At 37.3% G+C, this 127153-nt stretch overlaps 1 protein-coding gene across 3 annotated transcripts; it reads right to left on the reverse strand.

Moving 5' to 3' along the window:
• Positions 1-18985: 18985 nt before the first annotated feature.
• Positions 18986-100573, reverse strand: UBE2W (ubiquitin conjugating enzyme E2 W). Of its 3 annotated transcripts, XR_004820016.1 has the most exons (7): positions 100472-100573; positions 59263-59354; positions 53004-53106; positions 42865-42941; positions 39155-39230; positions 24217-30851; positions 18986-19392 (listed from the first exon to the last, which is right to left on the reverse strand). XR_004820016.1 is itself a non-coding variant. In XM_035727147.1 (6 exons), the coding sequence occupies exons 1-6, from the start codon at positions 100571-100573 to the stop codon at positions 30750-30752; spliced, it is 552 nt and encodes a 183-aa protein (XP_035583040.1). In that variant the 3' UTR covers positions 24035-30749. The 3 variants fall into 3 exon arrangements, 2 of the variants coding, with proteins under 2 accessions (XP_035583040.1, XP_027464629.1); XM_035727147.1 differs by lacking the exon at positions 18986-19392 and having other exon boundaries at positions 24035-30851; XM_027608828.2 differs by lacking the exon at positions 18986-19392 and having other exon boundaries at positions 24035-30851; positions 42865-43020.
• Between the last annotated feature and the right edge of the window lie 26580 nt (positions 100574-127153).

Here is a 127153-nt window from a genome sequence, read left to right on the forward strand (position 1 = left end):
CCAGGAGAGCTGACACCCAGGTTTCTCTTGAGAACCTGGTTGGCTGCAGAGAAGCAAATTTATTTTATTCATTTATTTTAAAAGATTTTATTTAATTTTTGCGAGTGAGAGAGAGAGAGCGTGAATGGGGGGAGAGGTAGAGGGAGAAGCAGACTCCCCGCTGAGCAGGGAGCCTGATGCTGGACTCGAGGGATCATGACCTGAGCCAAAGGCAGACACTTAACTGACTGAGCCACCCAGGCACCCAAAAGATTTTATTTATTTATTTGAGAGAGAGAGAGAGAGAGAGAGAGAGAGCACGAGCAGGGTGAGAGGCAGAGGGAGAAGGAGAGGGAGAAGCAGACTCTGCACTTAACTGACTGGGTCACAGGTGCCCCAAGAAGCAATTTATATATAATGTTGGAGTTACCCAACAAAAACATCAACAGCACCCAGGCTTACTATCTCATTTTGCTATAGCAAATCCTCCATGTCAATAAACCACACCCATGCAGAGACCTAGTCAGCTTTGTGTGCCTCCCAAACACAGGAAGAAAGCATCTAACGTAAAAGACAAAAAAAAAAAAAAAAAAAAAAGAAGGGGCGCCTGGGTGGCTCAGTTGGTTAAGCATCTGCCTTTGACTCAGGTCATGATCCCAGGGTCCTAGGATTGAGTCCTGCATGGGGCTCCCTGCTCAGCGGGGAGCCTGCTTCTCCCTCTGCCCCTCCCCCTGCTCGTGCGCTCTTTCTCTCTCTCTCTCTCTCTCTGACAAATAAATAAAATCTTTAACAAAAAATGAAAAGAAAAAGAAATAGGACTAAGATGAGAGAGAGAGACGATGCAAGGAACAGAAGTTTGTTTTTTTTTTTTTTTAATTACCATTAATCAGAGTTTAGAGAATATATTGTACCCTTTAAAAAGAACTGGATGCTGCTTCCTTTCCAACCAGGGCCTGCCAGAATGGCTTCTGCAAAGGGTGGCCAGAAGAAGAAGGGTCATCAATGAGGTAGTGACCACAGAATATACCATCAACATTCACAAGTGCACTCATGGAGTGGGTTTCCAGGAGCATTTCCCTCAGCCATTCAAAGAGATCCAGAAATTTGCCATGACAGAGATGGGAGCTCCAGGTGTGCACACTGACACCAGGCTCAACAAAGCTGTCTGGGCCAAGGGAACAAGGAATGTTCCATACCATATCCGGTATGGTTGTCTAGAAAATGTAATGAGCATGCAGATTCACCCAACAAGTTCTATACATTGGTTATCTATGTACCTGTCACCACTTTCAAAAAATCTACAGACAGTTAATGTGGATGAGAACTAACTGCTGATTGTCAAACAAAGGTATAAAACTGCAAACACATAAAAAAAGAACTGGATGCGATTTCAAAAAGTTATAATCTGAGAAAATACGTTCTTAGAAATTAAAAACAGTAACTGAAGTAAACATTAAAATAGAAGAATCAGAAGAATAACACATAAGCAAGGAGGTGGACAATAGTTTTTTAAAAAGGAAAAGAGGGCGCCTGGGTGGCTCAGTTGGTTAAGTGACTGCCTTCGGCTCAGGTCATGATCCTAGAGTCCCTGGATCGAGTCCGCATCGGGCTCCCTGCTCTGCAGGGAGTCTGCTTCTCCCTCTAACCCTCCCTCCTCTCACGTGTTCTCTCTCTCTCTCAAATAAATAAAATCTTTAAAAAAAAATAAAAAGGAAAAGAAAAGAATTTTAGAGAATCAGTCAAGAATCTACTGAGAGTTCCAAAAACAGAAGATGAAGGGATGGAAATTACCAAAGAAACAGTAAAAGGAAATTTCCCCATGCTGAAGGATGTGGATTTCCAAACGGAAAGAGGCCATCATGTGCCCCCACACAATGGATGAAAAAAGACCCATTTAAAGGCACATTATTATGAAATTTAGTACTTCAGTGATTAAAAAATAATCCAAAAGCTTCCAGAGCAGAAACACATTACAAATAAAAGAGTAAAGAAAATAAATAAATAAAAGGAAAAAAAGTGTTGGCTTCCCAAAAAAACCCCCAAAAGTTGAAATCTACAAGTTAATGAAGACATACCTTCAAAAAATTCCAGAAAAAGGTTATCAACTTAGAATTCTACACTCAGGGGCACCTGGCTTAGTCAGTTAAGCATCTGCCTTTGGCTCAGGTCATGAGTCCGGCTCCCTGCTCAGTGGAGAGTCTGCTTCTCCCTCTCCCTCTGCCCCTCCCCCCGCTCATGCGCGTGCTCTCTCTCTCGCTCTCTCTCTCAAATAAAATCTTTTAAAAAAAAAGAATTCTATACGCAGTGAAACTATTAATCATATATGAGGGTAAAGACATTTTTAAGCCTGAATGGTCTCAGAATTTACCTGCTGCTTCTGCTTTCTCTTTTTACTGAGAAAATGAAGGCAAGTGAGAAAGTAAACAAAGAAAAACACCCCAGATCCAGTAAACAGGGATCCAATATGTGTGATACACAAAGGGAGTTTCCAAGATGATGGTAAAGGGAAGTCCCTGCATGACAGCTGTGGGGCAGGCCCAGAAAGCAAACAATCCACATCAAAGAAGAATGGAGGGCTTATGTAGAATGACTCCTAGAGAAAATGGACTGATGCATTATCTGTGAAAGACTGTTCCACAAATCTTGTGGTTCTTCCCATGATGCCCCTCTTTCCAGGGCCCCTAGTAAGACTATAGATCCCTGCCCCATTGATGTTGAGCTTGGCCAAGGATCTATTTGGCTCAATACATTGTGAGAGAAAATGAAAATAACTCCAGAGTAGAAACTTTAAGAGCCAGTTGGCCACATGTCGTTTGCTGCCTACCACAGACCAGCCATGTTCCGCCAAAAGGCTGCTCTTCACTGGGTCACAGAGTGGAGACAGTATGCAGCCAATCTGTGACAGATTTATATCACAAGGAAAACAAAATCTTCTTTTCTTGAAAGTCACCAGAATTTGGTGGTAATTTCTTAACAGAGCATGACCTAGAATGTACTAATAACTTTTTTGATATTTTTCAACCATGTGGAAAACTGTTGTGTGAGGGTGTAGGAAGAATCAGTGATAGGTATCTACAAAATTAAGCAATTACATTCATTAATTTAACAAATATTTATTGAACTGTCGTATGTCACGAATTTTTTCTAGGCACTAGGAATATAATAAGCGAAAATATTTAAGAGGCAATTACTACTGTCAAAAAATGATTGTAAGAAAGGAATAGCACAGCAAAGAAAACCATCAACAAAATATAATGACAACATACTGAATGGAAGAAAATATTTGCAAATCATGTATCTGATAAAGGGTTAATACCCCAAATATATAAAGAACTCATACAACTCAACAGCAAAAACCAAATAATCCAGTCTAAAAATGGGCAGAGGATCTAAATATAACTCCATGCACAAATTCAGATCTATTATCTGCGCTGTGGTCAACAGGAACAATCCTGTAGATGTTCTCTACCCATTAAAACCCCAACTTCATTTTCATTTTGTTGAGAAACCGCTCACCAATTCCATGTGGTCCTGATGGGGTTGTGAACTCCAGAGGCAGCCATGAGACCCAGTCCTACCAAAGCCCCCCCTTCCCCCACCCTCAGTGATGACTGAGGGGTGCTGCAAACTATAATCCAAAAAAGACCAAGCATAGTCAGCTCTAAGAGAGCCATGCAAAGCGTAGGAAAGAGACACTTGTTTTCTTGGAGTTGCTAGGCTGGGAATCTGCTGGTAGACTAAAGCCACACAGAGCTGGGAGGGAAGACAGAGACCTGCCCACCCTCTTTGAGTCCTGCATCCCACTACTCTGAAGTCAGGACCACCCCAGACTCTCCCGTTTCATAAACCAACAAACGCCTTTTAGCTTTTTTTTTTTTTTAAGATTTCATTAATTCATCTGAGAAAGAGACAGAGAGAAGATGCATGTCGGCCCACATGTGCAAGTGGGAGGAGGAGCAGAGGGAGAGAATCTCAAGCAGACTCCCCACGGAGCACAGAGCCTGGAGCCTGCCTAGGGACTCTATCCCACGACTGGGAGATCCAGAGACTGTGGCTGAAACCAAGAATCTGATGCCCAACCGACTGAAACACCTAGGTGCCTCTAGCTAGTTTTACTTGCACACAAAAATAGCCCTAATACAAGGCCCAGGTCCAGCGTGAAATGTGAAGAAATGGGGAAGGTATTTACAAACGTAAAACTCTTCTAATCTGAAATTTAGTTTTGATGACTAGGAGATCTGTCACTGATCTCAAAACAATCCTCTTAACTGAAATTCCCTATTTATTCTAAATAGGAATTGTATTTCCTCTTAATTTGTAGTTAGCAGTTTAAATTATTTCCGCTTTCTGCAATAAAATATTTGAACATTTAGCTGTTGTTCCCTTGCTGTATTCTCCCTGACAAATATTTATACTCTTGATACTGAGTTACAGCTGAAAATTACTTTGTCTTCCATGCTCCTAGATTCATGTTTCAGAGAAACAACATTGCTGGTAACCTAAGAAACTTGGAAGTGAGTTAAAACGGTCATCCTCAAACCTGGCTGTGTGTCAGAATCATCTGGGGGAGCTCTATTCCCCAAAAGTATGAATTCTGGCTCTATTTCAAATCTTACTGCAGGGAGATTATTGAATTGATTTAACACTCTGCAATGCTGTGTTGAACAAAGTCATAATTTTTTCTTAAAGAGACAAAGATATAAAACATAATCTCCTTTCTGTTACTGGCAGGCACAAATGAGTTCACGAAAGTCTCTTTTTTTCTTAGCTATAGAGAACAAACTGTGGTTACCAGAAGAGGGGCAGATGGGTGAAATAGATGATGGGCATTAAGGAGTGTACTTGTCTGTCATGAGCTGAGCACTGGGTGATATACGGAAGTGTTGAATCACTATGTTGTACACCTGAAGCTAATATAACACTGTATGTTACCTATATGAAATTAAAATAAAATAATAAAAAAATTAAAATTAAAATTGAAAAAAGTAAAAAAAAACTTCAGCTTTGTGAATAGAGGAAACATTTTGGCTATGTAAAAGTTTGGGCTAAAAATGCAATTTCAGGGGGCGCCTGGGTGGCTCAGTCATTAAGCATATGCCTTCAGCTCAGGTCATGATCCCAGGGTCCTGGGATCGAGCCCCACATCAGGCTCTCTGCTCAGCGGGGAGCCTGCTTCTCCCTCTCCCACTCCCCCTGCTTGTGTTCCCTCTCTTGCGGTCTCTCTCTCTCTGTCAAATAAATAAATAAAATCTTTTTAAAAAATAAAGATGTGGCGTGCCTGGGTGGCTCAGTTGGTTGGGCGACTGCCTTCGGCTTGGGTCATGACCCTGGAGTCCCGGGATCGAGTCCCACATCAGGCTCCCTGCCCGGCAGGGAGTCTGCTTCTCCCTCTGACCCTCTTCCCTCTCGTGCTCTCTATCTCTCATTCTCTCTCTCAAATAAATAAATAAAATCTTAAAAAAAATAAAAATAAAAAAATAAAGATGCAATTTCAGGACATCAAAATGAGAATAATGGGAAACTCTGAACTTAGATTCAGAACTTTTGTTAACTTAATCACTCATTTAATGAACATTTACTGAATTTTTGACTTAATAGCAGGTAATATGCAAAAAATTGGGGGTAGAGATGTTAAAAAGCAGGGAGCTTGGGTGGCTCAGTCGGTTGAGTATCTGACCCTTGATTCCAGCTCAGGTCCTGATCTCAGGGTCATGAGATTGAGCCCCATGTTGGGCTCTACACTCAGTGTGGATTGAGATTCTCTCCCTCTTCCTCTACCCCTCCCCTGGCTTATGTGCGCACATGCACACATGCTCTTGCTCTCAAATAAATCTTTTAAAAATATATATTTTACTTCAAGCCCAAAGTCAAGCAAATTTCCATGACTTAAGTAAAATTTCCAGGGGTATTGCTATTTTTGTTCACGTCCAGTTGTATGTACTGACACTCAATTCTTATGCACTGCAGAAGGCAATGTTCTCCAAAAAATTCTCTTTTGAAAAAGAAACTACATTCATTATCTAGAAGTTATCACTGAAGAACTTTAATATTATTAAAAATATTTCTTGAACATATTCAAGAAAATTTAGAATGCATTCTTTTAGTCTAAATCCACAACAGAATGCCCTGAATCTATTCAGGACTCCTGGTCTGAATATCAGGGTCAATTACCCCACCCAACATGGCCTTCTTGCCGGCCTGTCCCTGAATACAAGGAATCCAAAGTGCTAAGACAATAGTTATAACTTAAAGTATAATGGGACTCGTGCTACGTCCCCTGGCAAAAATGCAACCCCATGGATTCCAGGACCCATGTATTCTTCCTATTAGAAAGAGTCCCAGTAGGAGTCTCTGATTCAAGTGCACATACAACATCCTGGAAGACAGCACCCATCTTTGCAGGCAGACCATTGTCTCCAAATTGATACACCAGCTGTCCCTCCAACAGGCTCTTGTAAGTTACTCTTGGACCGATTATCTCTCAATGGTGCATATGTGATATGGCCAGTTGATCCCATGGTCATGGGCCCATTCCTTCCCCTCCTTTGCTGTGAAGTGGGTCTCCTGGTCAGATACCACATTATTTGGAATCCATGTCTGTGGATCAAGGATTCTGTGAGACACCAGATACTGATGCTGACTGCTTGACTCTGCTGGCAGAAAAGGTAAACCAACACCAGAATATGCCAGTGTTATTCTGGCGAGAACAAATTGCTTGTCCTTTGTTTAGTTTGCTAGGGCTGCCATAAAAAAGTGCCATAAACTGGGTACTTAAACAACAGAAATGATCTCACAGTTCTGGAGCCTAGAAGTCTGAAATAAAAGTGGCAGCAGGGTTGGTTCCTTCTGAGGGCAGTGAGGGAAGGGCCTGTTCCAGGCCTCCTTCCATGGCTTGCAGATAGCAATCCTTCTGTTCACATGATGTTCTCCCTCTGTCTTCATGCTGTCTTTCCCCTTTGTGTGTCTCCCTGCCCAAGTTTCCCCTTTTTATAAGGACATCGGTCATATTAAATTAGAGCCTACCTTAATGATCTTATTTTTAAGTTGATTACCTCTGTAAAGACTGTCTCTAAATCAGATCACATTCTGAAGTACTGGGGTTAGGACTTCAACACATAAATTTGGAGGGGACACAATTCAGCCCATAACATTCTTTCAGGACAAAAGAGTCCCAGTGTAGTGATTTTCCCACCTTTGGATTGTTTGGGTGCTAGAGATACACACACACACACACGTATTTATGCACGCACGCGCGCACACACACACACAAATATATTTATTTCTATAAGTATTCTAAAGCTTTGTTCTGTAATGCAATTAAGTTACTTGGAAAGAGTTTGATCCTCTTGAAACTTACTTTTGAGGTTTTTTGAGGTGAGCACAGAGCAGTGGTTAGTCTAGGATTAATTTTTCCCCACTATTTAGGCAATCTTCTGAATATTCCATTCATGCCCCATGAATTACAGGGTTTACCACTCTGGCTGGTGGGAACACAAACGTGGTCCAGCTTTTTGTGATTTCTGCAAATTGCTCCTTTGGGTAGTTCTTTCCCCAGCCGGAACCTTTCCAAACATGCTGCAGACTTGCCAGCCGCCGCCTGTGGGTCCCTACTGCGCTCTCTCCACAATGCTCTCTACCCTCCAGTATTTCACCTGAGAGCTCCAGTCACCCTGGGCCTCCCTTTACTTCCAGCTCTGCCTCCTCAACTCAGGAAGAGGGTTGGGCTCCACTTGGCTCCCCCTCCAGGCACAGCAGCCTGGAAACAGCACCCCGGCCAGAAGCTGCCACAATTGTAGGGCTTGCCACGTTCGTTTACCTTCTCCCAGGGACCATGGTGCTTCCTTTCCTGACAGCCAATGTTTGGGAAACTGTTGTTTCAAAATTTCACATAGCTCTTTAGTTCTTTCAGTTCTTTTTGTTCCTTAAATTGGTCCTTGTTACTTCATCTAGGCTAGATACAGAAATTTGTAATTTAAAAAAAATATATTCTATTTTGGCAAAGTGGTGGGGGACAGTGTATCAGAGGCTTCCCCGTGACTTTGCCTAACATGATGGCTTTGGCCCTCTGTAGGCAGACTCTTGTAAGGTTTCCTTCAACTGCCAATATGTCAATCGTAGTCATATACCCACATATGGAAGCCTAGCCACAGAGTGAGGTTGCAGACCCAAAGGACTCACACGGTGAACTGGAAGTTGCCAAGGCCCCTATTTATTGCCTGGCTCATTTGTCCCCTCTCTGAAAGGGGAGCCAAGAGGATATTTTAGGCCTCTTGTGTTCAGTAGTCTTACAAATATCTGAGTATTCTCCTTTCTTCATTGCATCATCATCTGAGTAAATAACATCATCTGAGTATATACCTTTGGGGAAAACCTGGGTGAATCATTACAGTCATATACTTGTCATGGTGTGGCAGGGTTCTTCCTCCTGGGGACCAGACCACCTCTGTAGTCAATGGGTCCTGGATCTGAATATTGTTTCTTGCCTAGAAACATTGCAAGATCATGTAATTTTGCTGAGCTGACCACACTGGCCTCTTGTTCAACCATTCTTGCATGTATTTATTTACAACAAATAAAAACTGTATATATTTAAGGGGTACAACATGTGGTTTTTATGCTTGTATACACTGTGAAATGATTAACATGACCAAACTGATGAACACATCCATCACCTCTCATACCATTTGCACACACATGTGCATGTGTATGTGTGTGCTAACAACACATGAGATCCACTCTCAGCAAATTTCAAGAATATGATGCATTATTATTTTTAAAGATTTTATTTATTTGACAGAGAGAGAGAGAGAGAGAGTACAAGCAGGCAGAGCGGCAGGCAGAGGGAGAGGGAGAAGCAGACTCCCTGCTGAGCAGGGAGCCTGATGTGGGGCTCCATCCCAGGACCCTGGGATCATGACCCGAGCTGAAGGCAGCCGCTTAACCGACTGAGCCACCCAGGCACCCATGATGCATTATTATTAACAAAAATCACTGTGCTGTACATGAGGTCTAATTTTGCTTTCTTTTAATTATATATACTGACCAGTATCCTTGGGACTCTGTTCTGACCCTGTCCAGAACTCTCTGCAAGGCAAACCCCCTTGGCTGCAAATCTGATCTAGTGATATTACAATTAAAACTCCAGTTTCTTGCAGTTACACACCACCACCGGCTTTACGTTGCTTTGGGACTCCCTCACTCCCATTGCTAACAACTCTCCAAGTTTTGAGATAGTTTCTCCAAGAGCTTGCCCTGCCCTGCAGGGAAGAGACACCACTGAACTTAATGATTCTAGTGCCCACCTCATCAGCACTTTAAGATGATGGCCTTGTGATCACTTGTCCTTCCAGGACTTCTCATGGAATATAACCCTCCGGGGAGTCTTCTGACGTCATAAAACATCCATTCCAGCATGATCACTTCTTTAAGGCTTTTATTCTCGTTTTCTACCACATACTATAGTAATTCAAAGGAGAGCATTAAAGGCAAGTGGATCCTACTAACTGCAAAGCAGACTCCATCAAGAAGCCTGCCCATGGGACCCCTGGGTAGCTCAGTCAGTTAAGCACCTGCCTTCGGCTCAGGTCATGATCCCAGGGTCCTGGGATTGAGCCCCGCATAGGGCTCCCTGCTCAGCGAAGAGCCTGCTTCTCCCTCTCCCTCTGCTGCTCCCCTGCTGTTCTCTCTCTCTCTCTGTCAAATAAATGAATACATAAATCTTAAAAAAAAAAGAAGAAGAAGAAGCCTGCCCATGAACCATTGGGGATGCCTCGCAAGTGGATTCCCCCCAATTGGCCCATGGACACCTCCACACTCCACATACCTCACCCATAACACCCTCTCTGCTGTAACTGGGTCCCTAACGCACATTCCCAATGGTGGTGGTGAGAGAAAACTTTGGAAGATGGCTACTGAACATACACAGAAAGCTGGCCTGAATCTGCAGGCCAGGGAGAAACCACAGACTAGAGCTTTAGCTCCAACTTTGGGAAAACAAAAGAAAGGCTGTCAGCACTGTCAGCATGGTGTGTTGCAGGATTGAGAGAAGGCATATAAGCTTAAGAATTCTGCCACAAGTCGGAGCCAAAAGCATGGAGCAGGCGTATCTACAGATGATCTGAGAAAGCCTTAGAATCCCTAGCAGGGCTCAGCTGAAAACACTGAGGATGAAAAATACAATGAATGAAATGAAAAAAATGTAGCAGATTAAGTAGAAAAAAGAATCTGTGAGTTAGAAGACAGGAACTTTGAAATTATGTAGTTTCAAGAACAAAGAAAAGAATGAAAGGAGTAAAGAAATCCCATGTGATCTATAGGATACAGTAGAGAGAAACAATTTGTGAATTATTGGAATCCCAGAAACAGAAGACAAGGAAAAGGGGTCAGAAAGCTATTTTAAAGAAACAATGACTGAGAACGTCCCAAATATGGCGAGAGATTTGTATATCCCAGTTCATGAAGCTCATAGGTCACCAAAAAACTCAACTTAAAGAGATCTTTTTCAAGACGCATTTTAATAAAACTATTAAAAATAAAAGATGAAAGAATCTTAAATAGCAGTGAGAGGGGCGCCTGGGTGACTCAGTCAGTTAAGTGTCTGCCTTCGGCTCAGGTCATGATCCAAGGGTCCTGGGTCGAGCCCCACACTGGGCTCCCTGCTCAGTGGGGAGTCTGCTTCTCCCTCTCCCTCTGCTCCTCCCCTCTGCTGATTCTCTCTCTCTCTCTCTCACAAATAAATAAATAAATAATCTTTAAAAGAAAAAAAACAGCAAGTGAAAAGAAGCTTGTAGTTTACATGAGAACCTCCATAAGGTTATAATTAGATTTCTCAGCAGAAAATTTATAGGCAGGAGAGAGTGGGATAATAAATTCAAAGTGCTGGGAAAAAAAAAAAAATACACCTGTCAAAGCGAATAGTTGATCTGGCAAAGTGGTCTTTCAGAAATGAAGGAGAGATAGACTCTCCTAGACAAAGAAAAGCTGAGAATTCACCACCACTAGACCTGCCTTACAAAAATTGCTGAAAGGAGTTCTTCAAACTGAAATGAAGAAATACTAATCAGTAACATGAAGATATATGAAAATATACAACATACTGGTAAGTATATAGTCAAATTCAGAATACCTAATACCTGATAATACCTAGTAATATGGTGGTGTGTTAACCACTTAACTCTAGGATAAAGGTTAAAGGACAAGAGGATTAAGATCACCTATAGCTACAATTATTTGTTAATGAACATACAATATAAGAAGCTAAATTCTGACATCAAAAACAAAAGGAGGAGAAGTAAAAGGGCAGAGTACTTGTACGTGATTGAAGTTAAGCTGTCACCAGCCTAAAATAGACTGTAATATCTATAAGATATTTTATGTAAGCAGTAACCACAAAGCAAAAACCTACAATAGATTCACAAAAGATAAATAGAAGGAAATCAAAGTATACCACTATGGAAAATCATCAATTCCAAAGGTAACAAGAGAGGGAGAAAGAAACAAGGGAACTACAAAACAGCCAGAAAATAATAAGATGGCATTAGTAAGTCTTTACTTATCAATAATTATTATAAATGTAAGTGTATTAAATTCTCCAATCAAAAGATAGAGTGTGTTTAGATGAATAAAAAAAAAGATCCAACTATATGCCACCTACAAAAGGCTCACTTCAGCTTTACAGACACACATATGCTCAAAGTAAAGAGATAGAAAAAGATATTCCATGCTGATGGAAACTAGAAGATCACAGTAGCTACACTTTCATCAGACAAAATAGACTTTGAGTCAAAACCTGTAAGGAGAGATGAAGAAGGTCATTATATAATGATAAAGAGGTGAATTTATCAGGAGGATATAATAGTTATAAATATATATGCACCCAACATCATATATATGCTTAAATGTATTTTTAAGTTAAGTTGAAATGTATTTTTAAATATATAAGCATATATGCTTAAGTATATTAAGCAAATAGTAACAGATCTGAAGGGAGAAATACACAGCAAGGGGTGCCTGGGTGGCTCAGCTGGTCAAGCAACTGCTTTCAGCTCAGGTCATAATCTCAGGGTCCTGGATCAAGCCCCACATTGGGCTCCCTGATCGGTGGGGGGCCTGCTTCTCCCTCTCCCTCCTGCTCCCCCTGCTTGTGCTCTCTCTCTCTCAAATGAATAAATAAAATGTTAAAAAAAAAAAAGAAAGAAATATACAGCAATACAATAATGGTAGGGGACCTCAATGGATAGATCATCCAGATAGAAAATCAGTAAGGAAGCAGACTTGAATCATACTTTAAACCAAATGGAGGGGTGCCTGGCTGACTTGGTAGAAAATGCAATTCTTGATCCTGGGGTCGTGAGTTCAAGCCCCACATTGGGCATAGAGCCTACTTAAAGAAAAAATAAAGTACTAATCCAAATGGATCTAAAAGTCCACTGTGCAGAACGTTCCATCCAACAGCAGAATATACATTTTTGTCAAGCACATAAAGAACATTCTCCAGAATATGTCCTATGACAGGCCACAAAATAAGTCTTAACAAATTTGAGAAGAATGAAATAATGCAAAGTATATTTTCTGGTCATAATAGTATAAAACTAAAAATCAGGGCTGCCTGTATGGCTCATTCAGTTGGGTATCTGCTTTCAGCCCAGATCACGATCCCGGGGTCCTGGGATCAAGCCCCACGTTGGGCTCCTTGCTGGGGTGGGGAGGGTCTGCTTCTCCCTCTCCCTCTGCCTACCACTCCCCCCGCTTATGCTCTCTTGCTCTCTCTGTCAAATAAATAAAATCTTTTTAAAAAATTAAAATAATAAAATAAAACTAGAAATCAGTAACAGGAGGAAAACTGGAAAACTCACAAAAATGTGGAAATTATACAACATACTCCTGAATAAACTGATGGACCAAAAAAGAAATCAAAGGGAAATAAATATCTTGAGACAAATGAAAACGGAAAGGAACACAATTTACCAAACCTTATGGGATGCAGCAAAAACAGTTCAAAAAGAACTGTTTATAGTGATAAAGATCTACATTCAGAAAAAAGATCTCAAATAAAACATCTAACTTACACCTCAGAGAACTAGAAAAAGAGGAACAAACTAATCCCAAAGTTAGCAAAAGGGAGGAAATAACAAAGATTGGAGCAGAAATAAATAAGATAGAGACTAGAAAAACAATAGAAGAAAATCAGTGAAGCTAAGAGCTGATATTTTGAAAAGATAAAAAAATTGACGGGTGCCTGGGTGGCTCAGTTGGTTAAGCAACTGCCTTCGGCTCAGGTCATGATCCTGGAGTCCCGGGATCGAGTCCCGCATCGGGCTTCCTGCTCAGCAGGGCGTCTGCTTCTCCCTCTGACCCTCTTCCCTCTCATGCTTTCTATCTCTCATTCTCTCTCTCTCTCAAATAAATAAATAAAATCTTAAAAAAAAAAAAAACTGACAAACCTTTAGCTAGACTAAAAAAAGAGAAGTCTTAAATAAATAAAATCAGAAACAAAAGAAGAGACATTATAACTGATAACACAGAAATACAAAGGATCATAAGTGACTACCATTAACAACTATATCCCAAGAAATTGGATAACCTAGAAGAAATGGATAAATTCCTAGAAACACACAACTTACAAAGACTAAACCATGAAGAAATAGAAAATCTGAACATACCAATAATGGGTAAGGAGATTGAATCAGTAACCAAAAATTCCCCAACAATGAAAAGCCCAGGACCATATGGTTTCCCTGGTGAATTCCACTAAACATTTAAAAGAAGAATCAATGCTAATCCTTCTCAACTCTTCCAAAAAATTGAAGGGGAAGGGACACTCCCAAACTCAATTTATAAGGCCAGGATTATCTTGATACCGCAGCCAAGCAAGGACACTACAAGAAATAAAACTACAGGCCAATATCACTGAAGAATACAGATGTAAAAATTCAAGAAAATACTAGCAAACCAGATTCAACAGCACATAAGAAGGATCACACACCATGATCAAATAGGATTCACCCTTTGGATGCAAAGATGGTTCAACATATGCAAATTAATAAATGTAGTATACCACATTAATAGAATGAAAGATAAAAAAAGAGAAAAAGCATTTGACAAAATACATCTTTTCATAATAAAACTGGAGCAGAAGGAATGTATCTCAACCTAGTAAAAACCATATATGACAAACCCACAATTAATATATTCGGTTGAGAAAGGCTGAAAGCTTTTCCTCTAAGACCAGGAACAAGGCAAGTGTGTGCACTCACCACTCTTATTCAACACAAGTACAGGAAGTGCTAGCCAGACCAATCAGGTAAGAAAAAGAAATAAAAGGCATTCAAATTGGAAAGGAAGAGGTAAAATTATCTTTGCAGATGATATGATCTTATACATAGAAAATCCTAAAGATTCCACCAAAAAACTGTTAGAACTAATCAACAAATTCAGTAAAGATACAGGATCCAAAATTAACATATAGAAATCAGTTGCATTTCCAAGCACTAATAACAAATATCTGAAAAAGAAATAAAGCAATTCTATTCACAATAACATCAAAAACAATAAGATACTTAAGAATGGGGAACTAAATAAAGATTTTTCTAAAAAAGACATATAAATGGCCAACAGGTACATGAAAAGATGCTTAACATCACTAATCATCAGGGAAATGCAAAGCAAAAACATGAGAAATCACCTTGCATTGTTAAAGTTGTTATCGAGAAGACAAGAGATAACTAGTGTTGGCAAGGATATGGAGAAAAGGGAACACCTGCGCACTGCTGGTGGAACTATAAATTGGTATAGCCACCATGACAGCATGGACGTTCCTTAAAGAATTAAAAAGTAGAATTACCATATGATCCAGCAATCTCACTTCTGGGTATGTATCCAAAGGAAATGAAATCAGGATCTCAAGGAGATATATGCATTCCCTTGTTCACTGCAGCATTATTCACAATCACCAAGATACGGAAACAACCTAAGTGTCCATTATCTATAGAAAAATGGATTAAAAAGTTGTGATATTTATAAAATGGAATATTTTTTAGCCATAGCAGAGAAGGAGATCTTGCGATTTGTGACAATAGGCACAGCCCTTGAGGACATGATGCTAAGTGAAATAAGTTGGAGAGAGATAAATACTCTATAGTATCACTAATATGTGGAATCTAAAAAAGCCAAACTCATAGAAACAGGGAGCTACTAGTGGCTGGAGGTGGGACAAATGGGGAGATGTTAGTCAAAGGGTACAAACTTCCAGTTACAAGATGAATATGTTCTGGGGTCTAATGTACACCAGGACCTAATGATTATAGTTAATAATACTGTATTATATACTTGAAAGATTTAAGAGTTAGATCTCAAATATTCTCACCACCAAAAAAGAAATGGTAGTTATGTGAGGTGATAGAGATATTAACTAACTCTACCATGGTAATCATTTCACAATATATGAATATATCAAACCATTACATTGTACACCTTAAATTTACGTTATATGTCAATTGTCTCTCAATAACACTGGAAAAAAATTAAATTTAAAAAAAGGGATAGTTCTCCTGTGACTAGCACCAGCTGTTGTACATAACTGATGAATCACTAAAGTCTAAACCCGAAACATAAAATAAAATAAAATTGAATAAAATAAAATAAATAAAGGGACAGTTCTTTTCCTCCATTATTACTCAGCACATTCCAGATAGATTGTATTATTTCTTAAACTTACACTACTAGCAGCTAGAAGAGTTGGGAGCAGATCCTGAGAAGGGTCCTTGAGGGGGTCTTCTCACAGAGGAGGGTCTCCTAGCTCTAATTTGGAGGGTGGGCCATCTCTATGGGCTCTAAAATTACAGAGTCAGAGAGCCAAAATCTTTGGAGTCAACCGCCCAGATTCTCTATCCGATGTGTCAGGGTCTTTCTCAAGTTGTCCTAATTAGGGCCCCGATGTTCTCATAACAGATTTACCCCAGCTGAGCATCCAAATATCTTTGAAGCTCAAGGCTCTTTTTATTTCTTGATTTATTCTTAAATTTTAAGTAATCTCTGCACCCAACATGGGGCTCAAACTTACAATTCCGAAATCAAGCATCCCACACTCCCACACTCCACCGACTCCACCATCAAGCTTCTTTTAAATGAAGACTTTGGGGGCACCTGGAGGGCTCAGTGGGTTAAGCATCTGACTTTGGCTCAGGTCATGATCCCAGGTTCCTGGGATCAAATCCGGCATCGAGCTCCCTCCTCAGCAGGGAGTATGCTTCTCCTTCTACTCCTTCCCCCGCCCGTGATCTCGCTCTCAAAAAAATAAATAAAACATATACTTTTTAAAGATTTATTTGTCAGAGAGAGAGAGAGCACAAGCAGGGGGAGCGGCAGGCAGAGGGAGAAGCAGACCCCCCACTGAGTGGGGAGCCCAACATGGGGCTCGATCCCAGCACCCCAGCCAAAGGCAGATGCTTAACTTAATGAGCCACCCAGGCATCCCTAAATAAATAAAATCTTAAAATAAATAAATAAATAAATGAATGCAGACTTTGGTCTTGAGCTTTTCCTGTTCTCCTCCTGCAGGAGATTAAGAGCTTTTTTGGCAGTTACCGAAGAGGCCCTCTGGTGTTCAGAATCAGTTTTCAATTATCTGCCCTCAACTTCGAATTTCCCTCTATAGATGCTATGGACTGAATTGTGCATCTTGCCCCCTCCCAATTCATATGCTGAAGCCCTAACCCCCATGTGATGGTATTTGGAGATGGAGCCTTTGAGAGATGATTAGGTTTAGATGAGATCATGAGAGTGGGGCCCTCATGAAGGGATTTATGCCCTTATAAGAAGAGTGCACTATCTCTCTGAGTGCTGTGAGTGCTGCTGTTGTAGCCACTATCTATAGGATTTTGTTAGGGTGGCTGGCCCAAGTAGCCCAAAACTAAGATAATACAGTTTATTAATAACCAGGCAATTTCATTGTCCTTGTATTCATTGTTCCCCCATATTTTTCAGCTTTAACCATTATACTGTACAAGGTGGTCCCCTCCAGTGGAACATTCTTCCAAATCACCACTTGTGGAAGTTTTAGCAACTAGGCCATGGAACACCTGTGGCAGGGCCTATCAATGCCCCAAATGCCACCTGGGATAGGGTCCTCATTGTTAGGGAATTGGGTCTCAAAACTCCATCTTATCAATCAAGAAGATAAGACTTCTTATTACAAAGAAGTCACCTTCTTCGTGACACACTCGGTGCCAACTGTGTTGATTCAGGTGGTCCAGAGAGCAGACACTAGTTTTAGAAGGGCACAAGGTTTCTTGTGGGGAAGGGTGTGCATAATGTTTGTGAAAGATAAAAAAAGGATCGGGCTGGGGTGCCTGACTGGCTCAGTTGTTAGGTCAATCTTGGGGTCGTGAATTTGAGCTCCATGTTGGGTGTAGAGTTTACTTTAAAAAAAAAAAAAAGAAGAAGAAGGATTGGGCTATGAAAACCAAACTATGATGCAGATCTGAAACCTATGAAGGGAAAGAGGGGAGGAAGCAGGTGTGGGTAGGCAGAGCGTCAGACGAGATGCAGAAATGACAAGGTCTCATTGATCTAATGGGAAGATTTAGAGCAAGGATTACCTATTAAAGAAGTCCCACATTCAGCAGTAATGGCCAGGCCATGTTATTGGCTGGGGACTGCTTGGGAAAAGTGTGATTTAGGCTCTAAATCTGAGACAGATCCTGAAGGGCTACAGTTGGAGGATACCAACCAGCCAACTGCACTACTTGAAGCTGACCAGCAGGTTATTTCATGAAGGGAGATGTGCACTCCCACAGCAGCCACAACCACTTTGTGGTCACTTGAGATCCCAGGGTCCTGGGATCAAGTCCCATGTCAGTGGCAAGCCTGCTTCTCCCTCTCCCTGCTTGTGCTTTCTCTTTCTCTCTGACAAATAAGTAAATAAAACCTTAAAAAAAAGGGGGGGGGTTAAATAACACACTGCGCTGCAGACACTAAATAGTATGCTGTAGATTCATGTCCTTATTTGCTTTTTTAAATACTGAAAAGGTATAGAAATTTTTAGAGGTGGTACTGAAGAGGAGGAAGAGAGAGTATGGCACATGATGGAATAAAAAAAAAACCACACACCACAATTCTCAACAGAATGGCAGAACTAAACAAATAAAATCTTATGGGAATAAGTAACGTACTTTACATGGGACCCCATCTCCTCACAAAACACAAAACAAAAACAAAAAAAACCAACCCTACACAGATATAAAAGTGACAGATACACCTTTTACTGATAAAAAATCATGGGCTTTGGCTGCCAAAAAAGTGGATTCAATCTTAGACTTTATTAAAAGTATCATCTAAACCACTGTTTTCCAAACTTGTTCTAAACAGCACACCCCTTCTCCTAAGGCAATTTTATGCAGAGTTTATGTGAGATATATTTAAGTGTGCCCTGAAGTACGTCCAAGAAATTCCTAGAGCTCTGAGAAAGAGCTTGAAAACCCCTGACCTGAACCAGAGAGCAAATTCCATCCTGTTTTGTAGATCAAACTATTTGTACTAAGATTAGTTCTGGTGACCACACTTTAAAGCATCTTTGAAAATCTTGACCCTACAAATAATAATGGAAGAATTTGAAAACGTATCCTGTGGGGCCGCCTGGGTAGCTCAGTCAGTTAAGCATCCAGCTCTTGGTTTTTGCTCAGGTCATGATCTTGGGGTCCTCAGATTGAGCCCTGCGGCCCCTCTCTCTTTCCCTCTGTCCCCCCCTGCCAACTTGTGCTCTCTCTCTAAAGTAATCTTTAAAAAAAGAAATAAAGAAAATGTATCATGTAAAAAAAACCAGCAAGGGAGATATCTTCCTGGAAAAAAAAAATATGTTCTCAAAACATCTGGAAGTATCTGAAGAGACCAGGACTTATTCCATGTGTCTCCAGAAGGTAGAATCAGGGGAAAGAAAAGATGGAAAGTGTGTGATTAGTTTCCCAGAGCTGCTGTAGCAAAGTACCACAAACTGAATGGCTTAAAACAACAGACATTTATTCTCTCACAGTTCTGGAGCGAGAAGTCCAAGATCAGGTATCAGCAGGATCATGCTTTCCAGAGGCTCTAGAGAAGAATCCTCTGCCTCCTCCAGCTCCCGGAGGTTCCCAGCAATCCTTGGCGTTCCTTGGCTTGTAGATGCATTACAGCATTGCCATATGGCATTCTCCCCTTAAGTGCCTGTGTCTCTGTGTCTTCTCCAATTTGTACAACATCACTCATATTGAATTAAGGTCCACCCTCCTCCAGTATGACCTCACCTTACCTAATCACATCTTCGACAATTCCGTTTCCAAATATGGTCACATTCGGAGATACTGGCAGTTAGGACTTCAGAGTTATCTTTTGAGGGGACACTCTTTAATCCAGGATAGATAGTATGTAGCAGATTTCAGTCTGAAAGAAATAACTTCCTAATAAGATTTATTCAAAAGTGCAGGAATTTTCTGAATTAATTCCCATCAGTGAAGGCGGTCAGGGGTGATCACTTCAAAGATGTTAAGAAATAACTAATTCATTGGTTAGGTTATTAGACTAGAAAATATTAAATTCCTTTTCAACTGTTGATCAATAGGCAATAAGCTCATGAACTAAGTAAAATTATATCACTCTGTTTATCATTGCCACCTAAAAACTTCAGCTTACATCTCCACTCACCAATTGACTATATAAGCTACTATACTTGGTGTTATGAGGAAGTACGAACACATTTCCTCCCCAAATCTGCCCCTCGTTTTGGTGAAAGTCGTCAGCCTCTACTCAGTTTTCTAAGCCAGAAATATGGGGGTCATGTTAAGTATAAGCATATTGACTTAGAGCATGGATTTCGAAGTCAGTCAGACTCAGACTTAAATTCCTGCTCCATCACTTCTAAGCTCTAATTTTGGGCAAATTGATTATGGTTGAGTTGTCCATTTTCTTATACTCCACTTCAGGCCATTGCCATCCTTTGTCCTTACTGCTTAAAACCTCCTAATTCCACTTGAGATATAATGTTCAGTAAACTATTAATACTTAAAGTGTGCAATTTAATGAGTTTTGACATATATATATATACCTGTGAAACCAAGATAATCAAGTATCCATCTCCTCCAAAAGGTTTTTCCCACCACCCCACATCTTCAGGCAAACACTTCTCTGATTTTTGTCACTATACATAAATTTGCGTTTTCTAGAATTTTAAATAAAATCACAGTACACTTTTTGCGTGGGCATTTTCACCCAGCATAGTAGAAATTTATCCATGTTTTATTCCTTTTTTATTGCTGAATAGTATTCTGATATATAGATATCCCACTTTGGCTACCCATTTACCTACTGACGGACAAATGTTTCCAGTTTGGGTATTTTGCAAACTTGATACAAACCCTTCTGTACAAGTCTTTGTGTGGACATATACTTTCTTTTCTCTTGGGTAAATACCCGGGAATGAAATGGCTGATCTGTATAGTAGGTACATGTTTAATGTGGGGCTTGAACTCACGATGCTGAGACCAAGACCTGAGCTGAGATGAAGAGTCGGACACTCAACCAACTGAGCCACCTAGGGGCCCCTATGTTTAACTTTTTAAAAAGCTACCAAATGGTTTTCCAAAGTGGTTACACAATTCCACATTGCCATCAGTAGAGTAGGAAAGTTCCCATTACTCCACATCCTTGCCAAAACTTGGTATGGTCAGTGTAGCAAGTGTGCAGTGGTTATCTTATGCTTTTAATCTGTATTCCCCTAATGACTAATGAAACTCAGCAGCTTTTCATCTACTTATTTGCCATATTTCCTTCAGTTTAGTTCAAGTAAAAAAAAATTCACAAACTTTGCCCATTTTTAAATTGGGTTGTTTGCTTCATGTTATTTATCCTAAGACTTAAAAAAAAAAATCTAAATATAAGTCCTTTATCATGTATATATTTTGCAAATACATTGTTTTGCTGTTTCAATGTCTTCTGAAAAGCTACATTTTTAAATTTTGTTGAGTCCAATTTATCAACTGTTTTTAGTAATTTGGTTCATAGCTAAGAAATCATTGCCAAATCCAAGATCTCAGAGCTTCTGTTTTCCTGAAGAAGTTTCATAGTTTTACTCTTTGAGTGTATGATTCATTTTGGGCTAATTTTTGTACAGAAGATTTTTTATTTTTTTTCTTACAAATAGCTTTTCAAATATTTTGAATAGACTGTTATCCCCCCGCCCCCCGGCAAGTACCTTGGTATATTTTTATAAACCAATTTCTGGACTCTCCCTTCTGTTCCACTGATATGTCTATCTTTATGCCAATACTTTATAATAAATTCAAGTCATCATCATTTGTCTGGTACTGATGATGGTCTCTTATTTTTTCCCTTCCAGTTTTGTGACCCTTCAAGCTCACTCTCCAGAATTACAGCCAAGGTATTTTTCTTAAGTGCAAATCTGAATTCATCAGTCCCTCTCTGAGACCATGAGATAAAACCAAAACTCCATTAATTCGGTCTTTTGAATTCTAGCTCTAGTTTGATCTCATTTTTACTATTCCCTCATCCAAATTCAATGCTCCAAACACTGTTCTCTCACCCTGTGCACTTGCCGTGTGCTTTATCTCAGATGCCCTCATCTTCAGTCTCCCACTTTTGCCTGGCAAATACTCACCACTTCCCCTGGAATTCTCACCTGGACTTAAGACAGCTTTGACTGTTCTCACCTTGATGCTCATTCAACACTCTGATTAGCCTATCACACCAACTGGCACATTATTTTAATTACCCACTTGTCTTCCCTACCAGATCATAAGCTCCTTGGGATACAGCAGATGCTCAATGTTTGAATGAGTATAAAGATGAACAAGACAGTTCCTTGTTCTTCAGAAGCTCCCAATATGGTATGGTATAGTATATGGTAGGCAGAGCAGTAAACTGTATGGATCCTGTCACCCCCCCCACCCCACACATCCAATGCTTTCTAGGTCTGTTTCATAGTGCCTTGTTTCCTAGAAGGGATAACCTTTGTGTATTGGTCACTGTATTAAAATAAATCACTTGTAAGGATAATATGTGGAGGAAGCTATTCTCTTCCTAGGACTTCAAACTTCTATCTGCTCCTGGCCACCTTCTGAGGACACTGCCAGAGAACTCACCTCAATCCAAGTTTGGAGTGTGACATTCCCTGAACCACTCCAAGATGAAAATCTCAATCAGGATTGTTTCCTCAGGTGACCTTTACTCTGGGGATGCTCTGCTGATTTCTGGCTTTAAATTAGTTCTGATGGGTAGGATGTTGGTGTAGTGGGTCAGACTCCTTGTTTTGTTTTCTGGGCAACATTCCCTGTCATATTGCTGACACAGTGGCTCAGCTTTATAATCTCCTCTCAATTGATAAATGAATGCCCTAGGGACGAAAGGATCGGAGTGCTAGCCTCAGCTCTCTGTTTAGTGCAAACGGAAAGACTAATTTCAACCTTACTCTCATTCACGAGGCCCTACACATCATCTGGTCATTGGCTGCTGCTCCCCCACTGCCTTACTCTAAACCAGCCACAACATCATCTAGGTCAGCGTTCATCCAAATCCTGTCCCAGCTTCTATACTTGGGACCATGGTACTTGCCGAGAACTCACCTACAGCGTTTGTAATTTTCAAGCCATTACAGTTCCTCTTGCAGTCAACTCATTTCTGTGATTACCAAAAACTGCTATTTGTCTGCACCTTTTAGGACTCATCACTTTTGATGTTGTATTGTTTTTCTTTCTTATCCCGCCTATAATGTAGGCCCTTTGAAGATATGTGCTTTCTTTTATCTGTCATCCTCCTTACCACAGAAAGTACTAAGTACTTGCTCAATGCCGTTTTTAACCTTAATGAGTATGACTTTTACCTTTATGATCTCAGGTCGCCTCAGATATATTTAGCCTAGAACAATTATATATATATTTTTAAAGATTTTATTTGACAGAGACATAGCAAGAGAGGGAACACAAGCAGGGCGAGTGGGAGAGGGAGAAGCAGGCTTCCTGCGGAGCAGGGAACCCCATGCGGGGATCGATCCCAGGACCCTGAGATCATGACCTGAGCCGAAGGCAGACGCTCAACAACTGAGCCACCCAGGCGCCCCTAGAACAATTATATTCTTAAATTGTAAATATATTCTAGGTAACTAATTTACCTCAGCGATACAGCAAAAAATATGAGAACTTTTTTTTAAAATAAAACCAGTGAAGAATGGTTAATGATTTACTTCAAAGTAATTTTTTTCAGACTTTCTGGGGTAGGAAGGGTAGGGCGTTCTGCTGTGACACTTCATACAGATGGTGGTTTAGATGTAGGTTTCAAACCTGCTAGCACCTGAGTAAGTTTCTTTGGAAAAGTTAGTATAAAAATACAAGTACAATCAAATTAATTTAACAAAACATTTATTAAAAGCTTATAGGATAGGTACTGTGTGTTACATGCTGGGGACACAAGCACCACTGAGACGCTGTCTCTTCTGTTAAAGAATCCAGGACAGAAAGCTGGTAATGGGTGGGAAGGGAAGAAGGACAAAGATGCCCTTGTAACTAATTTGAACTGGAAAAAAAGCAGATGAACATTCTAGGAACGTGGAAGAATGTTAACCAAGTACAGGTAGTCTTGTTTTGCTACCATTTATGGAACAAGGTGTGTGGATGGCTGAAGAGCAGCCTGGGAACACCAGGATCATGGCAATGGCACTGGAGGGAAGGGAGAAATTTCAGATACATATGTTTTTAAGATAGGCTCAACAGAGATTAATCATGAAAAATGTCAGAGAGGACTAGTAAGTAGTGGCAATTCTTCATTTGGATAACTAGGTTGAATGGAAATGCCATCGTGGGGGCACCTGGGTGGCTCAGTCAGTTAAGCATCTGCCTTCAGCTCAGGTCGTGATCCCAGGGTCCTGGGATTGAGCCCATCGGGCTCCCTGCTCGGCTGGGAGCCTGCTTCTCCCTCTCCCACTCTCCCTGCTTGTATTCCCTCTCTCACTGTGTCTCTCTCTCAAATAAATAAAATCTTAAGAAAAGAAAGAAAAGGAAAGAGAGAGAGGAAAGAAAGAAAAAGAAAGAAAGAAAGAAAGAGAGAGAGAAAAGAAAAAAAAAGAAAAGAAAAGAAAAGAGAAAAGAAAAAAAAAGAAAAGAAAAGAAAAGAAAAAGAAATGCCACCGTGACAGGAAAGAGAAGTATGTTTTGGGGGGTGTGAGACGGGACATAAAAATTTTAATGTTAAGTTGGATACCTTTTCTGCAGGTTATAGCCATCCTTATTAGGTTCTTGCCTGATGAGTTTTATCTACCCACAATAGGTCCTTGAAGGCCAAGTACCTATATGAGAAGATAATTTCTACCTTAGTTTCTTATTTCAACTTCATTATTAAAACATTTCCATACTCCACTGAACTGGAAAGAGCACACAGGTACTCCCACTCATATATTTTGCCTTAAGCAAACATTAAAAAGAAACCTCATAAGCAATTTAAAATATTTATTGACAGGAATTCTCAGCAGGACAGATATAGAACCACTGTGGCCTTGGCCCATATTATCCAAGCATAGAAAACCCTTAGTTGTGTCATTTGACTTCAATTCAGTTCATGTTTAATTTTGCCATATGTTAAGAGTGAAAAGTACCAAGGAATATAGGAATTTCAACAGAATCATTTATCCACAGTGGCTTAAACCTTCTATGAGAGGTAGAAATTATTTTAACGATTATAATAAAGGGAGAGAGTGCCATCAAAGCACAAAGGAAGATGGATCTTGCATTTATCTAACCAGCTACTCATCTATTGTTGAGGGCTGCAGAAATAGCATGTAGAGATAAGGCAGTTTTATGGTAGAACAGCTACCCCAATGAGGAGTAAGGTGCTCCTGGGGCAGGCAGATCCCCCATGAATAGAAAACCTAGAATATCAGCAGAGCATATTAAATTTCTTCCTGCCATGAATAACAGAGATGCAGAGAGATATCCCTTCTTCTGCTTATCTCCTTTTCTCTTCTCATAGCTTCAGGAGCCACTCATCTAAGTAAGTTAGTTGATCTGTGTGTATATTCAAGAAAGAATCCCAAAGTTCTCTGCAGGATATCCTTATGAATCATACAACTTAAAGTTCAGCAACACCAGACTCATGGTAACCCTAAGCAAGGGCCTGAGTCTCAATTTCCACCTTTTCTGAAAACACCCATCTTTTAATCAGGACTTCTTTAAATAAAGCATGAAGAACCACTAAAATACACTGGGCTACACTACTAAGTAAACATGATCTGTTAAATGAGTAAGTGCTTTAGTGACTATCTTCATTCTGTTGCACTTATTTTTGGAAATGGGCATTTTACTGTTTCCATAATCCTTGGAAGATCACAGTGCTTTGTAAAGAGAAACTACTACATAAGTAAATCTTTATATTATTATAAACTACAAAGAGATTTAATATCTATCCAATTTAATATTCAAGTCTACATAAAATAAATCAATGACAACTGCTTTATTATTAAAAGTTACTGAATTCCATAAAGCACACAATGTAATTTATATTCAACTAACAAAAGTTTGATACATGTATTTAAAAATATATAATATATAGATTTATGTCTTAACATTTATATTCTATTCAAAAAGCAGTAGCTTTACATATTTTACAACTTGAATTTATAAAATATATATACATCCACCCTATTCAAACCCTGAAGCATGAGCTTCCATTCCTATTAATAAAATGCACAATCTGTATTTCTGAATATTGAGAGAAAAATGGTACCAACTAAAAACAACAAACCCATTTTAACTTGAACATGGACTTCTTGGCTACTAGATAACTGACATAATAATCTTTTTGAATAATTATTTTACCCTGAGCCTGATAATCAATATTTATGTCAATAATCTGTGGTTAACTATGAAAAGACTTGCATTTATTTTCACAGTGTCTGTCAATCTACCACATTCCTTACTCGACTTGTTTCAGGCTTTAAAATTAGAGAGGTGGGATTATTCAACCTTTCCATTTACCGTGAAATTTGACAAGTGATGTCACACCTAACAAGCCAAAGCCCAGAACCATGCTTTGCCTTTGAGAAAGCAGCTTAGAATTACTGCAGAAGCAAACTTTTCACAAAACCCTGACAATGTATGCATCAAGAAACTGTTTCTCTTTTTCCCTGTCAACTGCACTCAACTTGCTCAATTACAATTCTTTAGGCATGTTAAAATATACCAGCTTCTATTCAGGCATTCCTTCCACATATTCAAAATGTCTTCAGATATTATATTGTTTTATTAAAAAATTTTCATAAAAAAAGACATTCATGTAACCGTTCTGGAGATTCATCCCTAAATGTAAATCCCAGTAACATTTGAGAATTAAAATCACAATAAACGCCTCATTTACAGGACCATAAGAAGAACTTCAACTTTAAGGATAAAGATCTAAGTTTGAAGTACATATTTAGACTCCATGGGCCTCTGGAATGATGCATACAAGCCTGTCTTTAATGTAGTTTATGCTAAGAAAACAAAAATCTCCCACACATTTGGGAAAAAAAAAAAAAAAAGAAAGAAAGTTCCAAATCTCAAAATGGCTTAGAAACCTTAAATGGAAAAACACTTTTACCAAAACAAATAATTTAATACATCTGGGCAATAATTAGGCTTTGGGAGAGTCACCATCCAAAAAGTAAACAAAACTCCCTCGATATTAGTATTTAAGAACTAAATTACTTAGTTAACAGCTCATTTATCAAGTAGTCAATTATTCAACACATTTAGCCACATACTGATGAACCGAAATAAGGCATCAGAAATTCTATGTATTTTATTTGTAGAAAGGAGTCTTTTTCTTTAAGAAAAATTTCTGATGTAATTTCAGTAATCTTCCTTCTCTGGATTCCCTAACCTCAAGAAAAGGAAAGGGGAAGAAAGGGAGGAAGGGAGGGAAGGAGGAAAGGAAGGAGAGAGGAAAACTTAGGGAAACTGCTGAAGACTGACATATTGGACGGACATCTTTGAAGAGAAAGGAAGAAAGAAAAATGAAAGAGAGAGAAAAACAAACAAAAGACTGCAAAGAAGATTAGGACCAAGGGGTGCAGATTAAGAGACACCTTCACAGATCTTAATCATGCAAAGGCACTAGCATTAACACAGAATCATGCAGTAGCTGATTTTGTAACAGTGAATCCTCAGAAAAGATATGGGAAAGCCTCAGTTCTTTTTGAAAACCAATTTATATACACTTAATAAATCCTAAGCATTCAGCCAAAATATATACAGGAAACTAAATAAAAGTGAGATCAAGAAATATAAGCAGCAGTAACCGTAAAGGATTAGAACTAGTGACACTGAATTCTTTATTTAAAAAAATTCTGAACACACAGTACCTCCTCTTCTCTTCTATCTTTAGGAAGAAGCTTTAACAAGTTTTAAATATCTCAATTCTCAAAAACAATAGGCTTTTTAAAAAATGAGACTTGATTACCGATCAAGTAATTACCGAAACAAGTAATATGTGGTTACATACCATTTGCATATCACTACTCATTTCCATTATTTGTCAGTTCATCTTTGATGCAATCTGGAAATAATTAAGCAGTCACTAGATACCTGTTTAAGAATCTGAAGAAATTATTATTCACCACAGGAATCTAATGATATATATGTGCATATATTGAAAATTTCAGAAGGGAAAAACTAATAAACTACCCTAGTTACTTTATACCAAATATTTATATACCTAGTCAAAACAATAAGGATTAAGATCTTTCTCCAGATGAACTGTATATAAAAGCTAATTTTTAGCATTTTCTTTTGGGGATTAAAAAAAGCTTTATTTCCTTGCTAGCTAAAAGGAGGAATTCATCCACTACAAGTTAAATCCTTTAGAGGTGAATATTAAATTCCTTAAGAGAACAGCCATAAAATTTATTTTAAAAAATTTATCTTAAAAAAACTGAAAACCATTTCTCTCTTTAAAATCTATGGCATTAATACCTACTTGATGTAAAGTATTTTTTTGAAGGGCACCAAGTTCATGATCTAAGCATGCAAAATAAGGAAATGAATGTATCACTGTCTTAACAGAATTTGGCAAACCAGAAGAATGGCCTTAAAATAAATAAATAAATAAATAAATAAATAGAGTACACATTGTCTAAATATGAAAGTATAATTCTGCAGGCCTATGCAGCAGATTGTGCCCCATAGAGCAAGGGAAGAGGGAAGTAGCATAATCCTATGTACATTTTCTTGGTATTCTGGTTGTCGTTCAACAACACAATACAGAGAAATATTCTTTTTATTATTACAAAGTCATTAAATGCCCTCTCTAGAGCAATGACTTAGGTAAACGGCTTATGTCTTTTAATAATGTAACTTACATTTAAAATTAACTTAATTAAATCTAAGTGCAAAGGAGTTTCCAATAATTCCTAAGTTCAAGGGAGTATTGTAATGAATAAGGTGTTATCTTACTGCAAATTCTGAATGGTTGGTATTTCATCTTATCTTCTCTTTAATAAAATGTACTGAAATTATTTGGTTTCCTTTACTTTCCTCTACTTCTTTTTATTTTATGGTATCTCTATGCAGAGAAAGAGGTATGTTAAAATACTGCTTCTTTTATTTTAAAAAACTCAACTGAGGCTATATAAGACCTATTAATCTACAGGACAGCATTGTTAATCTTTGACCTGGTATATTAATTCCTTTGGCGAATAAATGTCACAGGTCATTTCTTTATAAAAGAATTTTAGTAAGAGGACCAGCAGTACGGAGAAAGATCCCCCACCCCCACCCCGGAAAATGATCAAGTCAATCAGTAGTTTAGAGCAGTTGTGTAAAATATGAAAAATATATAATTTGCTGCTGCAATTTTCATATTAAAAAGCAGTTAAAAACTAAGAGTAGCTCAAAGCATTCCAAAAAACACTTTCTGTCTTAAACAGGCCAAATGATCAGACTGATAGAGACTATTATGAGAACTTATGTGTATCTAGTCAAGAAAGAACAAAAATGTGTTTAATTTTAAAAAGTGTAGTTGCTAACTATAGTATAAACAGTGTCCACAATTTGGTGGCTGGCCATAGTTTTAATTTTTTTTTTCAAGTTATTTCTACAGCAGACATATTTTTGAAGTCTACCCACCCCTGAGTTCAGCAATTATACTTTTAGAGTGTAAAATTATATGCCCTTAATTAACAACATGTACAAAGCTACAAAATGTCATCTATACAGAGATTAAAAACAATTTTGAAAATATTCCTTGCCAATTATTGATTGGATGTTTTGCTGGGGTACATACTTCAAAGCTTTCAGCCAACTGGCTTTTATTTTTAAGCCCAAATTGATTCATATATTTATTCACTGCAGGATATGTCAAAAAGAGTGCAACAAGAGGCATTAGTAAAAATAACATTGTAGTAGAAACAGATTTTTGCATATGTGAAAAGGTAATTTATAAAATACATAATTGCTTTTTAAAAAGAGAACCTAGTTGCAGTATCATTAACTTACATGGTACTGAGAATTGGACGTTTCAACAATTTTTTTCTATAGAAAAATTTTACCTAGCTGTAAGCAAAGTCTTTCAAACAACAAGAAAACAAAATAAAACAAATCCCTCCAGGAAAAACTGTACGGTTGTGTGAGACAAATAAGAAAACATACCATTCTATAGTGTACTTTTGCCTAAATTTTAAAATAAAAATGTCCACACTCTTTTGTTAAAACATTAAGCCTCTGTCAAAAATGTATTTCTTATTTTAGGGTACAGGATTAAAGGACAAAATGATACTTACAAGTAAAGAAAAAATTACAAGAAAAAACTTGACAAAAGCTTTTCAATTGAAGTACTGTAACATTCAAACTTGACTTAAAACATAACAAAAGAAACAAAATTGCAAACGAAAACTCTTTATGGATTTTCCAAACATAAATAAATGAAATAGTGTTTAGGCAGTAGGGCTCATGCTGATGGCTAGCAGGAAGTAACAGAGTGTAATCTACTTGGAAATATCGTTACTGTACAAACAAGCCCCGATTAAGGACTGCAGCAGTTTCATCATCACTGCCATTGTTCTTACTTCCAAAATCAAGCCTTGATTCAACCATTCATACCCTAGATTACTCATACCTTTACTTCAGAGATTGAGGAACTATATACAACAAATGAATTTATTTTCACCATAGGGATAACAATATTGTACCTCTCTGCCAATGTTACTTGAAAACCTTCCATGTCAAAACAATTTGACAGCAGATATAAACAATTCAATAAATACGCAATGATCTTTCATTATAGTCCTTTAAAGACGCATGTTAATTCATGCTGTTAACCTTAGGATCACAGTGCATAGAACCCAAATATAAACAGTTGGGGTGACTTTCAAAGTAATGTTGGATCCCTCACTTTATTTATAATCCCACTATAACCAATAAATTCATTTCATAGGCCCTATCATGCATTAATTATTGGGTGGCAGGAATTAATGAAAATTTTTCCTATTAAACGTCCATTGCCGGCAATGAACGTCCCAAAACCGCCAAGGAAGTCATTGTTATTGCACAATACATGAGGACCTGGAACTTTTCCAAAAGCTTAAAAAAATAAAAATAAAAAATGGAATTATATTGACATTTCCTGACACCTGCATTAATACTGTATGACTAATAAAAGCATGTCAGTTGCCTGGACTGAACCAGCGATCAACATGCGCCCAGAATGCACACGAGTAAAAATGCAGTAAAAGGAAGTAGTCTTCATTGCCTATAGGTCACTTCCAGTCAAAGGTTAAAGTTCAAAGACTGAATGATCAAAGTGCTCATTTTCTCAGTAGGACTATCTTCTGCTAGGAGGATGATAACAGTGGCATCAACAAGTATCATCTTTAAGAAAAGGAGAAAAAAGATAATTAAAAAAGTCAAGCATGCATAAGTAAAACCCACACGTTAGTCTAACACAGAAATAATTTCAAGAAGAACATGGTTTACATGTCTGACTTGCCTCCCCAATCCTTGCAAATAAAAAGTCCAGTTTGTGTTCAATTACATAGTGACAAACAAATCACGTTCTATACTTTCACAGATATAGTTCACACAAATCTTAAATGATGCATCAGTGTGTTAGTTCTATTTAATATTAAATTGATATATGTTAGCACATATTCAGGATTTATCAGTCTTGAAGAGTTCTTTTATGGGCAACAATTTTAAGTTGTAACGAGACAGGAAGTAAACTCCTGACCAACAATGTCATGGTATTTAACACAGGATAATGCAAGTTGTGTCTTTAGTCTATAAAGGAAATAATTTCACAAATGAGGTACAATTACCAAATCAATTAATACATACTTAATGTTAATTTCTCTTTAGAAAATACATTTAAAAATACATTTTTCAGCAAATATAGATACATACACAAATGAGGCCATTAAAAAAAAACCCACAGATTTAGTAATGCCTTCTGGTAGCCTTAACACATTATGTAAGATATATAATTGTGGAGTTCATAACTTATTTTACAAAATTATTTCACAAGACATATCTGAAGGATTTATTTTGAGGACTGGTTACTCTTCAGAAAGCAGCTTTAGAAAGAAGCAAGACTAGTGGCAACTACCCAAGAGTTGTGAAGGCTCTCAAAGACAGCGTTGCTGAAAAACTGGCCAAAATATTTTACAAACTATCCCATGTTAGGATTGATACACTGTTAATAAAAATCCCCATTTCCAATGACTCAGTGAGAACTAAAAACCAATAAATCTGATTTCTGCGCTGGGCAAACTCGGAGAATATTCCATCACTCTTTTTTTTTTTTTAAAGATTTATTTATTTGACAGAGAGACACACAGCGAGAGAGGTAACACAAGCAGAAGGGGTGGGAGAGGGAGAAGCAGGCCTCTCGCCGAGCAGGGAGCCCAATGCGGGGCTCAATCCTAGGACCCTGGGATCACGACCTGAGCCAAAGGCAGACACTTAATGACTGAGCCACCAGGCGCCCCCCATCACTCTATATTTTAATGGAAATCTAAAGGGTGAAATATACTAGATTTTTAAAAATAAATCTTATCTTTATCTAAATCATTAGAATTCTTTAAAGAAAGAATATCTTTAAGAAGAAAATAAGCAGATAGTCTACAGCTTCTAAGTGCCACATGAAAGTATCCGTTTCTTAAATTACTGTGGAACTTGGAATAAAGAGGAGATATGGATGTCATGGATGCAGAACAAACAAGAATGTAAAGAGGTTCCTTAAAACATCACTCTTCCAATAGAGTAATTTATAACCCTAGGGTCCTTGAAAAAACTAAAACTAATCACACTTAGACCTCTAAGCTAAGAGATGGCACTAAATTCTACCTAACAGGTCAAACCTTAAGTATTCTACCACATGACAATGTATACAATAAGAAAAGTGAGACAAAATTCAACTTGAACATCATGTACCTAATTAACCACCAATAATAAGCTTTTATCTCCAAAGATATATCATCTTTGATAGATGATAACATAAATGTATCTACATCAGGATGTTCATTCTGGAAGTTTTCCAGTATAGTAGGTTGTTGTAGAATGTTCCACAATCCACCAAAATGATTAAGAAATCCATATAAAGCTATTCTCCCTAGCTCAATCCCTACCTTGGATTAGATGTTAAAAAAAAAAAAAAATTATATATATATATATATATATATATATATATATATAGGACTAATACTCCCTGCCTTGAACACTCTATCTTTAGAGAAATAAACTTACTAAGTGAATTTTGAAAATGGAGTTCTATTATCTGATAGCTGGACCCACAGGGACACACGGACTTACACATTACAAATCCGTCATGGTTGTAAGTAATCAAAGAATCTATGAGCAAATACTTAAGTATGGAGACGAGTATGAGCTAAAGCCATGGCTAACTCTCACCCAAATAAAAAGGGCATCACTAAGAAGCAAAAAACTCATTTGTTAGCAAAAGGAAGTTTCCTAGATAGATGAAAAAAAGATTATTGAATACCAAGATGGCTTACAAAAAAAAGTTTTTAGAGTAAACCCATCTTGGATCAAAACAAATATAAATCTATAAAACGTGATCAGGGCGCCTGGGTGGCTCAGTCGTTAAGCATCTGCCTTTGGCTCAGGTCATGATCCCAGGGTCCTGGGATCGAGCCCCGTATTAGTCTCCCTGCTCAGCGGGAAGCCTGCTTCTCCCTCTCCCACTCCCCCTGCTTCTGTTCCCTCTCTCACTGTGTCTCTGTCAAATAAATAAATAAAATCTTAGAAAAAAAAACCAAAAACATGATCAAAGAACACAATATATCTAACCTCTTGGCTAAAGTATATGTAGCAATATGAAGGTCTGAAAAAAAGAATCTCAGATTAACCATTTAATTTTTTTCTGAAAATGTAGAAGCCCTTATTAAAAGTATACCCTCGAATGTAATATACAAATAACCAGTTCCAAAGAGATGACATCTACCATGGTTAACTTCACTGGACTTCTGGGAAATATGAGTGAGAGAGAACTGTATTATAGAAGAAGGTCATTTAGTTTTCCCCAGAGTATGAGAACCATCACATTTTAATGGACATCACAACCATCACATTATATTGGAAACTACCTCCCTGGATATTCCCAGAGACTAAAGACTAGAAGAAAAGGAACACAGCAATAAGTCAGTAGATATGAAGTGGAATCCCACTTCCAAGAAAGGCAAAAATAAATCTTTACATGTAAGTTTGTCTCTCCACAGTTTAGGGAATTAAAGTTTTCTTTTGATGAACCAACTTAAGAAGATTTCACAGAAGACAACAGAATTGTTATCCAGAAGGAAATAAAGGGAAAAGTCTGTTAGACTGAGTAAAATTTGGACTTAGGAATTTAGAAAGTGATTCTGTAATTCTAAAAGGTAGTGATAATATAAAAACGTTCACAACTAACATAGTTGTGGTATTCTATGGACATAGGTATTCTATGGACAGCTATAAGACAGGAAGAAAGTTTGTGAATACTAGTCTGAGATGATTTTACGTTCCTATCACCTTATAATCCTTAGAATTGTACAGGAAATGTTCCAGCTGAAAGGAACCAGAATGTAGTCTATAGTTTTGTAAAAAAAAAAAAAAAAAGAGAGAGATATTCCTCTATTCCTCCCCAAATTTACAAACTCAACAGTTTATTGGACATAACATCTAAACATCATGCCAATCTATTTCCTGTAAGCCTAGTTTTCTGAAGCCAATACTCAATTAGTCTTAAGCTTTACTGCTCAATTCTCTATCACCTTAAGGAAAATGCTTCAGGAACCAGATCAGTACTGCCATCTGTGGAAAGCAATCATTTATGAAACTAAGTTGTTTATGTTCAATTTGGATCCCAGGAAATAGATGGATCATTTTATTAATGGATTCTATTATCTTATTGAAATATTTTTATGATCCCATTAAAAGATACTTTTTATCTTTTTCAAGAAGAATTATGTCTATTTTATGATTTTGAACTTTGAGGCTCAATCATTCATTCGTGTACTAAACTGTATACATTTGTTTTCTACAGACCATTCTAGCCCTGAATTATAGGTAAATTCCTCAGCCCCTTTGTATGCTGAAATGAGTTGTCTATTCAAATACTTACTTTGGTTACTTCCCTTTATTCATTTATTTTCTTAACCCTATTCTGTTTAATTGATTTTTCAAAGCATATGGACCCCTGGCTAAATTTTCAACACAGAATGTTTGCATTGCAGATATGACCTTAATCCTTCAGTGAATAGAAACTATAAAAAAAAAAACTATAAACTAAAACTATAAAAAAAATAGAAACTATAAAACTATTCTGGAAAACAGGTTGATAGCAAACTTCAAGTAACAATAAGGAATATGTATTCACATTATCAGTAACTTTTTACACTTTAATAGGAGCTAGAGAAGAAGCTCAAAAGAAATGCAAAAAGAAATGAGTAAGCTATGATACGACAAGTAACAGTAGGGTAGCAGTGACTGGCCTACATTTTCAAGATATACTAACAATGTGGAAGATAGTTTAAATTGAAAGAGGCTTTTTTCCCAAGAACTCAACACTGGTATTTGGCAGCTCAATTTTGGTGTATCAGCGGAATCCTACCCTTCTAAAACCAGGAATTGCCAAATTACTGTTTTTCATTAATAGTGCATCCATCCTGCATCCAGGAAGCCCCCTCTGAAGCACACAGATTATTACGAATCTAAACCCAAACCTTTCTTGCCTCTTTGATTACAAATACTGACAAACACTCTGACCCAAGTATGTTGGTTAGCATCATATAGGACTATGGAGCTTGTACCTGAGGCCTACAATTCTGCTTGGCTTCTAAAAACTGAAATGTTAAGTGTTTCAGTAAGTTCATCCAATTCCATGCAAGACTTTGTTCAGTCTCTGATATTTTTGTTTAGGTCTGCAGGTCACATCAGGACTCTGATTTGACCTTATAATCCTTTCAGAGTTAGATGATACTAATAAATAACAAGAGTCCATATTTCTTGGTAATTTGGTGTTATAAGGAGAACATGATTAATCAATGAAGATCTTTTTGGAACTAAAGCAGTTAAACAGAAAAACATAGGCTGACATCTGGAAAGCTCAAAAACAGAGTTGACATGTTCTGCTTTATGAGTGAGCCATGAATGCTAAGATTTTCCAAATTCAACTATAAGGCCAAGGTGAGCTATTTTTCACATTGCTTTTAACTCACTCTGAAATGTATAAAGGCGAAGACAATATATGCTACACAGCTGAAATGCTTTAGTTTTTTAAAGGTGAAGGAAAAATTCAAAGAAGATTGTCTACACCCACTCCCCTTTATGAAAGAGCAGTTGCTCTATGATCTCAAAGTATAACTAGTATTACCTGTCCTTGATTTCATATGAGGGTCACTCATGGAGCAAACTGTTGATTTAAAGAGAGATTCTGGGAGGGGAGGGGAACGATTCAGATAGTCAGGGTTCAAGCATGAGCAGAAAACATATTGAGATAAGAACTGTCACTGTTGGTCAATAAACTGAGGATGTTTTTAAACACAATTACCTGCAAATGAAAAAAAATGTATCTGTACCTGGGACCAGAACCTGAACTAAAAGTTCAGCTGAAATAGAATCCAGTCCTTTTAAAGATGGTAATTTGTATTTGGGGGTGGGGGGGTGGGGGGGTGACACTTTTAATCTGTTTATTGATGAAATGAATTCCTACACAAACCCTAGACTAAATTTAGTTTGAAAGGCCTCTCTTTTCTTGGTATTTCTTTGCTAAGGTGGAGAATTTAATAGTTTAAACTATTAAAAGACTTTTTACTTTAGTCGTGAAAGTATAAATTTCTTGGTTAACAGATAAAAACTACGATGAAAAATAACATTTGAAGTGTATTTTATTTTGAAGAATTTATTTTATATTTCTAGTTTCACTATGTGACCTTTCTCCATTTCTTATTCAAAAGCATGTAATGAGAAATTCTGGAAATATTCTTAGATAAAGGACTTCTCATAAATCCTTTCAACTATATAAGGCAGCATTAGAGGGCCTGAAAGATTGTAATCTTTCTGAAATGTCCCTACCAGGGAGGAAGGAAGGGGAAAAAACAGGAATATACTGTCTAACATTGGGGCAGGATAGAATGGTAAAGAAGGTCATACTTCCAAAATATATGTATTTTTAAAGTTCATTACTCTAAGACAATTTCTTCTTAAGTTTTATTAGAAAACTCAAGTGGTTTAAAAACACTATGGAAGAGACAATGGGGGATTTTTCTATTATTAGTGAAGTTGTGTCTGAAATAGAATGACTATACTGTCTTTAGAACTTTGACACTTTAAAAAACGTTTGATTTAGTTGTGTTTGTCAATATTCTTGATTGACTAATCTTAACTTTTTATGAATCTGGGAACTTTCTATGCTAAGACCAAAGGGTCTGTGACACTCAAGGTTCCCCCCGCCCCCCCCCCCCAAGAAGGACTCCTTGTAAAGGTACAGAGCAAAGAGGCAGTTTGGTTTTCGGTCCCAAAAGGCAAGAAGATGAAAAAGAATGAGAAGCCAGCAATGTAAATTGAAGTAAAGGGCCGTTTTCTTAAAGTAGAGTCTTGTTAAGTGTTTTAGTAGACCTTCAGTGCTCAGAAACAATTCCTTTAAGTCTGATTATTAATTCATTTTATATGGAAACTTGTCTTTTTATATCTCAGAATCCCTGAAACAGTAGTTCTCAAGTGACAAGCTCCATCAGAATTATCTGGGGACCTCTTAAAAACTAAACAAAACCAGCATTCTAGGCACAGTAATAAAGTTTATTAGATTCCTTAAAAGAGAAAGTAATCAGCAAGACTTTGGTGAAAGAGTTCCCAAGAGGGTGTGTTGTAGGGGAAGGATTCTTTGAGGCAGGGTGCTTTTGTGTGTGCCCGTGGAGGATTCATTCCAGGAAAATAGCACACGGGGGAGAAGAAACAGAGTATATTATAATGCTCCACTGAACATTCCATGTATAAAACATGTCTTGTTATAAAGATGATTTTCTTAGGATGGATTCTCAGAAGTTTGGTAACTAAGACAAAAGGCTTGATCTTAAATTTTAAGCTTGTTAAATATTGCTGCACTTGCTATAACATCAGCAAATATGAAAGTACTATTTTATTCTATCCTTTACTCTTTTCTAGCACTGCACTCATTTTACTCAACTCTGCCAATTCTGTAATAGTTTCAAAATACTAAATCTGTAATTACTGCAAACTTTTTGGCCTATACTTTTAATTAATTGTATTATGTTAAGCACTTTTCATAAATCGTCTTTATTTTTAATAAGCTATAATTGTTTTTCACATTTTTAAACCTTATGTTGACTGTGCTTTGAGGTTTTTCTAAAAGGTTTAAATTTTCATATAACTATTTAATTTCTTTGTGATTCCTTTTAACCTCAGAAATCCTTACTCTGAGTTGATACTCAGCTTAAAAAAAAAAAAATTTTTTTTCTCTAGTTGTCTTAAAAAAATACTTAACCCACAGGAAATAATTTACATATGAAGTAAAATGTAAATTTTTCTTTCTCAAAATGATTACCAACTTCCTAACAGGTAACAGAAAAATTAGTAAGTAATTTTTCTCCTCATTGGTTTTGTGACAATTTACTATATATTCAGATCTTATATATAAATCTATTTTTTCATAGCTATTACAAGTTTTGTCATTTTTTTCTTCTAGGTCATCTATAGTTGTCATTAACATTAGCTGGAATATTTATCTTTTCGTTGGCTCTCAAGAATGGCATTCTTTCACTGTGTTTTCTAACCTGTAACTGCTAGCATAGTGCTATTGTATTGATTCTAATCATCACTTATCAACACCTGACAGAACTCTTATAATTTAAAAAGTTTTTAAATGCCTCAAGTTAACTCAGTTAACAAGTTTCACAATGGATAGAAAGGTAAGGGGGAAAGGCCATATTAGGCTAACATTTAAAAAAAGAAAAATAAAGGAAATGCTTTTATGGATACAAAAAAATCACAGGGGGTGGCTTTGTTCACGTACTTCAAAAAGTACATTGAGGAATATAAAATTTTGTTTTGCATTTCAAATACACCTCTTTAGGGAAGCAGTGAGGTCAGTTTAGAAAAGATGCTTGCAGTTTTCAATTATAAAGCTATTAGCACTCTCCCAACAAAACCAATAAAACAAAATCAGTGAGAGTACTTGTATTCATATAGCTACAATCAGGAGAACCACAAATTTTTGAGGACTAACTATTAGAACAAGAAGAGCTTTCTTTATTTAAATGGGTCATCTCTCACAATGTGAACCCTCTCCTGCCACTAAGCACAATACCAGAACTAAGTAATTTCAAAAGACATCAAAACTTCTATTTTAAGTAATAGGTTTCCCAATAACTAATTCCAATTTCATCTGAAGATTATTAAGGACCCTGTTTTAGTAATAAAATGGTAGCGTTTCAGAATGTTAAAGCAATTTTAGATTTTACTTGTATGGTAGCTATGATTTTATGTGCCCCATTAAAAATCTAGTCCAATGTCTCCATTTAATGGCTTAATATTTTAAAGACTCTTCTCCATATTACAAAAATACATCAGTTATATATTCCCTTCTTTTCCCAAAGCAAACAGATATATAGTCCTTCAAACCAAAATGCTAAAAAGTATCATTCTAAAATAAAACTGCTTACCATGATACCACCATTTTGTTTTCTTTGGATTCTTGTTACATGTTCGAACATAAAAAGAATTATCTGGTGGTCGTCTCTGAAACCAAAAAGAGAGGTTGTAAAATGGAAGAAGATTTAAGAAGATAGTTTTAATAAAAGCTTTAGAAGAATTATTACAGAAAGTATAAAAACAATATAAATGCCAATGTGGCACAACTGAAATAATATATCGCAGGAAAAGTAGACCCTTGACACAGGAATTAAAAATAAATAAACAAACAAACAAACAAACTAGGGGTGTGCATGTGTGATTTGGATTAGGTTCCAGTGGGATTACTAGAGAATGACTATTAACCCAAAGTGGAAGCATTAGGTTTTAAGGAATTTTGGTTTCATTTATTTTATCTCCCAAGAAACAATTTGTAATTACTTTTGTGAACTAATTAAAAAACAGAAAAGTCTATCTAACTAGGTTTGTCTGAGAAACTAACAGCAACTTATAAACCTCCACAATTACTGTTTTCCTGTAAGGTAAGTATCACCTAAGACAGACCAAAGGATTCAGTTTCCAAACAATATGTAAGAGGAAAAAGGGGGAAAAGCTATATTGGCATTTCTACCATATATATGCCCAGACTAGCACAGTATTAGAAACATATGGCAGCGCTGCAAGGGAGCTTCAGCAGAAATAGTGATGCCAACAAAACTGAAGACAGATTTTGGAAGGCAATTTCCCTGAAAACTGTTGGATATTGATCAGACAAAATAAGTTTAAGTGACTCTCTACAAAAATCTGGAAACATGTCAAATTTGTATTAAAGCTACTGAGTGCAGGTTAGTAGCTAAGTTAGTAGATAGGTCCAACCAAAAACCAATGATAAGTAGGACTGCCTAGACAGCAGATAGGGAAACAGGCAGTCCACTTGGCACTTCCACAACTCATGTACATAACTCTGATCTTAGTTGAGCCTAATAATGCCCTTACAAGTTAATATTAATAGTAACTTAACAAAAGGGAAGAGTATAGCATAAGATGTTGAACAACTACCTCAAGATTACCCTGCTGATAGAGTTTGAGAAAATATATGAAAAATTAGCATCATGAAATTAGATAACTGACAACTTCAAAGAATAGATAATCTGTTGCTGTCTGTCCTGCAAAGTCATAATCTGTGTTCATGTGGAATAAATTGCTACCACTGCAACAAATAATTTCATAAATTCATTTTCTCTGTATATTGATTAGAATCCAATCTTAAAAAAAAAAAAAACACAACCCAACCAATCTTCAAAAAGAAAAACACACTCATTCTAAGAATATAACCAAACTGATTAAGTGATCATGCAGATTTGGTTCTTAGAAAATAAAGTAACTATACAAAAAGATGGATTACCAAAATTGTTTTAGGAATTGAATACAAGCTAGAAAGTTTGGAGTATCTATATTATAAGGGCACTAAGAATAAATGGTAGATTACTGAAAGACCTCTCAATATCAGAAATTATCTTTAATCTACTGAAATCTACTGACATGATGGATTTAAAGGCCTTCAATTAAGGGAACCATCCTTGACTATGAAAAAGAAAACTGGAATGAAAGAATTATGACTAAATCAAAGTTCCCAAATGCTTATAGTAAAAATTGTAATTTGTATTCAAGTCAAATATTAAAGTGAAACTCAGAGAACCACAATGACCAGAGAATAAAATTCACCTGTTTTAAAAGAAGAGTTTTTGGTGAGTAGTTAGAAGACTTTTAAAAGCTTATTTGGAGCTAGATCCCCTCAGTGCCAAAGCAAGTTTCCTCTTCATCTCTGTAACCTAGTACTTAGCACAGTAAAAACAGTATCTACTAGGTTCCTAATAAACTTTTACTGAATTTTTAACGCTGACACAGAACTAATGCTGCCAGATTTACTTCCAAATTATTATCTTGGTTAAATATAATTTAGTTCATATTATATAATATAGCTTACCAATAATTTAAATGGAATAATTAGGCGTATACTAACTATGAAGGAAAACTAGCAGTAGATAACTGAAATGTGAGGGGGATAGAGAGAATTAGAAAAGGGTAAAGGAGATGGTGAATATAATCATTTTCTAGTTTGTAATAGTAAATCATTACATTTATTTATTTATTGTAAATCATTACATTAAATGTAAACAAAGTGCTAATCATTACAAGGCACATGCAAGAGCTATGTGCACACATCACTGGTGTTTATCTCAACTTTTCTTATTAAAATCCTATACTTACTACTTCACCTTTCTAAAGACATTAAACATTAATGAGGGCACAGAAGTCCTTGTAACTGCAAACTGCTCTACTCTACACTTAAAAATTTTAAATTTATGTGTGTGCTGAGGGTGTAAGTGTGGGGGTAGAGAAAATATGGAAGCAATAAATGAGTAAGACTTGTTTCCAAAGCCCTTAGGGTTAACAAAAGCTCAAGTGTAGCCTTGAAATGCAACCTAGAAAAGCCTACAGGCAAAGAGGAAACTTAAAAAGTCATACTACAATTAGATTATGTGTACCCTATTTCATCTATTCAAAGATGTACGTTTTTTCTGCACATTTTAATATTCCTGAATGGGGATACATGCCTTTTAACTAATGGTGTCATCGTTTAACTGACAGAAGTTTTTTCTTTCTTATATGGTATATAAAATTGCATATTAATGCTCTTAATGCCACAATTTAAAAATACAATTTAAACAATTACTTCCCATGCTTCTTGTAACAAAAAAAACCTGTTTTTTTAAACCTAACACCAAGAAACCTCTTATGAACCTAACATTTCAAGAAACTCACTTTGCAAACAGTGGCTTAGAGTGTTTGAGTCTAGATAACCTATCATTTAAATATGAACTACTTAAAGTTCCCTAAATACTAATTTAAAGTCCTCTAAATACTAATTTAGTAAAAATGATAGTTCAATTTCGAGAAAACAAGGGGAAAAAACTGCTATAATAACCCACAGATCCCTAATCTGTAAGGTAACGTTGTTTCTCCGTTAGACCCAACACAAAAGGAAACCCTCATGAAGAAAAGAGGCTTTAAAATATAGAAATACATGAACACTGTGCTACACACTGCCCCTCAGGCAGAAATGACAAGAGGGCCAGAAATGCACACAGGATTTAGATACTTTAAAAGGGTATCCTAAATTTAAGTCATGTGGTTTTTCTTTCTGATATTTTCACCTTTCCATCAGACATAGAATCTGGGGATTAAAAAGGAGAATTAGTGTAAAAGTCCTGAAAATTCTCTTGGTAATCTAACCTTCCTCTTTCAACCTAATCATGATGATCAGTATGATAGGAAAGCTCTGGTTCCTGGGAAATTCCCTAAAAGAGGCTGATAGGGCGGGAGCCAGCAGAGGGGAGAAGGGAACTATGAAACTTGCTCTTGGGACTTTCCACTGTGAAATCTAGAAATGAGAATTTCTTATACACTTCTGCCTTGTGCATGCTTACAGAAATAAAATTCAGATTATTTAAGAACATCTGCAGAAATTTTCTGTTTAAGAAATTTAAAACAATGTCTGACTTCTATGTGGAATGAAAGATTATCAAAATAATTTTCTAATCTATTACTAAACATATTACCTATAATTTCTTAATAAAAAGCATTAAGTCTTTCCTTCACATAAATTATGTATTAAAATAGTTTCTCTACCTAAACTAAAAAAAGAGATATTACCTGGAATAATTCTGAGAAGTCCTACCTTTTCTTTGCAGCTGGAAAGCATGCTAATAATGCTAAGACAAACTGACTGGACTGAGAGCGCTGGGGACCAGTCTTCTGTTAGAATGGATAAACAGATATGACCATTGCTATAAACATGAGGATGAACGGGAATATTTTCACCAGTAAACATGACCTAAGAAAGAATAAAATTCCATTAACACTCAAATATTCTGTTTTACCAAGAAATAAAATATTCTCCACAGAACTTATTATTTTAAAAATGAATTAAAAACAAACAAAATAAGTGCCAGAAACAAGATAAACAACTGCTTGTTGTTTATTCTCATCAATCCACAAAGTACTAGTTTCACTGTGTGAATGAGCACGTAGGAAATGGAACATACAGGGAAAAAACCCAGGTCATCTGTTTTTTTATTTCAGCTATTTTTCACAAATTCCCTTTAAAAATTTATAAATTACTATGCATTTTTGGCCCAGTAAACTATATCAAGAATGCTTTTTCAAATTCTACTCATTACTCTCTGCATTACAAATACTAAAGTATTCAATTTTCAGACAACATGAATTACAGGCGACAGGAACATCCCCTTCCAACCTATAACAATGCTATCACCTAAGGTGCTATGTGCAAAAGGAAATAACTGTTATATATATATACCATCTCCTCTAAACTGGCTTGTCCATTATCATGGGTACAAATAACTACTTACTGATCAGCAAATAACTATGTGCTTATACACAAAAAAACAAAGGCTGAATGAGACAAGTTTTTCTCTGCCTTTTCTTCTACTCAATTCTTCTAAGTTTTTCCTTTCTCCACCTTGCCTCAGCACTGTTTTGAAAGATAATAAATCTATTATTCCTTCCTTTGCCCTAATAATTCATTAAGTATCCCAATAGTAATGTTTCTTAAACATATCTACCCTAAGCATCTGAACAGGCAGGAGAGTGAATTCATACATCCCAAAGAATCTGTAAGCACAGCCCAAAGTAGGGCAAAGGAAAAGACAGAGAAGTCTAATATTTAAGGATGTTTATATTTTACTTCATAAAAAATTACTTATTTTGATATAAAAATTAATCTACCAATCTTTATGTGAATTTTATACTGCGGTAAGATCTAACATTTTTACTCTGTTGTTTAGTAGTAATTACTAATTCCTGACCTTAAAAAAAAAATCACCTGAAGATCTGGCTAAAATATAAATGCAGGGGCGCCTGGGTGGCTCAGTTGTTAAGCGTCTGCCTTCAGCTTAGGTCATGATCCCAGGATCCTGGGGTGGAGCCCCACATCGGGCTCCCTGCTCACCGGGAAGCCTGCTTCTCCTCCCACTCCCCCTGCTTGGGTTCCTGCTCTCTCTGTCAAATAAAATCTTAAAAAAAAAAAAAAAAAAAAAAAAAATATATATATATATATATATATATATATATATATAAATGCAAGAGCTCCACTTTCATAGATACTGATTCAGTAGGTATGATGGGATTTTTATAAAGCTCGTCAAATATAAACCAGTAGTTCCCAAACGAGACTTGCAGTATTCTCTCTTAGCCCTAAAACTGCCTCACTTGAAGACAGCAAAATCTTACTAAGAAGAAACCCCACCTTCAGTTATGTCAAATTGATGATGTATTTATTGTTCTAGGCATAAGTATTTTCCCCTTTATATAAGAGCAAAAAAGAGAGCCAGTGAAATAAGTGTGGCTAGAGTAAGGTATGTCAGCATTTAAAATGGGGCACTTACGGAAAGGTACCATAAGCTGGGTTTTTGCTTTTATTTTCAAGTATCTAGCTACAAATCTTGACTTCACTACAATTTCACAAATATTTACATTTTAACAAAGCATTCTTTCATATAAGTAGGAGTCCTCTAGTATTTCAAGTATACTACTAACATATGGAAGTTGTTTCCTTGGCTGAAGCTAATACAAGAAAACAAAAGGAACTTTTTTCCTCAAAGGAATGACTTTACACACTTGCATATTTTTTGTTTCTTTAAATTTTAGCCATGCACCCTCCAGTCCCATTAGAAGGAGCTAAAATAAAGCTTAAAACTAAAATAAGTCTCAAAATAAGGGATATCATGTTATTTGCCCTGCCTGATTGCAGAACCCAATCTCCTACTTTAGCACAGCTGTATTTGAAGCCTATCATTTATCTCAATTTTATCTATCAGTGCTAGTATCCTTTTCATCACTTTTTTGCTAAAAAAGGGCTGCTCTGCAAAAGGAACGGACTGCTTAAATGGTCTCGCAGCTCTGTACTTTTGAGTTTATCCACAATTATTGTAAATTTTATTTTTTATAAACATGTAGTTTATTCTATACATTTGATATTCCCACAATGTGTTATAGATGTCTAGAGTGGGAGTTTACAAATCTCGCAGAACATGCATCTGCTTTGGGGTATTCACTCTGCCACAAAATCCCATTTGACCAGTAGGATATTTTCCTTAAGAATACAGACAATGCCCAAGACCTTATCCCCTGGCCACAAATACTTTTTAAAGGATATTTCTTTTCCAATAAGGTCTCCTTTTTAAAAAGTCACACAGAACAGTGCTCTGAAAGTGCCAAAAAAAGGAAGAACTGCCAAGTTACCTTTGGCAAAAATTAATCAATGCATCAGCAACCATCAAGGAAAATACACAGACAGCAAAATACAAAGGTTATCACAACATGCTCTGACTCGCCAATTCACAAAGCAGAAGGAAAGCAATAGTGCTCTGGGAGAGAACGGATTATAAACTAAATCACTTGGCCTGAGAGCCAAGAAGTTGCCACGAAGCAAAAGGAAACCAGGTGAGAGGAAAAGGGATGGAAAGCAGAAGAAGCCACCTCCAGCAGGAGCAGCAGACACTACTAAGCACCGAAGAGAGCGAGAAATTGAGACAGAAACAGCTTTGAAGGCTGAGGGGACTGAAATAAGAAATCAGATCTCTGTAAACCTTAAAGAAAGCAAAGCAAAGCAAAAAAAAAAGCTGGGGCTTTTTAACATGCTGCATGCAGGGCAAATACAGCCAGCCTGAAACTTTCAGCAACCAAACAGGGGGCTCAATTAGCTGCACATATTATAGGTAACCCCTAGGGCCTAACCTGCCAGATACAGAATTTTAGAAGTTTGTCTAAACATGGAAAGGCTGAGTTTACATGCCAGAGATGAATTCCTGAAATAAAAGAAAAAACTTTTTTCAACAATTTATTCATGTAAAAAGGCTGGTAAGCAGTTTCCACAGACAGTTTTGATGTAAACTCTGCAATTCTGGTTCTTTGCATGTGATGGGGAAAGTAACCAAGGCTGAACTTCTTCAAGATCATGCTCTTAACCATCCTCATTTATTTAACACATGGTACAATCCAAAGGAGGAAATGGACATTTCAGTTATTTTAATGCAGCCAAGCAGGGTCTGAAAGCTTAAGAGATGATTAGCTGTTTTCAGAATTAAAAAACTTTTTGGGGGGAATCCCAAGCAGCCGATAAAACTCAGATTTAACAAGACAACTGAATACGATGAATTTGAAACCAAAGGGAATAAATAAGAACTTTGCTAATTTATTTACTTTAAAAATTTTTTTAAATAATTTATTCAAATTCAAACTTAGTCATATAAACAGTTAACAACCAGAGAACTGCACATATTCATAAACCAAACAATAAAATGGAACTACAGATTTTAAAGAATAAGCTGTTTTACGAAAAAAAGCCACAATTTTAGAAAAGGATCTTAGATCTAATGCATGTGAATCACACCTGAAGTTCAGAGTCTGTATTAGAAGCAGTACTCAGATGAATCTAAATTTCCAAACACCTCCCTATCAGTATGGCATATTTTCAAGAGCAGGTGAGATCTAAGAAAACTAGGCTCAGTATCATAATTTTGGAGTTAAGCAAGCATATCCCACATCCAACCTGAAGTTTTAAGCAAGCCAACCTCTGGGTAACTTTTGGTACCAAATGTAGTGTCTCTCATAAAACTACTAATTTAAGAATGAAAGCCACCAATAATGACAAAATAGAGGATGGAGCTTAGGTAACTGTTTCTAATATCAAATTTATATTTATGAGTACATAAGGATTTCCAATCAAGCTCAATACTGAATGATCCCACAATACTGAGATCTGACCACAAGGAAAGCATGCTACTATGTTCAGACTAGTGTTCTGCAACTAATTAGAAAGTGAGACACCTAATATAGCATCAAACTAAGTCAAAACACATATTACAAGAATAAGCAGTACGAAACAAGCTATAAAATATAAAAGCTATAAAATATACAAAAAGGATACCAAGATTTCTTCAGGGACAACATAAGGGAATGCTTTCTCATTAAAATTGTAAGTAGATGACAATGCTTAATGGGCAATTACAGAAACTGTACAAGCAGAATTTGTTGCGATCAGATATCTAATTATTAATAATATATGACACAGACAATCTAGCATAAATGGTAAATATCTGACAAAAGTAACTGGCGACTGGAGTCTTAGCGTAGTTTTTAATTCAATGCTCCCCTTTTAGTCACTTAATATGTATTAGTAGCATCAATATTAATAGTTTTTCTGGTCTTCCAAAATTACCCTTACCATGCAATTGTACAAGTATTACAAAGTCAAAATTCCTGGATACAATGAAACTAAATTTGGGTTCCCCTGGATGGTAAACCATTCTCTCTCCTTTGTAAGCTGTGTTCTTCTAGCCCACCAGTCTTCTTTATCTTGCCCTCTGCTTTACCCCCAAGGCTTCAACGAACAGCGTTCACTGTTCCCTTTCTCCTCGTCAGGTGTCCTAGATGCTAGACAATTTAAGGCAATAAAAATGGTTATTTAAGACTTTGGAAAGCTTAAACACCATCACATGAAAGAGCAAGGAAAATGACACAACAAATAAAAGGATGAGAATGCTATGAAAATAGGTTCTGGATCTCTGCAATGAAGGAGTGCTGAGCAACAGAACCAAAGGGTCTCGGTTAAGGTGCCATGAATAGGAAGGGGAATAAGGATGAGGAGAAAGCGACTACTCTTTTGCCCCAGTGTTTCTAAAGCTTTATAATCAAGGTAAGTATATTTTCATCACCACTTTTAACATTGATATGGTTTCACGACTAAGTACAGTATCCTCTTTCCCCTAAAAAAATACTTCCCCACCTATTTCTAAAGCCTAAAATTTCTTCAACAAAAATTAGAGTTGAAAAGCTTAAAAACAAAGTATAACCAGGATATTTACAAGATAATGTGTCTCAATTTTACTGCATTCAAATGGGATGTTTTGACAGAGGAAGGGGTTAAGTTTAAGGTCAAAGATATCTGGAAGGGAAGAGCTGCTAATGTGAGGGCAGAAGGAGAAAGGAAAAGAAGCAAAAACAGTAAAGACACTAAACTTGAAGACTTCACAGTTTGGAAGGAGAGGTGACTATACCTTCCAATTCCTTTGAGATAAATCTCCAAATCCTTTATATTGCAAGGCTCTCTTGGATAAACCCCAAAACATCCTTCCTTTTTCACCTCCTGCTGTAACCCTCCATTTAATTGATACATAAAACTACATTTGCTCATAAATCTCAGAAGAAACCATGTCTTTTCATGATTTGCTCCACTTGTGACATAAACTCTTCTTCTGCTTTAAGTCCCAGTACAAACAGGTTTCTCTTTGCCCCCTCATTCTATTCTAAACCAGTCAATGCTTTCTCTTTTGCTCCCAAAGCATACAATTCATATTTCAACTTATGGTGCATCCAGTTGCACAGGCCAAAAGTTGTGGAGTCTTCCCTGACTCCTTTCTCTCGTTCATATTTCTTATCAATTTATTAGCAAATCCTGTTGGCTCAACTTTTAAAATAGGTCCAGGGGCACCTGGGTGGCTCAGCTGGTTAAGCGACCAACTCTTGCTTTTGACTCAAGTCATGATCTCAGGGTCCTGGGATCCCTGCTCAGTGGGGAGTCTGCTTGAGGACTCTCTCTGCCCCTTACACCCACTTGAGCTCTCTTTCTCTCTCAAATGAATATATCTTAAAAAAAATAATAAAATAAGTCCAAAATATGGCCATCTTCCACAACCTGCACTACTAGCTTTCTGGTGCAAGTCACCATCACTTCTCACTTGGATTACTACAGGAGTTGTCTGGTCTCCCTGTACCCTTGTACACCCAACAATGTGTCACACAAGAGCCAAATTTTTCCTTTTAATTTTAGGTAGGATTATGTCATTCCTTTGCTCAAAATATTCAAAGGTTTTTCATCTCATTCTGAGTAAAAACCAAAACTCTTACAATGGGCTATATAATCCATGACAGATCCTCCAGCCCAAATTACTTCTCAGACCTATGCCCTTGACTTCCCCTCGTTTGTATACCACTCCAGGGACCTGCCACATGTGCTCCAGGTTCACAGCCTTTGCATTTTTTCTTCACCCGCTCTTTCCATACTTCATATGACTTACTCACTCACCTCTTTCAGATATCTGCTCCAAGGTCACCTTCTCAGTGAAATCTTCCCTGATTGCTCTATCCAATGTTGCAACATTCTCAATCCCCCTTTCTACTTTTTCTACCATCTTCCATACTATATGTTTTTGTTTATTGTTTATTGTCTCTTTCTACAAGGATGCAAACTCCACCTAAGGAGGTTTTTTATTTGGTTTTCTTCACTATTATTGCCAACACCTAGTACAGGGTCTGTTCTATGACACGTACTAGATAAATACTTACAGAATGAATGCATCCACATCTGCCTATCCAAATACTAAAACAATTATTAAAGGCAGGCCCAACACCTTTTAATTTCTGTACTCTTTCATTTCTAAAGTACAGAGCACAATATTTGGCACATAATTTGGGTTTACTACACATTAAATCAGCCAATCGTTTACCTGTATCCTTGCACAGGAAAACAGAATACAGATATTTTATTTTCTGTATGGCTGATGGTAAGTGCACATTAGTAGAAAACAGTGATAGAAAAGTGCCTCATCTCTGCTCCCAATATTAAAAGGTTTTGCTGTCATTATTGTTTCTTTTAAAGCAAATGACTGGGCCAAACACCTTCTTTTGGATAGGCAGCTTTTTCACTGTAAAGTGAGATACATGAGAAATTAATTATAATTAGTAGGGAAAAGAAAACCCAGCAAACTATAAAGTTTATTATGGTCTTACAGATCTAACTTACTGATACAGAAGTAGTAGTAAGTTCACAATGAGACTAGTTTATTTTACGGTTATTTCCCCAAATTCTACTGTTGTAAGTAGTGATAAACTTAATACTGCTTATTGCATAGGGAAATCAAAGACTAATTTTCTAATAAGTGCCAATGCTGTTGGGTCTCATAAATAAAATCTTTGGTGAATGAGGAATTTTACTGCCCTTGAGTGGTTCTAATCACTTCCCCAGAGTAATGGACCTCTGGAAAGTTTGTTATTGGAAAAATCCAAAATCTGTATGCACATCAAGTAATTTATGTATGATTATAGATGCTGTGATTAATAAAAATTAAAATAATTAATAAAATAATTATAATATATATTATATATATAATATATAATTACAAAATAAAAATAATTAAAAAATAATTATAAAGTATTAGTAGACTTAGAGCAGCTCTGTTATTTTCTCAATCATTGATACTATAATATACAACTGTGACATGAGAATGATGTTAAAAAGTGATACAAAATCTCTTCCAAAAGATTGCCCCAGAGCTTTCAAAGTTATCATTCTTCGTATTATCTTTCACTTTTAGAGATAACAATACTGGCTGGATAAATAAGCATTTTCCCCATTCTGGTACTCACACCTAATTGACAGTATGGAAAGGTGTAACTTGGGTTTGAGTCTTGACTATCCTATTAGCTAGCTTTTAAACCACAAACAAGACACTTTACTTCTAAAGCTTCAATTTCTTCACTTATGAGGATGAATCCATCTTCCCTAACCACTTCATTAGAGCTGTTACAAGATAAAATCAGAATGGAAATTACATTAGAAAGTATGATACAAATATTACTGCACAGCAGAAGGCATGGATGTAATGTGTGGCTGAAATGGTTAAGTTTGGACTTACATGAGAAGCTAAAGTTTTCAGACTTGACTCTGCAGAAAATAAGGAAGCATTAAAGGTTTTGAGGAGGAGGTAGGGATAGTTGTGGTGGTGGTGGTGGTGGCACTGTGTATCTGTGCAAATCAATGAGGTAACTGCACCTTCAAAGAAATCTAACAGCACTGTGAATGGATGGCTAGGAGTGGAAAGAACTAGAGGCTATTATGTATTAGTCCACATGAGAGATAGAAACTTGTACTACAGCACTGACAGTAGGGTAAGAGTGAACTGACTTAAGCACTGCAAAAGGATGTGAAAAGCTGCATCTAACAGTGAAGGGAAGAATTTCAATGCAAGCAGATAGGTGGACAATAACCCAAGAAAAAAATTTTTTTTCCTTATTTTGTTACTGGAAAAGATGGAGTTTAGATGTGTTAAATTTGAGACATCTGGAGGTATTCAAGTAGCGATATCCAACAAGGGTGTGAAATTAAACCTCAGAAAGAAGAGGTTTTTTACGGAACTGTAGATCTGGGAGTTAGCTGCTTAAGATGATTGAAGATGTTAGAGAAAAGAGTGAGAATGAGGGGGTGCTGAATAAAGAACCCAGAGAACACCAAAATCAGAAGAATCAGAAGAGCGGGAAGAAGTCAAAACAGGGAAGGAGAAAAAAAGAATTTGAGATATGATAGAATCCATTACTAACACTCTAACTTACAGAAATATTCAAGATAAAATTCAAACGCTGCTTCAGAGTTTGATATTTGATTTAGATTTAAATACTAAGGAGAGAATTTAGAGGACACTTCTGACTTGGTTCATGTTTATAGAAATACTATTTTCCTCTGATGAAATATCTGTGGGCTCCCAGAGTAAGTCTTCTCCAATATTCCCCTAGTCAACAGTTTGGAGTTGGTGAGTGAGTCACATTCTTTCTTCATATACCTTCAACAAACTTAGCTGAAGTGAAGAACAGGTTGAAGGTGACAAGGAGATACCACTGCCTTCAAGGATTAACAATCTAAGATGATGCTGATAAGTCAAAAGGCTATAAAACGTGAAGATCATTTTCTAGAGAGAAGGAAGATGTTTGCTTTGGTTTATCATAGTCTACACATGCTTATAGAGGTCTAGAGGTCATGACAATACATAACCCTTAGCTTTATTTTTATGAAAATGATAAAAATGAGTTTCTTATTTTCTGCCCACATAAAAACTGCAGAACTCAAAGAGTCCATTTCCATTTAATTCTGTGCCTTTATTAAAACAAAGATTTCTTGTACTTACAGCACATTACAATAACTGACTTCCATCTATACTCCTACACTGTTTGGTATATTCTATTTAAAGTGGCAATGAAATATGATTTTCCTCAAAAATAACGTATTTCAGCACTTCACGAGTTTTAGCTATTTGAGATGCAGAACCTCATTATCTAGCATACTACACAGAGCTGGCATTAAGTCTCATCATTTTGCCACTAGTAACTCATTTACCCATCTCACCAAGTCAGAAATCTGGAAGTCATCCTAGAGTCTCCTTTTTTCTAACTTCCAAAAATTAATCATTCACCACAGTTAAACAGCTCTCAGTTAACAGCTCTCAAAAAAGTTCCTCTACCACCATTATCCCTTGTCTGAGTGTTAACCCATTAAATAAACTAACTGTGCCTCAAATTACACTGATAATCTCGTAATATATTCTACCTTCATAGTACTAAAAGACTGCAAGGATAGCATGTCAATGCAAAATCAAAGAAGTGTTCCTTTCAACAAAGCACTTGCCCCCTTACAATATCATTCTATCATCTTATCTAGGAATAAGTGCCTCTAGTTATTCCAAAATGCTAAGTTCTCCCACAACCCATGGGCCTGGGTTAGATATCCATCCCCTTTTCTGCTAACATCTATTTATAAAAAATATTAAGTTCTTGAAGTACAAAAGCAGCAAAGCTCTAATCTCAATAAACTTCATATCTTAATTACATCACAGATAAGATAAAGGAAATCTATTCAAATAATTACAATGGATTTCTTTATAAGTTTGTATTTAGTCAAAAGTCACAAATTTAGTATTTTGCTATAATCTAAAAATACAATAAAATCTTAAAAAACAAGGCAGTTACCTGAGGAGAGTCAAAAGGATATCGACTACTAAACTTAAATAGAAGTTGAAATTTTTCCCCTTCATATAAGGTACCTGGTGCACCTTCCATGTCTACAATCCACCTAGAATAGGAAAAAGAAAAAAAAATTTAAAAATTTCATATAAGAAAAATTGGGATGAGAAAGAAAAAGGAACACTGAAGACTTTCTGTATACCAGGCACTGGGATAAGAGTCATTCATGTGCAAGAGGATACTTCATCCTCCCAACAATTTTAAAAGAATAGGTGTATTAACACCCTTCTCATACTCAAAGGTTAAGTAACTAGATCAAAGTCAGACACATGGCAAAGGACAGAGCCAAATTTTAATCCAGGTCTGAAAACAAAATGAAAACCCAACTCAAGTGTGCTGACACCAAAGCCTGTACTCTCGCTACTCAATTTATGCTACCTTATTTTTCCAAAATACTATTTTTACAATGACTGACAAGATTTTATAGGTAACATTAAACTAATGAACTGCCTTTCTGATATCATTTTAGAAGCAATGGTCGAAGTACATATCAACAACAACTAGAGAATCGTGGCTGTTAGACCCATCTTCTCATCAGTATTCTAGAGACTAAACAGGAAAAAGAAGCTAAGCTAACATCAGTCCACTTACTCTGATGGCTATTCAAGGCTCTATACTGCCTTTCCTTTGTCTCTCACGTTTCAGTTGTTTAATAAAACTCAGAAGAGATTTCTATGGCCTCTTTATAAGCTTACTTGGTTTCCACATAAAATAATCATGACTATAAATCTATTTATAATCTGTACATTTATCTCTTGCTCACTTACTTATTAGTAAGCTCTACGCCCAACACAAGGCTTGAACTCACAATACTGAGATCAAGAGTCACATGCTCTACTGACTGAGCCAGCCAGGCACCCGTATCTCTTTCTCTTTTAAAAAAAAAAAGGGAGGGAGGAATATGTTTCTCCCTCTGCCCCTCCCCCTGCTCATGCTCTCTCAAATATTAAATAATCTTAAAAATAAATAATTAAATTAATAAATTAATTTTAAAAAGGGGAAACTGGGGCACCTGGGTGGCTGAGTTAAGCATCCAACTCTCTATTTCAGCTCAGGCCTGCATCTTAAGCCCCGCTTAAGATTCTCTCTCTGGGGATCCTGGGTGGCTCAGCTGGTAAGCAACTGCCTTCGGCTCAGGTCATGATCCCAGAGTCCTGGGATCAAGCCCCGCATAGGGCTCCCTGCTCGGCCAGAAGCCTGCTTCTCCCCCACCCACTCCCCCTGCTTGTGTTCCCTCTCACGCTCTCTCTGTCAATTAAATAAATAAATAAAATCTTTAAAAAAAAAAATTCTCTCTCCCTCTCCCCCTGCCACTCATGCACTCGTTCTCTCCCTTAAAAAATAAAATGAATTTAAAAAAATAAATAAAAATTTAAAAAGGGGAGGGATTATGGTGGCAAAAATGATGGGGCCACACTGAGAAGTAAAAGTGGACCAATCATAAGAATCCTAATTAAAGCGCTGGCCAATTCCTTTCATCTTAAACTTTTTAGGTATAAAAATTTATTACTTTAAGTACAGGAAAACAAAAGGAAATAATATTGAGAATACAGTGTTGAGGTTCTAGTCATCACCCCACATACTATGGACTTAGAGGAGTATATAAAATAATAAATGTGCCTACTCTCTGAAAGCAATCAGCTAACATATACAGGACTTTAAGAGCATAGCTATTCATTTTCAGAATGCATGTTGAATACCATACATGGTAATAAAAGACATGACCATAGAGCCAAGAGGCAGTATTTAAAAGGATTCTCATCTCAAAGTGTTGCAAAGGTAAATGGCATTACATATGCAAAACATGTAGTACTTTCCTGACACCAGCACCAGTACATAGTAAATTAAATATAGTGCATAAGCTGCATTAAAAGAAATAAAAACAAAAACCTATTCTCTTTACAAACTGGGTCCTTCCTAGCCATCAAAATCCCTTTTTATCCCTAACATCCACTATGCAAAATGATTATTCCAAGGAAAATCAGAGGACTTCCTGGCGCCCTTTAAGATTTGATTTGATTAACTGATTTGAGAGTACAAGAGCATGTGCTAGTGGGAGCAGGGGAAAGAACAGAGGGGAAGAGAGAGGGAGGGTCTCAAGCAGGTTCTGGGCTCAGCCCCAACTTGGGGCTCAATCTCAGGACCCTGAGATCATTACTTGAGCCAAAAACCAAGAGTCCAGTGTTTAACCAACTGAGCCACCCGGGCACCCCTCCTGGTGCCCTTTCATTCTCTTTATAAGGAAAATTTTAGGACAGGGATGCCTGGGTGGCTCAGTCGGTTAAGTGTCTGCCTTCAGCTCAGGTCATGATCTCAGGGTCCTAGGATCGAGCCCTGCATCGGGCTCCCTGCTCCTAGGGAAGCCTGCTTCTCCCTCTCCCACCCCCCCGCTTGTGTTCCCTCTCTCACTGTGTCTCTGTCAAATAAATAAATAAAATCTAAAAATAAATAAATAAATAAAATAAAAATTTTAGGACATAACGTACCATAAATTTACATGTCATCTATCCAAACACAGCTTTTAAATAATAGCTAAGCAAATATCTTAGTAATCCTTCCAATATCTGGATGAGATAGGTCAAAGGCAGCATAATTTTCAACACTGTGCAGGATAATTTTAAATAACTTTTTGCTAATTGAAAAAACAATATATGTTCACTATAGAAAATTTAGAACAGTAAAATAAACAAAACCACAGTATAGTCACTGTTGAAGTACTTTGGGTACATTTTATTCTAGTCATTTTGTAGTTTATCAATGGAACTGATGTCCAACAGTTAAATTATGTGTACACTTAAATTACAAAAATTCAAATTATCAGTGTTTATGGGACACCTGGGTGGCTCAGTTGGTTAAGGGTCCTACTCTTGATTTCGGCTCATGTCACAACCTCAGAGTCATGAGCTCAGGTCCCATGTCGGGCTCCGTGCTGGGCATGGAGTCTGCTTAAGACTCTCTCTCTCCCTCTGCCCACCCTCACCCCCCCAGCTCACTCTCTCTAAAATATAAATAAATAAAAATTTTGAAAATAACAAAACAAACAAAAAACAAATCCTCCGTGTTTATGAGTCCAATTAAGGGCACATGTCCCTGAGGATGAATGAGTTCTTAACTTCTAGTAAGTAGCTACTGTTCTAGGATTCTAATGTTTAAACAGTTATTTTTCATGCATTCATGGTTCCTAATCAAAGAAACAGCCAACTATTCCCCTCCAAAGGAAAAACTAGCTCTGTTGGATATATTATGATATATTATGACAGGATACACACCTTTTCAAAGGGATTATGTCTATACAAAATTTCTGCATTTCGTGCTGACTACAGGCTGTAACTCAGGGGATACCATTCCACGGTCTAACTTTGAGAAACCATTTCCCTGTTACTGGTATTTATTTATTTTTAAAGATTTTATTTATTTGACAGAGAGAGACACAGCAAGAGAGGAAACACAAGCAGGGGGAGTGGGAGAGGGAGAAGCAGGCTTCCCGTGGAGCAGGGAGCCTGATGCAGGGCTCAATCCCAGGACCCTGGAATCATGACCTGAACCGAAGGCAGATGCTTAACGACTGAGCCACCCAGGCACCCCTACTGATATTTAAATTGTTTCCAAATTGTCTCTAGAAATAGTACTGTTGAAACGAGTATAGTTAGTTCTAAGTTAATCTTTTTTTTTAAGGTAAACTCTATGTCCACCGACATGGGGCTTAAACTCACAACCCCAAGATCAAGAGTTGCATGTTCTACTGAATAAGCCAACCAGGCACCCTTGGGTTAATCTTTCTCTGTCTCTGTTCCCTCCTTAGGTCAGCACAGGAGTTTATTTATTAGTTCAAAGGATATGATACTCTTATTTTTAAAGGTCTTAATACATGCTACCAAACTGTCTTCCAGAAAGCTTAATGTGTTTTTTTTTTTATCAGCATTCTCATCCCACTTAAACATATCTTTTAAGATCTAATTTTTATAAAACTAGTTTTATATCCTGGAAGACAAAGATAATAAAACATTTGTGATACATTTACAATAAATTATTTTGAAAGAAAAACTGCCTGACATACATCTCTGAAAATGACAGGTTTATTCTGCAACAAAGATAATGCTGTTTTGGTAGTTAAACAATTTACGGTATAATTGCTTGAAAATCTATACAAATGTTTCCATCTGTACAAATGTAAAACATTCCTTTAACTTTTTATAAATCATTGTATTATATGGTTCCCCCACCACCAAAAAAAGGAAAGGTTGAAAGAGGAAGCACTTGATTATTACCAATGAAAATGGAATATAATCTGTTTAACTATACAGAACAAAAAAAACCTCATTTAATTATATAGAACAAATGTCATACACTCTAAATATGTGCTCCATTTTCACATTTTGTTTGATAGAAATGAAAAAATCAATCGAGAGTCACAAAAAGAAACAGAAGAACCTTAAATGCATATTACTAAGTAAAAGAGGCCAATCTGAAAGGCTACATACTGTATGATTCCAACTATATGATGGTCTGGGGAAGGGACAACCACAGGGACAGTAAAAAGATCAGTGGTTGGGGGGGTGATGAATAGCTGGAGCACAGGGGATTTTTAGGGCAGTGAAAATATTCTGTATGATACCATAATGATGATACATGTCAGTGAACATTTGCCCAAATCCTCAGAACATACAAGAATGAGTTATAAGGCAAACTACAGACTTCGGGGGATTATGATGTGTCAATCATACTTCATTAATTGTAACAAATGTCCCACTCTGGTGGGGGATGTTGATAATGGGGGAGGCTGTGCATGTGTGAGAGCAGAGGGTATGTGGGAAATTTCAATTTTGCAGGGAACCTAAAAATGCTCGAGAACCCAGCAATGTTTTAAAAAGACTGTTACAGAGCTAGAGATCTGAATCAATTTTCAAACAATATATCCATCCAAACATCAATAGATCCATTCTTCATATCCCCGTTTTTAAAAAAAGCTTGACTTCCGTTGTAAGTATGGACTCAAATCTCAAAGTCAAAGGTAACTAAAACTGTTTCTTCCAAAGGATAAATATGTGCATGAATTTTGGTCACTTTTGCTTTCTGGACCTAGAATACCACTTAGTATTTGAATTATCCTCTTTGTCCTACAGTTTGGTCTATAGTATACTTTTTACCTCGTTGCCTCCTATCCTATCCCTTTTATGTTTTTGAAGATTTTAAGGAGAGGTTCCATTATTTTAAATTCCTCCCCCCCGCCAATTTCAGAGCATTTACCCTTGTCTAACAAAACTATTAAGTTAAAGGAGTGATAAAAATAGCCTATACTGGGTTGTGAGATCTTAGGATGATACTCTAGAATAAACACTTCAAACTAATTCAAATGCTCATCTTTACAAGAGGACACATACATATCTCTCTACTCTTCTTGGGTTTGTATCTGGGAGAAGACTTCTTTGCACCCAAAGAAGGAGCGGAATTAGAATACTTCTGTGTCTTCCCTTCTATGCTTCACTTTTTTATCCTCATGAAGAAGTTTCTTACTATTAAAAGTGGTTGCTGAAGAGTCCGACATTCAGTTACCATTCTTTACAGGGCAATTAATGTGTTCAAGGATTGGAGACACCTCTTGACTACTACCCTCTTCAAACCTTTACATGTGGTTTTGAAAAATTTGATTAACAACCACATGCCAAACTGCTCTATTATGAAGATCATTTCATAAAAAAGTCAGACCAAAGTTTTTATATGCTGCCTCTTTGGCAGGAAACACTTTAAAACATTACTAATCAACATATGGTTTAAAAAAAAAAAAGGTTAACAAATCACACATTATATACAATGTGTATGATACTATTATGTAACACAAAATGGGGTATATAAATACATAGAATAAGATTTATTTACCTCTTGATGGAAGAGAGTGGGATGAAATATGAAAATTCCACATTTTATTTTATTTTTTTTTAAGATTTATTTATTTGAGAGACAGAGAGAGGAGAGGGGCAGAGGGGAGAGAGAGAGGGGAGAGAGAGAATCTCAAGTAGACTCCCCACTGAGCGCAGAGCCCAATTTGGGGCTTGATCTCACGACCCTTAACCGAAATCAAGAGTCGGATGTTTAATCAACTGAGCTACTCAGGCACCCCCAAATTCTCCATTTTTAAAAATAAGTATATATTCAGACTTTACACTAATAATAAAAGAAACAAGTACTTCAAAAATTAAATACTTACTGTGTAATTGAATTCTGAACACTCTTTTCATTTAAAGTCATTCCGGGAGGTGGGTCATTTTGCAAAGCCAACAGTTCTTTCTGCAGTCGTTTCTAGAAAAGAATATCAACAATAATTTGTACTTTGAAAAAAATGACAATATAAACATCCTCTAGCTTCACAGACTGAAATCCTTGAGTAAATTTCCTCCAAATGCTCACATCTTTTCCTTTGCAAGTCCTTTACATCTTATACATCTTATTATGCCTCTCTAATTTTTAATCGTTTGTCCTATAATTCACAATCAAAACACTTCTAAATATCCTGTTAACACTGATGCTGTAAAGTGGTTATGAAGAGCAGACAGCTACCTACAAAACTTCATTGTTACTCCACTGAGGTTATAAGATCTCAGCCTAGATTGTAACTGCTTAAAAGTTTTAGCAGTGTTTCCTTTACTACTTTCCAATTATAAAAACCATAGTTCTCCATCATCCTTAAAGAATGTGTCATTTCAGACATACAAGCTTTTCAAAAACACTATACAAGTAATCATACATGCAAAAAGCCTTTGGAAAATGTTCTGAATAACTTTAATTTACAATTTACAACCCATATTTGTTTTCATTTTTAAATAGGATACCTACACATAATTTAAACTTTCAATACTAGAGTATAATGTATCATGCATGGCCTGAGATATAGTTTTTTCTCTACATATTAGATGTCCCCAAATGGCTATATTTTACATTCTTGTTTATATAGTTTTTATTGCTCAACTCTTCCCATGTTATCACTAGTGGACATTCTTTTTCAGTATATAACAAAGCAAAACAAAAACCATAGAAGGCCATAGCTTATGGGTTTAAAACCAAATAACCAATGTTACTAGAATTGCATGTAACTGGGGCACCTGGGTGGATCAGTCAGTCATTAAGCGTCTGCCTTCGGCTCAGGTCATGATCCCAGGGTCCTGGGATCAAGCCCCACATCGGGCTCCCTGCTCAGTGGGAAGCCTGCTTCTCCCTCTCCCACCCCTCTGCTTGTGTCCCCTCTCTCGCTGTGTCTCTCTCTGTCAAAAAAAAAAAAAAATTGCATGTAACTATAAAGACTTTTTTTTAATTTTTTTTTTTAAGATTTTATTTATTTGAGAGAGAGAGAGAGAGAGAGATAGCAAGAGCAGGAACACATGCAGGGGGAGTGGGAGAGGGAGAAGCAGGCAGCCCAATGCGGGGCTCGATCCCAGGACCCTGGGATCATGACCCGAGCTGAAGGCAGACGCTTAACGACTGAGCCACCCAGGCGCCCCCTATAAAGACTCTTAATGAGCATCTTTTCCAAGCCTGGATATCTGTTCAGAACTCAACAATTCTCTGCTTAAAAGCTAGCTTGTGCTTTTTCTGGACAATGAAATATTACTAACAATATAGCAAATGTTTCTAGATCTTTTCAGTGTATGATACCTTCAAATAAGCTTAACATCACCCAACACCATTACAGATTAGAAAACTCCTCCCTTCTCCATTGAGAATCACTGAATAAGAACTTATTAATAGGCATACACTCGGCTCACAAGCAGCTATCTGTGGACCATCACACCTTTGCTTTGGTCTCTGTGGTCCTTCTGCAGTTACCTCCTACATTTGTCTGGCTGTCACCTCACAAGGAGGACAGACTATGCTGTTGATCACAGCAAACCCAGGGCCTAAGATATGCTAAAAACATTTGCTAATAAATCAGTAAAAGTGGAAAAAAAAATCTCCTAAATGGCTCTTTAAGTGGCCAGGAATGAAACCTTTCCTCAGATCTTGCAATATCACAATCGCTACTGACAGTGAAATAAAGTATCAGCTACTTACAATTTCTGACCTCAGCTGTCTTCCAAAATGTAAAATAATTACAAATTGAAAAGTACTTAAGAAAAACTTTAATTATCTAAAATACAGAAATAAAGCTGCCTGAATAACTTGTTTTGAATAAAGGAATATATTTGTGATAAATTTTTGTTACATTAATCTATTCCACTTATAACAAATGTGGGTTATATGATCAAGTAAATGTTTTTATTAAGTTTATTTTAATTCCAGTATAGTTAACATACAGTGTCATATTAGTTTCAGATATACAATATAGTGATTCAATGATCAAGTAAATTTTTAAAAACACTGGGAACAAAAAGGAGAAACTGATTTCCTCAAAGGATTTCTTAGAGACTTCTGATACACTAACTTGCACAAATGATTCTCCAAGGGGAAGAAGGTAACACAGAGGTTTCCAAAGTAATGGAACCTCCTTAGTGTAAAGCATCTTGGAAAAGTCTTGTTTCAATAACCACATTTTGGGTAACACTGCTGTACAAATTCTCCAGATCTTGAGAATGTCACTAAAACAGGGAAAGCAAGCCCTTACTATCAAATCAAGGATGTACAGGAAAGTCAATGTGCATAGCTACTAATTGAAACATAAGGATAGAAAGGTAAGCTAAGAAGAATTTTATTGGTATGATTAGCCCTAGGTCTCCTGAACATAATGATAAAGGGTACTATGAAAAAAGAAATGTTTTCCACATCCTGATGCTACTTACATAATCACAAAGAAAGAGACCTGTGATGACCAAATTCCAAGAGAATCTCCAATTAACTCTGCTTCCTTATATCCACATTTTTCCGTAGTTCCTTCCCACCCTGTACCAAAACTGGTCAGTGTGACCAACAGAATATAGCAGAAATGATTTGTTATTCCCACAATTAGGCTCTAAAAGACTATGGCTTACATTTTGGTTACTCTCTGTAGAATCACTTGCCATGCTGTGAACAGCCCAATTCAGAAGCTCACATGCTAAGATTACTGGCCTCCGGCTAATAACCACATGATTTGGAAGCATATTATCCAACCCTAACCAATCTTTCAGATGACTGTAGCCCAGGCCAATATCTTGCCTACAAACTAAAAAGAGACTCCAAGTCAGAACCATCCAGCTAAGCCTCTGATTCCAGACCCTTTGGACAGCAAGGGATTATAAATGTTTATTCTTGCAAATTACTGAATTTGGGGGAATTTGTTATATAGCAATAGATGATGCAGGACCTCTGCTCCAAACTTCCCTCATGAGAAAGGGCTATCATCTACTTTTCATTTCAATATCACAGGTCAGAATCCAAAACATTCACAGGACCACATTTTTTTTACTGAGGGGGTGGAGTCCCTACATTAAAAAGACAATTCATGGGGCACCTGGGTGGCTCAGTTGTTTAAGCCTCTGTCTTTGGCTCAGGTCATGATCCCAGGGGCCTGGGATCAAGCCCTGCATCAGGCTTCCTGCTCAGGGGGAGTCTGCCTCTTCCTATTCATCTGCCTCTCTCCCAGCTCATGTTCTCTCTTGTGCTAAGAAATAAATAAAAGCTTAAAAAAAAAAAAAAAAGAATTCATGCCAGTTGCTTATTGTCTTATAGCTAGTAGGCAGTCACGTCCTCTCCAATAAAGAGATAAAGCAGGGCCAAAAGTTTGGGAGCTAATGAGTATTTACTAAGCTCAATAACAAAAGCAGCACTTAAAATCACAACTTAAAAAAAGACACAAAGAATGGAAGGTCAAGTGGTGTGTCTATTTGTCAGGTTCACAAAAAAACAGGGAATTTATCCTTCAGGGTGTATTCTTCTCAGAACAGTAGTTCATTGGAGAAGGCAGGAAATGTCTTTATTTATTTTTAAAAAGACTATATTTGAGGGTGCCTGGGTGGCTCAGTTGGTTAAGCAACTGCCTTTGGCTCAGGTCATGATCCTGGAGTCCCAGGATCGAGTCCTACCATCGGGCTCCCTGACTCAGCGGGGAGACTGCTTCTCCCTCTGACCTTCCCCCCCTCCTGCTCTCTCTCTCTCTCTCTCATTCTCTCTCTCAAATAAATAAAATCTTAAAAAAAAAAAGACTTTGAGAGAGAGTGAGAGAGTGTGTGTGTGTGTGTGTGTGTGTGTGCGCGCGTGCACGTGCATGGGCGCACGTGCAGGGGAAGAGGCAGAGGGAGAGAAGCAGACTCCCCACTGAAAACAGAACCTGATCCCAAGACCCTGAGATCACAACCTGAACTGAAGTCAGATACTTAACTGACTCAGCCACCCAGGTACCCTGACATGTCTTTAAATAAGCAATCAGTCCCCTCAAAGGTCCTCTGGATCTTCTAAGCAATTGGTTCTCATCAGCTATACTCAAAAACAAAATAAAACATGGGGTGCCTGGGTGGCTCAGTCGTTAAGCATCTGCCTTCGGCTCAGGTCATGATCCCAGGGTCCTGGGACCGAGCCCCGCACCATGCTCCCTGCTCCACGGGAAGCCTGCTTCTCCCTCTCCCACTCCCTCTGCTTGCATTCCCTCTCTTGCTGTCTCTCTCTGTCAAATAAATAAACAAAATCCTTAAAAAAAAAAAAAAAAACTGGTTCTAAGTTTCCTGAATCTGGACATAGAAACTAAAAGAGAAGGGCCTAAAAAATAGATGTAAAAAAAAAATGAAAATTCCTACTCAGTTCAGGATGTGAAGAACTAGTGTAACTATTTAGAGATCACACCATGGAGCATCAATCAAAAGAAAGCTATTATCGCATGAGGAGGCATTCAGCTCCTAATTTTGAAGACAAAGTGTAGAAAATGCAGATGAGAAACACTAGCAAAAGCAATGATACCACCCGCTGTGAATACCAGCATGGCAACATGGTCGGCTTTCCCAGACAGTGCTGAAAATGGCAGCTACAGACTGAGGTAACTGGCAATAATGGGAAATAACTGCAGAAGGTAACTACTGTAACCAAAGAAGTAGAACTATCCAGAAACCACTGGGAGAAGAAGCCAAGAAATTAGAGTTCCAATGGTTCTTGGCCAAATATCACCCCTGTCTGTACCTAAATTGGTGAGGTATGGGAAAACTAATTACATATATTGCAAATGCACCATAATTCTCTGAATCTAAGAAACATTGTCAATCATAAGATATACCATTATTTCATGGAACACTAGAAAAGGAAAATTGCTGCCAATTAAACAATAACACATCACTGGTAAGACATCGATTCCAGATGTTTAAATATGAAAAAATGTGCATTTAAAAATCTATCAATATATTAATAAAAGTTTAATTTGAGTAAATTTAATGTCAAATGATTCTTTTCTCAATTTTTTTTTGAAGATTTATTTATTTGAGAGAGAGAGAGAGAGAGCATGAGAGGGGGAGGGTCAGAGGGAGAAGCAAATTCCCCACCAAGCAGGGAACCCGATGTGGGACTCGATCCCAGGACTCCAGGATCATGACCTGAGCCAAAGGCAGACACTTAAAAACTGAGCCACCCAGGCGCCCTTCTTTTCTCAATATTTAACACCTAACCAAAAATACATGATCTCCGTCAACCTTTAAATATGCATTTTATTTCCAGAATTTGCACAATAGCAGTACACAGAAATCTTGTCTTCCCAGGCAAAAAGGCCTGAAGTTACTAGCAAAAGAATTTCTTTTTCTATCTTATTCATCAAAAACGGCCAGGCCCAGAACCTAAATGTTTGGAAGCAACTCAAATGTAGAATAAATCTGAAAATTCCATCTAAGCCCTCATTTTATGTTGGCTCAAGTCTGGAAGACTCGCAGGAATTTGAGCTCTTAAGAGATCCAAGTGGATTTATATATTCAATAAGAAAGATCCTGATACATCTAGATACTTTGAGAGAGAAATAATTAAACACTTTCAGGGTTAAATAGGTGACGGGGATTAAGGAGTATACTTATGATGAGCTGAGCACAGTACGATGTATGTATGGGAGTGCTGTATTGTACACTTGAAAGTAATATAACACTATGTTAACTAACTAGAAATAAAAAATTATATGGATGTCAAATACATACATACATAAAATCTCAGACATCCTAAATTTTTTAAAAATAAATGTGGTAAAACTCTATCCTAACACAGATTCCTGACGTTATGTGTACCGAACATAATTTAACCTAATAATAATGACATTATTGTGACAGCCTTAAATAACAATGAGGTCTATAAGCCCATTTGACTCTACAGCAAATTGTGAAAATTTGATATCCTTGTTTTACTGTCATCTCCATTTTTATTGTCAATAACTTGTCACAATGTCTCACCTCTAGTCACTGACATCTTTTTCTTTCTCCTTTCTCTTTCCTTTATCTGCTGTTTCCCCCTCTGCAACCCCACCCTACATTACCCAGCAAAATTTATTTTTGGTGGATACATCACATTATTTTTGTTTCACCCTACTCATCTTTGGTGCTATCATCAATACTGGTAAACATTTATTGCTTCACATGCTCTTAAACTATAAATATACTGACTCACTGAAACTAACTGGAGAAATCAGGGATAATTTCCCTAACTCCTCATTAAATGAAAAGCATGGCCCAGTAATAGGTCCACAGACCACACTTTGTTTAGCACATGCTAAACCATAAAGTGTTATCCCAATGATGTGATCTCTGCCTCGTCAGCTACTCTCATTTTCATCAATGCCCACTGTTACATATTAGATCCAATTTTTGCTTTTTTACATAGCTGGGTATGATGGGTATGACGGTACAAAAAAAAAAGTACTATGGTTGTTCTATAGTGCACATTACTGTTTAAGATGAAGATCAAACAAAATGGACCAAATAGCCAGTTGTGAATGCTACGTAAAAGTTCTTAAAGGAAATTAAAAGTGCTACATCAGTGAACACCCAAGTGGTAAGAAAGTAAAACAGCCTTACTGCTGATATGGACAAAGTCTGAGTGGTCTGGATAGAAGGTCAAACCAGCCACAACAGTCCCTTAAGCCAAAGCCTAATCCAGAGCAAAGCACTAACTCTTCAAATCTGTGAAGTCTGAGAAAGGTGAGGAAGCTGCAAAAGAAAGCTCTGAAGCTGGCAGATTGGTTCATAAGGTTTAAGGAAAGAAGCTGTCTCCATTAACATGAAAGTGCAAGGTGAAGCATCAAGTGCTGATACACAAACTGCAGTTAAGTTCTCCAGAAGATCCAGCTAAGATAATTAATGAGGGTGACTACACTAAACAACAGATTTTCAGTGGAGATGAAACAGTCTTCTACTGGAAAAGATGCCATCCAAGACTTTCATAGCTAGAGAGAAGTCCATGCCTGGCTTCAAAAACTTCAAAGGACAGGCTGACTCTTATTAGGGACTAATGCAGCTGTAGACTTTAAGCTGAAGTCAATGCTCATTGATGATTCCAAAAATCCTAGAGCCCTTCAGAATTATGCTAAATCTACTCTGCCTGGCTCTGTAAACGGAACAACAAAGGCTGAATGACCGCACACCTGTTTGTAACACAGTTTCCTGAATATCTTAAGTATACTCTTGAGACCTACTGCTCAGGGAAAAGATTCCTTTCAAAATATTGCTACTCACTGACAATGTACCTGGTCGTCCAAGAGTTCTGATGGAGATGTACAAAGAGATTAATGTTGTTTTCATGCCAGCTAAAAGAACATTCTTTTTTTTTTTTTTTTTAAAGATTTTATTTATTTGAGAGAGAGAGAATGAGAGATAGAGAGCACGAGAGGGAAGAGGGTCAGAGGGAGAAGCAGACTCCCTGCTGAGCAGGGAGCCCGATGTGGGACTCGATCCTGGGACTCCAGGATCATGACCTGAGCCGAAGGCAGTCGCTTAACCAACTGAGCCACCCAGGCGCCCCAAGAACATCCATTCTGCAGCCTATAGATCATGGAGTAATTTCGACCTTCAAGTTTCATTATTTAAGTACATTTCATACGATATAGTTCCAAAAGAGTTGATTCCTCTGATGCATCTGGGCAAAGTAAATGGAAAATCTTCTGAAAAGAATTTACTATCCTAAAGACTGATAAACCCCTGGCCAGACTTATCAAAAAGAAAAGAGAAATGACCCAAATCAACAAAATCATGAATGAAAGAGGAGAGATCACAACCAACACCAAAGACATACAAACAATTATAAGAACATATTAGGAGCAACTCTATGCCAGCAAATTAGATAACCTGGAAGAAATGAATGCATTCCTAGAGATGTATCAACTACCAAAATTGAACCAGGAAGAAATAGAAAACCTGAACAGACCTATAACCACTAAGGAAATTGAAGCAGTCATCAAAAATCTCCCAACAAACAAAAGCCCCGGGCCAGATGGCTTCCTAGGGGAATTCTACCAAACATTTAAAGAAGAATTAATACCTATTCTGAAACTGTTCCAAAAAATAGAAATGGAAGGAAAACTGCCAAACTCATTTTATGAGGCCAGCATTACCTTGATCCCCAAACCAAACAAAGACCCCATCAAAAAGGAGAATTACAGACCAATATCCTTGATGAACATGAATGCAAAAATTCTCACCAAAATACTAGCCAATAGGATCCAACAGTACATGAAAAGGATTATTCACCATGACCAAGTGGGATTTATCCCTGGGCTGCAAGGTTGGTTCAACATCCGCAAATCAATCAACGTGATACAATACATTAACAAAAGAAAGAACAAGAATCATATGATCCTCTCAATAGATGCAGAAAAAGCATTTGACAAAGTACAGCATCCTTTCTTGATCAAACCTCTTCAGAGTATAGGGATAGAGGGTACAAACCTCAATATCATAAAAGCCATCTATGAAAAACCTACAGCGAATATCATTCTCAATGGGGAAAAACTGAGAGCTTTCCCCCTAAGGTCAGGAACGCAGCAGGGACGTCCACTATCACCACTGCTATTCACCATAGTATTAGAAGTCCTAGCCACAGCAATCAGACACCAAAAAGAAATCAAAGGCATCCAAATCGGCAAAGAGGAAGTCAAACTCTCACTCTTTGCAGATGATATGATACTGTATGTGGAAAACCCAAAAGACTCCACCCCAAAACTGCTAGAACTCATACAGGAATTCAGTAAAGTGGCAGGATATAAAATCAATGCACAGAAATCAGTGGGATTCTTATACACCAACAAGACAGAAGAGAGACAAATTAAGGAGTTGATCCCATTTACAACTGCACCCAAAACCATAAGATACCTAGGAATAAATCTAACCAAAGAGGCAAAGGATCTGTACTCAGAAAACTATAAAATACTCATGAAAGAAATTGAGGAAGACACAAAGAAATGGAAAAACATTCCATGCTCATGGATTGGAAGAACATTGTGAAGATGTCAACGCTACCTAGAGCAATCTACATATTCAATGCAATCCCCATCAAAATACCATCCACTTTTTTCAAAGAAATGGAACAAATAATCCTAAAATCGAATGGAACCAGAAGAGACCCTGAATAGCCAGAGGAATGTTGAAAAAGAAAAGCAAAGCTGGCGGCATCACAATTCCAGACTTCCAGCTCTATTACAAAGCTGTCATCATCAAGACAGTATGGTACTGGCACAAAAACAGACACATAGATCAATGGAACAGAACAGAGAGCCCAGAAATGGACCCTCAGCTCTAGGGTCAACTCATCTTTGACAAAGCAGGAAAGAATGTCCAATGGAAAAAAGACAGTCTCTTCAACAAATGGTGTTGGGAAAATTGGACAGCCACATGCAGAAGAATGAAACTAGACCATTTCCTTACACCACACACAAAAATAGACTCCAAATAGTTGAAAGACCTAAATGTGAGACAGGAGTCCTTCAAAATCCTTGAGGAGAACACAGGCAGCAACCTCTTCGACCTCAGCCGCAGCAACTTCTTCCTAGAAACATCGCCAAAGGCAAGGGAAGCAAGGGCAAAAATGAACTACTAAGATTTCATCAAGATAAAAAGCTTTTGCACAGCAAAAGAAACAGTCCACAAAACCAAAAGACAACCGACAGAATGGGAGAAAATATTTGCAAATGACATATCAGATAAAGGGCTAGTATCCAAAATCTATAAAGAACTTATCAAATTCAACACCGAAGAACAACTAATCCAATCAAGAAATGGGCAGAAGACATGAACAGACATTTTTCCAAAGAAGACATCCAAATGGCCAACAGACACATGAAAAAGTGCTCAACATCACTCAGCATCAGGGAAATCCAAACCAAAACCTCAATGAGATACCACCTCACACCAGTCAGAATGGCTAAAATTAACAAGTCAGGAAACGACAGATGTTGGCGGGGATGCGGAAAAGGGGGAACCCTTCTCCACTGTTGGTGGGAATGCAAGCTGGTGCAGCCACTCTGGAAAACAGTATGGAGGTTCCTCAAACAGTTGAAAATAGAGCTACCATACGACCCAGCAATTGCACTACTGGGTATTTACCACAAAGATACAAATGTAGGGATCCGAAGGGGTATGTGCACCCCAATGTTTATAGCAGCAATGTCCACAATAGCCAAACTGTGGAAAGAGCCAAGATGTCCATCGACAAATGAATGGATAAAGAAGATGTGGTATATATACACAATGGAATATTATGCAGCCATCAAAAGGAATGAGATCTTGCCATTTGCAACGACATGGATGGAACTGGAGGGTGTTATGCTCAGTGAAATAAGTCAATCAGAGAAAGACATGTATCATATGACCTCACTGATATGAGGAATTCTTAATCTCAGGAAACAAACTGAGGGTTGCAGGAGTGATGGGGGGGTGGGAGGGATGGGGTGGCTGGGTAATAGACATTGGGGAGGGTATGTGCTATGGTGAGTGCTGTGAATTGTGCAAGACTGTTGAATCACAGATCTGTACCTCTGAAACAAATAATGCAATATATGTTAAGGAAAAAAAAAGAAGATAGCAGGAGGGGAAGAATGAAGGGGAGTAAGTCGGAGGGGGAGACGAACCATGAGAGATGATGGACTCTGAAAAACAAACTGAGGGTTCTAGCGGGGAGGGGTGTGGGGGGATGGGTTAGCCTGGTGATGGGTATTAAAGAGGGCACGTTCTGCGTGGAGCACTGGGTGTTATGCACAAACAATGAATCATGGAACACTACATCAAAAACTAATGATGTAATGTATGGTGATTAACATAACAATAAAAAATTTATTAAAAAAAAGAATTTACTATCCTAGATCCCATTAAGAACATGTGTAATTTGGGGCGCCTGGGTGGCTCAGTTGTTAAGGGTTTGCCTTTGTCTCAGGTCATGGTCCCGGGGTCCCGGGATCAAGCCCCACATTGGGCTCCCTGCTCAGTGGGAAGCCTTCTTCTCCCTCTCCTACTCGCCCCTCTCATTGTGTCTCTGTCAAATAAATAAAATCTAAAAAAAAAAAAGAACATGTGTAATTCATGGGAAGAGGTCAAAATATCAACACTAACAGAAGTGTAGAAGTTGATTCCAACCCTCATAGATAACTTTGAGGGGTTCAAGACTTCAGTGGAGGAAGTAACGGCAGATGTGGTGGAAACAGCAAGAAGTAGAATTAGAAGTGGAGCCTGAAGATGTGACTGAATTGCTGCAATCTCATGAGAAAACTTGAACAGATGAGGAGTTGCTTCTTATAGATGAGCAGAGAAAGTGGTTTGACAGAGAGAGACAGCGAGGGAAGGAACACAAGCATCAGGAGTGGGAGAGGGAGAAGCAGGCTTCCCACTGAGCAGGGAGCCCGACACAGGGCTCCAACCCAGGACCCCGGGATCATGACCTGAGCTGAAGGCAGATGCTTAATGACTGAGCCACCCAGGTGCCCCAGTAAAGTATTTTTCAATTACACTATGCACATTGTTTTTTCAGACATAATGTTATTGCACTTAACAGACTATAATATAGTGTAAATATAATTTTTATATGCACTGGGGAACCAGAAAATACACCTGACTTACTTTATTGTGGTATTTGCTTTGTTGCAGTGGTCTGAACCAAACCCACAGTATCTCTGAGGTATGCCTGTATTCTAAAGAGTAAAACTTCTGGGGCACCTGGGTGGCTCAGTAGGTGAAGTGTCCGACTCTTGGATTTCGACTCTTGATTTCAGCTCAGGTCATGATCTCAGGGTTTTGAGATCCAGCTCCAGCTCAGGATCCACACTCAGCGAGGCATCTGCTTGAGATTCTCTGCCCCTTGTGACCCCCCACACCTCCCCTCTGCATATGCTCTCTTTCTCTCCCTCTAAAATAAATAAATAAACCTTTTTTTTTTTTTAATAAAAGGTAAAAATCCTTATTTAGGGTAGGGAGAAATAAAAAAACATTAAAAATGTAGAGATAAATGCTAATGGTTGCTAATGCAACTGTACATGAAATGACCAACAATGCTTTTCTCTCATTTCATCTAACAACCAATAGGAGGTGGAAGGTTAACAATAGGGGAATATAATAGAATAAAAACAAGATTACTAAACACATTACCATCATTACAATATCAAACACCTACTATTTTTTCCCCCAACATTAAACAATTATAAAAATAGCTATCTCTCTTCTTTCAGGGTGAGAGGCAGGCAATGAAATGATTTTACCTTATTTTAAAATGAAGCAGAATTTGATTCATGCAAATTAAGGAAACATTTTCTTTCCTACTGAATTCTAAATACACTTCTACAGACCTTAGTTCCTAACAGTTACTTGTAAAAACTTTTTCCCCTTTTTGGAAATGGAAAGCCTCCAACAAAGAGAGGTATTCATTATTTTAACATTTTCAAAAATCAGACTGGAATGCAAATGTGACAAGACTTAAAGACTCCTCTTCTTAAAAACAGCCCCACAACCTAAAGAGAAATAAATATGTAATAATTTCTACATGCTTTCAGGGTACAGCAGTGCCTAAAAGGAGAGGAGTGGTCAAAGAAAGAAACCGTGATCATGGTAAACTGAAAACCAAAGGAGGAATGTGTTTCAAAGACTAAACATTCTTTTTCAGCAGAATGGCAGAGCAGATACTCGGAAAAATTCTATAAAAAACAAAAGTGAGCGTAGGAATCCTGAAATAAAAGGATCATAGCTGGATTTCGCCTTGGAGACTTCTACCAAACCCAAAGAGGGGCAAGACCAAAACGTGAGGAATCTAACAGAAGACTAAGGACTCTTCAGTGTAAGGGTAAGATACAAGGCACAGAAACTCCCCTGTTTTGAACTGAGCAATGGACAGAGGAAGAAAAAATTTCTTCCATGAAATGTCTTAACCTCAAGTGGACAGCCACATGGGTTTGTAGTATGAATTCCTGCAACCTCAGGCAAGAAGTTAATCAAAAGTGGCCCGGGAAGTAATGCCCAGGCAACTGGCAGAAGCAACTGTAAGTCCTGGAGGAAAAGAAGTTTTCTATCCCTTTGAGGCAACAATTTTGCTTGTCAGAATCTAGAAAGATACATAAGAAATTAATAAGGACCAAATGAGAACTTATTCAGAAGACAACAGTATTCAATACACAGCGTGATAAAAATCTACCTTCCTTAGCTGGAATAGCACCAGATCCCCCAATTAATTTACGTCCTTGTAGCATTTATATATAATTTATAGAGTGAGCAACTCTAAGGCAGAAATTATATCTATTTATCTTTGTGTTCCTAGCATTCAAAACTGCCTGGCACATAATGTTTTTTGCCTTAGTAAGTGTTTAAAAACAGATTAAGAAGGGTGTTGACTAGTGCATTATTTGCAAGGGCAAAATCCAGAAACCATATATGTGTCTATCAACAGCTATACACAAATTACGGCATATGGAAATAAGACTACGCAACCATTAAGAATTACGTGTACTAACAGAAGCACCCCAAAATATACTGATGAATAAAAAGCAAGCCTCAATCAGGGAAATACAAATCAAAACCACAATGAGATATCACCTCACACTGGTCAGAATGGCTAAAATTAACAACTCAGTAAACAACAGATGTTGGTGAGGATATGGAGAAAGGGGAACCCTCTTACACTGTTGGCAGGAATGCAAACTGGTACAGCCACTCTGGAAGACAGTATGGAGGTTCCTCAAAAGTTAAAAATAGAGCCACAATATCCAAAATATGGAAAGAGCCCAGATATCCATCAACAGATGAATGGATATGATGTGGTATTGGGGTGCTTGGGTGGCTCAGTTAAGTGGCTGCCTTCGGCTCAGGTCATGATCTTAGGGTCCTAGGATCAAAGCCTTGCATTGGGCTCCCTGCTCAGTGGGGAGTCTGCTTTTCCCTCTGTCCCTCCTTCCTTGCTTGTGCGTGCTCTCTCCACTCCCCTGCTGGCTCATCTCTCTCTCTCAAATAAATAAAATCTTAAAAAAAAATGTGGTTTATGTATACAATGGAATTACTCATCCATCAAAAAGAATGAAATCTTGCCATTTGCAATGATGGAACTAGAGGGTATTATGCTAAACGAAAGAAGTGAGAGAAAGACAAATATCATATGATTTCAGTCATGTGGAATTTAAGAAACAAAACAGATGAATGTAGGAGAAGGGAAGGAAAAAAAGACAAAAGCAGAGAGGGAGACAAACCATAAGAGACTCAACTATAGGAAAGAGCCCGAGGGTTGCTAGAGGGGAGATTGGTGGGAGGATGGGATAACTGGGTGATGGGCAGAAAGGAGGGTACCTGATGCAATGAGCACTGGGTGTTACATGCAACTGAGAATCACTAAATAACCTCTGAAACTAATAATACACTTTATGTTAATTAAATGGAATTTAAACTTAAAAAAATTAATTTTAAAAAAGCAAGACTCAAAATACATATAATTCCTTCATGTTAAAACAAAAGCAAGAGATTTGGGATGCCTCCGGGCTCAGCTGGTTAAGCCTCTGCCTTTGGCTCAGGTCATGATCCCTGAGGTCGAGTCCTGCATCTGGCTCCTTGCTCGGCAAAGAGCCTACTTCTCCCTCTGCCTGCCACTCCCCCTGCTTGTGCTCTCTCTCTCTGACAAATAAATAAAATCTTTAAAAAAAAAAAGCAAGAGACTTATTTATACAAATGTTATATAAATGCATACAAAGGAGGTCAGAAGGAAGCATATCCAACTATTTTACAGTAGTCCCCTCCAAGCAGTGGAAATGGAGGAGAAAGAAGACATCCCTATCTGCACTATACACTTTTTATATACTAGCACTCCTTTACAGCAAGAATGTAGAAGCGAATTTCTTGTATAATTAAAAAACAAATTTAAGGACTCAATAGATGATGAAAACATATCCACATTAAGAACCTGCACACAAATATTGACAGCAGCATTATTTACAACAGCCAAAAAGAGGAAGCAACCCAATGTCCATTAACTGATAAATAGGTAAGCAAATGTGTCCAGACAACAAAATGTTCTCTGGTCATAAAAAAAGAATGAAGTACGGACAAATTCTATTAACATGGATGAACCTCAAAAACATTATGCTAAGTCAAACAAATCTGTCACAAAAGACTACGTATATAATACCATTTATATGAAATGTCCAGAACAGGCAAGTTATAGATAGAGAAAGTAGACTGGTGTCTGCCCGAAGGATGGGGAGAGAAGTGATGGAGAGTAAGTGCTTATGGGTACAAGTTTTCTTTTGGGGATGACAAAAATATTCTAATATTAGATTATGGGGAAGGGTTCACAAGCAGGTAAATATACTAAAAACCACTGACTGTATACTTTAAATGGTTAAATTTTATGGCATATAAATTATATCTAAATAAAACATTTAAAAAACTCAGTGGACAGATTAAATAGCAGATTAAAATAGGTGAAAAGAGAATCAGTACCTAGACAATAATCTGAAGAGTTTATCTAGGATGTAACAGAGAAATAGAGAGAAAATTATTAGACAAGAACACAAAAGAGAATAAGAGGCAACATTTATAAAGAGATAATGACTGAGAATTTCCTACAGTTGCTGAAGACATCAATCCTCAGGTCCAAGAAACCCAATGAATTCCAACAGCATAAATAGAATTCCAAACTTAAAAAAGCACAGAACATCAACTAAAATGAACTAATCCTAAGACCAGAAAGAAAAGATATATTATCCACAAAGATATGGAAATTAGGCTGATGGCTTTCATTTTATAAAAGTAACAATGGAAGACCGGTAACGCTAGAACTTAGAAAACAGTGGAATTTTATATTTTGTATAAGTGAAAACAATGGACAATTTTAACAACTAAGTTTCAGGAACACAGGTGAAATACAGATATTTTCAGACAAAACAAGTCTACCACCAATAGTAACCAACTATACAATAAACCCTGACTTCCTTCTGGAAAATGATCCCAAATGACAAGTTTAAGATCCAAGAAGGGTGCCTGGGTGGCTCAGTCCTTAAGCGTCTTCCTTCAGCTCAGGTCATGATCCCAGGGTCCTGGGATCGAGTCCCACATCCGGCTCCCTGCTCCGCGGGAAGCCTGCTTCTCTCCCTCTCGCCGCTCCCACGCCCCCTGCTTGTGTTCCCCCTCTTGCTGTGTCTCTCTCTGTCAAACAAATAAAAAAATCTAAAAAAAAAAAAAAAGATCCAAGAAGGAATGGTGAGCAAAAATAAGTATGTAAGTAAATCTAAACACTGAATATAAAACAATATAGGCCCATGATTCCTTATGGAAAAACTCTTGGGGCCAGATGCATTTCAAAATCAAGAAATTTCTGATTTTATAAAAATAACAATGTCATAAAAGAGAACCCCATCAAACAAATTAGGATTTAGCACTTAGGTAGGTAAATATTTACAGTACATGGAATTTTTTTCAAGACTATGCAGTCTCATGTTCATTCAGGTCAGGTTTCACCACTAGAAAAATCTATGCTCAATTTACATATAAGTTTTGGTTTCTAAACCTTTTTTTTAGATTCTGGACTTCAATAAGACATGAGCCCAAAATACCAATTGGTAAGATTAAGATAGGACAAAACCAAGACACAGGGCAATCAACACATAAATTGGAAGACATGTGATGACAGTTAAAAACATTCGAAGGGGGGCGCCTGGGTGGCTCAGTTGGTTAAGCGACTGCCTTCAGCTCAGGTCATGATCTCAGGGTCCTGGGACTGAGCCCCGCATTGGGCTCCCTGCTCGGCAGGAAGCCTGCTTCTCCCTTTCCCACTCCCCCTGCTTGTGTTCCATCTCTCGCGGTCTCTCTGCCAAATAAATAAATCTTTAAAAACAAACAAACGTTTGAAGGTCACTTTTTTTTAGAAGAGTGCAAATGGGTGACTGGTTGGCTTAGTCAGTAGAACATGCAACTCTTCATCTTAGGGTCGTGAATAAGAGTGCAAATATTCATAAGCTTTATTTTTTTGAAAGACAGTAATTGTTGTTTTATTATTTTAATTCCAGTATAATTAACATTGGTAAGCTTTAGGTTTTGGTAACTGTGCATATTAAATTAGATAGACAAACAACCAAACAGAAAAACTGGCAAAAGACTAGAACACACAATTTATAGAAAGCAACCTAATGACCAATTTCCATGAAAAAGGATTCAACCTCATTGATCATCAGAAAATGAAAATTAATAACATATATCTACCCAAATGGCTAACATTAAAAACAACTGACAAGACCAAGTTGGCAAGTACATGCAAGAAGTGGAACTCTCATACTGTTGGTGGACAAATCACTTGGCATTTTGTAAACCTGAATATAAACTATGACTTACCCACCACTTCCATCCCAAGGTACCCATCCAACATATATAGGTCAACAAAACACATGCAGAAGAATGTTTATAGCAGCATTATTCATGATAGGCCCAAACTAGGAACAGTCTATCAACAGTAAAATGGGTAAATAATTTATGGTCTATTCATACACTTCAATAAAAATGAATCAGTTCCACACAGAACATGAATCCTCTTATAAACTAATGTTGAGCAAATGAAGTCAAAGGAAAGAATACATATCATATAATTTCACTTATATTAAAGCTCACTAACAAAGTAATCAATGGTGTTAGAAGTCAAGATAGTGATTACCTTTGGAGAGCAGGAGAAGGTAGTGATTGGGAGTGGGCATAAGAAAGGCTCCTGGGGTACAACTATTATTCTATTGCTTTATGTGTGATAGAATACACTTTGTGAATCTGTACACTCTCTGCATTTAGATTTCTGCTCTTTTCTGTATGTTAGATCTCAGTAAAAACATTCATTAAACTTTTCAAAAATTGACTGTGGTGACAGTTGCCCAACTCTGAATATACTAAAAGCCATTAGATTGAATACTTTAAACGAACGATCATGGTATGTGAATTATTTCTCAATAAGACTGTCAGTTAAGCAATCTATTCAACAGCAAAAAATAAATGAAAGATAAATATGGAAAATATTAACTTTGAATCTACATAAAAGCTACAGATGTACTATCTTTCCTACTTTTCATGTTTAATATTTTTGTTAACAAAAAGTTTGGAATAAAAGCAAGAATAACAGGGCGCCTGGGTGGCTCAGTTGGTTAAGCGACTGCCTTCGACTCAGGTCATGATCCTGGAGTCCCGGGATCGAGTCCCACATCGGGCTCCCTGTTCAGCAGGGAGTCTGCTTCTCCCTGTGACCCTCTTCCCTCTCGTGCTCTCTATCTCTCATTCTCTCTCTCTCAAATAAATAAATAAAATCTTTAAAAAAAAAAAAAGCAAGAATAACAATAAAAAATAAATGCAAAAAATAGCTAGGGCAACTCCTAAAAGAACAGGAGGTATATCTTTAAAACAAGTAAAGGGAAAAACAAAATGAGAAAAAGGAAAAAGAAATCAATCCATACTAAGGGAAAGACAAAGGTACAGAAAAAAAGCAGGCCAAATGAAAAGCACACAAAATGAAATAAATTCCATGATATCAGTTACTATTAAAAAAATTAGATCAAGTTCTTTAAAAGGTAAAGTTAAATAGATGGTGAATATATATAGTTATGAGGTTTTTAAAAGATATAACTAAAACATAAAAGCACAGGAAGATTCAAAGGCAAAGGACAAGGATACCAGGCCACAAGAAAGTGGACATAAAGTTTACTAGTATCAAGTAAAACCAACTTTAAGGCCAAAAATACTAACAGATAAAGAAGAAATCTATATAGTGATAAAAGGTTCAATTCACCAAAAGCACAGAATTTGTATAAACCCAACTCAGCCTCAAAAACAGATAAGCAAAGGAAATTAATCTACCTTAATAACAAGAAATTTTATTAATATACCTCAAAGTAATGGACAAATCAGACAAAACTGCAAACTACTTTTGCAGACTCCCTTGTAGGTTCTGCCAACAGGAAGTAGTGGGAAAAAAAATTTTTTTTAAGAAAAAATGCCATTCCCCATGCCCTGGTTCTGATAATGCCTCCTGCTGAAGGTGTCTCCTATTGAAGTCAAGGGCAGGCAGTGGGTTTCTACCAATAGCAGTAACTTTCTGAGTGGCTCGAGCCACTCTGCAACAAGTGCAAGCTCTTTGGTTCCAGTCATTAAGTAGTACAACTCCCAGATCTTTTTTTTTTTTTTTAAGATTTTATTTATTTGACAGAGACACAGCGAGAGAGGGAACACAAGCAGGGGGAGTGGGAGAGGGAGAAGCAGGCTTCCCGCGGAGCGGGGAGCCCGATGCGGGGCTCGATCCCAAGACACTGGGATCATGACCTGAGCCGAAGGCAGACGCTTAACGACTGAGCCACCCAGGTGCCCCAACTCCCAGATCTTTTGAAAACAAACCTCCTTTTTGTTCTTCTCAAACACTCTCCCCTCCCTTTTGCGGTTCTAGTCCTAACCACACCCTTGTAACCAATTACCTGCATTAAATCTCTCTCTGCCTTAAAATACCTAGAGCAGTTATTATTTTCCTATCTGTTCACTGATCAATAGAGCATTTTAAAAACACTGCCACTAATAACTAGAGGAGAAAAGTTTTTCACGCATTTATGAAACATTTATAAGAAATGACCACCATTAATCCATAAAATCTACTTCACAAATTTCAAAGAACTGTATGATACAAATCACATCCTCTGACAATGCAGTTACGTTAGAAATAGCAAAAAGAACTAGGAGAAAATATATACACTTGGAAATTTTAATATTCTATTTATTTGTCAGAGAGAGAGAGAGCACAAGCAGGGAGAGCGGCAGGCAGAGGGAGAAGCAGACTCCCTGCTGAGTAAGGAGCCCGAAGCGGGACTCGATCCCAAGACCCTGGGACCATGACCTAAGCCAAAAGCAGATGCTTAACCAACTGAGCCACCCAGGCATCCCTACACTTGGAAATTTTAAAACATACTTTTAAACAATTAAATGATCAAAGAAGAAATCATAGTAGAGACCAAATATATTCAGAAATTATCATCAAAACATTACCTATAAAACTTATGAGATATAGCCAGAAGTGTACTTAACATAAACTATATTATAGTTTTAAATGTTTACTTTAGAGCAATGGCTCTTAAACTTTTTGGTCTTAGAAGCCTTTTATACTTAAACAAATTTTTTAGTACCCCAAAGAGCTTTTGCTAATGTGGCAAATACACATATTGATACTTAATGTACTAGAAATTTGAACTGTGAAATTTTAGTCTGTTAATTCACTTAAAAATAAAAATAAACATTGCTTAATAACATACAAGTATTTTATGAAAATAACTATTTCTGATACAAAAACTATTAAGAATGGCATTATTTTACATTTTTGCAAATTTCTTTTAATGTCTGGCTTACGAAAAGACATCTAGATTTGCAAGATGGCAGGACTAACCCTAGTAGGTATCAAGATTTCATCATCAACTGTGAAATATGGACATATATAAACCAAATGGGACAGAAGAGAGAGAGCGCAGAAGCCAACCTATACTATTTGGAAATTTGATTGGTGACCAAATAGGAAAAGCTCTTAGTAAATGGGACGGAGACAAATTGGGTAGGCAGTAAAAAATAATAATAATAATAAATAAATAAATTATAGTCCTGCCTCAAACCATAAAAATTAAAAGACTTACATGTGAAAGGCTACACCATAAGACTTTTTGGAAGACAACATTTTAGGACAAAATTTTAGAGAGAGAAATTTCATGAGCTCAGAGTAGAAAAGGATTTCTTAGTAAGAACAAAAAGAAAACATTGACAAATTTTCTTTGGGGTTCATCAAGATACGATGAAAGTGAAAAAACAAATCTGAAACTGGGAAAAGAATTTAGCCATACAAAAGAACTGTAAATCAATAAAGGACAAATGAATCAAAAAACAATCAACAGGCATTTCATACAAGAGGAAACACAAATGGTCCATAAACAAATAATATCTGACCTATTAATCAAGGAAATGTAAAATAGAACCACAATGAGATACCATCTACAAACATTAACTCAGACAAGAATATGTGGTATCCCTGGGACTCCTGTACTACCAGCAAAAACATAAACTGATTTAACCACTTCTGACACTTGGTAAAACCGAACAAAGACATGGTACAACCCATCAAGTCCACTCTTAGATATATACCTTAAAGAAAACCATGCACATGTGTACCAGGAAAGAGGTATATTTAAAGCAGTACTGTTCCTAGTAGGTTAGGAGTAAAACGACAGACTTTATAACATGGAATACTACTTAACCTTAAAAATGTACTACACATCATCAAAATGGATTAAACATCAAAGTTAGAAAAACCTAAGAGTATGATTTCATTTATTTAATCTTCAAAAAAGCAAAACAATACACTGTTTAAAGTAAATCTACAAGGGGGGGCACCTGGATGGCACAGTCAGTCTAAGCAACTGACTCTTGGTTTGGACTCAGGTCGTATCTCATGGATCAGGAGATTGAGGTACCACCACTCTGTACTCCCTGTGGAATCTGCTTGGGATTCTCTCTGCCCCTCTCACTCTCTAAAATAAATACATACATACATACTTAAAAAAAAAAAAAAAGAGTAAATCAGGGTGCCTGGGTGGCTCAGTCGTTAAGTGTCTGCCTTCAGCTAAGGTCATGATCCCAGGGTCCTGGGATCGAGCCCCACATGGGGCTCCCTGCTCCGCGGGAAGCCTGCTTCTCCCTCTTCACTCCCCCTGCTTGTGTTCTCTCTCTCGCTGTGTCTCTGTCAAATAAATAAATAAAATCTTTAAAAAAAGGTAAATCTACAAAGTAAAACTGGCAATAAAAACCAGAAAAGAAATCTACTCAGAGGAAGAGTAATGAGGTACAACTAGAAGGGGCAGATAGGAGACTTCTAATATTAAAAAAGAGTAACTCTAACAATGGTGTGGCAGATGTACTGGAGAAATTAAGACAGAATGAAGGCCAGGAAGTCAGACTGAAAATTACTAGAAAAGTAAGAGTTGGGACATAACTAGCAAACAACCACAGCAATCAAAGGACTAAATTATTAGGATGCAGAATGGACTGGATTTAGTGGTAACTAGATGGGAGGAGGAAGAAAGAGAAGAAATGAGAATGACTAGAGGATGTTAGTTTGGATGGATGGTGGTGCTATTAATCTGAAAGAAATACAATAAGAGAAACAGGCAGGGATAGCTGCTCTTTTGTCTATGTGAGGCTGGAGGCAGCTGAGATTAAATTCAGTTTTGAACCCGTAGAATTCAAGCTTTTTGTGAACATTCAGAGTGACAGATGAAAACAAGTTAATTAACCAGAGCTGAAGCATAGCTGTTCCTTTTAAATGAGGCTCTTTAGGCTGGGTATGGTCTCTATCACGAACCCAGTGTATGCATCACACATACTTTATATAATTCACCTTGCCTTCATTCAGGAGGCAATGAGTTTACAACTCCAGAATCAAACCTGAATTTCTCAACCTAGTTCAGAAGTTATCTATCTGGTGTTTTGAAAATTACCACTCCAAATAAAATACTTAAGTTATCCAGAAACACTGATTCCAAATGAAGTAAAATGCAGTTCTGAGTCTACTTTCTCTCCTCAATCACTACATTTCTTGCTGTAGATGAAAAGCTGTCATCAGCATTAAGCCTGATTGAGATGAGGTCTTAACTTTGGAAGAATATTTAAATTTGGGTTTTTTCCCCCCTGTAAAGGTACGGTTCAAAATTTTTTACCTTCCAGATTTGCCAGGCTGGGCTACATTCACTGACTTTGGTAAGTGTTAATAAAGAACTTACTCAGGAAACACAGGAAATAAAATGTCATAAAGCATAAAACATGCTGTGTAGTGGAAAAAGCACATTATAGCTAGGGTTTGGCACACATCAAGCCTTAAATAAACATGCTGAATAAAATGACCGATAATACTGCCCTCAAAGAGTGGAAAGTTTGGTTTGACATACAATTCAAACTGCAGATCCATCATTAAGAAACAAGAATTAGGGTTTAGGATAATAGGATCTGTCACTTATTTGTTCAAAATGTAAGCAAAGCACAAATCATAAAAGTATAAGTTAGAATATGCTATAAAATATATATTTAAATTGGGGGGCGCCTGGGTGGCTCAGTTGGTTAAGTGACTGCCTTCGGCTCAGGTCATGATCCTGGAGTCCCAGGATCGAGTCCGCATCGGGCTCCCTGCTCAGCGGGGAGTCTGCTTCTCCCTCTGCCCCTCCCCCCTCCCATGTGCTCTCTCTCATTCTCTCTCTCAAATAAAAAAAATAAAATCTTTTTAAAAAAAGATATATTTAATTGAAAAAAATCAATACCTGCTTTCCAGGTACATATGTAACTTTGAATAATCATCTTTATCTTAATTTCTGCATAATTAAATATCTACCTCAGACTGTTAACAGAATAGAATGAGATCTTACAACAGATAAAACATTATTATGAAAAGTTTTTTTTAAAGATTTTATTTGACAGAGAAAAGTTTAAAGTTCAAAATAAACACACTAAAGTAGCATGAAAATTCAAAGATGGCAATAAAGAAAAAATAAGATGGTAAATAAAAAGAAATAAAGATGACTATCCTAAAATTATGATTTTTCCCTAACCAACTTTATTAGAGAGCAAATAAAAATATGCATCAGCTTCTTTTGCTTTGGGGAAGTGTTTTTAAATAACAAACCAGCTTTTCTCTCAGCTGCAATCTATAAAATTAGCCCCAAATGTTCTCCAAAATTTATTAATGGAAAGCTTCCTCTTAGCAAAAAATACTAAACATGCAAAGAATGCAAACTACCAAACTGTTTCCCCATTTTTAGACAACTAAAAGGGAAAAAAAAAAAAAATCACACTATCCCTATGGTCAGTCTCTGGTCCCTTACTTAATTCCCAGACAAAGGAGATTCTCTTCCCTTCTCAAAATTTTTCCATCCCTTTCTCTCTCTGGACCTTATCAAGTCATCCAGGATCTTGGTCTCGTAATATTTGACTTCTAATAACTTCACTCTTTCTCATTCCATAATCCCTTCCCTTCAGTCACCAACTGGATCTCTCCTAGCTTTAAAATAAGCAAAAAGTCATCCTTTATCTTCTATCTCTATCCATTTCCTCCTTTCCTCTGTCCCAACTCCTTGAACTCAGCCAACATTCACTGCCTTTATTTCCCCTCTAAAAATTCACTTAAGCTTCAACCCCTCAAAGCCTCAAGGTTCAATACCACTTGTTTATTAAATCTACTGGGGCTCAGGGTGCCTGGCTGGTTCAGTCGGTAGAGCATGTGGCTCTTGATCTCAGGGTCATGAATTCAAGCCCCACGTCAGGCATGGGGTTCTTATTTTGGTGACTTATCACTAATCTACTGGGGTTCTTATTTTGGTGACTTATCATTCATTACTTATAATCTTCCATGTGAAAAGCTTTACCTCTTTTGATTCTGTTACACAAACCTTGGCTCCATTCCTGTTTCTGCTATACTTCTTATGTCTTACTTACTGGTCCCTCTTTTTGTAGGTACCCCTAAAGCAAAGTAGTTGTCTACCATTTTTGGTGAGCTTCTTCCCTACGACTTTAAATTCACTGCCATCAAGTATTTCAAGAGCTAGAAAACACTGAATTCTATCAGACTTAGTAACACCATTCTTGAAAACTTAAAGAACAATTTAAAATTGAAGGTGGAGGGGGAGCAGTGCACATGAAAGCTTATAAGGGGAAAAAAATGGAAACAGGAACATGACTAATGAGACTGATGTGAGAACAAACACGGACACAACTCTGTAACAAAAGACAGCTTTCAGGGCCTTTACCTTTTAAGTTTTATGACTAATAAGATTTTATAAGATTCTTTTTAAGCCACAAATTTGATGGATCTTACTTGGATAGATCCTTCCCTCTTACAGATTTAATCCCAAAGGAACAGACATCCGATGATTTGTAATTTACTGAGCATAACTGTTAGAAATTCTTCTAATACATGTATTTTTAAAAATGTATTGCATTATTACGATTTTTACCATCCTGAGCTCAACATTTTCCAGGGAACATAAAATCTATTGTAATGGAACTCATCTTGGACAGATAAAATTGATAAAAGACAATTTCTTTGAGACCATTTCTTTTCTGTCAAGTAGAATTATCTAAAAAGTATGAATTCTAAATACTTAAGTGAGGGAGGACATTTCGCAAATTACAGTACACCTTAAGTACCATAAACCTAGCCAAATTAAGTGACCTCACCTTTGGGCCCATTTTTTTTTTTCATTAAAAAAAAGTTAGATTAAATGGTCTGTAAATTTCCTTTTAATTTAAAAGTCCCAGAACCCAGGTTATTCTACTTGTTTTCACAAATTAAAGCTACATGCAGCTTCCTCTAGACACTGTTCAGTCTGATTCAATCATATTTACCTACAATTAGTTTTCTGTAGTTTTACAGTGATGTATATATTGTCATTAAAGTTTTAAGCACTTCTCTATATTACCTTGTAAATTCTCTATGATATTATAATATGTTCATCTAATGTGAACATAGTGTAACTTCTATATATCCATCTGTCTACATAACTACAATGGTTTAAAACATGTTTCCCAAAACTAAATACAGTAGTCCCCCCTTATCTGAGGAGGATACATTACAAGACCCCTTGCGATGTCTGAAACCACAGACAGTACTGATATATACTATATTTTTTCCTATACATACATACCTATGATAAAGTTTAATTTATAAATTAAGAGATTAACAATAACTAGTAATAAAATACAGCAACTATAACAATACACTGCAATAAAAGTTATGTAAATGTTGTCTCTCTCTCTCAAAATTATCTTATTATACTGAACTTGTGATGATGTGAGATGATAAATTGCCTACATGATGAGATGAAGTGAGAAGAATGATGTAGCATTGTGACCCAGCATTAAGGTATTATTGACCTTCTAATGAAGATATGTCAGAAGGAGGATCAATATGTGAAAAGGAGGACTGTCTGCTTCTGGACCAAAGCGAAAATGCAGATAAAGAGACAGCTACTGTATAAAGAGCTGTTTTTAGTACAAACGTTTTTAGTTAACCAAATGAACAAATCACCACTATGAAACCAAACAGGTTCATAATTCATATTATCATTACCTTTTATCTTAACTAAAGCAAGTAAAATTCCATTTTTAATTAAAAATAGTACTGAGGGGAAAAAGCTACTCAGTATAAACCATTTTTCTTCCTCCCCGTTACCCTTTACCCATTTAAACGTCCACAAAATATGATGCCTTTCTAAGCACTATTTACAAAGATTTCCATCAGCAGAAATAAAATCATAAAGTGAACTACTAACCTTAAGATTCCGGGTTACTTTGTCAAACCCAAATACCCATTTAATGAAAAGACAGTTTGTGCAACTTTTTTATTACACTGAAGGTACACAATTGTTTGCTTTCTTTCTCAGCATGCTCAGTTATGCTATCCTGTGATTTTAGAGATTTATTCCAATTATTTCTCTTGACAATAGCAGAGAGAAACTTTTATAAGATGAGATTCATTAACTTTAGCAAATAAGAATCAAAAAAGAAAAAAAAGGAAAGAAAATAAAAATGACTTTTAATGCTTACAGGAAGATTTTTAATATAAAGAATATGGCAATGTGCTTAAGACCGTGCTTAAAGTAGATGACGGAGTATCTCATATATGTGTACATATACAGAAATGATCAAAATAAAAGTTTTTTTTTTTCAGAAGTTTCCATTTATGTTTTATTAAAGACATTAATGTTACAAAAGACTACTATTTTAATAAAGATCAAGTTCAAATTTCTAAGTCATCTTTAGGAAAAAAAAAAAAACACTTTATTTTAGGGGCATCTGGGTGGCTCAGTCAGTTAAGTGTCCCACTCTTGATTTCAGCTCAGGTCATGAACTCAGGGTGGTGAGATTGAGCCCTACGTCGGGCACTGTGCTGGGTGTAGAGCCTGCTTAAGATTCTCTCTCTCCTTCTCCCTCTGCCCCTCTCCCCCGGCCACCTGTCCCTCTCTAAAAAAATAAATAAATCTGGGGGGGGAGATTTTTAAGTAATCTCTACACCCAATGTACTCACAACCCCAAGATCAAGAGCTGCACACTCCACTGACTGAGACAGCCAAGCACCCAGAATCACTGTAAAAATAACAATTTTTGCTTATAAATTTATACATAGTTGAGCCTCAGCTATCAAAAACAGCCACAGTGTAACTCTGAGATTCTAAGACTTATCTATCTTTAGCACGCTTCTTTTACTCCATGCAAACTCAGAAGTCAACAACTTCTTTAACATTAGTATGTAAACTTTCTGGAAATACAAGGCCATTGAGATTTTAACTAAAACAACTTGGGGGCATCTGGCTGGCTCAGCTTGGAAGAGCCCGGGACTCTTGATCTCAGGGGACTCTTGATCTCAGGGGTCATGAGTTCAAGGCCACCATGGGTGTAAAGTACTAAAAAAACAAAACAAAAAAAACCCAACAACCAAACACACACACACAAACAAAACAACTCGGTTTTTTCCGGAGAGTAACACAAAACAGCCTATTTGAATAATAAAGAGAATATAAAATGTATTTACACTGTTTCATCCTAATAATAATATGAAAAGTATAAATGATTGATTTATATAATCAATTTTGGCAACCTATGTTTAGGAAATTATCAATTTACCTTTAAATTTTTTTCAATTACAAAACTAGAGCTGAATTTTATCTTATTTTTTTGCTACTTTATGAATGTAAAATAAGATAATAAAAAACATTAACATATTTTAAATTAAAAAATCTGCTTTCCGTCAAAAGCAAGTACAAAAAAAGTAATTTTAGAATAGGTGCTGAAAAAAGAGAGAGAAGCAGTACCTATTCACATCACTTTTGCTGTTTAGAATCATGGATAATCCTTTCCAAGCCCTCACCATTAACTACCTTAGCTTTCTCTGGTACTTCTATCATTGTCAACACAAACTTCTGAAAACTACAGGCTTGCCAGGATTCAGCCAGACTTCTTTATCTTTCAGAGTTGATTTTTGTGATGGTTTTTTGTTTTGTTTTTGGTAGTAGTATTCTAAACTGACCAATTTCTTCCATACACTTTAAATTGGAAGACTCTAAAGCTCTGTCACTATGCAAAAGCTTTAACTATGTTTAAAGATAAAAAGGCTTATCAGAAACCAGTCTGCATTTTAGACATCAACAGGTGTTCTATCCTCTGCAACACGGAAAGGAACTAATCACAAACTCCCTATACCAAAACACCCCCACCCTAAACAACCTCACACCTCCACCTCTATAAGCACACACAAACTGGCTATACCCAAACCACAACCACACACCCAAAGAATAAAACATCTGGAAAAATAAAACAAGTTCAGATATAAGAAGTATCCTGAGACACAACATATTTGGGTTCAGGAAGAAAGCAATCACATAATTTTAGTATCAATGATGCAAGATCTAAGATTATCTGCTGTCAAGACAAGGGTGTGGAGGGACGCCTGGTGGCTCATCAGTTAACCGTCTGCCTTCAGCTCAGGTCATGATCCCAGGGTCCTGGGATGGAGCTCAGCATCAGGCTCCTTGCTCGGCGGGGAGCCTGCTTCTCCCTCTGCCTACAGTTCCTCTTGCTTGTGCTCTCTCTCTCTCTCTCTCTGACAAATAAATAAATAAAATCTTTAAAAAAAAAAGATAAGGGTGTGGATTGGAAGTCTAATGAGAAAAAAAATATTTTCACTGAGTTCATAAAGGTCTCTCCAAAGTGAAAGAATTACCAACAAAATATTAATCGAGTTGAAAGAGATGCATATAATTAACAGGAAATTTACACTGATTTTAAATTCTACATACTTTCTCCCATTCAACTCAATTCTTTAGTTTCTATAATGGGACCAGACAGGGCAGAAGCTGAAGCAAAAAAAAGACATCAAAGAAATAAGACATATAGCAAGAAATCAATGTTTTCATATCACTTCTGACCTATTGTGAAAAAAAAGCATTTAAGTTTCTGTTCTATTTAAGTAAATAGAATACTCAGAAAACATCTGAGTGCTTACCACCTCTAGTGTACTGCTCTGCGTTAAAACCTAATAAAGACAAAGTACCTTTACAATACATACAAGGCAGAAATGAAGAATACTATGAAAGAGATAAAAAGTGCTCTGAGTTAAGAAAAAGTGTGTACAACTATGAGGACTGAGACTAAGTTTGGTGGATTCATGATGTCAAGTATAAAGCAAAAGGGCTAACTAAATAACTTGCTAGAAAGGTTTTTGTTTTTTTTTTTAAATCCCAGAAACAGTAAGACAAGATGGGGAGCTACCAAAACTACCCAGAATTCAAAATGGAAGTTTGATATAAAGGTGACTGAAACGTGGGGCACCTGGGAGGCTCAGTCAGTTGAGCATCAAAGTCCTGATTTCAGGGTTGTGAGATCAAGCCTGAGTTGTGCTCTGCCCTGGGCAGCAAGTCGGCCTGGATTTTCTCTCCCTCCACCTCAAAAAAAAAAAAAAAAAAAAAAGTGACTAAAAAAAATTGCTAAGTTTTCCTAGCAAGTAAGGATACAACAAAATCTACATGTTTGCAGTAATGTCACTTCAACCAAAGGGGAGGGGAGAGAAATCCAGCTTCCAGAATCCTAAACAACCCTGACTCTCAGGGATTTTAATGGACTGATTAAAAGTTCAGTATAGGCCCTAGGATGGGCGATGCAAGGGCTAGCAAGGGCTAGCAAGACTAAAAACAAGACTAACATTCCAAGTGTTACTCATATTTTAATACAGGGCTCCTAAGATTATTTAAAACAACAACAAAACAACCTGAGATTGTAACTAGTCAAATTCAACTCCAAAGATTCATGTCATAAAATTTTTAAGTTTGTCTAGGTACACAATTGGCACTGAACAATCACTCAACTCGTAACAGCCTAGAGAACCACACAGCAGCCACATAATGTATTTTGTTCACCAATCCTCCTCCACAGAAGAACTCATGGCAGAACTTTGTGTATAAAATAGCCACCAAACAAGAGAATTCACTAAAAATGATAAAGCTGTCAACATTTGTTCTGATATGTACAGGAAATGGATATAGCTAGCTCAGAATACATATAAACATTTTCAGGCTCAAATTCGGTTCTTAAAGTTCTCTCCAGAGGTATCAACTGTGAAATGTCTACTATCTCCTAAACTCTAAATCTGGTCCATGGAGATGTATCACATCATATCCAATTTACATCATTTGCATACCTAAGTTCCTCCACTATAGTGAAGATCAGTTCTCCACTTAGGCTGTACATTAGAATTACCCAGGAGCAGGGTGCCTGGGTGGCTCAGAGGGTTAACTGTCCAACTCTTGATTTCGGCTCGTCATGATCTCAGGGTCCAGGGATTAGGCCCCTATCGGGCTCTGTGCTGAGCATGGAATCTGCTTGTCCCTCACTCCCTCGGCTCCTCGCCCCCCCAACTGGCTCGCTCCATGTGTGCTCTCTCTCAAATAAATAATAAATAAAATTTTAAAAACAAAACAAAAAGAGAAAGAATTACCCAGGAGCTGAGAAAAATTCCAATACCCAAGATGCACGCCAGACCAATTAAAATCAATCTCGGGGGATAGGTTTTTTCCTCTAAAAGCTCCCCCGGTGATTTCAATACAATGCCAAAGTGGGAAACCACTCACTCGAATTGTATGGGTAACTCAAAAAAACAAGGAGATACTACAGTATAAAATGGAAAAAAAAAAAAAGCAAACAAGAAACCTGGATGTAGCAAGGACATTATATTTTACCAGTTTTAACTTGGTTTCAATACATTTCAAATCAAAGGCAGACTGAAATTTACTTATTTTCTTGTTGGGGGGGGGCAGAAGGAGAGAGAGAATCTTGAGCAGGCTCCATGGCCAGTGCACAGCCCTAAGCAGGGCTCGACCTCACAACCCTGAGATCATGACCTAAGCCGAACTCAAAAGAGTGGGACGCATAACAGACTGAGCCATCCAGAAACCCTGAGGCAGACTGAAATTTAAATCAAAATACAGCCAATTCTCATTATTCACAGTAGTTATGTTATAGACTATTAAGTGACAGCAAATACTAAATTAGCAAATACTGAACAATTGTTCCTAAGGGAAATACAGAGTTATGTTCCTGCATCCTCTGGCCACATTCAACCAATTAATAACCTAGGTTTTCGTGTGTCTCTGTTTAAAGACTCCTTAATATATGTTGTTGATTCACTAACATCAAACCCAAGGCTAATAGCACATGCCTGAACAAAGGTTATCTAACACACATATTTTCTACATAAGGTACATTACAGTCTTCGTGCTATTAGGAACACTAGACAGCACTTCAACACTTTGCTTGGAAGCCATTTTAAACAGTGAAATCCCCAAAAGCACCAAAATGCAAAAAACGTGGCACTAAACAGACTGAGAAAAGGACACCTGTTTACAGCATGACAGCTAAATCAAGGCAGAGTGTTGCCTTGTTTGACCGCATTTGGGAACATGCACATCTAGCTACTCCAATTTCTCACAGCTCTGCACATGTGCACAAGCCACCACAAAAGCACAATGATTGATTTTAGGCTTACAAATAAATTTTACAAGTAGGCAGATTCACAGATACAGAATCCATGAATACTGAAGTATCAAATCAAGGTAGCTCAAACTAATTGTTACAATGAATTCTATGAGGGTTTACACTAAGCAACATCAAGAACTAAGATGACACCAATATGCTCACCTATGTAATTTTCTCCACTAGAATCCCTAAATTGGATTTCCTAAGAATGTGACAATTTTCCTCATCAAATCTATATTTAAAAAAAAAACCCATATACTCAATTTGCTCAATATATCTTCATGTAGTACAAAAGTAAACAAATTATATGTTACCAACTACCTCTAATCACAAAATGCAGCAATGACTTAAAGAAAAAGTATGATGGTTGAACTAGATGACCTCTAAAAATGCCCTATGACAAAGCTTTTTAACTCTAAAAACTGAAGTTGGTATGCCAATTTTAATTACTATAAAAGCTGATATATGAATAAGTATTCTCAGTAATAGTTTATTAGGACCACAATCACATTTCTTAGTAGTAGGGCTACAATATAAATTCTCATCTGAAAAACAGCTTAACAGTTCCACTCAACCTAGAAAAATAACTTGAATCCAGCAGGATACTATCAAATCTGATGAGCTCTCAGCTTGGGCCTATGCAAATTCAAAAAGAAAAAAAAAACACAACAAGCTGCTATATTAATGCTATAAAACTAAATATGCCTCATACATAAGTTAATCAAAATGAATCAAAAGCCCAAATGTAAGAGCTAAAACTGTAACAATCTCAGAAAAATACAGAGCTGTAATAAACTGTAAATCTTTATGACCTTGGATTAATGATTTCTTAGATATGACACCAAAAGCATAAATGACAGATGAAAAACAACAGATAAACTGGACTTCATCAAAATTAAAAATTTTTGTGCTTTCAAAGACACTATCAAGAATGTGCAAACACAACTCATAGGAGAAAATGTTTGCAAATCACTTATCTAATAAGGGGCCTGTATTCAGAATACACAAAAAACTTGATTACAACTCAATAAAAAGACAACTTCAACTTTTAAATGGGCAAAGGATTTGAATAGACATTTCTTCAAGAAATTTACCAATAAATGCAAGATGCTCAACATCCTTAGTCATTAGGGAAATGCAAATCAAAAACCACAAGGAGATATCACTTCCCATCCACTAGGAGAGCTATAATAAAAAAAAAAGGACAACAAATATTGGCCAAAATGTGTAGAAACTGGAACCTTTCCACACTGCTGGTGGGAATATAAAATGTAAAATAGTGCAGCTGTCATGAAAATGTCTGGCAGTTCCGTAGAAAGTAAAACAGAGTTACCAAATGACCCAGCAATTCCACTACTAGGTATATATACACTTAAGCCAAATTAAGACATGGCCAAATAAAAACATGTACATGAATGTTCATAGCAGCATTATTCAGAAAGTAGAAATGATACAAACTGCCAATTAACTGATGAACGGAAACAGGAAACCACCCAAATGTCAATCAATTGATGAATAAACTGTAGATAGATAACCATAAAATGAACTCATAGCCATAAAAAGGAATTAAGTACTGATAAAAGCTACAACACGATGAACCTCAAAAACACGGTAAGAAGCTGGTTATGAAAGACCACATATTGTATGATTACATTTGTATGAAATACCCAGAATAGGCAAACCAATAGAGAAAATAAATCAGTGATTTCTGCGGGGCATGGTCTAGGAATGGCAGTGACTCCAAACAGGTAAAGGGTTTCCTCTGGGATGATGAAAATGTTCTGGAATTAGATAGTGATAATGGTTGTAAATATATTAAAAACCACTGAATTCTACACTTTAATAAAAATGGCAAGCTTTATGGCATATGAATTATATTTCAATTAAAGAAAAAACTGAATGTGCCATTTAAAACTGATATAGAAGAATCAAAATATTACTTTGCTAATCCTCTTCAGTATTTGAGAATTAGTCAAGCATACATGCTAATTAGAAACCATACTTCTAAGGTGCCTGGGTAGCTTAGTCCGTTAAGGGTCTGCCTTCAGCTCAGGTCATGATCCCATGGTCCTGGGATTCAGCCCCACAACAGGCTCTCTGCTCAGTGGGGAGTCTGCTTGTCCCCTCTCCCTCGCCCCACTTCATGCTTTCTCAAATAAAATCTTTAAAAAAAAAAACTTCCCCTCTTCTTCCTATAGTGTGGAAATAGGAGACATCTCATATGACACAGGATCATATAGGAAATCTGTTTCTTTTCCACTGAAAGCCAATACAGGACAGGAATCACTCTTTTTTTAAAGATTTTTATTTATTTATTAGAGAGAAATTGAGAGAACAAGTGGGAGGAGGGGCAGAGAGAGAAGCAGATTCCCCGTGGAGCGGGGAGCCAGACAGAACTTGATCCCAGGACCCTGGGATCATGACCTGAGCCAAAAAAAGGCAGATGTTTAACCGACTGAGCCACCCAGGTGCCCTGACAATTTTTTTTTTTAAGTGAGTATCTCATAGGGGTAGTTCAAAATAAGAGGCTGAGAGCATTATAACTCACTAAAACTATAAAGATCCATGACATGAAGTGATCTGCAATTTTACCCGATATGATTGTTTTATTAGCCATATTTTACACCCTGGGTTAAAGAATAGGGTTGTGCAATAGGGTTCTGTTCTCTTTCTATAAAATATTCTATAAAAATATTTCCAGAAAGATGCCAGATCACCTCTACTTTTAAATAAACTGTGTAATAGGGTTACACAGCTATTAAGTGTCAAAGCTAGAATTCAAACCAAGTTTATCTGAATCCAGAAGCTGTGCTCATTTATTCCTTCAACATTTACTGAGGGCCTACTACATGCCAGGTACTAAGTTGTGTTCAGGAGAAATAGTAAATAAATTAATAAATAATGTCAGGGCTATTAAAAATTTAGCAGGGTAAGGGGAATTATAAGTGGCAGGGATGGAAGAGCTATTTTACATTGGGTGGTCAAGGAAGGATTCTCTAAGTAACGACGTTTGAACAAAGATCTGAGAGAATAAAGGAAGTGAGCCATCCAGATAGGTGAAGACTCCAAGCAGAGGAAGTAAGGGCAAAGGCCCAGAGGTAGAAATAGCAAGGAGTGTATATGATTAAGTGAGCAAGTTGGGGGGGTGGGGGGAGAGAGGAATGAGATAACGTAGTAAAGCCTTCTATGCTTTAACAGGGACTCTGGATTACAGGTGACCCTTGAACATGAATTTGAAATACACAGGCCTACTTATATATAAATTTTTTTAATATAAATACAGTACAGTACTATAAATACATTTTCTCTTCCTTATGATTTTAACTTTTTTCTCTAGCTTACTTTATTATAAGAATATAGTATATACTGCATAGAACATTCAAAATATGTTAACTATGTTATCAGTAAGGCTTCCAACTAACAGGAGGCTATTAGTGGTTAAGTTTTTTTTTAAAGATTTTATTTATATGAGTGAGTGTGTGTGTGTGTGTGTGTGTGTGTGTGAGAGAGAGAGAGAGCGAGAGAGCACGAGGGGGGGGGGGTCAGAGGGAGAAGATGACTCTCCACTGAGCAGCGGAGAGCAGAATGCAGGACCCATCATCCCAGGACCCCAGGATCTTAACCTGAGCTGAAGGCAGATACTTAACCAGCTGAGCCACCCAGGCACCAAATGGTTAAGTTTTTGGAAGTCAAAAGCTATGTATGTATTTTGGACTGCACAGGGGTCAGCACCACTAACCATGCGTTATTAAAGGGTCAACTGTATATTCTGAGTAAAACAGGGAAGCCACAGAAGGGATGCAAGTGAAATGACATCAGACTTTTGTTTTGAAAGAATCTAAATAATGGGCTGAGAAAAGACAGTAAGGGAACAAGGGCAGAAGCAGGAAACCAGTTATGAAACTGTTGATATAATCCAGATGAGGGATGATGATGATTTTCATCTCGGAGTAATTCAGAAGAAACAGTTCGATTCTGGATATATTTTGAAGGTAAAACTCAATAGTAATTTGCCAATGTTTTCACTAGAGGATGGGATGAAACCAAGGTTTCTGGTTAAACAAATGGATGAATAAAGTTGCCATGTACCAATGTGGGGAAAACTACAAAAAAAAAAAAACAGGTTTGGGAAGGAAAGTCAAAAAAGTAGTTTTAGGGGCACCTGGGTGGCTCAGTCAGTCGTTAAGCATCTGCCTTCGGCTGGGGTCATGATCCCAGGGTCCTAGGATCCAGCCCCACATTGGGCTCCCTGCTCGGGGGAGAGCCTGCTTCTCCCTCTCCCACTCCCCCTGCTTGTGTTCCCTCTCTCGCTGTCTCTGTCAAATGGATAAAATCTTAAAAAAAAGAAAAAGTAGTTTTATACATGTTTACCTCTCTATTAATTTACTTTTGTCTTAACCACCAACTTGACACCCTGATTTTTGGAAACATAGATATTAACTAGTGAAACAGAACCTAAATCCAGGTCTTGATTACAGATCCTGTGCTTTTTTTCCTAATGAAGTTTTTACAAGACCTACTGAATGAGATTAGTTTTTCTCAGAATAAAATAACTCAGAGGCATGCACCATTTGTTGGTGACCCAAAACCTGCATTCACAAAAAAGGCTATCAACTGAAGAATTATTAAAAACACTCTACAAACACAAACGAGTATTTTGTAGATAAAATTAATGTAGACAGCAGTGATACAAAGAAATAACATGTAACAAATGTTCAATTCAAATAAACACTATGCAGAACTGTATTTTCAGAAAGATGCCAGATCACCTCTACTTTTAAAACTCTCCTTGATAACAAAGACTATCTCTGAACAGTAAAGATTTGCCATAATTTTACTCAGTGCACAAGTACATACACAAAGATCCTTTTTAAAATGTATGCATAAAATAACTATTATAAAATATAAAGAATATTTTTCTCTCATCTTAGCTATAAAATACTACCCTAAGTAAATGTTTACTTCTTGACTGAAAAGTAATTATCCCAGTGATTTCTCTACAATGCCAAACGTTAACATGTTAATTACATACAACTTCATAGCATCAACACATTTCAGAGCCTGGTTTCTAATCACAGTTTCAGCACTCAGTTGCTATGTAATTTTGGGTAAGTCGCTTTCCAAGTAAGTGATTACTTACCTAAAGTCACTCTCTGTCTCTATTGAAATGAAATAGGATTATCTGACTTCCCATTTTACAAGGTTGGAATAAGAATCCAAAGAGAAAGAACAGAAAAAATACTTTGAAAACCGTTAAGGTTATGGCGAACATATAAATCAAGAAAATAAGCCAATTTTGGGGGGAATATATATATAAAAATATGAACTTTAAATTATTCCTTTATAGGGACTCAATCTTACTATTATGGAATTGCTTAAAAGATTTCTCTAAAATAGAATTAAACTAATGCAGAACTTGCTAATTAGAAACAGTTTTTGAAGTGTTAAGTGTTGAACATTTACTGTAATCACTAGGTGACTTTAAGGGACAAAGAAAAGGTATTTTTCCTATTCTCATGAGATCTATATGGCCCAGAGGAGTGGAAGAGACGTGAAAAGTTAAATGAAACACTCAAACACTTTAGTATAAAAATAGAAGGCATCTCATTAGCAGTAATTGATTAACAGCTAAAAGAAAGTACCATAGTTACTGCTTTGAAAGTTAAGATGATTACCTTAGCTTTATCCTTTATTCACGTGTACTTCACTTATGTTCAGGTTCATCATTCAAACAAAATACCTTCAATTCTATCCTATACTGTTACCCCTTTCCTTGACTTGTCCCAACAGCTCTCTATCCCCAGCCAGAGTACCCAGTCAACCTTCTCAGATACTGTAATTCTAGGCATATACATTCCCCAAGTTCCCAGTATTCAATAAGCCTTAGGATCCAAGATGAGTCAATTTTCTAACTTTTGATTATGCTGTAACCCTTCGCATCATCAAACAATAATCACATGGAGTCTGTCAAGGCAATGTGACTACTAAAAATGTCAGTAAGAGCCCATATTCCACTTCTCTCAATCGCTACAGCCAGACACTTGAGTAAAGAGCAGTGTAGAGTCGTGAATAACACGACATAACATTATTTCAAAGTCATCTGAAAATAAGCACGCATTCATAATCCATCTGTTACTAAGTCTTAATCTCCTTCCATCTAGTCAAATCGACAGTTAATAGTGTAAGACCCCCATTCGGTAAGAGAGGAAAAAGAAAGCAGAAAATCTACAAGAGTTATTTAACATCTCTAGAGCTATTACAATTAAATGGAGATGTTTCTTTACTCTAACTCCTGCCATTTTTAAGTATTGTCAGAAGCCCACCATTCTCTAAGAATGCTTTCTTAAAACATAATCTAACCATTATCTTGGTAATTTGCGACTTCGTTCTAGGAAGAAACAGTAGGGTAAAAAAGAAAAAAGAAAAAACCAAGAAAATCTCAAAGGCTCAAATAAGTTTGAAAACCACAACCTTGAACTATATATTGAAGAACAACTTTAGCAGTATTACAGAGTAGAGCATCCCCAGCATTACAGATGTGCCAGAATAGATACTCATCCCCAATGTTTTACTTCATCCACCGTAGTGTGTGAGTCAAAAATTATTTTCTATGTGTACCACATGAGAAAAGGTTGGGAATACATTAAAGGAGTTAAAACCTCAACTTCAAAATAGTCAAGCCGAAGTCTACCCTTACTTGATGTTGATTCTGAAGACTATTTCCTTTTTATCAAGTAATCAAATCCTATATTTCTATAATCTGTATGTTTTTAAAATAGTTCTTCTTACAGCTTAAGTAATCTTCTCAGCAGCAATAATATCCTGGCGTAAGATAAAGAAATCTGAAAAATTTTAGGTAAGGACGTGGTCAGAGCAGCATTTGTGTATAGTATACTTTTTCCTAAGCACGCTAACTGAAATCCCCAAAATATCCATCTCGTAACTCCCTTCCATGCTTTCTCTTCGTAGTATTATCACCTTCTAATATAATATGCAATTAACTTAAGTATTTGGTTCTTATCTGTCTCTCCCAACTAGACTATTACATCCATGAGAGCAGAAATCCTGTCTGCTTTTGTTCACTGCTCTATCTCCAGCACCCTGATCAGTACCAGACGCAGTGGGCCCTTGAAAAATAATTTATGAGTGAATAAACAAATTTCGTAATTTGGTTGCAGTTTTATATGCAGTTGTTTTGAAGAGTTCAATTTTGCTATTAAGGGGTACCTGGCTGGCTCACTTGGTAGAGCATGCAATTCCTGATCTTGGAGTTGTGAGTTCGAGCCCCACACTGGTTGTAGAGATTACTTTAAAAAAATAAAAATCTTTAAAACAAAATTTTGCTATTAAGATGGTCAGGAAAAAATTTTGTTCACCAAAGACAGAATAACCACAAAGTAAGTAGTGTTTCAAAAAGCTTGATTTATCTACATTAAAATTATTTTTCAAGATTCTACCAGAAAACCTCTATCAGATATTTCAAAAATACAAAAAGGAAAGATTTAGTTTTAATTAAAATAGGAAGCATCAGTTTTCCATTCCTCTAATCAGAAGACACAAAGGAATAAAGGGTGGTAAGACAGTCAGAGGTAATACTTGGGACACAGAAAAATGCAGTATTTCACTGGCAAGTACTTTTTTTTTTCCATTGCTTAAGTCGCCATGTAAAATTCAAGATTATCAACATAAGTTCTGTACTGACTCAGTTCTGTACTCAATTTTTTCATTTAAGTTCTTAAAAATGGAAATCTGCCTTTTTTCAGACCCTTGAAGTCTGAATCTAACCAGCCAATTAGTTATCCCTATAATTTTCTTGTCAAATATAATCACAAGTGTTGTGGATTTTAACCATAATTTTTAGTCTTAAATAGTTTTAATCTTAATACAAATAATCTTAGTCTTATACATCTACTATTCAACTACTGTTCCACAGTTCCTTTTTTGGGCTCAAATGACGGAACTTCTCTAACGTCTCTGGGGAGACCAGTGTAAACTATGTTTCCTCAAATTGTTTTTTCCCTGCACCGTTTTTGTGACATCCCTTCAAGTAGGAAAGTTAGACATTTTTCTATTCTGCAGGAAAGTCCAGAGGAAGAAGCAAAGGTAAAAAGAATATTGCATGGAAAATAGGTTGAAAGGGGACAGGCAACACAAAGGCACAGAAGTAAATGTGAAGCAAATATGTGTGCAAAAGAGGAAGATGCAGAAAAGAGAAGAAAAACTGTTCTCGCCTAAAAATGAGAAAAAAAAAAAACGCAGGGTGGAGAGGATAGGAAGACTTGCTCATTCTTCTACAAACAAATGCACTAAATCCTTCTAAGAAAAACGTAGGTCTCTTTAAGATGTTGGTAAAACTCTAAAAAGCACTCAGCTGCCACTCCAAACAACAGTTCTACCTTCTCTTCCTATATATTCTCATTAGAGCTAAGTCTTCATCTGTAAAATTAAATGCAGACTATAGATAATGCAGAGTCAATCTCTACAAAACTGCAGTTGTGGTTGCCATCTTTGCCTGAAAAAAAAAAAAATCAAACTCCCTGGATTTGGAAAAAAGAAGTATATTAAGTTGGAAAGCCAGAAAAACATGAACTGCTAAGTCAGGTAGATATGACACGGGTTAATAAACGCCTCCTACCAAACTAAGATTCCACTAAAGATCTAGGGAAGAAGGGCAAAGGGCTGTAGCCTTACCGCGACCACAAGGGTGGGGCACCGTAGGAAAAAAAAATTTTTTGAGGGCGAGCTATCCCGGAGGTATAAGGGGGCTGGTGACTCAGATCTCGGGAAGATGGCATATTAGGCGGCAAATGATGTTGATGGGCCATGGGCAGCTTCGGGAAGAGCGACAAAGTGAGCTGCCAAACTAACGTTCGTGGAGAATGCGAAGACTAACAGAGAAAGGTACCCACGGGGCAAAGGATTAAGAGTCAAAGAGAAGAGAGCCGAGAGGCCGAGCAGTCAGGGAAGCTGGGCGTGGGAGGCCTGAGCAGAGGCCGCGAAGAGCTTTTGCAGCCAGCCGCCCTCTCTCGGAACGCCTTTTCAGCTCCCCCACACTCAGCCCCTCTCAGGGCCGCCCGTGCCCCAGCGACAACGGCGAGAGCAGCTGTTTCCGCCCGGCCGCGGACAGCGGAGAAGGCATCCCTGCGACGGGCGGGCAGGCCAGCGTCTATTAAGCAAGAGGGGATTCCGAGACCACTGCCGCCGAGCCAACGCCAAACTTCGCCCTTTCCTCCTCTTAGCCTTCTTTATCCCCAACTTCCCGGCCGGCTGGTGTCCGCTTCGACCGACCGAGGACCCCCCTCCCCCGCCCTTCTTCTCGCCACCTCTCACCCCTCCCCAACGTCCTGAAGCTGGGAAAGGACTGGCCACCAGGGCCGCTCCCGAGCCCGTCCGGGTGCCCCAGAGTCCCACACGCCGCCCCCAACAAAACGCTTGCGTCCTCTCGGCGGCTCCCTTGCCCGCCCAGATGCTGCAAACTCCTCTCACCTGCATTGACGCCATGATGGAACCATCCCCCCAAGGCCGGCGAGGCCAGAGACGCAGGGGGCGGAGCTGCCGTGCTCGCGTCACGCCGCGGGGGCCCAGCATCCTGGGCGCCGGGGGCGGGGCCTCCGGTGGGAAGGGGACGGCGGGAGGGGATTGGCTGGCGCGCCGGGCCTTCGGGGGGGGAGGGGCGGGCGGGAGCGCGGTCAATGGCGTTGTTGGTACCCTCAGACACATCCGATTCTCCGCCGTCCGCGGCTACCTCACCCAGCTACTCCGGTCGCCTAAGAAACGCCGCTCCTGGTCTGACCTGGCCACGGTTGTCGTTTTTTTTCTCTGCATACCCTAAGATCTTGATGATCTCCAGTCCCGTGGGTTTTCTTTTTGTTTTGTTTTTCCAACCACAGGTGTATGGTTTGAAGATTTTTTTTCCCTTTCGGATGTCTTCTCCACACCACCATGCCCACTTTCACACCCTCCGGGCGGGATATCACTTTCTGTGGGGCTGCTTTCTGGTCTTTACGGTCTGGAAGGCTTCTCATATTCCTAATTTGGGACAGAAAGACACAGATTTCTTTGTACAATGAGATGAGGATTGAGAGCAAAATAATACATTGATATTTTAAAGGCAAGGGTAGATTTGTAGAGCTGAAACTTATCTGAAAGGGAAGAGAAATGTTTGAAGTTTTTCTTTCGTTCGTATACTGTTGTCTCCCCTTTTGCATCCCGTCAGTTTTAAACTTCACGTGTGTCAGTAGTAGTTATGGTTGTTATGGCATTCACATTTGTTTAGAGATTTGACCCTAGACGTGATTTTTTTTTTTTTTTAATGTAACAGTGCACCTCGTAGTATACACTTAACACCTTCTATCACATCTGGACTTCTCTTCAGCCTGTTTCATAGTGGGCAGTTTTGTGGTCGTTCGACCTAGGGAAGTATTTGAATAGGGAAAGCTGAGCGTTCAGAATTTATTCTGGGAATGCACCAGTTCTGCCAACATTTATCAGAAGCCACATTTTAAAAAGCTATCCCAAAACTGAAGATATCATTGGTTAAGAGGTAAATGGAAGCCAGACTTGCACCTCATGTTCTTGTTCTTTTTTTTAAGATTTTATTATTTATTTGAGAGAGAGAATGAAATAGAGGGAGCATGAAAGGGGGGAGGGTCAGAGGGAGAAGCAGACTCCCTGCTCAGCGGGGAGCCCAAAGAGGGACTCGATCCCAGGACTCCAGGTTCATGACCTGAGCCTAAGGCAGTCGCTTAACCAACTGAGCCACCCAGGCACCCCCTTGTGTTCTTGTTCTATCTTTTAAAGATTTAAAAGTCTGATACATTGAGTAGAAGGCTTTTACTTTAGCAGAACAAAAGCTTAAAATCTGTCATTTTATTAACTTGGAGCTCTTTTTAGAAATTTCTGTAAGATTTAAACATAAGAGCAATGTAGGATATCATCCTTCCCACTCAAAGGTAGCTCATTATGGGGGCCCCTGGGTGGCTCAGTCAATTAAGTGCCTGACTTCAGTTCGGGTCATGATCCAGGGGCCTGGGATTGAGCTCCACATGGGGCTCCCTGCTCAGTGGAGAGTCTGCTTCTCCCTTTCTCTCTCCCTCTGCCTCTCCCCTGTTCATGCTCTCTCTCAAATAAATAAATAAAATCTTTAAAAAAAAAAGATTATTATGTTCTCTGGGAAATTCCCTAATGTAAAATGTGTTCAAAAAGGAAAAAGATCTTTAAAATACACCAGTTATCCTATAGTATAATATTAAACCAACTATTATTATAGAGAGGAAGTTATATTGGTTTGCTTTTTCTTCTTAGACTTCTACCCTATTGCCAGAAATGGGCTGGTTTTCCCTTTGTTGTGCAAAATTATGATGTCCTTGAGGAATGTTTGGATGCTCTTAGCAACCAGGAATCATCCGGAAGCATATCTGGTGTCAGCTCAGTTGTGTTGTCAACATTTCAACTGTGAGTAAAACCCACATATCCCAATGAAAGAGGAAAGCTTTTCCATATATATTTTCTTCCGGAAATCTTTATGCCTATGATCTCTGAAAATTGCTCCAGAAGATCAGGTTTTACCATCTAAAGTTCATTTTATTTAAAAGTTGATTCTTCTTAAGGTATAAGTGACATCAGATGACCCCACAAACAAAGCATTATGACATCATCAGAACCAACAACCTGCTATGTCATACTGATAAGAAAAGAAAGTTAACAGAATTCTTAATACTCCGCACAGCAAAACCAACATCTGGTCCCTTGGGCTTATGTGTGTTAAAAAGGACCTTGTTAAAAAGTCAAGTGTTTTAACTATACAGTGTTTGAAGACAAGGCTTACATATTTCTTTACAGTGTGGGGCTTACTATCACATAGGCAATAGGCAAAATGTCTGACAATACCAAAAGTGGGGTGAAGCTCTCTATAGGAGCAAAATTGGACAATCACTTTGGAAAACAGTTCAAAAATAGTAAAATTAAAATTTCCCATACCCTTAAAAAATCTTTTTAATAGCACCATTTGCAATAAAATACACTTAAGAGACATATTAAGCCAACGCAGTCATGTTAACTTTGGATCCTGATTCAAAGCAACTGTAAAGAAGATATTTTTGAGACAACTGGAGAAATTTAAATATAAAATGCATATTAGATGATATTAGGGGATAATTATTATTTTTGTTAGATTTGATGATTTTTTGATTTCCACATCAATGACAAATGGCCATCATGTTCAAGGAAATGACTCCCTCATCTCACAAACTACCCCCTCCTCCTCCACCTCCGTGGGGGACAAAAAAAAAAAAAAGAGGGCATACACAAGCTATTTATGTGCCTGAGGTGGTCCCCACCAATGCAAAAGTAGAGCCTATGACACAGAGGACTAAAAGCAGCAAGACTTTCTGGGAGAAAAGGGGAGGAAATATGGGAAACCAGAGTCTAGTAACTTGAAGAACTCACAAAGTGATCACTGGGCAAATGCCACAATATTGATAATATAATGTGATTTATGAATGTTTGAGTTCTAGTGATTCACTAGACTGGAGAATTAGGAGCTATCCTATGAGAATCCTCTTGCCAGAGTGTGAAGAGGCAGAGTTGAGGAGTCTTTGCTTGAGTCTATGTCTCCACAGATGGTTTGTTCATAGTCTCCTACTGGCTGATCTCATCAGAGAAGTGTAGGCAGTTCAGTAACCATTAGCTTGTTAACTGTATGTTGGAAACCACACCAAGCTAAGAAGTCAATGCTTGTAGTCTTGTTCTAGCTCTTTCATTAATAAGCTTGGTCAGGGCTCTTAATCTCTCTAGGTTTATTTCTTTATCAACAAAATGAGCAAATCAGACTGCATAATCTTCAAGTTTTCTTCCAGATTTCAAATTCCATGTGCCTAGTAGAGATCATCAAAAATTTAAATGATATGTTCAAAATACTATCTTAAAAAGTCTAAGATAAAATGCAACGGGGATGGTGTACTATTTTGAATTTTAAAATCACATTTATAGATATACTAGGAATGAACTTGACTTCATTGTAATTTATGTAGACACACTGGGGGGTCTTAGTTAACAATTTTAAAATGCTAATGTAATGCAGTTGAGCTATAGATGGGATTTAATGAAGTAGCAAAACTCCAGATTCACAATTTAGAGTGGTACTTTAAGAAAAGCATAACCCAAACTAGTCATTTCATGTGAATCTCCTAATAAAGGACAAAGAAAATTAGCAAAATAACAAAGGGTTTATATGTGTGACCTAATCTGTGTGACTTATTCTACATGTCAAAAATAGTTGATTCACATACATATCTGGCTTGTAAATAAAATTGTGAATCAAGAGAACTTTGTCTTCACTTTCTTCCCTTTGCCTATCCCTCTAACAAATTATTTTCCCCAGGTCTGTACTCCTTGAGCACCTTCCTTGTTTGCTTCTCCCCTAAACCTCTTATCAAACATGTTCTAAGCAAGTTGTTCTTTTTGTCCATGGACTCACTCCGCAGAAAAATGTGCATATTCATGAAATTTTGTGTTTCAGGGAGGTACCTGACCCTCAGAATTTCATCCATCAGCAGAAGTGTATAAATCTCAAGATAAGAACACCTTTACTGAAGAGGTAACCGTCACTATAGGTACCAGCTCAATCTCTTGACCTTTCAAAACCTGTCTTTTATGTAGACATAATTTCATAGCTCTTGTTTTCTTTTATTCACTTATTTATTTTCCTGTCTTTCTGAAAAGCAGGGTGCTATGTGAAAAGCTCAGATTAGGAACCAGAGGAGTTAAATGCTTGTCTTGATCTTTCCAGGGGTGACACTAATGTTATTTAACAACAGATGTGGCACAAATGTAGCAAAGGTAGACCAGGAAGAACAGAAGCTGCTCAGTGTTGGGGGCAAGGGCCAGGATCCTCCTTGCCCTGTGGGCCAGATAATGTAATTTGATCATAGGGAGGTCTGGAGTGATTCAGAGAATTGAAAGGTGATTCTTTTGGGGATTTGAGGGAAGTGGCTATTTACTATTTACTATTTACACTATTGAAGTATTTCAGTGTTTTTTAGAACAGACATGTTCTAAAACTGGATTGTGGTGATGGTTACTCAACTGTATAAATTTACTCAAAATTATTGAGTAATTATTATGGGGGAAGCTTATGGTATATGAATTATACCCCAAAAAGCTATTTATTTATTTTTTTTATTTCTTAAGTGATCTCTATGCCCAACATGGGGCTCAAACTCATGACCCCAAGATGAAGAGTTGCATGCTTTATGGACTGAGCCAGCCAGCCAACTCCCACCTCCCCAGTAAAGCTATTTTTAAAAAGGGAAACGCATTTCAAGATTTTAACACACCCATACCAGTATGTTTTGGCTAGTCTTTGGACTGGCTCTCCCATTAATGGTATGAGACTGAAGGCTAGTCAGGTATCTCCCTGCATCTGGATTTTTTCGTCTGTAAAATGGAGAGTCAATGATTTCTTCAAAGCTTTGCAGATAAGTTATTTTCCTTGTCAAAAATTCTATAATTGTTTCATCATAATTCATATTACCCTCTTTTGACCTGCTTATAAGGCCTTCATTGCCCCAACAAATTGCCCCTTCTTCTACTCCTTAGGAGGGATGGCAGCCCTACTGATTTTGTCCTTGCTAGATAGTTCTTTCTCATCCTATGATTTTTACTTCCCCATCCCATTTTTATGCTCCCTTTTGCCTGATCTCTTACCATGTGTTAGAAAAGGCATTAGACTTAGAATCAAAAGACCTCCATTTGAATCCAACTCAGCTACTTCTTAGTTTCATGACCTGGAGTTAGTCATTTAACTTCTCTGAATTTTGGTTTCATCATCTGTAAAATGGAAACAAAAATGCCAACACATGGTTTGTGGTAGTGTCTAGGTGAATCATGGATGTGAAGGAGTTTTGTGAACTGCATAGGATTATATGGGTGACAGGCAATAGCTAGTTTTTCTTCTGAATTACTCTGAGTTCTCTCTCCAGTGGGCAGATGACATGTTGGCTAGAGATAAGAAGTGGGGTGTGTGTGGCAGTGACTGAGAAATACCTATGACAAAATCCCCCAATTTCTTGCGAACATAGAACAGTCTGGTCTATGAACCAGACTCTGCTTTGAGCTGAGCTTGCTATAGACAAAGTTTCAAGGTTGGGATGTTGCCTCTCCCTGCCCCACCCAGTGTCCTTCCCCACATGTGGCATCTTTCCAGACCTGCCTTTATTAATAACAATAATGATACCAGCTACTTGGGATTGAATATTTGTATGTGCCATATAGGCAGTGTAAGAGGCACTTGTATTTCTTGTATTATATGATCTTTAAAGCAGCTCTATGAAGTACATAAAACAATTCTCATTTTACAGGTAAGAAAACAGACTTAGAGAGGCTAGGTAACTTGCCAAAGTCACACAGCTTATGCATAACCAGAGCAGAATCAGAATTCTACCTTGGGAACTCCAACTGTCTGACTCTACGGATTAAATTCTTTAACTAGTACATAGTATTGTCTTTCCACATCTATTCTCTTAATGACCCATATCAATGGAGTTTTAAAATAAAAGTAACTCTGATCAAATTGATTCATTTTAAACTGTGAAACTTAATAGGCAAGGTGGATTTTACTTTGTACCAAGAATATCTGATGCCCCAAAATATATCTATGGTGAATTTTCAGACAGTTTGACAAATTTTTTTTTTTAAAAAAGGACAATTTTATCAAAAAGCATATATTGAATGCCAGGCACTGGGGATATAAAGATGAGTAAGACACAGTCCCCATACTCACATTGCTTACAATAAGGAAAACAGATGAAAGAAAGGATTTTGATAGAATATGGAAAAAGCTACTTACTGGCTATTATAGGATCCTAAGTGGGGGGCACTTGGCCTTGCCTATGAGCTACAAACAGCTTTCTGGAAGAACTAAGGCCCTAGCAGAGGTGAAAAGGGGGTAGAAGAGAGGCATTCCAGGCAGAGGGAGCAGGAACTGTGTAATTGGTGTCAACAGGGGATGACAGTTTTGTATTTCCCAATAGAAATTGATGGAAGGAGGTGGAGACAAGAGGCAGGCAAGACCTGGTCATGGAAGGCTTTGTTGGTTGATGAGAAGGTTGGACTTTATCTTAGAAACCATTTACCAAATTTGAGGTATTTTCAGATGGGTAGTGGTAAGGCCAGATTTGTGTTTTGGCATGACTTCTCTGGTGACTGAACAGATTTAATCAGGTAAGATCACAAAAGAAAAACCGGAAAAGGAGGCTATTATAAGGATCTGACAAGTGGTGGATGAGAGCTTGGACTAGGGCATGTACAGAAAGAAAAAGAAGGACTCTAGAGATATCTAGAGATATTTAGGATGGGGAACAGATAGGACTGAGATTTGTTGAATGCAGGAGACAAGGAAAGAGTTGAGTGCCAGGTTGTTTTACTTGAAAATACAAGAGTTGGTAGAGATAGAAGGAATGAAAGTAGAAGGGGAAGAAAAAATAATTCATTTTGGACATGTTTCAGGATTTTAAATTTCCTATAGGACATCTGTCATGCCTTTTTCAAATGAAAGTTGTAAAATCTATCTCAGATGAATTCACAGAGGCTCAACTGATATGGAGGGCTCTTTTCCTGTCAGTCTTTATAGTGAACAAAATGGCCACTAGTCTTTAGACTCGTATCCAGCCTAACAGCTAAGTATCTCTAGTGGATAGTTCTAGCAGCAAATATCTGGGAACAGCTCCAATTGGCTTATCTCTAATCAACTCTACCTCTCAACCAATCAGTGATGAGAGAGGTGAGGTACTCTGGTTGGTTAGGCCTGGGCTGACTCTTGTCTCATGGGTGCCAGGGGGGTCAGCCCCACTCAAATCACATATGATATCTCCTAGAAGAAGAAACTTATACTACAGTGAGAGGAGATGACACAAGACATGCCAGAGGGACAAAAAGGACAGAGTTCGCTACCACCCTTAAAGGAAATATATTCCTCAGGCAATCTTACATCACAGACTTAAACTGGGAGAGGGTAGGGAGATGCTTTCATTTAAGTGAAGTTTTGGATTTTTTTTTTAAAGATTTTATTTATTTGACAGAGAGAGACACAGCAAGAGAGGGAACATAAGCAGGGGGAATGGGAGAGGGAGAAGCAGGCTTCCCGCTGAGCAGGGAGCTCGAGGTGGGGCTTGATCCCAGGACACTGGGACCATGACCTAAGCCAAAGGCAGACGCCTAATGACTGAGCCACCTAAGCACCCCAAGTTTTGGATTTTGATATAACATTAGATGGCCTGAAAATTTTAATACTCTTATGACAAGATTGTTCTTATGACAAAGGGGCTGGAGAAGTTCTGGCTCCTTCCTGAGATTTCATCCAGGGCAAAGAAAGCCCAGGGGCAGGTTCAGCGGGAAATAGCACCACATAGTCTAGCTCATTCAGTAAAATGATTATATGTGAAACCATGAAAATAAAGAGATCACTCCAGGTGAGGTAAAGTTAGGAAAGGGAAGAACATGTTGCTGAGGTCAGAAGCTAGAAGGGGAGAGGCCTAAAAGCCAAAGAGTCTTGAACAAGAAGTAATCAGTTATGTAAATTCATCTAAGAGTCTTGAACAGGGAGTAAGTAATCAGTTACATAAATTCATCCAAGAGGACTTGTAAAAATTAAAAAAAAAAAAGTTCACCTGAATGGGCAATGTGGAGTATATCAATGATAGTCATCAGATTACTATTTGTTGGAATGAATTGTTGAGTGAATTGGCAAGAGAAGACATAGAGACATCAAGAGGCTTAGCTGAGAAGAGAAAGAGGGAGATGAAACTATTCAAGATAAATGCAAGGTCAACAGCCAGGAGAAGTTTTATTTCTTGTTTATTTTCAGAAAGAGATTTGAGCAATTTTATAGGCTAAAGGGAGTCAATAGAGAGAGAGATATTTGGAAATGTTAGCAATATTGGGGCACCTGGGTGGCTCAGTCGGTTAAGCATTGAACTCTTGATTTCGGCTCAGGTCATGATCTCAGGATTGTGAGATCAAGCCCCATGTCACTCCGAGTGTGGAGCCTGCTTAAGATTCTCCCTCCCTCTTCCTCTGCCCTTCCCCACTCATGATCTCTCTCTCTAAAAAAGAAAAGAAAAGAAAAGACAGTTTTAGCCATATGAAGAGGGAGGGCTATTTTGGTCGTAATTATTTGGTTTAATGTTGAGGAAGTTTCCTAATAGCTTCTTAAATCATAATATCATAAGACTGGGGGAGATATAATCTTAGGATATGACATAGGGTATGTGAAATCATAAGAAAAACATGGTACATCCTCCTAGAGCATGAATTTTACTGTTGGATAAATTATTTAAAATAGAATCTTCTTCAGACTCCTGGGGATTCAAGTACACGCTTAGAATTACTTAAGTGAAAATTTAGAGAATCAATAGGTAAATATTAAACTTTATTCTGTTCCTAGTTCCATTTGCTTAATTGGCTTTATCAAATGAAGTGAAAAAAGAACAAAGAGTTTAAAATCATCAGGGAATGGGCACCTGGGTGTCTCAGTCAATTGGGCGTCTGCCTTTGGCTCAGGTCATGATCCCAGTGTCCTGGGATCGAGTCCCATGTTGGGCTCCCCGCTCAGCGGGGAGCCTGCTTCTCCCTCACCCTCTGCTTGCTGCTCTGCCTACTTGTGCTCTCTCCACCCCCCCATCAAATAAATAAATAAAATCTTTAAAAATAAATAAGTGAATGAATAAATAAATAAATAAAATGATCAGGGAAGCCAACTTTGAAGGGGATCTTCTGGCCAAAGATAAGATGGTTTGAGCAACAAAACAAGTAAGGACTGTAATAAACTGAAGCACATAATCATATACTTGGAAATATATATGTATATGTGTGTGTGTGTATGTATAGATACACATACATACACACAATCATATAAAATCATAAATTCATAACAATTCTGAAAAGAAACCTCATTGGTCACCTTTGGAGTTTGCTAGGTCACCAAATTCACTGGGGAAAAAAGGGAAAGGAAAAGAGTAACATCTTTCTGCCTTGCCTATATAAACTGTATTTCAAGGTAACCAAATGATTGATAGGGGCACCTGGGTGGCTCAGTTGGTTAAGCGACTGCCTTCAGCTCAGGTCATGATCCTAGAGTCCCGCATCGGGCTCTCTGCTCAGCAGGGTGTCTGCTTCTCCCTCTGACCCTCCCCCCTCTCATGTACTCTCTCTCTCATTCTCTCTCTCAAATAAATAAATAAAATCTTTAAAAAAATGATTAATAGAAGGGAATTCTTCAGAGAAGAATTTCAGCTACTGTACGTGGAAACTATGAAAGAATAAAAGAATAATAATTGTGCTAGCCCTAGTGAAATAATGGAGCCTGCCATCAATCATCAATGGCTGCTGAAGCAATCAGTTTGAACAAAACGTTGAAGGGGAACTTTGTTATGGCTGGATCATGCTGATATACCTGAACCAACTGATCAATTTTAACATAAGTAATAGTGGGACAACCAGATACTATATGCCTCTTGAAGACAATACAATAGGAGGTAATGTGAAGTGGTCTTGCCAAAAAAAAAAATCTTATCAAGACTCTATATCTCATGATCAATTTATAGGAAATAAGGATGAGTGAGATGCAAAACAGAGAAACTTATTAAACTGCATCACAAGGCTGCGAACAGCTAAAGTCAGATTATAGGGAATTCTATAGGACAAATGATGCAGTTTCTTCAATAAATGGCAAAACAGGAGGTGGAGGAAAACTCACAAAATAAAAGATAAGAAGTTATTAAACAAATGTAATATGTTAACCTTATATAGAACACAAACTATAAAAAGATATTTTTGAGAAAAATAAAAAAACCCCACAGACTGGATATTTGGGTTTTTTTTTTTAAGAGTAGAGAAGAAATGATAGATATGGAAGACATAAAAATACTATTAAATATATAAATATATAGGCATAGTTGATGGCTTCTGAAGAGAAACAACAAATGGAACAAAAAGTATTAAAATATATATGGTATAATAAGGAATATATATTTGGTTTTTGTCTCTGGTTCCTGACACAGAGCTCCTAAATCCCTTGGAATTTTCTCAGTGACAGGAGCATCATATGTTAACTCTTGGCAGACCCCCAGATATCTTCAGGATGGGAGCTGATTGCCAAAAAGGCCAAGCCTTGATTAGAACCCCAAAACTTTCAGTCCAACTTCCCAAACTCCCAGGGAGGTGAAAGAACCTGGATACTGACTTAGTAATTGAACATGCCAGCATGATGATATCTCCACAACCCCCCACCCCAAAACACTGAGAGTTTTTTGGGTTTGTGAACATATTCCTATGCTAGGAGGGCAATAGTTTAAAGAGACTGAATAAGTGTAAGAAACAGAGTTAGCTATGGCAGGAATGTTGGGATTATCAGAACAGGGATTTTTTAAAACTATGAATAAATGCTAAGAACTTTAATGAAAAAAGTATACAACATGCAAGAACAGATGGGTAATTAAGCAGAGAGATGAAAATTTTAAGAAAGAATCAAAAAGAAATGCTAAAGATCAAAAACACTAACAAGTGAAAAATGGCTTTGATGAGCTCGTGAGTAGACTAAACATGGCTGAGGAAAAAAACCTCTGAGCTTGAGGATATGACAATAGAAACTTCCAAAACTGAGAAGCAAAGAGAAAAAAGACTGAAAAAAAAAAAAACCCAGAACAGAATATCCAAGAACTGTGGGACAACTACAAAAGGTATAATGTATATATAATAGGAATACCAGAAGAAGAAGAAGAAAGAAAGGAAGGAACAAAAGCAATATTGAAGCAATAATGACCAAGAATTTCTCCAAATTAATATCAGACACCAAACCACAGATCCAGGAAACTCAGAGTTACTAAGTAGGGTAAATGCCAACAAACAAAAACAACTTAAGCCTAGGCACATCATATTCAAACTGCAGAAAATCAAAGATAAAAAAAAAAATCTTAAAAGAAGTCACAGGGGAAAACAGCCTGTAAAAGAACAAAGAAGCCGCGCATCAGGCTCCCTACTCCGCGGGAAGCGTGCTTCTCCCACTCCCCCTACTTGTGTTGCCTCTCTCGCCTTGTGAGAGATTTGTGTCTCTCTGTCAAATAAATAAATAAAATCTTTAAAAAAAAATAAAAGAACAAAGAAAAGCATTATATTCAACTTCTCAGAAACCATGCAAGCAAGAAGAGAATGGGGTGAAATATTGAAAGTGTTCAGAGGAAGAAAAGACCAAACTACAATTCTGTGCCTTGTGAAATTATCCTTCAAAAGGGAAAGAGAAATAAAGACTTTCTCAGGCAAACGAAAATTAAGGGAATTTGTTGCCAGTAGACTTGCCTGACAAAAAATGTTGAAGTTCTTCAGAGAGAAGGAAAATGATATAGATCAGAAACTTGCATCTACATAAAGAAGAGCAGCAAAGGAATAAGTGAAGGTAAAATAAAAACTTTCATTTTTGTTTTTCTTAATTGATCTAAAAGGTAACAGTTTTCTCAAAATGATAATGACAACAATGTATTCAATTATGTATGTGCATAATATATATGCTTATGTATAAATGAAATGAATGACAGCAATAATACAAGGATGAGTTAGGATTATTGTGTTATTATAAATTACTTGTACTACTCATGAATCAATATGGTGTTATTTGAAAATGGACTTGGATTAGTTGTATATGTGCAAACTAGGGTAATCACTAAAAAACTACACACACACACACACATATACACACACTGCTAAGGAAGGAAAGAAAATGGAATCCTATAAAATGTTCAATTAAAACCACAAAATTGGGCACCTGGGTGGCTCAGATGTTTAAGTCTTTGCCTTTGGCTCAGGTCATGATATCTAGGACCTGGGATTGAGCCCCACATCGGGCTCCCTGCTCAATGGGGAGTCTGCTTCTCCCTCTCCACCCCCATCCCCTGCTTGTGTGCTCTCTCTAAAATAAATAAATAAAATCTTTAAAAAAAACACAGTAAATATAAATGAATGAATGAATGAATGAATGAATGAATGAATAAAACCACAAAAGGCACACAACAGGAAGACAAAAATAGGAACAGAGAATTACAACAAGTAGAAAGCAGCAAAAATATGGTGGACATTAATCCAACTCTTATCAATAATCACTTTAAACATCAATAGTCCAAATACACTAATTAAAGACAGATTATCAAGGTGGATCAAAAAACAGGATATAATTATATGTTATATACAAGAAACATACTTTAAATATAAAGACACATATAGACTAAAGGGAAAGGAATGGAGAAAGATATATCATGTTAACACTAATCAAAAGAAAGCTGGAGTAGCTGTTTAATTTCAAACAGAGCAGACTTCAGAGCAAGGAAAGTTACCAGGGATAAAGAAGGGCATTATATCATGATAAAGGGATCAATACTTCAGGAGAACATAAAAATCCTCAATGTGTGTGCTCTTTAAAACAGTGTCAAAATATGTGAGGCAAAAACTGATAGAACTGCAAGGAGAAATAGATGAATCCACTGTTTGAGACTTCAACACCCTTCTCTCAGAAGTGGACAAATCCAGCAGGCAGAAAAATCAGTAAGGATGTAGTTGAATTTAACAGAACCATCAATCAACTGGATATAATTAACATCTATAGACTGCCTCATCCAACAACAGGTAAATACACATTCTCCTCAAAATCATATGGAACATTCATCAAGAGAGACCACATTCTTGGCCTTAAAACACACCTTAACAAATTTAAAAGAATAAAAGTCATACAGTGTCTGATTTTAGACCACAATGGAATTAATCTAGAAACAACAGAAAGATAGCTGGAAAAATCTCAAAATACTTAAAGATCAATCAACATAATTCTGAATAATGCATGGGTTGAAGAAGAAAATGCAAGAAGAGTTTTTAAAATATTTTGAACTAAATGAAAATCAGCTTACCAAAATTTATGGGATGCAGTGAAAGCAGTACTTAGAGAAATTTACTGCATCAAATACATATTAGAAAAGAAGAAAGATCTCGAATCAATAAAACCTTCCACCTTTGGAAACTAGAAAAAGAGGAGCAAATTAAATCCAAGGTAAACAGAAGAAAAGAAATAGTTAAAATTAGAGCAGAAATCAATGAAATAGAAAAGAAGAAATCAATAAAATCAACAAAACCAAATCTGGTTCTTTGATAAAATCATTAAAATCAATAAACCTCAAACCAGGTTACCTAAGAAAAAAGACACATATTAGTAATATCAGAAATGAAAGAGGGACCATCACTATAAATCCCATGCACATTAAAAGGAAAATAAAGGAATATTATTATGAACAACTCTGCGCCCACAAATTTGATAACCTAGATGAAAGGGACCAATTTTTTGAAAGACACAATCTGCCAACACACACACAAAAAGTAATAGACATCTAAAGAGTCCTACATCTATTAAAGAAATTGAATCAATAGTTAATAACCTTACAAACAGAAAGCACCAGACCCAGATAAGATTCACTGGTGAATTATACCATTTAAAGGAAAAAATTATACAAACTCTCTATAATCTTTTCTAGAAAATAGAAGCAGAGGGAATACTTCCTAACTCATTCTATGAGGCCAACATTACCCTAATATCAAAACCAAACAAAGACATTACAAGAAAAGAAATCCAATATATCTTATGAATATAGATTCAAAATCCTTAACAATATATTAGCATATCTAATTCAACAATATATAAAAAGAGTTACACACCTTGATTAAGTAGGGTTTTTCCAAGGTATGCAAGACTGTTAACATTCAAAATCAATTAATATAATCCATCATATCAATAGACTAGAAAAGAAAAATCATATTATCATATCAATAAATACAGAAAAAAACATTTGACAAAATCCAACACCCATTCATGGTAAAAACTCTCAGTAAACTAGGAATAGAGGGGAACGTCCTCAACTTGATAAAAATTATCCGTAAAAACCCATAACTAATATCATACTTAATGGTGAGAAATAACCTTTCCCACTAAGATTAGGAACAAGGCAAGGACGTCCCTCTCATCATTGCTTTTCAACCTCATACGGGAAGTCCTACTAATGCAATGAAACAAGAAGTATATAGTTTGGAAAGAAGAAACAAGACTATCTTTGTTCACAGATGAAATGATCATCTATATAGAAAATTAAAAATAATTGATAAAACTCCTGGAACTAATAAGTGATTATAGCAAGGTTGTAGGATACAAAGTTAATATGCAAATATCAATTGCCTATATATTACAAAGAACAAGAGGAATTTGAAATTAAAAACACATTATGATTTACATTAGCATTCCCCAAAAGAAATAACTAGGTATAAATCTAACGAAATATAAGACCTATGTGAGGGAAACTACAAAACTGATGAAAGATATCAAATATATAATAAATGGAGAGATAGTCCATGTTCATGGATAGGAAGACTCAATATTGTCAAGATGTCCGTTCATCCCAATTTGATTTATAGATTCAATGCAATCTCAATCAAAATCCCAGAAAGTTATCTTATGGTTATTGACAAACTGATTCTAAAGTCTATATGGAGAGGCAAAAGACCCAGAATAGCCATCTCGCTATTGAAGGAGAACAAAATCAGAGAATTAATACTACTCAACTTTAAGACTTACTATAAAGCTACACTAATCAAGGCAGTAGTATTGGCAAAATAATAAACACATAAATGGAACAGAATAAAGAGCCCAGAAGTAGACCCACATAAATATAGTCAACAAATCTTTGACAAAGGAGAAAGGCAATGAAGATAGTCTTTTCAACAAATGGTCCTGGAATCTAGACACAGACCTTACATCCTTTACAAAAATTAGCTCAAAATGGATCATAACCTAAATGCAAAACACAAAGCTATAAAGCTCCTAGAAGATAATATAGGAAAAGTCCAGATACCATTGGCTATGCAATGACATTTAGAGATAACACCAAAGCCATGATCTATGATATAAATAATTGATAAGCTGGACTTCATTACAATTTAAAACTCCTGTCTGCAAAAGATAATTTGAGAATGATAAGACAAGCCATAACGTGGAGCAAATGTTTGCCAAAAGACACATCTGATAAACACTTATCCCCTAAATACAAATAATTCAATAATAAGAAAATGAGATAACAACAAGAAAATGACAACTTAGATAAAAAATGGGTGGAAGACCTGAACAGAAACCTAGTCAGAGAAGGTATACAGATGGCGAGTAAGCATATGAAAAGATGTTCAAATCACATGTCATTAGAGAACTGCAAATTAAAACAATGACATACCCACTAAACACCTATTAAAATACCCAAAATCTGAAACATTGACCATTCCAAATGCTGGAGAGGATATGGTGCAATAGGGATTCTCATTCACTGAGGATGGGAATGCAAATAGTAGAGTTGCTTTGGAAGACAGTTTGGGGTTTCTACAAAACAAAGCATATTTTTATACAATCCAACAATAGTGCTCCTTGGTATCTACCCAAAAGAGCTGAAAACTTAGGTCCACACAAAAAGCTGCACACAGATATTCAGAGCAGTTTTATTTATAATTGCCACAACTTGGAAGCAACTAAGATGTTCTTCAGTGGGTGAATGGATAAGCTCTGGTACATCCAGACACTGGAATATTATTCAGCTCTAAAAGGAAATGAGTTGTCAAGTCATGAAAAGACATAGAGGAAACAAGCACATATTACTAAGTGGAAGAAGCCAATCTGGAAAGGCTAGATACTGTATACTTCCAAGTATATGACATTCTGGAAAAGGCAAACTATAGAGACAGTTAAAAGATCAGTGGTTGCCAGGGGTTAGGAGGAAGGACGGGTGAATAGGCAGAGCACAGAAGCTTGTTTTAGGGCAACGAAACTATTGTGTATGATACTACAACAGTGAATACATATATGTTTTTCTAACACCCATAGAATATCTAACACCAAGAATGAAACCTAATGTAAATTATTGACTTAGTGTGATACTTATGTGTCAATATAGGTTCATTGATTGTAACAAATGTACTGTTATGGTACAGGATGTGACTAGTGGAGAAGATGTCCATGTGTGAGGACAGGGGTGTATGGGAACTCTGTACTTTCCACTCAGTTTTGCTGTGAACCCAAATAATCTCTAAAAAATAAAATGTAGGGCTCCTGGATGGCTCAGTTGGTTAAGTGTTTTGCCTTCGGGCTCAGATCATGATTTCAGGGTCCTGGGATCAAGCCCTGCATCAGGCTCCCTGCTCAGCAGAGAGCCTGCTTCTCCCTCTCTCTCTGTCAATCTCCCCTGCTCGTGCTTTCTCTCTCTGTCTTATGGTACTGGTATATGAATAGACAAATCAGTGTAACAGAATAGAAAATCCAGAAAGAGAACAAAATATTTATGGAAATTTAATATGTGAAAAACTTGGCATCTCAATCCCCTAGAGAAATTGATAGACATTTTAATAAATGGTATGAGATAACTAGATAGCCATTTGAAAAAACCTTAAAAATGGGATCTATGCCTCACAATATATATCATAATAATTTCCAAATGAATCAAAGATCTAAATGTAAAAAATGAAACCACATAAAGACTAGAAGTAAAACACTGAGCAAAAATCAAAAGACAAATGACAAAGTGGGAGAAAATATGGCAATACAATGTATCCCAGATGAAGGAATAATCTCCCAAATAATCTAAATACTCTTAAAAATAAAGGGGGGAAAGACCAAACACCTGGACTGGCAAGTGGTCAAAAGACATGAACAGACAACTTACAGAAAAAAAAAAAGAGAAAGGATCTTAAAAGCACGAGAAAGTGTTCACCTTTACCCATAAGAAGAGAAACACAAAACTGCACTGAGATACCTTTTCTCAGCTCTGAGATCGGTAGAAATTAAAATGGTGTAAACCTGTGAGGAAAACAGGCACGTTTATACATTGTTGTTGGGAATGCAAAATGGTACAACCTCTCTGGAGGGGAATTTAGTAATGTCTAACAAAAGTAAACCTGCCTCCGGGAATTTACACTGAAGATTTATCCCTCCACAAATACAGAACAAAATTTCCACAGGGTTATTCGTAGTGGCATTATTTGTACTAACAAAATTATTGGAACAACTTAAGAGCCTATCCATACTAGACCAGTTCATAAACTATGGTGCAAATACACAATGGAATAGTGTGCAACTTTAAAAAGAACGAGAAAGAGCTCTGTGAATGTACATGGAATGATTACGTGAAAAAAAGCAAGGCATGAAAGAGGGTACAGCATGCTATCTTTGCATATGGAAAAAAAGGGGGAAAGACAAGCACCCACAAACATGTATATATTTTCTAGCTCTACCTACTGAAAAGGCATAGAATTAATGATCATCCAGTAACAATGAGCACAAGACTTGGTTTCAGGTACTATTCCTCAATAAAAGGAAGGACTCATTAACAAATGGCTGATTCCAGGTTTGGGGCAGGGAAAGCTCAAGTTTAGCCAAACACTGTATCATTGTGCCAGAAAATAAGTGTTCACAGAATGATGGGGACATATTAAAAAGGACCCAGTTATCCATCTTGAAAGGATTCCCACTGGTCATATTGGGATATTTTTGTTATGAAAAAGAATAATGATGCTAATGAATTATAAAATACTGAGTTAGAAAAAAAAAATTCATGAATCATAGCAATGCTCCAAAAGAAAAGGTAAAGGGGAAACCTCTTTTACAGAAGAATGCCACTAATAAATGAGAGAAAGTAATGATAGAGTTAGAAAATCACCATTTTGTAACTACCAATGTAATAACTGATTCAGGCAAAGATCATACGTGGACACTAATACCATTAGATAAAGTGGTGTTGAGGAACAGGGTAGTCACAAACTACCAACCCTCAGATTACTTATAAATTTCAACGGGTATTCTTTGTTAATAGAGATATCTGACTGATACTACATGAACCGAACTTAGTATCACCAATGAAGAGACAAACTGATATTCCTCCTAGTGGGATTTAATGAAGTATATGGCGTTACTTATTTAGTGTTCTTTGACTAAAATTTTAACCTGAATCTAATCATGAAGGAATAGTCGGTCAAATCCGGATTGTGAGACATTCTATAACAACAGTTGGCCTGGGCTCTTAAAAAATGTCAGCATAACAAAAAATGTCAGTGTGACAAAAGGGAAAAAAAGAGGACTGTACTAGACTTAAAGAAGAGCAAAAAGATGGGGTACCTGGCTGGCTCAGTTAGAAGAGCATGTGACTCTTGATCTCAGGGTCATGAGTTTGAGGTCTGCATTAAATGTAGAGTTAATTAATTAATAAGAGTAAAAAGACAAAACAATTAAAGACAATAAGTAATCTTCAGTAAATGCTAGATTTAAGAAAATTTATGACAATTAGGAAAATTTAATGTTACTGTATCAAAGTTACCTTGTTGCACTCACTGTATTGTGGTTATATAGGAGAATATCCTAGTCTTTAGGGCAAATATGTAGTGTTTATGGGTGAAATTGTCAAGATTTCTGCAACTTTCAGATGGTCAGTCAAAATTACAAATTTTACACACACATGTATGTGTATGTATTCTACATGATGAGAGAACTCTAGCTATATAGAGAAGTGTAGAGATAATTTTGATAGCAATTTCATGTATCACTTCAGCTAGTCTATAGTACCCAGTTATTTAATCTAACACTAAGTGTTGCTGTAACAGTGTTTTGTAGATGTGGTGAACATCTACAGTCCAGTTGACTTTGTTTATTTATTTTTAAACATTTTATTTATTTGAGACAGAGTAAGAGAGAGAGAGAGCACAAGTAGTGGAGAGGGGCAAAGAGAGAATCAGATGCTCTGTCAAGCAAGGAGCCCGACGCGGGGCTGATCCCAGGACCCTGAGATCAGGACCTGAGCTGAAGCAGATGCTTAACTGACTGAGCCACCCAGGCGCCCCTCCAGTTGATTTTATATAGAAGATATTACCCTTGATAATCTGGGCAGGACCTCATCTAATCAGTTGAAGGCTTTTAAGAGCAAAAACTGAGGTTTTCCTGAAGAAGAAATCTTGCCTCGACGCTGCAACATCAATTTCTGCCTGAGTGTCTAGCCTGCCAGTCTGCCCTATGGATTTCAAAATTGCCAGCCCCCGTAGTGCATAAGCCGAATTCTTTCTTTCTCTCCCTCTTCTTTCTTTCTTTCTTTCTTTCTTTTCTTTCTTTCTTTCTTTCTTTCTTTCTTTCTTTTTTCTTTCTTTCTTTCTTCTTTCTTTCTTTCTTTCTTTCTTTCTTTTCTTTCTTCTTTCTTTCTTTCTTTTCTTCTTCTTTCTTTCTTCCTTCCTTCCTTCCTTCCTTCCTTCCTTCTTCCTTCCTTCCTTCCTTCCTTCCTTCTACAGATTTTTATTTATTTAAGATAGAGCAAGAGCAAGCGAGAGAGCACGAGCCAGGGGAACAGCAGGCAGAGGGAAATGCAGGCAAAGGGAGAAGCAGACTCCCCCTGAGCAGGGAGCCCGATGTGGGACTCAATCCCAGGACCCCAGCATCATGACCTGAGCCGAAGGCAGATGCTTAACCAACCAGCCACCCAGGCGCCCTGCATGAGCCAATATTTTAAAACAAACTTCTTACATATATAAGGAGAAATAAAGCTTATGTGGCCAACTGATAAATCTAGGTAGGGAGTATACAGGTACTCATTGTACTATTAACTTTCCTCAAAGTTTGAAATTCTTATAAAAAATTGGGAGGAAAGATTAAAAATTTAGTCTGGTGAAATTTTTTGGAAAGATAATACAGACCAAACAGCACAGAGACATAGCCTAATAAAAATCATGGATTTTAAACATAAAGAAAAATTCCTATAGATAGTGCCTTACAAAATTAAGAACAAATCAGTTTTGTAGCAGAGTTCTCCAATTTGGTACTAAAAAACAGTAGATCAGTATCTAAAAAATCCTTGGGGAAGGGGCACCTGGGTGGCTTAGTCAGTTAAAAAATCCTTGGGGAAGAGAAAATGTGGCCCCAAATTTTAGAACCATGTGAGTCAAAGCTCATGGAATTTAGTTTTGATAGCTCTTCAACCAACTAAAAGTTGAATGAAGAAGCTACTGAGGTAAAGAGTAGTGGTGAGTGATGAGTTTATGCACATTGCTTAATTAATTCGTCCATTAGTTATTCACTGAGTACCTAGTATACACCAGCTCTGGTGATCCAACTGTAACCCAGATGGACATGGTCTCTTCCTTCATGGTATTTACAATGTGTAGAGGGAGACAGTCTGATTAAATAAATACATAAATAATTAAACATTACCAATTGCTAGAAAGGAAACAGACTGGTATTAAGAAAATAAGAGGCATGGAGTGGTACCTCATTTAGACAGGGTGACCAGAGGACATAACTATGATTGATAATCAAGTTGGGACATGAGGCCCGAGAAAGAGCCAGGGAAAAAGAGTCCTCTATGTGCAGAGCACAGCCAGCCTAGATAGAACTAAGGCCCGACAGTGTGTACATGCATCAGAAAGTTAATGCTATAAGGCAACCCCACTCTTGTTTCTGGTAGAATATCCAGCTTCCACAGCAGTATGGAAGATGTTTCATCGGTTAGACAATTTGCCTATCCAATTATATCCAATTATTTTTAACTGACTAAGCCACCCAGGTGGAAATTATTTACCTATAGTCTCTTCAAATTTCCAATCAGGTAGATGCTAAATTATATGAAATAGTATTTTCTGTTGCTGTTGACATGTAAATAGTGAGACCAGAGGTTAGTATCTTAAAATCTCCCACTGTAATACTATTTGATAATTTTAAATCAGAACATAAAATGGTGGGATTTCTAGCATAAGAACTTTCCAATCATTTATTTCTGGGAAATTCCTATCATTTCATCTGTTAGTTCTATTCTCCTTTTTGTAGTTAGGAAACTTTATATTTTAAAAAACCTACTATGAGGGATGCCTGGGTGGCTCAGTCAGTTAAGTGTCTGCCTTTGGCTCGTGTCATGATCCCAGGGTCCTGGGATCGAGTTCCACTTTGGGCACCTTGCTCAGTGGGGAGCCTGCTTCTGCCTCTGTCTGCTGCTCCCCCTGCTTGTGTGCTCTCTCTCTGACAAATATATAAACAAAATCTTTAAAAAAACCCTACTATGAGACTACTATATGCTAAGTACTCTTAAACATATTATGTCATTTAATAAACTAGCAAGGTATTTAATTATTCCCATTTTTGCTTCTGAGAAACTCAGAGAAATTAAATGACTTGGCCAAGGTCACGCAGCAGATGTGTGTGGTAGCAAGTGAATAAGTGGTAGAATCAGTATTCAATCCTCTTTTCCCCTATACCACACAGCCACATGGATATCCAGACTCCAGGGTTCAACTTAAACTCAGTAAATACTTAAAAATCAGCTGTGCACAAGGCCCAATACAAGATTTATGGGGATTAAAAATATTGTCCAGTGTTCCACAGTATGTGAGGGAAACAAGACAAATGTAATTATAGAATTATATAGACACATATAATTACTTATGATCTAAGGCTAGTTGTGGTACATGCTGAAGTAGACATACAAATGAAAGCAAATGAGAGAACAGAGATGGGAAAGGGATGATGTGAAATGGGTCTTAAAGGAGAGGTAGAGCTGTGAGAAAAGAAAGGAAAGCATAAGCACCTTTTTAAAAATTAATTTATTTTTCTAATTCCAAATAATTAGCATACAGTGTTATATTAGTTTCAGGTGTACAATATAGTGATTCAACATTCTATACATTACTCAGGGCTCGTCATGAGTGTACTCTTAATCCCCTTCACCTATTTCACCCATCCTTCCCCTGCCAGCAGGCAATCACCAGTTCTCTATATTTAAGAGTCTGGTCTTTTAATCTGTCTCTTTTTTCTTGTTTGGTTTCTTAAATTCCACATATGAGTGAAATCATATGGTATTTGTCTTTCTCTCAGTTATTTCACTTAGCGTTATACCCTCTACATGCATCCATGTTGTTACAAATGGCAAGATTTCATTTGTTATGGATGAGTAATATTCCTGTGTGTGTGTGTGTGTGTGTGTGTATCTACATCTATATCAATATCTATATCTATATATAAAATTTTCTTTATCCATTCCTCTATCAACGGACACTTGAGTTCTTCCATATTCTGGCTATTATAAATAATACTGCAATAAACATAGGAGTACATAAGAGTAAGAATCTTTTCATGAAGACAGGAGAGTCAGAATGTAAGTGTTGATTAGGATGGCATGGCTGCTTGTGAATGACGGTAGGAATATAGGTTAGATGTTGTAATACATAACATTTTGATGAGGAAGCAGGACAGAATGTGAGTGGTGGACTGCAGGTGAGAGAGAAAGAAGTAAAAGAGGAAATGGGGGGCAGGCGCTACAGGAAAGGCATGGCTCTGGGGCTGGCCCTCATAGTAGTGATCTGTTGACACAACTTCCAGGAGGACACATGACCTCAGACTGGGATCAGTACCCCTCGAGCTTGCTTTAGAGAGTGGACACCATGGCTGGGATCTCTAGGCAGAACTCACAAGTGTAGCCAACAATGGAGGTGCATTACAGTTTCAAGAAGTGTTTGAAACAGATCCCATTTGGTGGTTTGAGTTTCCATGGAAACATTTTTAGTCTCATTAAGAACATTTTGGCAATATTTAGGCATGGTGTTTGGGCCCCAGTCAAGCAGGAAGTCCAGGTTTACACTATAATTAGTAAGGGAATTGAATTAGAATCAGAACCTTGTGGCAGATGAAAAGTCAGACCAATAAAGCATGTAGTCAGAGATTAAGATACAAGCTGTAATTCCATAAATATATCCCAGACTTACTAGATACTAGCCTGAGAGTGACAAAATTCATTCTATTCACCAGGAAAAATGGGGATAAAATTTCTAAAATACATTATTTAACCATAATTGGACCAGGGACTCGGCATGACTCAGCTAGAGCTAAAGATTCTTGTGTCAGCTGCTGGTGGGATGTAATGTTAGAAATATAGGCTGGATTCAGACTATGGATGGCCTTAAAAACTATGTATTTTTGTAATATCATATCTTTCAGAATCATCCAGGAATGACAGAAAATAGCTTCATTTTTCATTAGTCCATAATAATAGAAGAAAGAGTCCAGAGACAGATCCACACATACACAATAACTTGATTTACAACAAAGGCAACTGTACAGTGCAGCAGGGGAAAGAATGGCCTTTTCAGTCAATGAAACTGGGTCAATTAGACATTAATGTGGGAAAAAAGACATCTTGAACTCTGCCTAATACCATACATAAACATCAATTCTAGATGGACTATAATTCTAAATGTGAAAGGGAACATAAGAGAATAGCTTTAAGGCCTTGGGGTAATCAAAAATTTCTTAACACAGTACTAACCCTAACCATAAAGGAAAAAATAATTTGATTATATTAAAATTAAGAACTTTTGTTCACAAGAATCCAAGATTAAGAGGGTGAAAAGCAAACCACCGACTGATAGAAGATATTTTCTTCTTCTTTTTTTTCTAAAGATTTTATTTTATTTTACTTTTTTAAGTAAGCTCCATGCCCAATATGGGGATTGAACTCACAACTCTGAGATCAAGAGTTTCATGTTCTTACCAGCTGAGCCAGCCAGGCACCCTCAAAGATATTTTCAATACATATAGCAAAAAAGATGCATATCTAGAATATATAAAGAAGCCTCATAAGTAAATAAGAGACCAGCAACTCAGTAAAAACAGGGCAAAAGAGGCACTTTACAAATGAGAATATCTAAATACATAATACAATACCACAATACCTCCTCTAGAATGGCTAAAATGAAAATGTCATTATTGGTTGGTAAGGATGTGGAATAGCTAGAACTTTTATACACTGCTGATGAAAGCGTAAACTGGTACAACCACTTTGGGAAACCATTAGCCAGAAATTTGTAAAGCCAAACATATGCATTTCCTATGAATCTACGATTTTACTTCTGGGTATTTACATAAAATGTGTATATATGAGCACCAAAAGCCATGTACAAAAATTGTTCATAGCAGCATTATTTGTAAGAGCTCAAAACTCGAAACAACCCAAATGTCCATCAACAGTAGATGTGTATGTCAATTATAGCTTCCCCTTCCCTGGAGAGGGAGCAACTCAATATCTTGTCAATTATTGAATTTAAAAACATCTGAGATCTCTACATGATATCTGTTTCTACTCCAGTTCTCTTGTGATACCCTCAAGGACTAATTATAAAGTTAAACCTCCACAAGTGCTAAATGAAATAGTGGGGGAAAAAAGGAGATGGTAGAAAAAAGGGGAGGTAGTTGACACATGCAGATATACACAGGACATAGCAGGAAAGAATATGTAGGTAGAAGTGTACTTGTCATTTTTACAACTGGCTGTAAGGCTAAATCAGGTTTTTATGATTTTCCTCTTCCACTGTATTTCCTTTGCCTCAGTCAATAAACCTCCTGGCTGGAATTCTTTAACCAGTGGGGTGACCTAAACTTTTATTCTTGGGGGATCTGAGCTCCTGGTAATCCTGTCTTCATGGAGTTGCAGTAATCTTTCGTTAACGTTGTTGCTGGGCTAGGCAATCTCCAGGGATCAATTTATATTCCTAGTCTGAAACAATGATGCGTGAGTCAAGAATTAGCTCTCCCCAGAGTATGTTTCCTAGGTAGAAAGGAGTCCCTGATTCTTTACACCTAGAACATGGTGGCAGATTTAGTTGTCGAGAAGGAATAATGAGGGATTAGAAACGATCCCTGTTTAATTTTGGGGTCTCCTACTTTTAATATCTTAAATTTTACATAGTAGACATGTAACCACCAGTGGGCAACTCAGCTGATGTTTTATTTTAATTTAATTTATTAATTTTTTTTTTTTTTAGAGGGAGAGAGTGTGCCAGCCAGGGGGTGGGGGCAGAGGGAGAGGGAGAGAGAGAGATGGAGGGCTTGATCTCACGACCCTGAGATCATCACCTGAGCCAAAATCAAGTGTTGCAGTCTTAACCGACTGAGCCACCCAGGCACCCTTCAACTGACATTTTAATTCAGCAATTTTTTGAATCAGTCTTCAAATTTAGTTTTACAATGATCAAAAAGGTACCTGTGGCTGATGAACAGAATACTAGAAATTTCCTAAAATTCATTACCATTAAAAGTGATCCTTCCACCTCTCAGACTATAATTTCACACTGTTAATTCTTCATATCTTCCATCTTTGATAGGTGCTTTGTAAGCATCCAAAGCCCTGTCCTCAATGGGCAAGAAATAACTTGAGTAGCTATTTAACCCTCCTGAGCTCTTGACTTTCAGATTACCATTTATGAATACTATAGAATTGCCGCTGCTTTTGGCCCTATCTAGCCAAGGTAATAAAAAAAAAAATCAGATTCCCCCAATTTCCTGCGTGTTTGTTACCCTTTACCTACCTTTAACATCAATTTCTGTAAGACTCATAGTCTTCAACAGCCTAGGTAGAAAAGAAAAGGCAATTATTGGAAGGATGTGGAAGGTTTCTTGATCACATCCCAATGCATGGGTAGTCAGGAAGCTGAGAAGATGTCTCTTTTTGGCTTCTGTAGTAGGATGTTGGGGCCCCACCTTCACTTGTATTTAGATAATAGGTATTTTCCAAATCCAGGATGGGAACTTATATGATATACAGCTAAAACAAAAGTAAACAAATAAAGCATCCCACAAAAATGTCCATTGCATTTTCAACTTCTTTCTTCTAGATTTCAGAATTTTTCAGTTGACACTTTGAGGATTTTTCTATGAGACATCACATTGTCTGCACATATTATTGTCTGTTCCCCCCCCCAATATTTATACCTAATTTAAAAAATTACCAGTTTCTGGCGGCACCTGGATGGCTTCAGTTGTTAAGCATCTGCCTTCAGCTCAGGTTATGATCCCAGGGTCCTGGGATCGAGTCCTGCATCAGGCTCCCTGCTCCGCAGGAAGCCTGCTTCTCCCTCTCCCACTCTCCCTGCTTGTGTTCCCTCTCTTGCTGTGTCTCTCTCTGTCAAATAAATAAATAAAACCTTTAAAAACAATTACCACTTCCTGGAAATTTCCAAGAAATACTAGTGTATTAATAGCAAGTATTCTTATGTTGGTTCTCATTTTTTTTTTAGGGATGTAATTGACATAAAACA

The sequence above is a fragment of the Zalophus californianus genome, chromosome 4 (genome assembly GCF_009762305.2).
Source record: "Zalophus californianus isolate mZalCal1 chromosome 4, mZalCal1.pri.v2, whole genome shotgun sequence".
Lineage (NCBI taxonomy): Eukaryota > Metazoa > Chordata > Mammalia > Carnivora > Otariidae > Zalophus > Zalophus californianus.

What these genes read in the sequence shown, in the direction of transcription:
- UBE2W (XM_035727147.1), bottom strand. Translation starts at nt 100,573, where the DNA reads ATGCTGGGCCCCCGCGGCGTGACGCGAGCACGGCAGCTCCGCCCCCTG. An exon ending in ATCCTTTTGACTCTCCTCAG is followed by an intron (nt 42,942 to 53,003) that starts GTAACTGCCTTG and finishes CCATTCTAACAG; the next exon opens with AAGACTGGTCCCCAGCGCTC. An exon ending in TTTCCAGCTGCAAAGAAAAG is followed by an intron (nt 39,231 to 42,864) that starts GTAGGACTTCTC and finishes TTTTGGTTTCAG; the next exon opens with AGACGACCACCAGATAATTC.